We start from the raw sequence: 144,179 nt of genomic DNA, 5'->3' as shown, positions 1-144,179 counted from the left end.
TCAAAGAATTTGTACGTGTACACTTCTGCACACAGACTAAGGATTGTAAAACTATGATCAGAACTCAAAAGAGCATTTTAAAGGATAACATGTAGCTGCAGAATATAAATGTAATATAATTATGCATTTCAGACAGTGTTACAATGACCCCACATGTAATAAATCATATATCATGAAAGTCATTTCACATGATTAAAGTGATTAAAAAATAATGACAATGATGATATAACAATAATAATAGTAATAGTAATAACAATGATGCAGTTATATAGAACATATCAATTAAGATATACACGTACAGTAACATACATGTATCTCTGCACTTCAACATGACTTGTTCATTATTACATATCCTGGCAGCAATTTACAGTGCACAAACATTTCAAGGAATAATTGTGACCTACCACCCCAAAACCACCAATCGGTCACCAGGCAAGGTTCTCTGTAAACAGCCAAAATAGTAATTTAGTCTCCAACCCCCCCCCCAAAAAAAAAAAATACCTTTAATATCTTAAAGAGCAATTCTTCTTCTTCATACTGAAAATTTGCAGTCATGTAGTTGAATGAAAGAAAAGATAAAAGAGTTTCTTGGACACGACTTTTTTTGCACGGCTTGGAAGTTTCATTGAGATTACACAGTATGCATTCTCATGCTTGAGTGTACCTCAAACTTCACACCTGTTTTCTCCTTATTTTTTAAGCTCTTGCTGAATTTCCTCTGTGTTCAATCAAGTACTTGTAATGGTCATTGTTGGTCAATTTTAACATATTACATGTATATATCATTTAACCCTGACTAGGCCGGGGGGGGGGGGCTCAGAGGCCCCCCCCCCCACGAATCGCGCGATATTTCCACCGCGCAAAATTTTTTGACCACGCTGCTCACTGACTTTTTACTTTTAAATTTCGCAAATTGACAAAATTCAATATGGCCGCCAAATATGAAAATTACCCATGAAAATCATTAAACTGCCAGCAAAAAAATATATATATTTCAGAGTATTTTACTCCTGCAACACATATACTTTATTCAATTCAATTCAATTCAGTTCATTTATTCTTTTCCATTAAAAAACAACAAAATATGTACATTTGAAATACACATGTATATACAAAAATAGATTAAATACATAAGCATAGTAAATTAATATTGTAAGTGATAGAAATAAATGGAAAATGGAACACCTGTAGAAAGCTTTTTTAAAAAAGCTTGTAAATGGCAGGAGTCCAAAAGTTGACAAAATACAAGTAAAATAATGATAACAATATTAGATGGCGCATGTATTTGAATTCAACGTCTTGCCCCCCTATCCCCACCTGCCCCCTGTCCCACCCCCTACCCCCATCTCTCTCTCAGGTAGAATTCAAAATTAATATAGGCTAAAATCTAAATTGAAATAAAATTAATATGACAATAAATAAACTTTAAGATTTTTTTTGAAAGTATTCAAAAAGACATTCTCCGTAATCGAAGTTGGTAATGAGTTCCATACTGTGGGCCCTGTATATCTAACTGTTTTTTGCATATACTGCTTATCAATATTCCAGATATGTAATTTTTTACTATTTCGAGTGTTATATTTGTGAATCATAAAATTAGTTTCAAACATATTGGCAAGAGGAGCCAAAACGGTTCCTTTGATACACTTGAATACAAAAATGGCAATTTGATAAGTGTTTAATTTATAAATATCTAATGTGTTTAACTGTTTGAATAAAGGTTTTGAATGAGCTAAATAATGTGAGTTTGTACAAATACGCAAGCAACGCTTTTGCAGTAAAACAATGGTTTCAACTTTGAAGGGGTTGAATTTGCCCAAACGATATTACCATAGGACAAATAGGATAAAATTAGTGAATTATAAATAGTAAATAATATATTCAATGGTAAATAGTGTTTAAGTTTTGAAAGTAATCCTGTAGTTTTGCTGATTTTTGAAGAGATCATTGTAATATGAGGCTTCCATGAGAGATTCTCATCTAATAGTATACCTAGGAATTGTATGTTAGATACTCATTCAATAAGAGTTTCATCTATATATAATGGGGGTACTTCATATATTACTTGCTTTCTATTACTCTGTTTTGAAAAGAATACATTTTGTTTTTGCTAAATTTAGTGATAATTTGTTAACTTTAAGCCACAGTGATACCTTTTTGCTTTGTTCATTAAACTGATTAACTAATAAATGTATATTGTTATTACTCATGAAGCCAGTCTGCTGTCATTTTTTTCGATTTTCATGGGTAATATGAATATTTTATATTGATTTTTGCCAATTTGCGGAAAATGCTCAATGATACATCACTGGCATCATTCAGATTCGTAATCAGCACCCTCGAATTGACAAGAAACCCCCCCCCCCCCCAAAAAAAAAAAAAAAAAAAAAAAAATTGTATATGAAAAATGGTTATGCCTCTTCTATCCTGGACTAATACCAACTCTATGGGCGACATAGGAATAAATGTTACTGTCACAAATGTCGTTGTTATAAACTGGTTCCAGCCAGATTTCTGAAATACTGAAATTAGCGATCGAAATCGGTTATACTGCGCTAGCGCACTAGCAGAATTGTGACAAATATTGTCTGCAACATTTTGTACATGATTTCTATGGGCAAAGCCCGGGAAGGGCAACAGGACAAATCTTTACCTTCTTGGTCTCGGATTGAAAATAACGAGAGAAATATAACTTGTTATTTATCTCCTAAAATGCCTTGTATAGGTAATAATTTAAAGTAGGGGAAGGCGGGGTAAATTGAGCACAGGGGCAAGTTGAGCCACCACCCCCAGGCAATTATTGAATGAGTCAGACATTGTGGTGGTGTTATGTATTGATGACCAATTACATAACCTTTTACCCAACCATATTGTTTTCGACTTTGAAACAAAAAGTGTCTTTTTTAGACGGAAAATACAAATTTCAGCCAAAAAAATAAAAAAGGGTGTAAAATAGAGGAGTGCTTTTTACCCACACACGTCTTTAGATATAATAAAGAAATAAGAACAATATTGTTAGTCCAGGTATGGATCTTCATTCTTGTCATAGTCTTTTAAATGATGGATGCATAAGAAATGTGTGGATGTGAAAATATCGCATTAAGTTCGGACTGGGGTACTTTGAGCCAGCCATCATGGGGCAAGTTGAGTAATAAGAATGAAAAAAAAAATTGATAAGCCATTGATATGCAGGCAGAAAGGTGTAAATTTACATGACAGTTCTTTTACTTTTAGAGGATGTTAGTATTTATAGAGAATTAGCAAGTGAAAATACTTGAAATAAAAAATTGACATGCTGCTTCTTCCTGCATACATATTGTACATAGTTTTTGTGGCTCAACTTACCCCAGACGGTGGCACAATTAACTTACCCCACAGATGGGGCAAGTTGGGCCATTTGACATCGTTTTTTTTTTCACAATTATTTTAAGTGTTGGGGTAGAGAGTTATATCAATGTGAAAAATATTTCCCAAGAATCAAATTTAAAGGCAAGGTACTTATTTCTACAATATTATTACTCATATCGATTCTAACATGCAAAATGCAAAAAGTGTCACAACTTACCCCGCCTTCCCCTACTTGTCCTTAATCAAAAGACATTATTACTCTCATGATGCATGTCAATAGTATTGTTAATATATCCTATTTCGTATCGAATGCTGACATTAATTTTTGCATGAGTTGCTGATGTTTATGATCTTAAGGAAGAAAATGTCAATGCACATGAAAATTGCTGACAAAATTGCATACACAAATCTGACCTTGATTTCATCAGTATGATCACTTAAATCATTTTACGCAGATAAATATTTCCATTTCTGCCAGGAAAATTGAAAATTCACATATAACAAAAGTTTATTTACATAAGATACGAAAATTATACAAATTTCCCCGACTTGGATTTCTTGGAACTTTTAATATGATGTTTTGGGGACCTTACTGAAATGCAATGTGGTTAAATATCTCGCGTTGCAATTGGAGGTGGGTTGCCCACTCATTGTTAGTAGAATGAGTGGACGACTCGCTCACAGACATATTTTTGAAAAGCTGTTCTGCTACTAACAGAATGTCAAATTCCTAGCTTCAGTGGTTTTGAAATGCACGGGCTCTATTGTAAACATCATTTCTTTTCAACACATTTGAATGTGATGAAAAGCCCTGCTGTTTACAGAGGAGCCCCTAAATTCCAAGTTTGGTGAAAAGCAATGCACAATGCACACATTCCTGGTTAACCACACATTGAATGGATGAATTGAATAGAAATAGAATAATGGAGACGCGTACCTAGTGTGTGTGTTTAGTGTGTGTGTTTACCCATAATGAAGTTCATGGTATCAATTGAAACAAAATAATGTTATACGAATTATGAATAATAGTTATTGCATTAGACATAAAACGTGGGTAATTGGAATAGTCCAACATCATTTATGTAGGATACTATAACTGCAAAATGAAAGAGATTAAAAACAATCAAAATAATGTGTCTTAAAAATTGTCTACAAAATATGTCAACACATACATGTAATTGATTCCTGTTGTGTTGTTGTGAATTATGAATTTCTTCGTTTTTCGAACAATTTTTTTATGAACTCTGCCAGTGACACTTTTGGATTAAAAATAGCAAGATGTAAATCAATTTGAACCATCAGAAGTAAATATAAACATCCATTTCAAGACTTGACACGAAAAAGTCTGTGAGCTGTGCATTAAAAAGAAATTTTAGGACATTGTAACCACAACTGAGATAAGACTCTTGTATACAAAACTACCTTGAAAATTGTCACTTAACCCTATATACGCCGGGGTATTTTGGGAGTTCATATGGACGCGGGGGGGGGGGGCCTCCCAGCATCCCGTCCTCCCCCCCCCCCCCCCTGAGATCTCGGCCGTCGATCGCGCCGAAAATTGGCACCCAGCTTGCCTGGAACATGATCTACAAAATTCTGTATTAATTTTTTTCCATGCGAAACGCTATTGATTAATTATGCTAATTTATGCGTAATTACTATGCAAAATCATACCTTTTTTCTCTAATTCCCTAAATAAAGCTCTAAATGTTCTTATTTTTGGTGTAGAAACTCTTTGTGGTGTTCTCAGCAAATGAACATGAAAAATATTGCGATATCAAAACAATTTCTTTTGTATTATATTGTTTTTTGCAGATTCTTATGTATTTCTTTGTTTTTTGGACTTTTTTTTTAGTTTTTAATGAACTTTGTCAGGGACTCTTTTGAGATCATAAACAGCACAAAATAAATCCATCTAAACCAGCAAAACTAAAAAGCTTCAAAACATTTTGTAATCTTTTTCTCAACTGTAGATATATAACTTGATCAAATTTTTCACACCATGCCTGTTGTAAAAACATTACCCTTCTTGCAACGCAATAATGTCAATATAAACAAATATATTGTGTAATAACATTTAATAGATACAATTCACATAGACTTTCCTTTTCTATTTACAATAACAGTAGATCATATATAAGTACCTTTGCACTTTTTTTGCGCACATTGAAACATTGTCATAAATTCCAATAAAGTTACTATCGTATAAGTAAAGTGAACATATTTCCCAATTTGATGAAACATAAATCAGACAAATGCAAATGCAGAATGTTTCCTTGAAAGATAACCATAGTCAGGCAATTATAAATCTTTCACCAGCAACTCTACCAGCCTGTCTCACCAAATCAAGGGCAACATCACATGCACTACCACTAATGTTGTATATCTCATCACTTGCAGAGTTTGTAGGGTACAATACATAGGGGAAACCAAGACCACACTCAAGAAACGATTCTACGGGCACAGATCCACCGTCAACACAGCAAAGCTGGACACTCCAGTTGGCCGCCATTTTAACCTCCCCAACCACTCCATCACTGACATGATGCTACAGGGCATCGAATCTTTAGGTACCCGTCCTGACTCAGTCCGTACTAGCAGGGAAAAGCTCTGGATGAGACGACTTCGCACCATCCAACCTCATGGCCTGAACATCCAAGAGGGGAACGACTGATTTTTCTTTCCTATCCACTTTCAATTTATATATACATATAATTTTTCCCCTCAGCTCTTTTGAATAGTTACATTATAGTTTCTTACTCTACTTTCCTCCCATATCTCATACAAGCTCAGCTCCAATTTTTCCTTCCTTATTCAGGCGATATAATAATAATTATATATATATATATATATTTGTTTTTTCTCCACTCACCTCTTTTAGATTTACCACATTTGCTTATTTACATGTATACTATGGTTTCTTCATAATACACCCCCTCTCTTCTATATTTGCTTTTACCTTTTTAGGCAATTTGCTTCCTCTTTTTCACATATACAGATTTTTTTTTCTTTCCTACTATATAGTCTTATGTTTTTTCCCGTCACACCTAGTGGATTACCATATCAGTTACACCATATGTGTATATATTTATGTATTTTTTCATATACATTTCTTTTTTGGATATATTTATATACATATCACTTATAGATACATATTTACACTTACCTTCTTCTCTTAGTTTGTTTAATGCTTTATCATATATACTTATATGTCTTTTGCACATTATCAGTTGTTCCCCATTCTTTTTCTTCTTTTTTCCCCCCCACTCTTATGCACCAGTTTATTAAGCCTTTCTTTGTAACCTGTTTGACCCACCTCTCACTAATTCTCTAGTTATTCATCCCTCTATCACTGTTTTGTTCCAGATCCTGTTTGATGTTGCCTGCCTCATTATCTTAATCCCTCTTGGCCTTACTTACACTAACTTCCCTTTGTGTCTGCCTACTCCTTTTCTTTCATCCCCTTCACTAACCTGATTGGTCTTCTCTACTCACTAATGCCCCTTTTGTCTCCTTGTTTCTAGTGTTGCTGTAGCTTGTTTGTGGTCTATATTATGGTTGTTCCACTTTATATGTTTGTCATTTTGCCTCCGACGAAGATTCTGCTAGGATCGAAAGCTTAGGCCCCTTTTTGACTTTATAATAATAAATCTTATTGGAAATACCAGTAGTAAAATGAGGGGAGTATCTAAAAGAAGAAATTCATCACAATTGGTTATAAATTAAGAAAGCTATATAAGATCTTTACACACTTTCTATAGGAATCCTGAAAATTGGAAAAACATGATACAAAATGGTTGACTTTGTTTACAACTTTTCATCTGCTTTGCACACAAATTGGCAAATTTTCCTCTCTATTCTACGTAATTCTAATTTTCTCCTGACCTTGACATATGCGGTGTGAATTATATTTTCCCATGACATACAGTATGCTCTGGTCAAAAGGAGGCAAGATGCGATATGAATGTTAATAGGAAAAATTTGTGTACAAAAACAATAAGGCATATTGAAGCATGTTTGCCAATTTGATGATCCTAATAGACAGTACAATACTTACTCCCTTATTTTATAAATTATTTTGATAAAGGGCGATTCCATACGTGTCGTACAGGACATTTTGACAACAATTTCTAGTTTCCTAGCCGAATGTTTGAGCCATACAATATTCTTTTTTTGTCAATGATAAAGCTATAGTGCATAGTCATGTGAAAAACTAATAACCTACACAAGAAAAATTGATAATGGGTAAATAATAGGTGAACATGTTGTGTGTCGTATGGGACGCAGAAATGTCCAGTACGACACGCAACATTTTAAGCTATAATTCACATATGGACCACATATTTTTGATGGTTGTCAGTTTTTGCATGTCTACCCAGTAGTACTTTAGTATTACCACAAAGCTAATCAAAGTTCTTCGTTCATTTGGACAGCAGGTTGAAAACTGTTGTGAAAATGGCTGATTTTTCTAGCATGAAATCGCCCTAAAACTACCTTAGTATTGATTCTCTCATGGTGTCTTCGATCACAAATAAAGGATTTCGTACCAGAAAAAAATTGACAAGAAAAAAAAAAGGTCTTCAAGCTCATCAGGGGGGCATTAAAGGTCTTCAAGCTTGTCAGGGGGGCAAACAAGCTTTTTCAAGCCGGTCGGGGGGGGGGGGGGGGGCAAAGATACGTTTTTGCATGGGTTGTGACTCGTCAGGGGGGGGGCAGAGTGCACCCCCTGCCCACCCCCCCCGTAGGTACGCTAGTGGATGAAACCTTCAAATATGAATCGTAAAGAAGAGCTGACTGTAACATATTATTCATTTCAATCAGATTGAAATACATTCAAGTAGGTTACTTTTACCAGACTATACACAAATTGGAATGTGGCAAGATTGGTATTAAAAGCTGCCCCATCTTACGTTTCACTTTAATTCAATTTCAATTTCAATTTCAATTTATTTACACTCTCAATTTCTCTAGCACCTAAGTAAAGAGAAAACTAATAAATACAATTATTCAAAGAATTTGTATGTGTACACTTCTGCACACAGAATAAGGATTGTAAAACTATGATCAGAACTCAAAAGAGCATTTTAAAGGATAACATGTAGCTGCAGAATATAAATGTAATATAATAATGCATTTCAGAGAGTGTTACAATGACCCCAAACATGTAATATATCATATCATAGAAGTCATTCACATGATTAAAATGATTCGAAAATGATAATGACAATGATGATATAACAATATAAATAATAATAATAATAATAATAGTAATAACAATGATGCAGTTATATTATAGAACATATCAAATTAAGATAAACACATACAGTGACATACATGTATCTCTGCACTTCAACATGACTTGTTCATTATTATATATCCTGGCAGCCATTTACAGTGCACAAACATTTCAAGGAATGATTGTGACCTACCACCCAAAAACCACCAATACGTCACCAGGTAAGGTTCTCTGTTAACAGCCAAAATAGTTATTTAGTCTCCAAACCCCCCTCCCCCCCAAAAAAAAAAAAATAGCTTTAATATCTGAGAGCAATTCTTCTTCTTCATACTGAAAATTTGCAGTCATGTAGTTGAATTAAAGAAAAGATAGAAGAGTTTCTTGGACGCGACTTTTTTTGCGCGGCTTGGAAGTTTCATTGAGATTACACAGTATGCATTCTCATGCTTGAGTGAACCTCAAACTTCACACCTATTTTCTCCTTATTTGTTAAGCTCTTTATGAATTTCCTCTGTGTTCAACCAAGTACTTGTAATGGTAAAAATGGTAAATGCTCAATGTTACATCACTGGCATTATTCAGATTCGTAATCAGCACCCTCGAATTGACAAGAAACCCCTCCCAAATTGTATATGAAAAAAACATGGTTATGCCTCTTCTATCCTGGACTAATACCAACTATATGGGCGACATAGGAATAAATGTCACTGTCACAAATGTCGTTGTCATAAACTGGTTCCAGCCAGATTTCTGAAATACTGAAATTAGCGATCGAAATCGGTTATACTGCGCAAGCACACTAGCAGAAATGTGACAAATATTGTCTGCAACATTTTGTACAGGATTTCTATGGGCAAAGCCCGGGGAGGGCAACATGACAAATCTTTACCTTGTTGGTCTCGGATTGAAAATAACGAGAAAAATATAACTTTTATTTATCTCCTAAAATGCGTTGTATAGGTAATAATTTAAAGTACTTGTCCTTAATCTAAAGATATTATTACTCTAATGATGCATGCCAATAGTATTGTTAATATATCCTATTTCGTATCGAATGCTGACATTAATTTTTGCATCAGTTGCTGATGTTTATGATCTTAGAGGGATGGTCCGGGCTGAAAATATTTATATCTTAATACATAGAGTACAATTCACTGAGCAAAATGCCAAAAATTTCATCAAAATCGGATAACAAATAATAAAGTTATTGAAGTTTAAAGTTTAGCAATATTTTGTGAAGACAGAAGTCATGAATATTCATTAGGTTGGCTGATGATGTCACATCTCCACTTTCTGTTTTCTTATGTTATTACATAAAATCATATTTTTTTCATTATTTCATACTTGTGTGAATGATATGTCTCCTTTACAAGGAAATAAAATGCAGCAATAAATATCTAATGCACTAAATCAGTTGTCAATAAAATTTTTCTAGTTTTTGGAGGAAAAAATTTGAATAAACCTAATTTCATATAATAAAATACAAAAGAACAAGTGGAGATGTGACATCATCAGCCCACCTAATGAATATTCATGACGACTATTTTCACAAAATATTGCTAAAGTTTAAAATTCAATAACTTTGTTATTTGTTATCCAATTTTGATGAAATTTTTAGCATTTTGCTCAGTGAATTCTACTCTATTAATTAAGCTATACATACTTTCAGCCCGGACCATCCCTTTAAGGAAGAAAATGTCAATGCACATGGAAATTGATGAGAAATTGCAGACAAAAATCTGACCTTGATTTCATCAGTTTGATCATTTAAATCATTTTGCGCGGATAAATATTTCCATTTCTTCCAGGAAAATAAAAAAATTCACATATAACAAAAGCTTATTTACATAAGATACGAAAAATTAGACAGATTTCCCCTACTTGGATTTCTTGGGACTTTTAATGATGTTTTGGGGAACTTAATGAAATGCACTGCGGTTAAAATATCTCTTGTTGCAATTGGTGGTGGGTTACCCACTCATTGTTAGAATGATTGGTCGACTCGCTCACAGACATTTTTGAAAAGCTGTTCTGGTATTAACAGAATGTCAAATTCCTAGCTTCAGTAGTTTTGAAATGAATGGGCTCTACTGTAAACATCATTTCTTTTCACCGCATTTGAATGTGATGAAAAGTCCTGCTGTTTACAGAGGAGCCCCTAAATTCAAAGTTTGGTGAAAAGCAATGCACAATGCACACATTCCTGGTTAACCACACATTGAATGGATGAAATGAATAGAAATAGAATAATGGAGACGCATACCTAGTGTGTGAGAGATTTCCCCTTTACCCATAATGAAGTTCATGGTATCAACTGAAACAAAATAATGTTATACGAATTATGAATAATAGTTATTGCATTAAACATAAAACGTGGGTAATTGGAATAGTCCAACATTATTTATGTAGGATACTATAACTGCAGAATGAAAGAGATTAGAAACAATCAAACTAATATGTCTTAAAAATTGTCTACAAAAATATGTCAAAACATACATGTAATTGATTCCAGTTGTGTTGTTGTGAATTATGAATTTCTTCGTTTTTCGAACAATTTTTTAATGAACTCTGCCAGTGACACTTTTGGATTAAAAATAGCAAGAAGTAAATCCATTTGAACCATCAGAAGTAAATATAAACATCCATTTCGATAGATGTGCAAGACTTGAAACGAAAAAGTCTGTGAGCTGTGCATTAAAAAGAAATTTTAGGACATTGTCACCACAACTGAGATAAGACTCTTGTATACAAAACTACCTTGAAAATTGTCACTTAACCCTATATACGCTGGGGTATTGTGGGAGTTCATATGGCCGCGGGGGGGGGGGGGGGGGCTCCCAGCATCCCGCCCTCCCCCCCCCCCCCCCTGAGATCTCGGCCGTCTATCGCGCCGAAAATTGGCACCCAGCTTGCCTGGAACATGATCTACAAAATTCTGTATTAATTTTTTCCATGCGAATCGCTATTGATTGATTATGCTAATTTATGCGTAATTAGTATGCAAAATCATACTTATTTTCTCTAATTCCCTAAATAAAGCTCTAAATGTTCTAATTTTTGGTGTAGAAACTCTTTGTGGTGTTCTCAGCAAATGAACATGAAAAATATTGCGATATCAGAACAATTTCTTTTGTATTATATTGTTTTTTTGCAGATTCTTATGTATTTCTTTGTTTTTTGGACCTTTTCTTTTTTATAGTTTTTAATGAACTTTGTCAGGGACTCTTGAGATCATAAACAGCGCAAAATAAATCCATCTCAGCCAGCAAAACTAAAAAGCTTCACTGAACATTTTGTAATCTTTTTCTCAACTGTCGATATATAACTTGATCAAAAACATTACCCTTCTGCAACGCAATAATGTCAATATAAACAAATATATTGTGTAATAACATTTAATAGATACAATTCACATAGACTTTCCTTTTCTATTTACAATAACAGTAGATTATATATAAGTACTTATGCACTTTTTTGCACATTGTCATAAATTCCAATACAGTTAATATATAATAAAAGTGATCATATTTCTCAATTTGATGAAACATAAATCAGACAAATGCAAATGCAGAATGTTTCGTTGAAAGGTAACCATAGTCAGGCAATAATAAATCTTATTGGAAATACCAGTAGTAAAATGAGGGGAGTATCTAAAAGAAGAAATTCATCACAATTGGTTATAAAATAAGAAAGCCATATAAAATCTTAAACACTTTCTATATGAATCCTGAAACTGGAAAAACACGCTACAAAATGGTTGATTTTTATCTGCTCTTTACACAAATCTGCAGATAATCCTCTCTGTTCTATGTATTTGTAATTTTCTTCTGACCTTGACATGTGTGGTGTGAATTATGCTTTCCCCCCGACATACAGTATGCTCTGCTCAAAAGAGAGGCAAGATGCGATACGAATGTTAATAGGGAAAATTTGCCAATTTGATGATCCTCATAGACAGTACAATACTTTTCAAAACTTTCATAACTCCCTTATTTTATGAATCATTTTGATAACGGGCGATTCCATACGTGTCGTACGGGACATTTTGACAACAATTTCTAGTTTCCTAGCCAAATATTTGAGCGATACAATATTTTTTTTTGTCAATGATAAAGCTTTAGTGGGTAGTGTTGTGAAAAACTAATACCCTACACACAAAAAAAAATTGATTATGGGTAAATTATAGGTGACAATGTTGTGTTTCGTACGGGACGCAGAAATGTCCCGTACGACACGCAACTTTTAAGCTCTAATTCACATATGGACAACATATTTTGTTGGTTGTCAGTTTTTTGCATGTCTACCCAGTAGTTCTTTAATATTACCACAAAGCAAATTGAAGTTCTTCGTTCGTTTGGACAGCAGGTTGAAAAATTTTGTAAAAGAGCGTGATCGGTTCATCACGGACGGACATTTGATAGATTTTGAAAGTTTTGAAGGCTTGTAACAAATTAGGAATAAGATGAACAAGGTTCCTTTGTATTTTATAGTGAAGGGTAGGACAAAGTATGCTGAATGATGAAAAAAATGTGTTGCCATGGTTACCTACAAACATAGGTATCCACTAAATGTGCCATATCACGGACGGACATGATAGAAATTTGGTTTTTAGAATTTTTGTACATTTTTATTGTTTCTATCTAAACAGCTTAACATTGACCAATAATTGTTAATGCAACTAACACTCAGGTATGTTAGCTTCTATGTTTAGCATATTGAATTCTTAACCAATATCAAACTTCTGAGAGAATTGCAAATATTTTCCATCACGGACGGACATCTCGGACGGACATCACGGACGGACACAATCAAAATCCAAGTACCCTGTAAGAAGTTCTTAATACTTTTTGGGGGGAACAAATGCTATTGTATTGATGATTTGTACATATTTTAATATTATTAAACAGTATTAGTTGCACAATCAAGTTGCTACAACTTCAATCAAGTTGCTACAACTTGATTTAAGATGTAGCAACTTGATTTCTATGCTAGACGCACAGTATAATCTAGGGTCATATGATTGCTCTTAACACAGTTCTTGTCAAAATCGAATGTAAAGAATATTAATTGTAGAATACTAGTAGGTTCCAAATCAACATCTAGTTGATCAATGATCATGTTGATACAAGTATTTTTATGATCGTGGTGATTTTTAGGCATTACTCTTCCAAGAGCAAAGATGTTTTTTTAGGTCCAAAAACTAAATCGAAAAGATCGACAGGTTGCTGATCCTTATGCTTGTTTGTTGGATCAAGTATGACACAACACTTGTCGGAGGCTCTCTTCAAATTCATCTTTTGCACATATCAAAGTGGAGACACCCCATAACATCAACAGCCCTCATGTATTTAGGCCCTGACCGAATCCAAAATTGAAATTGATATACCAATCCAAAGCTTATTAAACTTCTAAACACTGCAGTGCAAGCTTTATGCATTTTCACAGTTTACCAGATAAGCAATTACGTAGCTCCAAAATGGACTTTGAAAAAATGTATTTATGTACTTTTCACAAGCCTCAAGACCGTGATGTCATGTTCTGTTAGAAGCATTGTGAATCCATAGGTTTGTACATGGAAATATTGATTTTCTGCTTATCAGATTATGCATTGCATTTTACTTTCTTCTTTTCCATCACTTTCTGCAAGCTTGAATTGATGAAATCTACAGCTTTGGACTTGTTCTTGCCATATTTTATTTTCTGTTTTTTTGGCATCTATAGACATGTACATGTAGCTTTCCAACTCCCGAGGGGGGGGGGGGCACTTACATTGACGAGTGGATACCATGCGTGACCCCAAAAACACGTAAAAAGGATGTCTTTTTCATGATAGGGCACGTTACGTACGTAACGTGATAAGGGTGTCAAAAACACAAAAATAATGAAAAAAGGGCATCTATTTCGCTAGGAAAATTACGTGTTAAGGGTCGAATTCGAGGGGATGATAAAACAAAATTGAAATGTTTTATAAAGGATGTCCTTTTTGCCCCGACCAACACTTCGTGTTTAGAGTCCGATTTGCGCGAGGTGTAGAAGGTGGGGTCGTACTAAACGAAATAAGCTAAAGCCGACGACCGAAGGACCCGTAACAATAAAACATTCCTGTACTTGTTTAGGGGTTCATTTCAGGGAACATTTGTCAAGAGTATCGTTTGTTACCAATACTTGTTAAGGGTAGGGTTTCACACGCCAAAACTTGTTAAGGGGTGCATTTTCAGAATTGGAAATTACGTGTTAAGGGTGCTTTTCGAGACCCCATGGTCGCGCATGGTATCCACTCGTGAATGGAAGTGGCCCCCCGGGTTCCAACTCTATCTGCATTCCAATGTTTAACAATTTTTCCTGACAACAATATAGCCCCAATAACAGCCAAACAAAGATATCACAAAACATTGTGAAGAGTTGTAGGTTTATTCCAATTGAGTTCTGAATAATTCTCAGAGCCACTTTTCGCTGCAAATGGAAGCTAAAATTAAATTCATAAAGTTTCTCATTTGCATATATGGATCATTCCACAGTATTTGCTTATATTACTCACTTGTCCGTCCGTGATCATTTTTGATTGATTTATGATATGCATAAAATGTATGGATTTTAGCTATGTTCAAATAAAATGATGTACAGTGTCTAGTGAGATACTTCTACACACTTTTATTTCTGTTTCTATTCTGATAAAGAATAAAAAGCTGAATCCATAGATATTATCCTAATACAAATTATCACGGACGGACATTAATTTCATCACGGACGGAAATCTCAAAATGGAAATGTTAACATCTACCAAAAAAAGCTTACTTCCCATATTTTTTCCTACTAATTTATGTTTGATGATAGATTGATGTTCAGAGTGCAAGACCATTCAAAACAAATTGGAGTAACGTTGAAAACAATAAAACTAGAGTGAATTGAATTTGAGTGAATTAACTTTGTCCGTCCGTGATGAAATTAATGTCCGTCCGTGATCATTTTTGATTGAGTTTATGATATGGATAAAATGTATGGATTTCAGCTATGTTCAACTAAAATGATGTACAGTGTTTAGAGAGATACCTCTACACCTTTTTATTTTTTTTTCTATTCCGATAAAGAATAAAAAAACTTTTCATCTTTTTTTTCATCACGGACGGAAATTTCAAAATGAAAATGTTAACACCTTCTAAAAAAAATTACTTCCCAATATTTTTGTTCTCCTACTTTATGTCTGATAATAGAGTAATGTTCAGAGTGCAAGAACATCTTAACCAAATTAGTGTAACTTTAAAAACAATAAAACTAGAGTGAATTTAATTTGAGTAGAAGTGTCCGTCCGTGATGAAAGGTCACAGCACCCCCATGAATAAAATGGACTATTCCGGTACTTTCGGAATCATCAATCTTCATGAAACTAAGTTTTTTTAAACCTGAGATATCAAAGATTATTTTAAAAGCAAATTTGATAGAAATACCTTAAAAAAAATTTTACACCTCAATGCTAACCCTTAACCGATCATGCTAAAAAATGGCTGATTTTTCTTGCATGAAATCGCCCTAAAACTACCTTAGTATTGATCCTCTTAAGTTACTTTTTCTTCTAGGAGTGTCTACAGCTACAAAATAAGCCATCCTGATCTACAAGACAAAAAAATCATAAGATGAAAGCTTCAAATATGAATCGTAAAGAAGAGCTGACTGTAAATTTTGCAACATATTCATTTAAATCAAACAGAAATACATTCAAGTAGGTTACTTCTACCAGACTATACACAAATTGGAATGTGGCAAGTTAAAAGCTGCCCCATCTTAATTTTTATGTTTCACTTTTTCTAGCACCTAAGTAAAGAGAAAACTAATAAATACAATTATTCAAAGAATTTGTACATGTACACTTCTGCACACAGAATAAGGATCGTAAAACTATAATCAGAACTCAAAATAGGATATTAAAAGGATAACATGTAGCTGCAGTATAAATTCATTATCATCATACATTTCAGACAGTGTTACAATGACCCAAAACATGTAATAAATCATATCATTTCATGGAAGTCATTTTACATGATTAAAATGATTAGAAAGTAATGACAATGATGATATAACAATAATAACAACAATAATAATAGTAACAATGACAATGATGCACAGTTATAGTATCACATACACGTACAGTAACATACATGTATCTCTGCACTTCAACATGACTTGTTCATTATTATATATCCTGGCAGCCATTTACAGTGCACAAACATTTCAAGGACTAATGGTGACCTACCACTCCAAAACCACCAATAGGTCACCAGGCAAGGTTCTCGATCTCTAAACCAAAATAGTAATTTAGTCTCCAAAATCCCAATATTAAAAAAAAATAGCTTTAATATCTGAAAGAGCAATTCTTCTTCTTCATACTGAAAATTTGCAGTCATGTAGTCGAATTAAAGAAAAGATACAAGAGTTTCTTGGACGCGACTTTTTTGCACGGCTTGGAAGTTTCATTAAGATTACACAGTATGCATTATTTCCTCTGTGTTCAATCAATTACTAGTAATGGTCATTGTTGGTCAATTCTAACATATTACATGTATATATCATTTAACCCTGACTAGGCCGGGGGGGGGGGGGCTCGGAGCCCCCCCCCCCCCTCAACGAAACGCGCGATATTTTCGCCGCGCAAATTTTTTTGACCACGCTGCTCACTGACTTTTTAATTTCAAATTTCGCAAATTGACAAAATTCAATATGGCCGCCAAATATGAAAATTACCCATGAAAATCATAAAACTGCCGGCAAAAAACAATATATTTCGGAGTATTTCACTCCTGCAACACATGCATATACTTTATAGCCAGTCTGCTGGCATTTTTTTTCGATTTTCATGGGTAATATGAATATTTTGGCAGCCATATTGAATTTTGCCAATTTGCGGAAAATGCTCAAGGTTACATCACTGGCATCATTTAGATTCGTAATCAGCACCCTCGAATTGACAAGAAACCCCCCCCCCCAAAAAAAAAAAAAAAAAAAATTGTATATGAAAAAAACATGGTTAAGCCTCTTCTATCCTGGACTAATACCCACTCTTAATTTGGGCGATATACTCAGATAGGAATAAATGTCACTGTCACAAATGTCGTTGTCAAAATCGGTTATACTGCGCAAGCGCACTAGCAGAAATGTGACAAATATTGTCTGCAACATTTTGTACAGGATTTCTATGGGCAAAGCCCGGGGAGGGCAACATGACAAATCTTTACCTTGTTGGTCTCGGATTGAAAATAACGAGAGAAATATAACTTTTTATTTACCTCCTAAAATGCCTCGTATAGGTAATAATTTAAAGTACTTGTCCTTAATCTAAAGACACTCTCATGATGCATGTCAATAGTTTTGTTAATATATATCCTATTTCGTATCGAATGCTGATATTAATTTTGCATGAGTTGCTGATGTTTATGATCTTAAGGAAGAAAATGTCAATGCACATGGAAATTGCTGACAAAATTGCAGACAAAAATCTGACCTTGATTTCATCAGTTTGATCACTTAAATCATTTTATGCGGATAAATATTTCCACTTTTGCGAGAAAAATTGAAAATTCACATATAACAAAAGCTTATTTACATAAGATACGAAAATTAGACAAATTTCCCCTACTTGGATTTTTTGGAACTTTTAATATGATGTTATGGGGAACTTACTGAAATGCAATGTGGTTAAATATCTCTTGTTGCAATTGGTGGTGGGTTACCCATTCATTGTTAGTAGAATGATTGGACGACTCGCTCACAGACATATTTTTGATAAGCTGTTCTACTATTAACAGAATACCAAATTCCTAGCTTCAGTGGTTTTGAAATGAATGGGCTCTACTGTAAACAGCATTTCTTTTCAACACATTTGAATGTGATAAAAAGCCCTGCTGTTTACAGAGGAGCGCCGTAATTCCAAGTTTGGTGAATAGCAATGCACAATGCACACATTCCTGGTTAACCACACATTGAATGGATGAAATGAATAGAAATAGATTAATGCAGACGCATACCTAGTGTGTGAGAGATTTCCCCTTTACCCATAATGAAGTTCATGGTATCAATTGAAACAAAATAATGTTATACGAATTATGAATAATAGTTATTGCATTAGACATAAAACGTGGGTAATTGGAATAGTCCAACATCATTTATGTAGGATACTATAACTGCAAAATGAAAGAGATTAAAAACAATCAAACTAATGTGTCTTAAAAATTGTCTACAAAATATGTCAACACATACATGTAATTGATTCCAGTTGTGTTGTTGTGAATTATGAATTTCTTCGTTTTTCGAACAATTTTTTTATGAACTCTGCCAGTGACACTTTTGGATTAAAAATAGCAAGATGTAAATCCATTTGAACCATCAGAAGTAAATATAAACATCCATTTCAAGACTTGAAACGAAAAAGTCTGTGAGCTGTGCATTAAAAAGAAATTTTAGGACATTGTAACCACAACTGAGATAAGACTCTTGTATACAAAACTACCTTGAAAATTGTCACTTAACCCTATATACGCCGGGGTATTTTGGGAGTTCATATGGACGCGGGGGGGGGGGGCCTCCCAGCATCCCGCCCTCCCCCCCCCCCTGAGATCTCGGCCGTCGATCGCGCCGAAAATTGGCACCCAGCTTGCCTGGAACATGATCTACAAAATTCTGTATTAATTTTTTCCATGCGAAACGCTATTGATTAATTATGCTAATTTATGCGTAATTAGTATGCAAAATCATACCTTTTTTTCTCTAATTCCCTAAATAAAGCTCTAAATGTTCTTATTTTTGGTGTAGAAACTCTTTGTGGTGTTCTCAGCAAATGAACATGAAAAATATTGCGATATCAAAACAATTTCTTTTGTATTATATTGTTTTTTGCAGATTCTTATGTATTTCTTTGTTTTTTGGACTTTTTTTTTTAGTTTTTAATGAACTTTGTCAGGGACTCTTTTGAGATCATAAACAGCACAAAATAAATCCATCTAAACCAGCAAAACTAAAAAGCTTCAAAACATTTTGTAATCTTTTTCTCAACTGTAGATATATAACTTGATCAAATTTTTCACACCATGCCTGTTGTAAAAACATTACCCTTCTTGCAACGCAATAATGTCAATATAAACAAATATATTGTGTAATAACATTTAATAGATACAATTCACATAGACTTTCCTTTTCTATTTACAATAACAGTAGATCATATATAAGTACCTTTGCACTTTTTTTGCGCACATTGAAACATTGTCATAAATTCCAATAAAGTTACTATCGTATAAGTAAAGTGAACATATTTCCCAATTTGATGAAACATAAATCAGACAAATGCAAATGCAGAATGTTTCCTTGAAAGATAACCATAGTCAGGCAATAATAAATCTTATTGGAAATACCAGTAGTAAAATGAGGGGAGTATCTAAAAGAAGAAATTCATCACAATTGGTTATAAATTAAGAAAGCTATATAAGATCTTTACACACTTTCTATAGGAATCCTGAAAATTGGAAAAACATGATACAAAATGGTTGACTTTGTTTACAACTTTTCATCTGCTTTGCACACAAATTGGCAAATTTTCCTCTCTATTCTATGTATTTCTGATATTCTCCTCCTGACCTTGACATATGTGGTGTGAATTATACTTTCCCACGACATACAGTATGCTCTGCTCAAAAGAGAGGCAAGATGCGGATCCAATTGTTAATAGGGAAAATTTGTGTACTATAAAATAAGCAATTTTGAAGCATGTTTGCCAATTTGATGATCCTCATAGACAGTACAATACTTTTCAAAACTTTCATAATTCCCTTATTTTAGAAATTATTTTGTTAAAGGGCGATTCCATACGTGTCGTACAGGACATTTTGACAACAATTTCTAGTTTCCTAGCCGAATGTTTGAGCCATACAATATTCTTTTTTTGTCAATGATAAAGCTATAGTGCATAGTCATGTGAAAAACTAATAACCTACACAAGAAAAATTGATAATGGGTAAATAATAGGTGAACATGTTGTGTGTCGTATGGGACGCAGAAATGTCCAGTACGACACGCAACATTTTAAGCTATAATTCACATATGGACCACATATTTTTGATGGTTGTCAGTTTTTGCATGTCTACCCAGTAGTACTTTAGTATTACCACAAAGCTAACAGTGGCGTAACAGGCGGGGGGGCAGGGGGGGCAAGTTGCCCCCCCTGGCGGATTTCACCGGGAAAATAAAAGAAAAGCGGGAAAAAGAAAAAAAGGAGGGAGAAAGAAAGGGAAAGGGGAAGGAAAGGGGAAAAGGAAAGGAGGAAAGGAAAGGGAAAGGAAAAATGAAAAGAAAACGAAGAAAAAACTTTTTTTAATAGAAAAGGAAGGAAAGCGGGAAAATATACGAAAGAAGAACATTTAAGAAAGAACAAATCATTCCGAAATAGGCCTATGTAATGCAATAGTACGGTGGGAAATAAATTAAAAGATGACAAAATGGCAAACAATAGCGGGAAACGAAGGTAGAATGTAATTAGTCAAAAGCTAATTTTTGGAAAACAAAGAAAAGGGACAAGAAAAAAAATAACACGACCGGGCTGCCGATGATTGATATTAAAGAGCGGGAAGAAAGATGGACTGCATACAACATTGTGCTATAAGCTTGCTAAATTTTATTCAAATAAGCTACCGGGGCTTTGCCCCAGACCCCACGCAGTAGGGGCTCTTCATTTATAACCTTCAAATGGCTCTATAACGCCCCCCGTTCACAATCACGTTCAATCACTGCACAGGCGCGGGGGGCCGGGGGAGTCATGGTTCCACACCCAAGAGGAAATAAAATAAATTATAGGAGACAACGTATAATGAAATGAATGGAAACATTGAAATGTGTTATTTGCTGAATATAATGGAAAAATCTATCACATAATTAAAATGTAATTTCAATAGGCAATTTTTTCCAGCTCGCTTTGCACGCTGGCGACGTTTTACAGATTTTTCCCACATTGCTATGTTTTGCCCATCAAAATATTTGGTTCATTACGCAACTGGGTTGAATAAATGTGTTGTGTAAGAGCTATATCCTGTACATGCCCGCGCTTTGATTAAAATAGCGGCAATCTGCGAGGTTTAAATGGCTTTGATATCAAGAAGTTCCGGGGGCTACGCCCCGGAACCCCAACCGCACAGCACTTCGTATGGAAGGGTTGGGCCATGGCCCCAAAAAGTTCTACAAACAAGAACAAAAAAAAGGAGGAAAGAAAAGCAAAGGAAAAGTGTAGAATATGATTTTATTTACTGAATATAATATAAAAAAATAGCTCAAAGTTAGATTCTTCTTTGTTTGCAGTATGTGTATTTTGTTTCCTTTATTGCAAAGCGCGTAGAGAAACTTTCAGTTTATTATGCGCTATATAAGAGAAGTATTATTATTAGTATTATTATCATCATCATGAAAGGTGATTTTTTTTTCTCGCTCGCTTCGCTCGCTCGGGACTTATATAAAGCAGCTTTTTAGCTCATGTGCTATACTGCGCCCCTCGTTTTTTTTTTTACTCTTCACGCTACTGCCACAAAGAAGAGTGAAATATATTATTCTCTGGATATCATGTCAAAATCTATCACAAAATTTGATTTTTGTATTAAAAAGTCAAAATTTTTGCTCGCTCGCTCCGCTCGCTCGCAACTTTTTTTTAAAGATAAATTCTGCCCGATACGCAATATCTGGCCTTCTCAAAATAGTCGCCTCATTACACCATTACACCTGTTCATACCATGATATGACCGGGAAATTTTGGGCTCTTGCCCCCCCTGGCCACCGACCCCTGTTACGCCGCTGAAAGCTAATCGAAGTTCTTCGTTCATTTGGACAGCAGGTTGAAAACTGTTGTGAAAATGGCTGATTTTTCTAGCATGAAATCGCCCTAAAACTACCTTAGTATTGATTCTCTCATGGTGTCTTCGATCACAAATAAAGGATTTCGTACCAGAAAAAAATTGACAAGAAAAAAAAAGGTCTTCAAGCTCGTCAGGGGGGCATTAAAGGTCTTCAAGCTTGTCAGGGGGGCAAACAAGCTTTTTCAAGCCGGTCGGGGGGGGGGGGGCAAAGATACGTTTTTGCATGGGTTGTGACTCGTCAGGGGGGGGGGGCAGAGTGCACCCCCTGCCCACCCCCCCCCCGTAGGTACGCTAGTGGATGAAACCTTCAAATATGAATCGTAAAGAAGAGCTGACTGTAACATATTATTCATTTCAATCAGATTGAAATACATTCAAGTAGGTTACTTTTACCAGACTATACACAAATTGGAATGTGGCAAGATTGGTATTAAAAGCTGCCCCATCTTACGTTTCACTTTAATTCAATTTCAATTTCAATTTCAATTTATTTACACTCTCAATTTCTCTAGCACCTAAGTAAAGAGAAAACTAATAAATACAATTATTCAAAGAATTTGTATGTGTACACTTCTGCACACAGAATAAGGATTGTAAAACTATGATCAGAACTCAAAAGAGCATTTTAAAGGATAACATGTAGCTGCAGAATATAAATGTAATATAATAATGCATTTCAGAGAGTGTTACAATGACCCCAAACATGTAATATATCATATCATAGAAGTCATTCACATGATTAAAATGATTCGAAAATGATAATGACAATGATGATATAACAATATAAATAATAATAATAATAATAATAGTAATAACAATGATGCAGTTATATTATAGAACATATCAAATTAAGATAAACACATACAGTGACATACATGTATCTCTGCACTTCAACATGACTTGTTCATTATTATATATCCTGGCAGCCATTTACAGTGCACAAACATTTCAAGGAATGATTGTGACCTACCACCCAAAAACCACCAATACGTCACCAGGTAAGGTTCTCTGTTAACAGCCAAAATAGTTATTTAGTCTCCAAACCCCCCTCCCCCCCAAAAAAAAAAAAATAGCTTTAATATCTGAGAGCAATTCTTCTTCTTCATACTGAAAATTTGCAGTCATGTAGTTGAATTAAAGAAAAGATAGAAGAGTTTCTTGGACGCGACTTTTTTTGCGCGGCTTGGAAGTTTCATTGAGATTACACAGTATGCATTCTCATGCTTGAGTGAACCTCAAACTTCACACCTATTTTCTCCTTATTTGTTAAGCTCTTTATGAATTTCCTCTGTGTTCAACCAAGTACTTGTAATGGTAAAAATGGTAAATGCTCAATGTTACATCACTGGCATTATTCAGATTCGTAATCAGCATTGACAAGAAACCCCTCCCAAATTGTATATGAAAAAAACATGGTTATGCCTCTTCTATCCTGGACTAATACCAACTATATGGGCGACATAGGAATAAATGTCACTGTCACAAATGTCGTTGTCATAAACTGGTTCCAGCCAGATTTCTGAAATACTGAAATTAGCGATCGAAATCGGTTATACTGCGCAAGCACACTAGCAGAAATGTGACAAATATTGTCTGCAACATTTTGTACAGGATTTCTATGGGCAAAGCCCGGGGAGGGCAACATGACAAATCTTTACCTTGTTGGTCTCGGATTGAAAATAACGAGAAAAATATAACTTTTATTTATCTCCTAAAATGCGTTGTATAGGTAATAATTTAAAGTACTTGTCCTTAATCTAAAGATATTATTACTCTAATGATGCATGCCAATAGTATTGTTAATATATCCTATTTCGTATCGAATGCTGACATTAATTTTTGCATCAGTTGCTGATGTTTATGATCTTAGAGGGATGGTCCGGGCTGAAAATATTTATATCTTAATACATAGAGTACAATTCACTGAGCAAAATGCCAAAAATTTCATCAAAATCGGATAACAAATAATAAAGTTATTGAAGTTTAAAGTTTAGCAATATTTTGTGAAGACAGAAGTCATGAATATTCATTAGGTTGGCTGATGATGTCACATCTCCACTTTCTGTTTTCTTATGTTATTACATAAAATCATATTTTTTTCATTATTTCATACTTGTGTGAATGATATGTCTCCTTTACAAGGAAATAAAATGCAGCAATAAATATCTAATGCACTAAATCAGTTGTCAATAAAATTTTTCTAGTTTTTGGAGGAAAAAATTTGAATAAACCTAATTTCATATAATAAAATACAAAAGAACAAGTGGAGATGTGACATCATCAGCCCACCTAATGAATATTCATGACGACTATTTTCACAAAATATTGCTAAAGTTTAAAATTCAATAACTTTGTTATTTGTTATCCAATTTTGATGAAATTTTTAGCATTTTGCTCAGTGAATTCTACTCTATTAATTAAGCTATACATACTTTCAGCCCGGACCATCCCTTTAAGGAAAAAAATGTCAATGCACATGGAAATTGATGAGAAATTGCAGACAAAAATCTGACCTTGATTTCATCAGTTTGATCATTTAAATCATTTTGCGCGGATAAATATTTCCATTTCTTCCAGGAAAATAAAAAAAATCACATATAACAAAAGCTTATTTACATAAGATACGAAAAATTAGACAGATTTCCCCTACTTGGATTTCTTGGGACTTTTAATATGATGTTTTGGGGAACTTAATGAAATGCACTGCGGTTAAAATATCTCTTGCTGCAATTGGTGGTGGGATACCCACTCATTGTTAGTAGAATGATTGGACGACTCGCTCACAGACATATTTTTGATAAGCTGTTCTGCTATTAACAGAATATCAAATTCCTAGCTTCAGTGGTTTTGAAATGCACGGGCTCTACTGTAAACAGCATTTCTTTTCACAGCATTTGAATGTGATGAAAAGCCCTGCTGTTTACAGAGGAGCCCCTAAATTCCATGTTTGGTGAAAAGCAATGCACAATGCACACATTCCTGGTTAACCACACATTGAATGGATGAAATGAATAGAAATACAGTGCGTATCAAAAAAAAAACGGGACAGATTTGAAAAGTCTATAAAATTTTTGTTTCAAATTATGATGTTTATATTTTAATATTAATATGTGCTCTAAGGTCTTATCTTTCAAATGCTATTGAAAAAATTTAGTTTCGTCCATGCTTGAGCGAACACGGAATGTTTTTGTCTGGGGTTAAAAAGGAGGCTTGCGCCAAAATGGCATAAAATTATAAATTAGAAGACATCCTCTTAACCTTTTCATTATCTTTGCCATAATTTTCAGATTTATTTGCTTGAATTATTCTGTTGTTTCTTTTTAATATGCTCTGTTAGCTTTGAATATTCCTTCTTCAAGCTAAAACAATTTTGTTTCAACCGAAGTATGGGAGAGCGTGGATTTTTTCCCTTAAAATCCTCTCATTGTGTGCTACAAAGGTTATGGTGCCCTTTGAACAGTGCCACACAGATGGGCGGGCGCTCGGGATGTTCCCCCCTGCCAATAGAAAAAAATCATGACCAAGAAAAAAAGTGGACAGGAAATAATAGGAAAGATAGAAAGTAAAATATGATATCATTTTATGAATATTATGTCAAAATCTATCACAAATTTTATATTGTAATAAAAAAGTGGGAATATTTGCGTGCTCATTTCGCTCGCTCACAACTTTTTAATACATTCTACCCGATCTGCCATATCTAGCTCCTTCAAAATTGACTCAATACACCATTGTCATTGAAAGACATGAATCCCTTCCTGTGTTTCCTGTCAAGCAATTAAACTTGGGCAAGGAATCAATGACCCCTTGAAAAATAGATTCATGTCTTTTAAAGATACATAACATTATTTGTTTCACATAATAAAAGGATTTGAATAATCACAAGTTTTCCCAATTGATAATTCAAATCTTCTTGCCTGGGTTGACAAAAAAATCTTCTTTTCTCAGTTACTTATGAAGGAAAATTAAAAGGTAAGAGAAGTTTAAATGAAAAAACATAATAATTCAATTAAATAAATAAATTTGTCAATGAAATTTGACAGCATAATTCGAAAATTATGGCACAGATAATGAAAAGATCAAGAGGAAGTCTCCTGATTAGCAAGAAGTCTGATCATCATATTACTCATATTCTGCAATTCTGGCGCAAGCCTCTTTTTGAACCCCAACAAAAACGTCCCGTGTTCCCCAGAAGGAAAAACCAGTTCCACTGGACCAGTTAGACCAATATAATTTTAACTGGTAACTCTGTAAATTGGAACATCGGTTTACTGGTCTAACTGGTCATACTGGTCAAGTTAAAATTTTACTGGTCCAGTTGAAAATAAAACTGGTCTTGAATTTCTGGAATTTTATACTGGTATTTTTTCTGATTGTTACTGGTCTCACTGGTCTTCATATACTGGTATCCAATTTCGCTGGTCTTTTACTGGTGTTTTCTTCTGGTCTGACTGGTCCTCGAACTGGTTGAACTGGTCCTCGTACTGGTCTTACTGGATCGATTTATTACATGCATTTGGTTTGTACCATTGTCAGTGAAATGTGATGGAAAAGAAAAAATCTTTCTGCTGTTATTTTAAATGTGATGTATGAAATTACACATTTTCATTGTGAATTAGTTCACACACTTATTTAGAAAGTTTTTAAACAACAATGAGTGCCATTGCAAGGATATTCCATTCTAAATCCTGATTTTTCTTTTAAAAACAGGAAATATGCAAATGAGGTAAACCACGTGATCAGCATCATCAGAATTACTGGTATTACTTGTCTTGACCAGTTCAATTTCAAACAATGAATTACTCTAGACCTGTTGACTCTATCAGAAGACTATATCTTGCTTTGATCTTAATCATTTAAAAAGGAAACAATGTTAATATTTAATAATTATGATATTGATAATAATAATTACAATATAAATAACAATGATAACAGCAATAAGAATGATAACAACAATTAATGATCATAATAATCATAATAATTATGATAATTATAAAAAGAATGATAAAAATGATAAATGATAACAGTAATAACTGTCTCTGAATTGCAAGATTCATTTTCCATAATCATATGGGCTGACTTGAAATAAAGTCATTATTTATTTGACCAGTACAACACCAATTTGATGAAAAACAATTTAACTGGTATTACTACTTTGTTTGAACTGGTCTCCAGTTGATTTTTACTGGTCCAGTTAAAAATCGACTGGTCCAGTAAACATATACTGGAAACCAGTGAAAATCTACTGAAAACCATTTATTTGACCAGTAGCATCAGTTTGATGAAGAACAATTTAACCGGTATTACTAATTGCTTCAACTGGAATGCAGTTGTTGGAACTGGTCTCCAGTTGATTTTTACTGGTCCAGTTAAAAATCAACTGGCCCAGTAAAAATATACTGGAAACCAGTAAAAATCTACTGGAGACCAGTAAAAAAAATACTGGTCTAACTGGTTTTTCCTTCTGGGTCGCTCACGCATGAACAAAAATTATTTTTTTTAATTGCATTTCAAAGATAAGACCTTAGAGCACCTATTAACACCAAAATATAGACATCATAATTTGAAACAAATTTTTTTTAGACTTTTCAAATCTGTCCCGTTTTTTTTTATACGCACTGTAGATTAATGCAGACGCATATATGTTGATAGTCCATGGGATTTCCACTTAATCCATAATGAAGTTCATGGTATCAATTGAAACAAAATAATGTTATACAAATTATGAAAAATAGTTATTGCATTAGACATAAAACATGGGAAATAAGTTATTTGGAATAGTCCAACATCATTTATGTATGATACTATAACTGTAGAATGAAAGAGATTAGAAACAAGCACACTAATATGTCTTAAAAATTATTATTATTATTTGTTTTGGCATCACCTGTGCCTGGGGGGCGAAAAGCGAACTGAATCACTGTGACCCGCAGGTCTCTCCTCCCGATATAACTGATTGGGGGAAATGCAGGTGGACCACTACACCGGGGTTTTCCCCTACTCTTATACGAATAGTGCAGTGGGTTCTTAACGTGCAAAGGTGGTGACTCTCCTATACACGGGGCCACCATTTAACGTCCATTTAATGTCTACAAAAATGTCAAAACATACATGTAATTGATTCCAGTTGTGTTGTTTTGTGAATTATGAATTTCTTTGTTTTTCAAACGACTTTTTTATGAACTCTGCCAGTGACTCTTTTAGATCATAAATAGCAAGAAGTAAATCCATTTGAACTATCAAAATTACATGTAATCATCCATTTATATGATTTATGGTTTAAAACACTACTGGCATTGTACAGAAAATCCCATTTTTTAAAGCAATTTTTTATCTGACATGCAGTCTTACAAAATGTTGCATCATTTCGAAACCTCACAAATTTCGTCTCGAAAGATGCGCAAGACTTGAAACGAAAAAAGTCATTGAGCTGTGCATTAAAAAGAAATTTCACAAATGAGATAAGACTCTGTGATACAAAACAACCTTGAAATCTGTCACTTAAAAGCTTCAAAACATTTTGTAATCTATATCTGAATTCTAGATTAATAACTTAATCAAATTTTTCACACCATGCCTGTTGTAAAAACATTACCCTTCTTGCAACGCAATAATGTCAATATAAACAAATATATTGTGTAATAACATTTAATAGATACAATTCACATAGACTTTCCTTTTCTATTTACAATAACAGTAGATCATATATAAGTACCTTTGCACTTTTTTTGCGCACATTGAAACATTGTCATAAATTCCAATAAAGTTAATATCGTATAAGAAAAGTGAACATATTTCCCAATTTGATGAAACATAAATCAGACAAATGCAAATGCAGAATGCTTCCTTGAAAGATAACCATAGTCAGGCAATAATAAATCTTATTGGAAATACCAGTAGTAAAATGAGGGGAGTATCTAAAAGAAGAAATTCATCACAATTGGTTATAAATTAAGAAAGCTATATAAGATCTTTACACACTTTCTATAGGAATCCTGAAAATTGGAAAAACATGATACAAAATGGTTGACTTTGTTTACAACTTTTCATCTGCTTTGCACACAAATTGGCAAATTTTCCTCTCTATTCTATGTAATTCTAATTTTCTCCTGACCTTGACATATGCGGTGTGAATTAAATTTTCCCATGACATACAGTATGCTCTGGTCAAAAGGAGGCAAGATGCGATATGAATGTTAATAGGAAAAATTTGTGTACAAAAACAATAAGGCATATTGAAGCATGTTGGCCAATTTGATGATCCTCATAGACAGTACAATACTTACTTTCTTATTTTATAAAGTATTTTGATAAAGGGCGATTCCATACGTGTCGTACAGGACATTTTGACAACAATTTCTAGTTTCCTAGCCGCAGGGGCGTCGATCCATTTTTCAGATTGGGGGGGCGAAATCATTAACGTTCCAAAGGCGCTCGATCGTACAAAACACCCACCCACACACACACACACACACCCTCACACACACATACACACACACATACATATATATATATATATTATAATTATATATACACACACACACACATATATATATATATGTATATATCTATATATATGTATGACTCATGAGACACAGACACGTATCTCACTACACAGATAGTACGAGTGCCGAGAGTGAGCTCAAATTTCTTTATATTCTGAGCTGAAAACTTGATATTCTAAGCATTTTTGGTACCAATGATTAAGATTTGTATCTAAAAGAGAATAGATGCGAGCGCGAAGCGCGAGCTGAAAATTTTGATATTTCGATCTGAAAAAATGACAGTTTACTGGACGTTTTTGATAAAGAACAAGCTATATATCCAAGAAAAGATGATTGCAAATTGAAGCAGTTCTTTTGAGGCTTAGAACTGAAAATGGGACATTTACATTCACCAATTTAATCATGAAAAGTATGGGTTTTTGCTACAGAAATGATGCGAGCGCGAAGCGCGAGCTGAAAATTTTTATATTCCAATCTGAAAAGCGGACATTTTGAGCACGATTTTAAATAAAGAACGAGTTGTGTATCTCAATCTCGCTTGCTGAACATTACAATCTTGTTTTTTTTTAATGCATATCCAGAATTATTGGGGGGGCAAAATGATATGTTTGCCCCCCAATATTTTCATTGGTGGGGCGATCGCCCTCCCTGCCCCCCCAGGATCGACGCCTCTGCCTAGCCGAATGTTTGAGCCATACAATATTCTTTTTTTGTCAATGATAAAGCTATAGTGCATAGTCATGTGAAAAACTAATAACCTACACAAGAAAAATTGATAATGGGTAAATAATAGGTGAACATGTTGTGTGTCGTATGGGACGCAGAAATGTCCAGTACGACACGCAACATTTTAAGCTCTAATTCACATATGGACCACATATTTTTGATGGTTGTCAGTTTTTGCATGTCTACCCAGTAGTACTTTAGTATTACCACAAAGCTAATCGAAGTTCTTCGTTCATTTGGACAGCAGGTTGAAAACTGTTGTGAAAATGGCTGATTTTTCTTGCATGAAATCGCCCTAAAACTACCTTAGTATTGATTCTCTCATGGACCTATCGTTATAGGTCCATGATCCTTTTAAGTTACTCTTTCTTCTAGGAGTGTCTACAGCTACAAAATAAGCCATCCTGATCTACAAGACAAAAAAATCATGAGATGAAACCAGTGGCGTACCTAGGATTTTCCACAGGGGGGGGGGCAAAACCGTCCGCCCAAAAATTTGACAAGCAAAAAAAAAAAAAAAAAAAAAAAAAAAAAAAAATGTCTTCGATCACAAATAAAGGATTTCGTACCAGAAAAAAATTGACAAGAAAAAAAAAAGGTCTTCAAGCTCGTCAGGGGGGCATTAAAGGTCTTCAAGCTTGTCAGGGGGGCAAAAAAGCTTTTTCAAGCCGGTCAGGGGGGGGGGGGGGCAAAGATACGTTTTTGCATGGGTTGTGACTCGTCAGGGGGGGGCAGAGTGCACCCCCTGCCCACCCCCCCCCCCCCCGTAGGTACGCTAGTGGATGAAACCTTCAAATATGAATCGTAAAGAAGAGCTGACTGTAACATATTATTCATTTCAATCAGATTGAAATACATTCAAGTAGGTTACTTCTACCAGACTATACACAAATTGGAATGTGGCAAGATTGGTATTAAAAGCTGCCCCATCTTACGTTTCACTTTAATTCAATTTCAATTTCAATTTCAATTTATTTACACTCTCAATTTCTCTAGCACCTAAGTAAAGAGAAAACTAATAAATACAATTATTCAAAGAATTTGTATGTGTACACTTCTGCACACAGACTAAGGATTGTAAAACTATGATCAGAACTCAAAAGAGCATTTTAAAGGATAACATGTAGCTGCAGAATATAAATGTAATATAATTATGCATTTCAGAGAGTGTTACAATGACCCCAAACATGTAATAAATCATATCCTATCATTTCACATGATTAAAATGATTCAAAAATAATAATGAAAATGATGATAAAACAAATAATAATAAGAATAATAATAATGATAATAGTAATAATAACAATGATGCACAGTTCTAGTATACAACATATCACATTAAGATATACATGTACAGTAACATGCATGTACATGTATCTCTGCACTTCAACATGAATTGTACATTATTATATATCCTGGCAGCCATTTACAGTGCACAAGCATTTCAAGGAATAATTGTGACCTACCACCCCAGAACCACCAATAGGTCGCCAGGCAAGGTTCTCTCTAAACCAAAATAGTAATTTAGTCTAAAAAAACCCAATATAAAAAAATAGCTTTAATATCTGAAAGAGCAATTCTTCTTCTTCATACAGAAAATTTGCAGTCATGTAGTTGAATAAAAGAAGATACAAGAGTTTCTTGGACACTACTTTTTTGCACGGCTTGGAAGTTTCATTGAGATTACACAGTATGCATTCTCATGCTTGAGTGAACCTCAAACTTCACACCTGTTTTCTCCTTATTTTTTAAGCTCTTGCTGAATTTCCTCTGCGTTAAACCAAGTACTTGTAATGGTTATGGTTTGTCAATTTTAACCCTAATTCTCTCGGGGGGGGGGGGGGGGGCATAATGGCCCCCCTCGACAATTTTCGCGATATATCTGCTGCGCAAAATCTTTTGATCTCACCGCTCACTGACTTTTTACTTTCAAGTCTCGCGCAAATTTTGAGACCAAATTTGGGATGCCCGGGTACGCGGTTACGACATTATGCAACATTATGTAAGTGCATGTCAGACCCAAAATTGTTCATAAACATGATTTCATGTACAAATCCAATGCACATTGTGTATTTATCCAAAATTCATAAATGTATCATTATTTCTACTTTTACTGATTAAACCTAATTAATTTTGCCTTGTTTATGATCAGAATTAAGTCTGGAACGATTTCCATTGAAAAAACAATAAAAAACAAAAAGTAAAAAAACATAGAAATACATAATAAATTCATAAAACAATAAAATACATAAGAAATTGATTTCAAAACCGAGGTTTTTTTTAATTGCGATTGTTAAGAATGCAACAGAATATTTTTACCAAAAATTAGCATTCTAGGAGCTTAATTTAGTGAATTAGAGCAAAAAGTATGATTTATGCATAAATTAGCATAATTAATTCATATAAAATAATATCTCATTATTTTGGAAACTTTTACCATACAGCCTTGTAGATTACATCACACACTACCAGCGTGCAAATTTTTGCATCGCTCGCGTGATCGGCGGCCGAGATCTTAAGGGGGGCCATAATGCCCCCCCCCCCGGAATGACAAGAATCAAAATAACCCGGGAGATTTAGGGTTAACATATTATATATCATTTTAAAGCTTAGGAAATGAATTTTCAAGCTACATAACAATCTCAATATTCATTTTGATCGACTTATTGTTGATTTTGGGGTGGCAGGTCACAATTAAATCCTAGTAGGTAATATCTATCTCACCTGGGTTGAGAGCAGCACAATGTGGATCAATATGTTGCTGAAGGAAATTATACCATTGATGGATATTGAACCTATGGCACTCTATTCCAAAGTCTGGGGAATAATCCACTGGGCCAGAGGTAAAAATTGTACTATTGAAACCAATGTGATACACTGGTGGACGCATTTCACAAGACTTTAACTCTTTGCACACTGAATTAATTTTGGGGGATAATAATGACAATTGTTTCCATTCAATATATCCATATTGCACAATTGATACTTATTATTATTATATACATGTAGATGTCATCCAATAACTATTGCTTTTTATTAGCTTATCTAATTTGAAGGTAAGGGAGAAAACTAATTATTACAATTGTTGAATTAATTGTACGAATATGGAAAATTGCAACATCAGCGCGCAAAGGGTTAATGTTCGTCCAAGCTGTCTCCACATTCTATCTTATTTTATATATATTTTTACCTCAAAATTGTTTTTACTTTTGAATGATATAAATTGATATTTAATTGAAATTAAATTGCTTATAGTATTAAATGTTCATATAGGCTAATATAGAGAAGTATTAAAAGGAAGGGCATGGTTCGATGAAATCAAAGACAGAACAAGTATAACATCTAGCACACTATAATGCTTGCTTCATAGCCTCTAACACAAAAAGCACTTCCACATCTTGTAATGCATAATAAAGACACTGAACAGCAGAAATCTTATTTGTGAAGCTTACTGTACAACTAATAGAAGGGGATTCCCATTTAAAAGTTCCATTCTGTTTAGAACACCACGACAGATAATCTAACTTGTTATGTACATTACAGTGTGCCTTATTGGACCTCAAATAATGCAGTCTAGGCATAAATATATTATTTATTTACATCATGTTTTGAGTTGAATTTCATCAAAGTGGACGAGATTTAGAGTATAATACCATATAATATTTATTTACATCATGTTTTGAGTTGAATTTCATCATAGTTGACGAGATTTAGAGTATAATACCAAGAGATACGAATTATGCAGGTGTTACTGCATATGACAATGATGATGAATTGCATTATGTACCTGATTTTTAGCTAGAATTCATTGAGGTTTCCAAAGAAACCAAACAATGGCGAGAGAACCACCTTTGAGAATTCAAGTCAAACTGTCTAACCCCATTGCCTACTGGTACCGGGAGGTAATTATAGAATTCAGCATTCAATGCATTTACATAACATGGTTCAAGTATCTGATTTTTTTGTTCATGTGCTGAAGCCGTTATCTACGGTTCAGAATGTCATAAGCCTTAACCTAAAAAGGTGGCATTAAATGAAACAAATAATCATCGATTTTAACTGACCATTGTTACAAGCTACTGAAATCCTTGCATCCGATTGGCTCAGAGCAACACTGCCAGTCAAAATCACTGACAAGATGCTTCATGAAACACACCCCTGGGGCCCTTAACACAAAGCTTAGCAATGATCGTACAAAAATGTTCTACGATTGACTGTATTGACTACAATTTACAATCAGTCGTGAAAATCAAGCGTACGATTAATAACTAACCTTTGTGTTAAGGGACCCAGATGTTCATTGACCACCATCTGGTGAAGGGAATCTTCACCTTGCCAATTATCATGCGGAAAATCTCCCAAAAATCATTAACTTATTTGTTCGCCTGACCCACAATTTTCTCTATTTTTACCTCTCTACATGACCTACTAAAGCCATAATGAGAACATTACACCTGTCTTACAAAGAGTTACGATTGATCCGATCAATTGCAACTATGGACGGCCGGCAACGTCAACATCTATTTTACACGTTTGCTCAAAGCATTTTCTCGCTATGATGTATATTTATGCATTCATAGTTTTCTTGAAAATTCACTGCGCTTCTCTTTGCATACATTGAACATTGTGCAAACTTTTCGTAGAAAAAAATTATGACACTGATGGATTTCCATAGAGTTACAATTGACTGGATCAATCGTAACTCTTTGTAAGACGGAGGCCCTGGACCCTGTCTACAAAGAGTTCCTATTGATCCGATCAACCTCACGTATATGGAAATCCATCAACGTCATAATTTCCTCTTCAGGAAAATTGCACAATGTCCTTTGTAAGCAAAGAGAAGCAAAATTAATTTTCAAGAACACTATGAATGTATGAATATACAGTATATCTAGGAAATATTTTTTAATGAAATATGTATCTTAAATGTTGCAGATGCTGGCTTTCCAAAGTTGTCGTTGATTGGATCTACGTCATTCTTTGTGGGACAGGGCCCTGTTCATATGAAGCACAAAGGAGGATGTATCAATTAAAGAACGTCCTGCATATAGCGGGTTGGATGTACATACTTCAAAAGAATTGCCCATGAGAAAATAGACAAGTCCACTTCTTTTGTGACATCACAATGGACTGATCTTAACTACAGTCCTCATGAGAGAGAAAACAAAGGAATGTAGAGTAATTGGCTGGCATTCAATCGCTGATCAACCCTTTCTCTAAGGCTTCCTTTTGAAGATCTGCCAATTGCCTAGAGAAATAGAAAAATATAGACAAACAAATGTAAAAAAAATGAAAATGAAAATCCAAATTTTATTGTTTGAAATAGGCATGAAATGAAGTACTCCGAAAATGTGCTTTGGCGAATTGATCGTTGGCCCGGCAGCCGCTATCATGGATAGCCAGGCTCTATCCCTTTAATCGTTGAACACCTAACACGATAACAGCAACTCTTCTCTTCTTTTTTCTTCAACTCTTCAACGTCTTTTGGTATGCCGCGGTTTGAACTCCCGACGACCCGGTTGTGAGACAGACGCTCTACCCACTGAGCCAACACACCGGTAGTAATAAACAAATATACAGCAAGTTATACAGAGCAAGAGACAGATGATGATGAGAAAGCGAGACTAATGTTCATGTACATGTACACTGTATATACAAAGCTTTCCCAAAACACATTCATAGATGATAGGTGATACCTATACCTGTATTGAGTTCTATAAATTAGAACATAATTTAAAACATCCCTGTTGTTACTTAAATTGTTATTGTTGCTCATTATCCTGAAGAAGACAATAACACACTTCTTGAAACATTAAGTTTGGATAGTTGTTTTTCAGGACCAACACATGCGCACAAAAGAATATATGGTGTACCGTGGAACCACCCACTACACTCTTGGTTTGAATACTGCTGTTTTTAATTTCCATTTATGACATTCATTCCTCTTTACAGGCGATATAATCATCTTACCTCCTTAGTTCGTTGACCTTTAACCTGAGTTCTTTATCACTCTGTTTAATATCTCTGATGACCTGTGTGGGTATACTGGTCACTGTATCACTCAACGTCCATCTCATGTAAAGGCTTGACCATAGCGCCTAGAACAGAAAGTCAATACAACTTAGGTAAGTAGAAATAGAGGCTTGACCAGGAGGCCTAAAACAGACTGATAAACAGTAAAAAAATCACTTAAATAGAGACTTGAGTATGACAACCCTATTCAGTATGATAAAAGCTGTTTTCATAGTGAATTTTATCAATTAAACAGCGCTCGGTCCAAACACCAAACTTCGGCAGTACGGGCATGTAATCAAATAATCAACATGTAATGCGAGGCGCAGTAAATACTGTGTACAATAATGGCTGTAAAGTTGGTGAATATACGACAATCAATTTTTTTTCTACAGCAATGAAGAAATTAAAATGAAGACATATTGATTGAACGTAACAGTGAAACCAAGTTGGTGATTCAAGCATGCCTTACATCTGCAGGGAAGTGCACATTTAGCGTGCAAGCCATACTCAGTTTGCACCTGCAAAGTTAAAGTGTAATGAACAGAATCGTATTGTCATGTAATAAAAATATCCTATGGTACATATTGGAGGTAGATGTACATGTGCAACGGTACAAATGTCATGCGTTCAGCCTCTCTTTTGTTTGCATACACGTAAAACATGGTAACTCAAGAGTTGAACAGTATTGAATAAATTAACTCACCAGGCTCTGTGGGGCAACTGAAGGCCAGATGACCTGCTGATTGGGTTGGTAGAGGGGATTGAAGAATGTCTGGAGAATCTGAGGACGGTTGATGTATGTCCTGCAATAAAAAAAAAAGATGAGACACAATATTCTTGAATAAATGGAATGCACAAATGCAGTTGGAAATATCATGACCGAGGTAAACTATGTTGCATAATGCATGTGGTCCTACCTAATATCCCCCTCCCCCGCCCTTCATTTCAAAAGAATGAATATGAAGAAGTCAAAGAAATGGAGGAGGAAGACAACAAGGAGGAGGAAAAAGAAGAAGGAGATAGAGAACAAAGACAAGAATACATAAGAAGTAGAAGAAGAAGAAGAGGAGGAGGAGGAAGAAGAGGAGGAAGAGGAAGAAGAAGGAGATAAAGAACAAAGACAAGAATAAATAAGAAGAAGTAGAAGAAGAGGAAGAAGAAGAGGGAGAAGAAGAAGAAAAAGAAGAAGAAAAAGAAGAAAAAGAAGAAGAAGGAGAAAAACAAGGGGGATAAGGAGGATAATGAGGAGGAGGACACGGGTAATGAAAGGACGAGATGAAGAAGTAGAAGAAAAAGAAATAGAGCAAAGGAAGGAGAAGAAGACAAAGATAAAGAAAAGAAAAAGAAGGACAGGGGGGAAAGAAAAAGAAGGAGCAGAAGGCGAAGTGAGGGAGAATCACAGAGGAAAAGAAGACTGAGGATCAGGACATGTTGGAATAGGGAAATAAAAAGAGGAGAAAAGGAAGAAAGAAACATAAATCATAATGAAACTGGAACTCACCAAAGAGAAACTGTTTTCTCAGATACTCGAGCCATTCTTCTTTCATTCTCATTATTGCACAAAAATGTACCTGAAAGAAGAAAGTAAAGACATTCATTCATCGGATTATTGTGTTATTATTGTAACTACATGTACCATGAAAACCTCAATTCTGATTGGCGCCGAGCGCTGTTACCATGGTACAAGAAGGTTCCATAAGTTCCTTAAGTTAAAATGGTTATAACTCTGAAAGGGTTACTCCAGGATGAAAATATTCACATCTAAATAAGTAGAGTAAAATTCACTGAGCAAAATGCTAAAAAGGTCATCAAAATTGGATAACAGATAACAAAGTTATGGAATTTTGAAATTTGGCAATATTTTGTGAAAATAGTTATATGCACGTCATCATGAATACTCATTAGGTGGGCTAATGATGTCACATCCCCACTTTCCTTTTTCTTATGTTATTACATGAAATTAAAATTGTTTCATTTTTTTCATAGTGTGTGAATATTGTGTCTCCTTTATGATGAAATAAGTTGCAACAATTAATAAATAATGGACTAAATCAGTTGCCAATCCAATTTTTTCAGTTATTGGTAGAAAAAAAATGAATAAACCTAATTTCAAATAATAAAATACAAAAGAACAAGTGGGGATATGACATCATCAAGTTGCTCATTGAATAATCATGAAGACATGCCTCGAACTGCTTCACCGGAATATGCCATAACTTTGCTATTCCTAGTCCAATTTTGATCAAATTTTCAGTGTTTTGCTTGTCTGATTTTTCTTTATTTGTTTAAATCATATTATTCTCAGCCTGGAGCATCCCTTTAATGGAATGGGCCCCTCATCTATCACCTTTCCTTGCCTGTGTTTGGCTGAGACGCCCAGGTGTCAGACTGCTACTACAGCAATACTGACCACTTGTCAGTGTTGACAACTATCATAAAAGGGTCCCAAGGAGTACAAACATTTGTGTCCAGAAGTTAGTGGACCCCATCCCAAACTACACCCCTTCATGCCGAATGTTGAATGTAGACAACATCACCGCAATGTTTGGCAAGCCCAGAGAAACAAACTTTGTTGAATGTACCGTTTCATCACCTGACTTCACAAATGACTATCTAATACATGGCAGAACATGAGCACTATAAATATGTTCATTTTCTGGTGGGGTTCACTATATTTCAAACAGCACTGTACACCAATCTGGGATCCATTTCACGAAATAATTATTGTTACAAGCCACTGAAATCCTTGCATTTGATTGGCTCAGAGCAAACTTATCAGTGAAATTCACTGACTACAGTCAGGTGACACAACATTTCTCAAGTGACAATTGCTCCGGATTTTATTTCGCTTAAGATATAGGGTTAGGGTGCAATAGGGTTTTATGTTAGGTTTAGGGTTAGTTTTAGGGTAGGGTATATAGTGTTAAACCCAGGGTTGAAGTTGGCCATTCCATTGGTGTGTGGGATTCACTGTGGAGCAATTGTCGCCAGAGCAAACGCCACGGAACCTACAGTCAAACCTGACTTAGCAGCCACCTGCCTCTAATATGAACCTGTCTATGGTGGCCACCTAAATTGTGTTCTATTTGGAAGAAATGTGTGTTACAGAACCTGTCTACCAACTCTTTGCCCGCCACGGACCTAATCCCTCCTGCGAAACAAAATTCCAATGCGTAACTTAAAGATGGGTTTTGCATGTTTTATGCTAACTGGTTTATTGTAAATAGCTTTGTGTGTACGTACACTGTAAAATGCGATGCACACATCATTATTGTTTTATGAGTATATATATTAGACTTGATGCACTCTGTGTGTATTGTGAATAAAATGTGACGTGAGTCACACTTGGCGACTTAAGTCGTACAAAGTGGGCAAAAAATTAGGCTATATGTCTCTAGTGGCCACTTTTACTGTTTCACCTGGGTGGCCCTATTAGGCAGGTTTGGCTGTATTTGTTCCACGAACCATCCCCCTATACTTACCGAACTGGCTTGCGTATGCATTCTCAAACAGCATGATGAGGAATTTCTCGTTGAACTCAAAGGAGCATGGGAATTGTTGGAAAATCTAATGAAAGCCAAAGAAAAAAGAGGGTGTAATACATGTACATGTAAATGGTGTCCAATGTTTTGTGAGATGCTCAAATTATAGCTGCCTTGATAACAATAATAATATAGGAGCGCCTTGAGCACCTAGCAAGGTGGATACATGCGCTATACAAATCCTATATTATAGCGCATATCATGTCTCTAAGCACTTCCAGAGGATTTGGACATTATTACCATGGCCTTAATCAGCTTTCATTCTTCAAATTGGGTAGCTGGCGACTCAAAACACTTTTTTTTTCATTACCTCACTTTTGAATACTATGTCTAAGATACAAAATACAACCCGTAGACTACTGAATTCTGTGATTTACATAGACTTTGTACAGTGATCACTCGGTTCCATTAGACAATGGGTTAACCTGTTGATTAATGAATTATGTGATTCATGTAGACTTTGTACAGGAGTCACCCAGTTCAAGATGGCAACAGGTATAGATATTGGTAGAAATGAGTTACAGGTTAAAATAACCATATGGATGTAATGATAGTGTACATGTACCTGCCAGACACAGTCTAAGAAGAGAAGAAACACCGGACCAGCGTATTTGTTCTTGCTCTGAGAGAAGACTGATTTGGAACATCTGCTGAGGAACGGATGGCCAGCTTGGATCCATTCTCTCTCGATGAGAGCTTCAAAGCTGTAATAAGAATGAAAGAAGTATTTGGTTAGTGTTCCTTCCCCTCCCTCTTATCAATGCTGCTCTCATCATTGTCATTATCACTACCACCACCAATGTTCCCCCTTTTCCTCCCCTTCTTCCTTCTTTGTCCTTTTCTTCATCTTCTTCTCCTTCTTCTCATTCTCCTTATTCTTGCTTTTCTTCTCTTCTTCATCTCTATCTTTGTTCTTCGTCTCTTTCTTCATCTTCTTCTTTCATTCTGTTTCCCTCATTCTCCTCATCCTCAGCAAATCACTCAAACATGATGATGATGATAATCAAATTATAATCATAACAATCACCACCACTCTCATCATCACCACTGTAATTTGTATTCATTATCATTGCTTTTAGGCTATTATCATCCTCATCATCAACATCATCATTATCATAATTACTGCCATCATTATCACCCCCATAATTTATATTCATTATCATTAGTTTTAGGCTATTACAATAATAATAATGATGCAACATTTATATAGCACTTAATACAAATGTTTCTAAGCGCTGCATACTATTACCCCGGCTTTAGCACGGCTACCCTGATCGGGCGCTCGAGCATTCAAGGAATTCCTTCCTACCGGATACCCATTTACTACACCTGGGTCGAGAGTGGCAAATGTAGATAAACGCCTTGCCAAAGGACGCTAGTGCTGCGGTGGGATTTGAACCCACAATAACCATCATCATCATCAAGAACATTATCGTCTTCACCATCACTACCATTATCATCATAATCATTATCACCTATCACAATCATCATAATCATCCCTATCTTCATCATCATCATCATCATAATCATCCCTATCATCATCATCATCATCATCATCATCATCATCATCATCATCATCATCATCATCATCATCATCATCACTATCGTAAACACCACCCCTATCATCTTATCTACACCGGTACTCACCCCCTCACTGTTCTGCAGTCTAAATCGAGAATAACCTGAGCCAACGAGGTCACCTGTAGACTCGCATCCAGACCTTCTGACCCATGAACAAGAACAGCAGAATCTGAGACCAAAAAAAAAACATATACATTGTATAAGAAAGATAACATCCCAAGTGAACCCTAAATTTAGAGGAGCAAACTGATATCACAAAGGGGAACATTTAAAACATGAGAACAATACATGTATGTAAATCAAGAAATCAATTAGTTCATACATACAGTGTATTACTTTGGAAGTAGTACAGTTAACTAGCAAGTCTGTATTCAGAATCTTTTGTAACCAACCAACAGTTTATTTCATTTCATTTATTTATTTCCAATTATCATAAAAAACAATTTTTACAATCAATATACAGTAGATGGCATTATAAATACAAAGAGCATGGGGAGTAAGCAGAGGCCATTGGCCTTTCATAGGCTGGGCTCCAATACCATAGTGGATTATACAAAATAAATAGAGAGATGACGGGGGGGGGGGTAATATATGTGCAATTTTGATGGGAAAATTGTATGCATAACTAGTTACTATAACAGTTTACTTAAAGGCCAGCGCACACCATACATGTACATGTACGACTGTTCGCAATCCGATTTTGGAACAAATCGCATTTTGCTCATTTTCTTAAAAAGTGAATGGAACTTATCATTTTATTTGAAATTAAAATTAATTAAAATAACACGGATATAACCATTTTGAAAGATTACAAGCCTTTATTTTAGAGTAAAGGCCAAATTAGTTTCAAATCGTAGGCAATTGTACGACTGCTATTTTATTCTAAGAAGGATGATAGCACAGTCACAGATTTGAACACAGGTATTCGTAATGGTTTAGAACATTACACAGTAAGATATTCAAAGTCTCAGTATTACATGTAGCATCAAATTCTACTACAGTACATTTTATTCTGAAATCGGGTCGCAGACCAATCGTAAGGTGTGCGGTCGCCTTAAGATTCCTTCATGAGAGGTTTTTTTCTACTTTTGTTAAAATGAAGCAATAGATGGGGACATTTTCATACGATCTACTGGTATTGCATTCCAAGTAATTACTCCAGAATATTTTACTGACTTTCGGGAAGTCTGATATTTCAGCGGAGGAATATTGAGCAAGAAAGTATGAAGTATACTAACTTACGAGGGCACTAAATATTTTTCTCTTATTGCGCTGCGCCAGAAATCTACACGCTTACTCTGTCTCTCAACACCCAGCACTACTATGCAGGCTGTAATTATTGCCAGCTTGATGTAACCAACCACAATGAACAAATTAAGATCTTGAACTATGAGGGTTATAGATCAATATATAATTAATTGGTGCCTGTACAGTATCTACTTGCTCTCTCTTATAAAGACACTGCGCTACTACGCAGGCTGTAGTGAGCGTCTCCTTTGCATGATGTAACCAACCAGTTTTTCAGATTAAGGTCTTGACCTTAGAGGGCGCTAGATGAAGATTTAATGCATATGTCCATTCATTATTACTTACTGTCTCTATCAACACACTGTGCTCTTACGCAGGCCATAGTAAGCGTCTCCTTCACGTGATGTAACTAACCAGTTTGTCAGTTTAAGACCTTTATTAATTAATTTATTTATTTATTGATATATTCATGTTACACAAATCATCAAAGTACATTTCTTGATAAATAATTTTTACAATGAAAAGATGCATCAACTGCATACTAGTAACACATGCAGGATTGAAACGTACCAATCGTAACACACAGGATTGAAACGTACCAAACAGACCTTAGAGGGCGCTTGATCAATTTCTAATGTATTCGTATCCGTAGAGTATCTACAAGTACTTACTCTCTCTATCAACACACTGTGCAACTAAGCAGGCTGTGGTGAGCGTCTCCTTAACATGGTGTAACCAGCCGCAGTTTGTAAGACGACTGATCCATTTGTCGGCAGAGCATCCATTGTCCATGCATGCTGGGAGTGAAACGGAATAATGGTGGTAAAAAAATCTGTGAAATTTGATGCTTGAAAATTTGCACGGTGGCATGAACAATCGCGGAAGTGGTTAACGTTTTCCACGAGTAAAGTCCTGGAAGGACTCCTGTTCCTTTTCACTTATTTTTCCATCCAATTTTATCTCAGTCCTCCGGGGACGTTACACGTGGTGTACCGTATAAACCACTTCCGCAACTGTAAAATTCAGTTGTGAAATCTGTGAAAACTATCAGGTGTTATGGCATGTGCATGCAATCCAACTGTTCCCCTACAAATTGATGCAGAGGTTAAAGGATCAAGCCCTGGCCACGTCTTTCGGTTGGTGACGTTAAAGTTTGGCCTCGGACATAAATATTTCGATCTGAATTGTGTCCCAAAAATCTCAATTACATACATTGATACATTGGCACGGTCTCAACCAATTTTATGCTCCAATATTTTTTTTTAATGAAAAATAAGCATGTTTTTCTTTGATAGAGGGCAATGAGGAACAAGTGGAGCGCCTCTGGCAGCCTCACCTGCATTCAATATAGCAGCAGTGCTGACTTTGAACACTACTATAAAATAATTATTCACAAAAAACACCATTGATATAATGATACAATACTACGTTCATTGACCCTAAATGGCATTTGACCTTGATAATGTGGCCTAGACTTGTTAGTGATACTTGATTACCCCTATGTCCACAATTCATAAACTATATCCATTATAAACTTTGAAAGTTATGACAGCAATTTAATAATAATAACCTCCAACATGGCCAAAGTTCATTGACCTTAATGACCTTTGACCTTGGTCATATGACCTGAAACTTCCGTGATGTTTGATGACTCTTATGTCCAAGTTTTAGGAATCAGATCTATAAACATGAAAGTTATCATGGTAATTCAACAAATACCCCTAACTTGGCCAATGTTCATTGACCCTAAATAACCTTTGACCTTGGTCTTGTGACCTGAAACCTAGGCAGGATGTTCAGTAATACTTGATAGTGTCCAAGTTTCATGAACTAGGTCCATATACTCTAAAGTTATGCTGTCATTTCAAAAGCTTAACCTTCGGTTACGATTTGATGTTGACACCGCCGCCGTCGGAAAAGCGGCACCTATAGTCTCACTCTGCTATGCAGGTGAGACAAAACTTGTGATTTTTGCTAGACATTTTGTTATTAAAGTAACCTAACAATACCAAGTTTCATGGAAATTGTAATGAATTGGAATCTGTTTAAAAATGAATTTAATATGGTGATGGCTTTCCTTTCATGTATATCTTACCTTCAAGTAGTTTACAGAGAGATTCTTGTAGGATACTGGGTTTATCAAGAGGCTTATTGACACGCCTCCATTGGGGATAATTCACTTCTGTCTCAAAACCACCACCTGAACAAGAATTTTTTTTTAAAGAAGAAAAGAAAAAGGATTTTCATAACTTTCATAAGGGGACAAGTCTGCATACATGTACCTCAAACTTTGAAGAAAATAATTATGTTTAGTAGAGTTTGAGGGAAATGGGCTGGTTTAATGACATAGTATTATTATATGAATGAGACGCTTTGGAGAAGACATTCAAGTATATAAAAAGAATTAATCCAATACTGAATAGAGACTCTGGGTATATATTGTTTCCAATCTTCAGTCAAGTGATAAGAAAATAGGGAGGTGCACACCACTACAGGCAGCAAACTATGTGACTGATCAATTGGCTTGAGAAAGTTCACAGGAGTGGACAAAATCTCCCTTTCCCCCCAAAAAACAAAAATAAAATAAAATAAAAAAATAAGTTTGGTTAGCTTCAAACTTAGTTAATTTAAGTGTATTTTGTCTGTCTAATTGCTTAAATCAATGGAAAGAACAGGGCCCCATCTTACAAAGAGTTGCGATTTATCCAATCAATCGCAACTATGGAAAGCCGGCAAAGTCAACATATAAAATGCATGTTTGTTTGAAATTTGTTCTAGATATGAATGTATATCTATGAATTCATTGATTTCTTGACAATTTGGTGACTGTGTTCTCCTTCGTTTACAAAGGACATTTTGCAAATTTCCTGTAGAAAAAATTATGACACTAATGGATTTCCATAGAATTACGATTTATTGGATCAATCGTAACTATTTGTAAGACGGGATCCAGGTCTTCTCTTCTGGGGCCCGTTGCAGAAAGAGTTGCAATCAATTGCAACGCTAAAAATCATGCGCAACTGGATTTTCAACCAATCAACAGCACGCATTTGGGACTTGAGATTGATTTTTTGGCTTGCGTTTAAACGCAACTCTTTCTGCAACGGGCCCCAGATATCCTATCGATGCTCATCAGGTTGCCACTGGTAAGAAAGGAACATTAAACATTATATTGTGAAGGAGTAGTACTCCACACTGAACATAATACAATTTCAACAGAAAAAGTAGGATCAAACAAAAAAAAAACCTTAAATATTTCATCAAAATCGAACAGTGAATATCAAGTCACAACATTTTAAAGTTTTGCATTATTTCTGTGAAATAGTTCAATGCGTGTCTTTATGAATATGCATTGAGCCAGTTAATGATATCATATCCCCACTTCTTTCTTATCAAATTTTCTGAAATTATATTCATTCAAATTCCGTCCTTCAAGAAAAATATGAAAAACATGTTGAATGACTACTAAATTTAATGTATATGATAATCATTCCTGCAAATTATTTTGTTACAAGGGAGATATATATCGTGCACAATTGTTTGAAAATACGAAATAATTATGATTTCGTGTAATAACATAACAAGAGGAATGTGGAGATATTACATTTTCAGCCCCCCCCCCCTGCATATTTGTGACATTGAGCATATCCCCATGTATCTGTTTTCATGTATATTCAATTAAAAGAAGCCTTGAAATTATTTTACTTCGTTCTTTTTTTTTTATTAGTCACTATCCCTCTCTCCCTGGCCTGTACAAATCACTTTTCAGCCCCGAGTACTCCTGTAATTTTCTGACCTTTGGTCCTCGCGGCCATAGCGCCATTCAATGACCTTGTATCGATGATGTATCCCCTCTTTCCAACACTGAGGGCAGCGTTTAACAATCTCTCATCATCCTTGCATCGTTTTGTGTTGGTCCCGGTCAGTGGCTGACTACTTCGTAGGATAACCGTCTGAAAAAACAATTACCAATCAAATATCCCTTTCATAAACCCATCCTCAAACTCTGAAAATAATCCACACTATTTTTTACGAGCGCCCGACCTGAAAAAGGCTGATAATTGTCATGGCAACTGCACACACCCCCTCCGATGCGGTTGTGTTGGAAAAGGGTGACCTTGTGACCGCACCATGGCAATTACCCGCATTACCTTGGAAATGCATTCACAAAGTCAAAATCTGGTCCCGATGCCACTATTATGCGGATAATTGCAGCATCAAAATAATGCGGATAACTCTAGTCCCGCTCCGATTTTACAACCAAATTATGCGGCTATTATCCGCATAATTGGGTTTATGAAAGGGGTAAAAGATGATAATAATGGGTGATCGTGAGAGCATTATACCAATAGATGGCGCACTGTACTGTGAATTGAATACATGCACAATATGCATGAGCCTGTATGAATATGCCATTTTAGTTGTCAGACTCAAGACGATAATACAGAGTACATCTATCAATGATAGGGTTTTTTAGGGGGGGAGGGTACCCTCCTTTGAATCTGATTTCAGTTTTGGTTACAGTGATGAAAAATTATACCATTATTAACTGCTGTATAAATACATACAGTCTAGAAAAAAAGGAATGCACAGGTATGTGTATGACCACTGTACTGGGGCCCGTTGCAGAAAGAGTTGCAATCAACCGCAACTCTGAAAATCATGCGCATCTTGATTTTCAACCAATCAACGGCGCGCATTCGGGATTTGCGATTGATTTTTGGCTTGCGTTTGGGGGGGTTTGGGGGGGAGGGGTGGGAAAACGTCATATAAATCTAAAAAAGAATTGTTTAAACTTGATTAAAAAATATTTGGTGTTTACATGAACAGTATGTTGGCCCAAATTGGTTTTGAAGCTCATATTTGCTTATTAAAGTCCAATTTACATGTAGATATATTAACATGTACATGTGAATCACATCAATCATTGTTTAATGAATATTTGAGTTACAATGTTCTTTGGATGTTGGTCATGCATGTACATGTATTTCATTGTACATGTGCATGTACCAACAGGAATTATGAAACAAAACACTTTGGCCCACATTCACAAATATGGTTTTTAAAACCCACGGTTGAGTCCATGCTTTATGCAGATTTTCTGTATAAATTACGCTTAATTGAGCACGTATCGGGCGCATGTATAAAAAATGTCTAACGCTGATGCGTGCTTTTGTCACAGTGCGCCAAATTGATGCCAGCCTTGTTACCATGGTTATCCAAGATATTTTATTCATGAGTCGATTGTTTTTATTCATGAGTCCACTCTTCAAACAGTGGACTCATGAATAAAACAGCGTACCTAACCATGGTAACTGGCGTCAATTTGGCGCACTGTGACAAAAGCGCGCTTCAGCGTTGGACATCTTTTGTACACGCGCCCGATACGCGCCAAATTAAGCTTAATTTATACAGGAAATCAGCATAAACCATGGATTCAACCGTTGGGTTTTCAAAACCACCTTTGTGAATTCGGGCCATTATGTACATGTTTATGAATTTAATTTTGAAAATGACAATGAAGATTAATTCAGAAACTAAGCCAATGGACAAGACGAATCTTAATTCATATTCTAGCATCTTTTTCAAGGGAGTGAAGAAAGTGAATAGTCCAGTGTACATTGTGTGCGAGCATGTCAGGATCCGATGACCAGGGTAATAATAATATGATGATGATGATGATCCACAACATTGTATTGCGCCATATTTCTGTTAAAAACATTCATTGGCGCAGGATCATCCTAGTACGCTAGTTACTACACATTTGCTGACATTAGTGAGTTTTGTGAAACAATATGATATACATGTACATCTGTAAAGAACTTAGAGATGTCGTTCAAATGTATAAAAGAGGATTATTATCAACAAAATTGTTATTATCATTATTATTATCATTATTAATATTATTATTATCATTCTCATTACCATAATCATCATTATTATACTACCATACTAACAACCATAATTACATGCATCCGTACATGAAATGAAAGCAAATAAATCAGATTCAGGATGAAAAAAAAAATGGTATTAATAACAAAAACAATAAAATGATTGATTACATGTACATGACATATAAATCAGTTTAAACTTACAAGGTGACATCAATAAAATTAATAAAATGAGAATAATAAAATGAACAATATGAGGTGGAGTGAAGAAAAAATATCCATTTTAGTACATCTTCAAGAAAGTTCTAAATTTTGCAACCTGTAGCTTGAATGTTGAATGGTTTTATGAATCAACCGTTGGTACAGTGAAGTGTTGGATACTTGCATGTACATTATGTGAAGTGATATGTAGTTGGTTTAGGAATACACATATTATTCACAAGTTTTGCAACAGGGACTTTCGAAATGCACTTTCACTATTGGACTTCTACATACATGGATTCACGACACTCTGCTTTGTCCTCATAGACAGTGGAATGAGGCTTCTCATAACACAGAGCTGCGCAAGCATCCGTTGTAGGGACCAGGTAAAAAAATTACATGGCGGCTTTGGGTGATAATGTAGCCTTGAAATGCCAAAAAGAGCCCTTAAAATTGAAAAAAGAGAGTCCCCAATATTCCCCATTCAAAGCTTATCAAATGTTACGGATTTCAGCAATCAGTTGTAAAAGGTAGCCCTCCTTCCACCACCCCCCCCCCCAAAAAAAAATGAATAAAAAATTAAAATATATAAGTAATAAATGAAAAATAAGAATCAATTTGTTGCCTGGTAGGGCCAGTGATTTTCTGTTTCCAAAAATTGTATTTTCCATTTCTGAAAACCTTAAATTTAGTTTCAAACTTGATAAACTATCCCTCCTACTGTAAGTTCTGGCGAAATGAGTGATTTGGGTGAAATCCATGTTGCTTGTCACAATTCAAAGCAGCCAATAGAGTATTGGAGTGTGACATCCATCAATTTTCCTTGTAAGTTTTCCATATTTCAGCATTTTTTATACAATATTTCGGAAGAGCATGACAAGATACCTTCCCAACCCAAAGTTTTGCAGGAATGGTACAGAAAATGCTGCAAACACAAAAAGAAAATATTGCGACATCATCACTTTGTTACTCTATTATGAACTGCATAATTACTGAGCTGTCCACTAGTGAAAGCAAATCAAAAAGTCCCAAATGGATTGATAGGAAGACACCTTAATAACAACATTCTGTTACCTTAACTCCTCTACTTGCTTTGGGTTCTATCTGTAGAATATAAACATGATTCGGTAGGGCATATTAACATCCCTAGGTTTCAGCAAGATAAAAAACTGAAAGATTTCACAGATTTCCGGATGAACATGTAAATTCACATAATTCTTAAACAATTACAATTCAGGGGCAAGAAAAAGAAGCACACCATAAACTATATAAACAAAGTGAATTCAATAAACAAATAGTGTATGAGCAGGAAATTTGTTATCACATCTCTTTGCAGAGCTATTCATATTTTTTGTAATGTAATATTTACAGTCTTAAATCACACAAATTCTTGATTGATTTGGGAGCTTGTGATCAATGAGCTATTAATTATGTTCTAAATTATAAATATACCTTTCAAGCAGGAAACAAATTTGCAAATTAAATTTCAAGAAGCAAAATTTATTGAATATATGCAGCTGATTGTAAAATTGATCATGGAATTGATGGTAAAACTGGTCTAAAAACTTACTTTCTGGGCAGTATGCATGTAGCTGAGAACAGGGAACCTTCCTCCAGAACGGAATGCGGCTGATTGCACCAACGCATCATCGTCTATTGACTTGGGCACTATCACAGCGGGAGGATAGCTTGGACAGATCTGAGGGTTAATAAACAAAGTGCTTTAAAAGGCACTGATTTAGGAGGGAAAGAGTTAGAGAAACACGGAGGGAACTAGAGTATGTCAAGGTCAAAGGGCACAGCTAAAACAAGGCAATTCGAAGGTACATCGACCTTGGCCGATCCCGAGTTTTCTTTGTTTTTTAATACAAAACTGAAGGATTCACACACAGTTGTTGAATATATGCTGCAAGCTAGCACCACTACTGAGATACTTCCAAGTATTGAAAGATATTAAAGGGAAGCTTACTTTAGGATACGCCTCCTTTGTGGTTTTTGTGATGTGGTATAGACAGACACAGTCTCAACAGTGCATGTGGAATAACTCACCAAAAAAAAAAAAAAAAAATAGATGGGAGACAAATCAAGAGGAGCTTATCTAAGAAACTCTACCTGGAAGTTCTTATTCACATAACTGATTCTCCAGTCATCACTCGCAAGCCTCGCAAACTCGTTCTCTGGTAAGAAGGCATGCCAGCCATCCTCCAGTTCATCAAACGTACTTCGGTAGAAGAACGGATAAGTTAACGTCACTGGCTCTGCGAAAGCGAAACATAGGTCACAAAAAGTTCAAAGGTCTAGTCATGAGAATCCTCTATCACGTTGTGAGTGACAAATCTAACCGGGGCCCTGTCTTACAAGGAGTTACAATTGATCCAATCAATCGTAACTCTATGGAAATCCATCAGTGTCATAATTTTTTCTACAGGAAATCTGCAAAATGTCCTTTGTAAACAAAGGAAAACACACAAAATTGTCAAGAAATCAATGACTTAATATGGATGTACATTCATATCTCGAAATTTTTTTGAACAAACATGCATTTCATATGCTGACTTTGCTGGCTTTCCATAGTTGCGATTGATCGGATCAATCTCAACTCTATGTAAGACGGGCCCCAGGTGTAGTAAGAAAATATAGTATTATAATCAATTGCAAATCTCGATTTTAACTACATGTATATAGCAACCCCAAATTGAATTTCTCGTTGAAACAAGTAGCACACCTATGTCAGTCTTGCCTGCATTTAAAGGGGTGGTCCAGGCTCAAAAATATTTAGATCTAAATAAAAATAGAGTAAAATTCCTAAAGCAAAATGCTAAAAATTTCATGAAAATCGGATAACAGATAACAAAATTATTGCATTTTAAAGTTTATCAATATTTGTGAAATCAGTTATACATGTATGCACATCGTTGTAAATATTCATTTGGTGGGCTGATGATGTCATATCCCCACTTTCCTCTTTCTTATGTCATTACATGAAATCATAATTGTTTCATTTTTTCTTACATGAATTGTGTAAATGATGTGTCTCCATTATGATGAAATAAGTTGCGGCAATAAATAACTAAATGCACTTAAAGCTAAATGACAGTAGTTGCAGTAAAACAATGATTTTGTGAGAAAGTCTGTAAAACCAAGGTTAAGTAATATCATCGTCGATCTAGATCTTGTACAGTTACATAAACTGAACTTTGTAAAATCATAAAATCTAAGCTGAAAAACAATCACACTGAAGATCGCAAACACAGATAGGCACACATGGGACAGTGTACATGTATATTATATTGCTGGAATAAAGACCTGACGGAAGTGCGCTAATCTGCGCTTATTTTGCTTATTTCTCAGCAATTACACAATTTCTTCCAGAATCCTTCGGCACATATTTTTTATTCATATAAACAGACACTTGGGTGGTCATTATATTAGATTCTGTAAAAAGTCATTTTGAGATCGTTACCGCAACTGGCATTTATCTTTAATCAGTTGTTTTAGTTCTTAGTAGAAACATTTTGAATAAACCTAATTTCATATATTAAATAAAATACAAAAGAACAAGAGGGGATGTGACATCATCTACCCACCTAATGAATATTCATGACGACATGCCTAGAACTGTTTCACCAGAACAATACAAATCTTTGAAATTCAATAACTTTGTTATTTGTTATCCGATTTTGATCAAATTTTCAGCATTTTACTCTGTGAATTTTACTCTATTTATTGAGATATAAATATTTCCAGACTGGACCATTCCTTTCATACATGATTCAATAATATATTGCAGCAGAGTTGACTTTCAAAACAACTCAGATGAATAATTATTTATTGAATAAAACACACTATTTTTTTATATGATAGTAAAATAAAATTCATGGTCCTAACTTTTCGCAACACACCATTAGTGTACCAAATTACTTTTCTGAGGAGTTTTTTTTCTGAAATATCCATGGATGTACATGTAAAGAGGTCATTTGACACTACATACTGGTCTGATGAAAGAAACAAAGTAAAACAATACTTACCAAGACTAGAAAGAGATTCAATAGTCTCTGCTACCTTTAGGCATTCATCCATCCCAACAATGTCCAGTCGGATAATGCCAAAGTCCTTGCATTTGACCGTCAGCTGACCAGTGCAACCCACAAACTTCTTCTCCAAGCTGTCCACGTTGTTATGAAGGAGCTGCAAGTTACATGTATAATGACAATTAGAAGGACATTTTCATCATATTCTTTTAAGAGGACATGCGCGGTCAAAATACTATCATACGGCTGACATTGGCTTAGGTTGCCACTTCCCTGCCCTCAGTCAGAGCTGCCAACCTCTGGGAGACCATTCTAGTCCTTATTAACCCATTCATATCTAGGTTTAAATACAGGCATGACAAGGTTTCCACAGGAAATTGGATAGAGTTATCATTATTTTCATCATGATCAAATTTCTATCACGATCCTTATAATGACCATCATCATCATAAATCATCATAATCATCATCAGTATCATCACTTGGACATGTGACTTTGATTTGGACTCAAGAACCAGGGGGGCGTTTCATGAAAGGACTTGTCGGACGTTTTATCCGACAAGTCCCATTTTATCCGACAGTTACCATAGGAACAGTGCCTCTCAGCCAATCAAAATCATGGAAAGATGTCAGATCTGACAACTTGTCGGATGTAAATATTGATGAAACGCACCCCAGGTCTCGTCATCGTCATCAATATTATTATCACAATCATCATCATCATCATATTCTTCACTCATTAATATATACATGCTATCTTAATTGAGACCATCATTATCATTCATTCATTGTTACCATTATAAATATTATCATCATAAAAATATCATTATCAGGAAGGAAAAGACAGAGGCTTGTACTCTGAAGTCGGGTTCAACTTTAGAGACCATGGTCTAACTCTGTGCTATAATTATGGAAAGCCAAAAGTGTCAACATTTTTATTAAGTTGTATGTTTCTTAAAAAATGTTTTCTGTGCTCTTTCCTGATTCATCGATGGGGAAGACAATCATCTATTTATACTTCATAGACAATTATGAAGGATTTGAGAGCCAAATGAGCTGAAATATGATATCTCTATCATTAGTGATTTATGTAACAATTGGCTATCCATACTTAAACCACAACTTTAAACCCGAGTTTAAATTAAACCTGACTTCAGAATACGGGCCAGAGAGTATAGGGAGAGGGAGAGACACAGAGAGAGACAGACAGAGAGAGAGAGACAGACAGAGAGAGAAATGAGAGGAAAGGAAGCAAGAAAAGATGCAGTCTATTGCAAATTACCTACTTTGTACAATAGAAACTACATTTATTAAACTAAAAGTGGTTTAAAGGAGGAAGCTAACAATATACAGTGAAACTGAATTATGAAACAAAGTTGATAAATGTGCACATGTGTGTCTTAAACTTTAAAGAGAAATGATGTTCACATCAATGACACAAATACATGCATCCAAATACTTGTGTACATTGTAGAGTGTATACATGTATCTTTTCTATTCAGTGAAAGAATGATCTGTCATCAATGGACATGCAAGTTCTTTTCCCTTTGATTTTACATTTTATTATATCTTATTATTATTACAATTATTATAATTATTATCATTATAATAATAATAATAATAATAAGTTCTTGTATAGCCCATAACTCATTATGAATAACGTCTTTATGCGCTTCCAAAGGACTTGGATATTATTACCCGGGCTGTAGCCTGCCAGGTACCCTTTCACCTCACCTGGGTTGAGTGCAGCACAATGTGGATTAATTTCTTGCTGAAGGAAACTATGCCATGCCTGGGATTTGAACCCACGACCCTCTGTTTCAAAGGCCGGAGACTAATCCACTGGGCCACAATGCTCCACACGCTCCATTATCATTATCATTATTATCATTATCATCTAAATATTATTATTATTATTACTATGATATTACTACTATAATTATTATTATCATTATTATCATCATCATTATTATCATTACTATAATACTATTATTATTATTATTACCGGTATTATTAGTTTTTGCGTGGGAAAGGGAAGGGCAAACGTAAAATGTTCACATAGGAACAATAATGCAACATAACATGAATTTCATAATACAATAGATGAAATATAAAACCTTCTTTTGGAGTTTAGAAACAAAATGAAAATGTTTAATATAATATATACATTATGCATACATGTATATATATATATTATATAAACATGATGAGTAATGATAATAATGTTAGAATATTAAGCACATAATAATCAATTCTGAATTCTCTATGTGCTTTACAATAACATAAAATAAATTGAACTTACAATCTACAAGAGCTACATGTACATGCATGTACAGCAATAATAAAGAGTTTACAGTATTTATAAATCTATAACAAAATAGCATACATGTAGTTACATGTACATGTACATATTATATTAGGAATTAAAAAGGTGGGTCTTTAAAGTACTCTTTAACTGAGAAAGGGAAGATATTCCTTTTATTGCTAAGAACAGAGAATTCAAAAGTGCTGGTGCTTAAGATGCAAATTCGATTACCATTTAATGTTTGTAAATCAACTGGATATACTGACGATTTTGTAAAGAGTATACAAATATATAAATTACCCATAATTCTTCTGAATTTGTTTGCCGAGATGAAAGAATCATGTGGTGTCCAGTGAGACAGAGTGTACCGCATACTGGCCGGTAACCATGGCGATGGAGAACAACGTCATCCACCTTTGGGATGCGTATGAAGTCAACAAACTCCATTGTGTGGAACTCTGAAGGGGGAAAAAGAGGATAACATATAAAATCCAAAGTTATACATGTGTTATTGATTGAATTAATTAGATGAATTAGTTCAGGTTGCATAACGATAGAGGAAGCAGGGGTGTGAGTGGTCACAAATAAAAAGATCTGAAAAAAGCTGAAGATTGTTGAAAAAAAGTCTGAAATAGAAAGAGCTCCAGTAGTTCTTGTACAGAGGAAAGCCAAAAATAAGCTGAAATTAAGCTGATAATCAAAACAAAAAAAATCTGAAATCAGCTAAAAATCTGAACTCTCACACCCCTGAGGAAGTGAGAATACAATAAGGTAAAAAGTGATTTTCATATGGAGAGAATGGGGGAGAGGGGGAGATAGACAGGGGTGGGGGGAAAGATAAAAGTTAAAAAGAGAGAGCACTAAGTACAGGAACACTGAGAGGGGGAGGCAAAAGGATGGAGATTTATATAATATATATATATAGAGAGAGAGAGGGTGTGAGAGAGAGAGAGAGAGAGAGAGAGAGATAAGAAGAGAAGGGAAGATTCTGAAACATTGGCCCATATTCTGAAGTTAGGTGTAACTTAGACTCAGGTTTAAAGTTGTGGTTTAAGTATGGGAAGCCAAAAGTATCATTTATTTTATTAAGTTGTACGTTTCTTATGTTTACTGTGCTCTTTCCTGATTCATCGATGGTGAAGACAATAATCTATATATACTTCCTAGACAATTATGAATGTTTTTTTTTTTTTTTTTTTTTTTTTTTTTTTTTTTTTTTTTTTTTTTTTTTTTTTTTTTTTTTTTTTTTTTTTTTTTTTTTGTGCGCCTGTTCATTTTGTTGATTTTTTGCCTTATTTTGAGGTTATCTTGAATTTAGTTGTTAACACTGCATTCTGTATATGTCAAGGATCTTGCTAGACCTTTTTTTATTCAATATTTTGGTGAGTAAGCTCAGTATTGAGAAGTTGTATTTTATGTACCATATCTGAACTTGCTCAACACTGCCATTTTCAGTGTCCTGTGTTACACTCATGCCTCTATTCACTGTCTATTTTACTTATTGTTCAGGCAGTTCAGTTTGTACTTCACTTCTGCCTCTTTAATCACAGACAGTAGTGACATTCCATCTACAATGGAGGGGATTAAGTTCCTTAGGTTCTTCTTTTGTGTATCATTGATTGTATTTCTTTTGAATATTAACCATGTATTCACTCTGCCTTCTGATGCCAGAGTTACCTATTCATGTTCTGTTATTCCTGTATACAGGCATCTGAAGTACTGTAGTAGGCCTATTGCTTACTATAGCAATACAAGTGCCTGTTTTCAGTTAGCCATTTTACTATCAGGTGATATTCATATGAATCCAGGCCCACGCTATGATGTTGATTCATTTAAATTTAATGAATATTGTAACAGTTCACAGTCAGATCGTATTCAATATGATGTTCTTACTCTCCATCAGTTAGATAGGAAGCCTTCTCATCATCTTCCTCTGACTGTTTGGAAAAGGATTTGTGACCTTGGTATCCGCCGACATGGTCCTACTCATCGCGGACACAGGCGTATGGTCTCAAGGCCGCATCCCCTTCCTTCGAGGCCTACTGGTACTCGTTTAGGTTTATGGAATGCACGATCCTTGACAAACAAGATTGATGTAGTGACTTCTTTGATCATAGATAATGATATTGATGTATTAGTTATCACTGAGTCTTGGTTTTCAGGTGATCACAGAGATGACCCTACTATTGCGCAGTTGAAATTGTCCCTTCCAAATTACAACATTATCAATCGTCCCAGGAAGACTAGGGGAGGAGGTATATGTGTCCTCTACAGGTCCACAGCACGCTGTGTTGTAAATGAAACCTTCAATTGTTCCTCATTTGAATTTTTGGATCTAACCGTCCATCTTACCCCATCATCTCCTGTTAAACTGTATTGCATTTACCGCCCACCCCAATCCTCCCGGCACACTTTTTCAAGTGGTGATTTTCTTGAAGAGTTTCTCACTCTTCTGGAAAGTTTCTCACTCTTCTGGAAAGTGCTGCTGTGGATGTTCATCCTCCTATTCTTCTTGGTGACTTTAATATTCACGTGGATGATTCTTCAGACAATTTTGCTAGATCTTTTCTTAATGGAGTGGAAGCCCTTGGATTCAAACAACACATCAACGGGCCTACACACAAGGCTGGTCATACACTCGACCTTATCCTTAGTAGAAATTCGGAAGATATTATCTCCCAGCATAGCATTTTACCATCTCTGCCATCTGATCACTCTGCTATTATATGTATTATTAATCTCAAAGGGCCCCAAAACCCCAAGAAGAAAGTGACTTTCAGGAAACTTTCTAACATTGACCCTAAATCTTTTAGTCTGGATGTTAAAGATGTCTTAGATTCCATTCAATTTCCCTCTTGCCCATCTGAGGCTGCTTATCTGTATAACGACTGTCTTGGTAAACTGATGGACAAGCACGCCCCTCTGCAGACTGTGACTGTTACAGTTAGACCAAAAGCTCCCTGGTTCTCTGCTGAAATTAGGGAGGCACGGCGACTGAGGCGACGCGCAGAACGTCGAATGATGAAGTCTGGCCTGCAGGTTGATAAGACATTATATCGTCAAGAATGCGAAACTTACTACAATCTCCTCACTGATGCCAAATCAAAATACTTTAGATCTGAAATCGCTAACGCCGACTCCAAACAGCTATTTAGTATTGTACAGAAACTCACCACCCCCTCTCAGTCCTCCATTTATCCTGAACACTCATCTGCTTCTGATCTCGCCAACAAATTCAGTGAATTCTTTAGCAAGAGGATCAGTGATATTGTGTCCTCTTTTGCACCTGACGTTCCTAGTGATCAACAACATCCTGTGGGCTCTTTGAATTGCAAACTGAGTGAGTTTACTCCAGTGACTGAAGTTCAACTTCGCCATCTCATCAAGTCATTACCACCGAAGTTCTGCAGTCTTGATCCTCTTCCAACTTGGTTGCTCAAAGACTGTATTGATGAACTTCTACCGCTTCTCATAAACATTATCAATTCATCACTCACAACAGGTGTTGTCCCTGAATCATTCAAATCATCACTAGTTCTTCCTCTGTTGAAAAAGCCCAATCTTGATCCGAATGACTTTGGCAATTATCGCCCTATCGCCAACCTGCCATTTGTTAGCAAGGTTTTGGAGAGAATCGTCGCATCCCAGCTCATGTGCTATGTGGACAGTCATCATTTACTTCCTGAGAAGCAGTCAGCATATCGCAACTTTCATTCAACAGAAACGGCTCTCTTGAAAGTACTCAACGATCTACTGCTTACCGTCGACAAGGGTAACGAAGCTGCACTCCTTCTACTGGACTATTCTGCGGCGTTTGACACTTTAGACCACTCAGTGTTGCTCCAGCGTCTTGCACATGACTACTCCATTACCGGAACGGCTCAAAATTGGATTGAGTCATACCTGCAAGATCGTACTCAGCGGGTGATTATCAATGGAACTTTCTCAGCACCTTTCGCTTTGAGCTGCGGAGTCCCCCAAGGTTCTGTTGTGGGCCCTCTCCTATTTCTTCTGTACACTGGTCCTCTTGCAAAAATTATCACTAGCCATCGGGGTGTGAGTTATGCCATGTATGCAGATGACACGCAAATCTACGTATCCATGGCATCCGACCAGAAGACATATGCTGTTAATCTACTGAGTGACTGCCTCAAGGACATCAAGGTCTGGTCAGCGAAGAACAGACTCCGTCTCAACGAAGCCAAATCAGAACTGGTACATCTTTCTTCGCAATTTAGAGCTACGGAGCCTCTGCCAGACTTCAATATGGGAGAGGGCATACTTAAGATGTCTGACTCTGTCAAAGACCTTGGTGTCACTTTAGACAAGCACCTTACCCTCCAGCCACATATCAGGAACATCTGCAAATCAGCATCATGGGGTTTATTTAGGATTGGTAAGGTCAGGCGACTACTCGACCAAGCCTCTACTGAAAAACTCATTCATGCCTTCGTCTCATCCCATCTAGACTATTGCAACTCCCTCTTTGCCGGCCTCCCAATTTCTTCCATCTCTCCCCTCCAGCGAATCCTCAACACTGCAGCGAGAATGGTAACCTTGAGCAAGAAACACGAACACATCACCCCTATTCTCCGATCACTTCATTGGCTTCCGGTTCACTCTCGCATAACGTTCAAAATTCTACTCATTGTATACAAAATTACCCATAATATGTCACCCAAATATCTCCAAGACCTTATTTCCCTTCGTTCTTCCTCATCTGTCAGATCCTTACGTTCATCATATTCCAATAATTTAATTCATGGCCCTCGCACTAAGACCCGATATGGTGATCGTGCATTTTCTGTAATTGCTCCCACCCTCTGGAATAAACTCCCAATTCATATCCAAAATGCTCCCTCCGTAGAAATTTTCAAATCGTCACTTAAAGCTCACCTTTTCTCATAACTTAACTTTTTTTTTTTTTTTTTTTTTTTTTTTTTTTTTTTTTTTTTTTTTTTTTTGACCGATTGACTGTATACTATTATAATCTGCCAACCTGTGCGCTTTGAAACACCAGTATAAAGCGCCCTACAAATGTTATTATTATTATTATTATTATTATTTGGGAGCCGTATGAGCTGAATATGATATCTCTACCGTTAGTGATTTATGTAACAATTGGCTGTCCATACTTAAACCACAACTTTAAACCCGACTTCAGAATACGGGCCAGAGGATCCAGATCGAAGACAAGATATGAAAGTGAAAAATGCAGAATGTACGGAAGAAGGGACTTGAAGGCAGTGAACAAAGTAAAGAGGATAAAAGAGAAGAGGCAAGGGGAATGTCCTACGGGAAAGAATTATTGGAGGAATAAGAGTGTGTGAATAAGCAGGTAAAACTGGGCCCCGTCTTACAAAGAGTTACGATTGATCCAATCAATCGTAACTCTATGGAAATCCATCAGTGTCATAATTTTTTCTACAGGAAATTTGCAAAATGTCCTTTGTAAACAAAGGAGATCATACCAAATTGTCAAGATATCAATGAATTTATGGATATACATTCATATCTATAATTTTTTTTTGAACAAACATGCATTTTATATGTTGACTTTGCTGGCTTTCCATAGTTGCGATTGATCGGATCAATTGCAACTCTTTGTAAGACGGGGCCCTGGTCTATCCCCAATAACAAGTAACACTACTTCACATTCAAGCATTCAAGGAATTTCTCCCTAATAGGCACCCATTAATACACCTGGGTGGAGAGTGGCAAACACCTTGCCAAAGGACGGGAGTGCTGCATTGAAATCGAACCCCGGACCTTCTTGTTCAAAGTCTGGAGAGTTATCCACTGAGCTACAACACCTCATTAGTGCTGCGGCAGTGATTTGAACAATTGATACAGAGAAAAAACCCTCTCAAAACTAATTCCGCATAATACATAGCAAGCGTTGTAAGCACTTTCTTCTTCACAAACAAGCACAGAAGAAATTATCATGGATAATGTTTTATAGATGTGATTCTATTCTATACGTCTGGACAAAAAGACATCAAGTTTGCCTTAAAAATAAGTATACATGTAATTTGATTTTTTTTTTAAAGGTCTTCAGGCTGAAAAAAATACTGCAAAACAATTGTTAATTTCATGTACATGTACATTACAATAAAGTAAGTACTTTAAAATATACAAACAATATATAGAAATCACCTACCTATTTTTCCCCAAAAAAAACCAAAGCACTACATAATGTTGCAATAACCCCCCACCCCAACCCCAACAAACAAACATAGGCATGATGTCAAAATAACAACAGATACTCACTAAATGTAGGCTCCATTGCTACAGTTTATTATTTAAGAACGTTTATAAGATCTTCTTCGAATTTAACACAATCCAAAAACAACATCTGGAAACAGTGTTAGTCTGACATTAAACACAGTGTCTTTGATCAAAAGCAGGAAAGAGTGCACAGCAATTATACAAACAATGCATAACGCTGGCCAAGCTGTCATCTAGAAAGATAATAATTCCAGACCCAAGTAAAATATGAAGGTGCTGAAAACAAGCTCTTGTAAACTAATGAAGAGGAGGAGGCACTAGAAATAGAAAGTATCAGGAACAATCATGGGTGATTGATGCTACAATCATTGTCTGTATACTATTCGGGCCGTGACTGGGTCTATTTCTAGCAAGGATTTGTGATGACTAGAAATGTTGGTTAATTTCTCGCTTCCTGGGGGCAAAGAAACAGACTGGAAGAGGGAGAGAGGAAAATCATTGTTAGCTATTTATGACTAACGCCTCCACATGGATAGAAAACCCCATCACCACAGGGTAATAGTAACTAATATTACATTGTACCTCCAAAAAAAAAATTCTACATGAAACGGGCAAGGGAGGGAGATCATCAATGTAAGCCAAAATGACTAAACGCTATTTATAACTAATGCCTCCGTAGATATATACATGTATGTAGACACCCTATTGTCACAGGGTATTATATTACTGTACAATACTAAAAATAAATAATAGAAAAATACACTGAAAGTGAAAGTGAATACATAGGCTACAGTATGTAAATATTACTGGCATATTTCTCATTTAATTTGGATTTTCCTGGCAGTGGGGGTAATTGTGTTTTTGCTCTCAAAGGTTGCAGATTTGCAGATGACTTGCTAATGCTGAATTCAAGGAATCACAATAAAAAGGCGCTTTGCCTTTTACTTTAATATTCTTATAATGTAAAAATCAATATTGATGTTTCCTCAAAAATACACTACTGCTGTACAATACACCAATTAGTCTGATCATAGATGACTGAAGACTCAGTTTAAATTTAATTTTGTCTTTGTATTTGAAATTTGAAATGTCACTGAATCTCACTCCTACAATGCACCTACCCCCCCCCCCCCTGAAAAAAAATAAAAAAATTTAATAAAAAGAACAAATCAAATCAAAATACAAACAGGGCAATTCCAGATAATATGTACATCCGACCCCCAATGGGACCTTCATGAAGTTTTCTGTCTCTGATTTTTTGTTCTTTTGATAGTCTGTAATTTCTCAAAGGACCATGACTTGGGCAGTTTATAAAGTGAAGAAAGACTAAAAAAAATGGGAGTCCAACATACAAAATTAAGGTTGATAATATATGGAATTGCTCGATAGCTCTGAAATCTATGCCACAGATCATTGTTCATTATTAATCTTAATTACAAAAAAAAGACTAAAACCCTTTTTGCATGTGTTGTGTACCATGTATTCACAGAGTTATCAGTGGCATACAGATGGGGGGGGGGAGGGGCTCTTGCCCCTCTCCCCAATTTTTTTCATGATCAAGAAAACAAAGAGAAAAGGAAAGAAAAGAAAAAAAGAGAAGGATGAAATGTGATATTTTCTGAATATCACAAAATTTAATTTTTGCAATCAAAATATTAAAATTTTTGCTAGCTTGCTTTGCTCGCTCCCAACTTTTTATAAATTTGGTGCGATACGTCATATCTAGCCCCCTCAAAACTTTTGGCTCATCACACCACTGCAAGTTCTTATGTCATCTGATATTCTGACGAAAAGGAACTTCATGCACACAATTAAATGTTGGCATACTTAATGTCATGCCTCGTGTGACATTTATTATGTAGCATGAATGCACTGTAGGCCCCTGTACACTATGGAGCCTACATGTAATATTCATTCAATAAAAGTTGACGACCGTGTCATATAATTACCCAGTATGAATTTCCTATCTGGCATCGAATCCCATGCATCACACGACATGTGACATTAAACCTCCCTAAGGATGAAACAACAGGTGATCCAACAATATGGATGGATGGATGGATGAGTATGGATGCATTTTATCGATTCAAGAACAAAACTTGTTCAATAAGGGAGAAAAGGCAAAAGCAAACAATCATAAAAAAACAATAATGATAACTACATGTATACATATGAAATCCATCAAAATCAAAGAAAATATATCAATCCTTAACAAAATGAGATCAGGTGAAGATGAAATTTCTTAATTCTCATCACAGACAAGGTAGCTTCTTCAGGCTGCTAAACATAAATATTGAGACCACATAAAACAAACTGAGATAAAATTTTTACAAAAATCCTTATTCGACTGACCTTTTTCATTGTCCATTCCTAACCATATTGCACAAACATCCCATATTTTGACCGTCAAACACGGTCTCCTCTACGATAAAAAGATAGAATCCCTATAATTCAAGAAGGAGGCTTGATGTTAATGTGTGCACAGTCTGCAAGACAAGCCTCCCGAGGGCAGTGTGTTTAGACGGTTTACTCATGGTGCAGCAGATCATGTTTACAGGGAGTGTTCAGACAGCTGGCAATTATAGATTTATGTACATACACGCAAGTGATGATTAATTTTAATCATCTTCATTTGTCTTCATTCCAACAGTGTAGTTCAGAATAAACTCCCAACTCCCTGCTGGTTACATTTACATACATGTACATGTGTCAATATGTCTAAAGCACCTGTGGAAAGGTGATTGTGTTCAGACAGTGTCATAGAGGTTGAGAGATGATGATTAAATCAGTTTCAACAGTTCATCCATGTAATGAGCTAATTGTACGAGAAGAGGTCGAGAGATGATAATCAAAAATGTTTAGACAGTTTACACATGGAATTAAAATCTTTAAGTGAGAATCTCAATTTGGGTGATTTATAAAAATGGGTAGGGCACATGCATTGACAAAAAAATCTACAAATGTGATTTGTACATGTATGTTGGATGTACAAAGTTACCAGTGACCTTATTTTTTTCTTTGAATCTGTGGATTACATGGGGGAAATTGAAATCTAGAATCAAAGAAAATGTACAGTCTTTATCAGTAAAGTTTCTGGCTTCTTTTCAACTATACAGTGCATGGATGCATTTTACTCAGGGTTGTTGATTTTTTTTTTTTTTTTTTTTTAAATAAAAAAAAATCAGATTTTTTTTTTATTTAAATCGGATTTTTATGATTTAAATCAGATTTTTTTTTTTTTTTTCCAACGAAAAATAATGGTCACACTTAACAAGTTTTAAACTATATTTAAACTGTTTTACACCAATAATAGTGGTCAAGTAGTCTTTTGAACATTGTGTATTGTACTATTTGACACAATAATCCACTTTATTATATACAGGTTATTTTTTATTTTTTTTACTTTTTTGGAGTGCTTCTCTAAATGATAACACTTTAAAGCATTTTTTGCTCTGTTTCATTTCTATATTCCCATAGACATGTTAGCATACACGTGAGAACATGCAACTCAGATTTTTAAAACTGAACACAATGTTAACCAATGCCTTTAAGTCATTGTAAAGCTTTATCATATAAGACTTGTTTCCACAGAAATAGGGTTTGCAACTCTAGAGCTACATCTGGTATACAAAGCATTCGCAAGTCACAACTGTACGTTAACATCTAATTTGAATGTAATATTTAACCAGATTTGCAATAGGCACTTCCTGATATGCTTGTAACAAAATACACATTTTATGTTTTCATTACAGTGTAACCTCAGTTCCAAATAATACTTCAATAAATTTCGTTGCAAGATGCAGGATAAGCACCACTGTCCACCACATCATTGATGTGCTGTTTTTTTTTCAAACTATTACATGAACAAGCAAGCACAGCAGTTGTATTGCTGCATACAGTAACACTTGCCAAGCAACTTTCCCATTTTTAAATTCTTACTTATTAAGTATACATGTGTACTTTGAAATTGTGTAATTGAATGTATGGGTATTGATAAGAAAATACACAAGCATGCAAATATACATGTAATTCTTATCAAATGTACACATATGCCTTCAACTTATTATTGAAAGAATGGGTATTAATAGTAACAAGAAGGAGGTACATACAAGTAGTTCAGCTGTTTTGTAAAAGTATCCAAGTTGTGGACTTTGACCACCTTTGTAGATTTTATATATTATTTTATTGAAGATTAAATTTTTTGGTGTACATACAGAGAGTTATTTATCATTACTTCGTTAGAAACTTGTTGTTTTCATCAGTTTTGCTTGTTTTACAATTTGAAAATAAAACAGTGGTGTTAAATCAGACTCCATGAGGGTGTATCATTCTTTTAAAGTATCTCTAAAGCATGTGGAACAGAAATGAAAATGATTACATTGAAAGTATCTGTTTCATATATATATATACAATAGAGAAAAAAAATTTTCATAAAAGTTGATTTTAATCAGTGATTGTTTTGAAAAAAAATCAACTGATTTAAATCGCGATTTAAATCATGATTTAAATCGACATGATTTAAATCAAACAACCCTGTTACTTGAAGAGGGGCTGGGAGTATAGCAAAGTTTCACAATTATTTGTAGATAAATGTATAAATTACACTCTTTCTTAAAGATTAACCAGTCGTTTTAATTGCTGTGATAACATTGATGGAATAAGTTATCCTTGTAGGCTATGGAGGGAAAATAATCCCTTTTTTATTTAGCCCCCGCCCCCTATGATCTCGGCCGTCAATCACGCGATCACGACAAAAATTGGCACGCGGGTAACCCATGACATACATGTAATCTACAAAACTATATGATCAAATTCCCCATAACACTCTTCCATCTTCCACAGAACAAGTACCGATACTCAATCCATCAAATCATTTTAAAAATAAACAAAAAAAACACAGAAAAGAATCAATGGATCCAGACATGAAACAGAGCCAACAATAGAATGATCATCAATGAGCCAGAGAAATACACCATGTTCCAGGGTGAAAGGTCAAAATAAATCATTCATTGTACCTAAAGGATGAGTCAAAATCAATATAAAGGATAAAATCAATATTAACGTCTTTCTCCAACATAGCATTCAAATGATTGCATGTAGACAGACATACTGTAGAGGCCGTTCTCATTACGCTTTCTAAAACTAGTTTACTTGAAACCGATTCAGGAAACCACTTTGGAAGATCGCTTTGCTAGCGTTCCCACTTGATCACACGAAAGTGGTTTTCAAAATCACTTCACGTAAAGCGCTGTTGTTGCTATGGAAACGCTCTCAGTGGGGTGACAAGTTTCGCGCGAAATTCGAAACCGCAGCATGCATGTAGGCATTCTACACCTGTCGTGTGGAGTAGCGTGCTCCAAATGTGCGAAGATTGCTTCCCGAAGAACGGTTGTGTCCTCACTTACGCTATTAAAAAAACCAGTTTAACGAGGCAAAGCAATCTTGAAAACTACATCGCGAGGTGGTTTTCCAAACTGGTTTGGAAGATCGCTTCCAAGACCGCTTCGACCGTTCTCACTACGCGTTAAACTAGTTTCCACTAAACTAGTTTCCAGTAAACTAGTTTTAGGAACGTAGTGAGAACAGCCTCATACATGCACTGATCATGGCCTTCATTATTCTAGCACTGGGGAAAATAGTTCTCAAGTGCTTTCTGTGTTTTTCCCCCTCCCGTACTTCCTATTCAAAACTCTTATTATTATTTTACAGTATTATCTCCATCATTTTGTTTTAAATATAAAATATTATTCATTCAAAAATAGGAATCTTCCTTTTAATGTATTCAAGGTTGTAAGTGACTGAGCATTTGATTTCTCAGGGAAAGTTCATTCATTTCTATAAAAGTCTTTGAAAGTTTATTCTTTCATTTTCAATTGATGATTCAACAAAATAAGACAAAAAATTATTCATAGAATGCATAAATTATTTAAAAGTTTTGGTTAGAATTATATATACACATTTTCCTTTAAAAATTACAACTGATAGTGACATTTGTAGTTTGATTGGGTCGAAGAAAACATGGTCCTCATACATGTATACTGGCCAGTGTTTACGCATTGGAATAAAAAAGAAATTTCAGATTTATTTCCAACAGAAATGACATAAATATTGATACAAATCATTTTCATACATTTATAACAAATATTTACGATACAAATCATTGTCATTAGAATTATATCCAAAAACATCAATGATAATTAACATACAATATATAAAATATGGTGCATTTTGTAGACAAATTATAATATATAATCTAAATAGCAAAAATGGTATCTGTGGAAATGGGAGATTCACTCAAAAGCATAGCTTGTATAATGTGAACCTCCCTCAAGGAAGAGAAATTATGGGTTGGTCTGAACATGTAATGGTATATCAGCAGCAGCTATTTTTATTATAATTTAATCAACATATTACAGCACTGATCTGAACAGAAACATCTTTTACACTCGTTACACAGGACTGGTCTGAACACCTACCTGTACCTATATTATCAGCTGTTGCTTACACATTATATTCAAATCAATATCATTTTCACTAAAAAATAACACTGGTCTGAACACGTCTTTCTGCTAATTATACAGCATCAGCTGTAGCATACAATTATGTATGCAGGGCAGTAGGGCACTTGTCTGAACATTGCTTATATCATCGTCCTGTATTTTTATTTTAAAAATCAATCTTTAAAACGTACCTACATGTACATATACATGTACGTACATGTACACTGCTTGTCACTGAACAGGATCTAGGTTTAAACACATCCCTATTGCCACAGCATCAGCTTGTGTTTACACACTGATATTAAATCAATGTTCTTTCCCTTAAGTACACATGTCACAGCTGGCTCTCTCTCATTATTATTTAGGGCTTAATAATCAATCAAAAATACCTAATGCTGCAGTCACATTTCCTCTATGGCGGCCGTACGGCAAGTAAAAAATGCCCCCCCCCCCTTGACAGTTTGATAAAGTGGTCAACGTTAGATGTTTGAATATGAGCATCTTTAAAGGTCAAGTCCACCCCAGAAAATTGTTGATTTGAATCGATAGAGAAAAATCAAACAAACATAACGCTGCAAATTTCATCGAAATCGGATGTAAAATAAGAAAGTTATGACATTTTAAAGAGAAATTCCAGTATTTGCAGTAAACACTGATTTCATGAGAAAGTCTGTAAAACAAGGCTTAATTGTCAGTATATCATCGAGGATCTAGATCTGGTACAGTTACATAAACTGAACTTTGTGAAATCTTGAAATCTACGCTGAAAAATGTTCACACTGAAGATCACCAACACAGATAGGCACACGTGGGACAGTGTATTATTATTGCTAAAATAAAGACCCGACGGAAGTGACCGAATCCGCGCTTATTTTGCTTATTTCTCAGCAATTACACAATTTCTTCCAGAATCCTTTGGCACATATTTTTTATTCATACAAACAGACACTTAGGTGGTCATTATATTAGATTCTGTAAAAAGTCATTTTTAGATCGTTACCAAAACTGGAATTTATCTTTAAGTTTCGCTTATTTTTCACAAAACAGTTAAATGCACAAATCAGTGATATGCAAATGAGAGAGTCGATTATGTCCATCACTCACTATTTCTTTTGTTTTTTATTGTTTGAATAATACAATATTTCAATTTTTACAGATTTGACAAGAAGGACCAACTTAACTTAACCATAAACTGTTAAAACAATGGCTAAAATGGTTCAAACATGTTCAGGGAGAAATGAAACTTCGTTTCACTTGACAAGGAGGAGAAAATTAGAATATTTCATATAATAAAATACAAAAGAAATAGTGAGTGGGTGACGTCATCAGTCTGCCATAACTTTCTTATTTTACATCCGATTTTTATGAAATTTTCAGAGTTTTGCTTGTTGGATTTTCTCCTTTTTTTTCAAATCAACTTTTTGTTGGGGTGGACTTGTCCTTTAATAGGTCTCCTCTTTATAATAGAGTAACCTGCTCGAAATTTTCATCAATTATCGAATATATTTTAATTGCAATGTTTATAATTATTTTCACCTGTTACCTCAATATTTCATAAAATCTTCAAATGTACCGCCATGTTTAGCGGCCTACATGTAGTCCCACCACCATCCGACAGCCTCTGCCCTTCATTAGACATAGCATATTGCACATTCAACAGTTAATGTGTGCTAGAGCTGCTAAATTGTGCCCAATCACAAAATTCCAATTGAAACCCATTGAACACTCACTGAATTTTCAAGTGGCTTTAATATGGATCCTACCGATTTAAAATTTGGATTCAATTTGTCTCAACTTTAAAGGACAAGTCCACCCTAACAAAACCTTGATTTGAATAAAAACAGAAAAATCTAACAAGCATAACACTGAACATTTCATCAAAATCGGATGTAAAATAAGAAAGTTATGACATTTTAAAGTTTCGCTTAATTTCACAAAACAGTTATATGCACATCCTGGTCGGTATGCAAATGAGAAGACTGATGATGTCATCCACTCACTATTTCTTTTGTATTTCGTTATGTGAAATATGAAATATTCTAATTTGCTCCTCAGTGTCAAGTGAAACAATGATATATTCCTCCCTGAACATGTGGAATTAGCATTGTTTAATATTATATAGTTCAGTCAACTTGGTCCGTATTGTCAAATTTGTAAAAAATGAAATATTGTATAATTCAAACAATGAAAAACAAAATGAATAGTGAGTGATGGACATCATTGACTGTCTCATTTGCATGTCACTGAGTTTTGCATATCACTGTTTTGTGAAAAATAAGCGAAACTTTAAAATGTCATAACTTTCTTATTTTACATCAAATTTTGATGAAAATTTCAGCGTTATGCTAGTTTGATTTTTCTCTATTTATTCAAATCAACATTTTTCTGGGGTGGACTTGACCTTTAATAGTAGGCACTTCAGGTGAAAATTAGGAAAGGCTGTTCCAGCATGTTTTATATGCTTACAATGAGGCTCAATATCTGCAATTCACAAAACTGATTGAATTTTCAAATTCTGACTTCTAGAAGTCGAGTTATTGTCATCTTTGTGATACAGAAACATGGCTTTTTGTGGACAAAAGACGATTGCGTAATCTTATTACTCTCTTTGTTTTGGGCATGGCACACAACAGAGCTTAAGGGGAATGCACATGTATGCTTTTCATTTAATTTTTTAAAAGCTTTTTGTGCAATGATTTTGATGTATTAATGGTCTACCTAGTCAATGTTCATCAAGGTTATACTTGTCTATAACCTATTAATATTCATAATTACTAATTAATTATTAATCAAGACAAAAGACATACATGTAATTAAGAAATATGGCCTTTTAATGTACTTTATCAAATTTAATGGGCGAATGAAGAAAATGGGGGCTTAAAAGTAGGGGAGACCGGGGTTAGTTGGAACGCGGGGTAAGTTGAAACATTGTAATTTTCTTCAACGTCTTTAAATAAATTTCTGCAATACTGCCCTCAATTTATTGTCATTATCAACAGCCATCCACCATATTACAGACAAAACATGTGCAACAAGCCTGGAGAAGTTAGAAAGGAATTTTTGTTTTTTGACCTTCAGAGTAATTTTTTTCTCTTTCAGAAATGTTTTATTATTTCAGAGAAGTTTATTAATCAAGTTGGCCAGTTTGGGGGTATGACAGACACTTGTACCAAGCTTCAAAATGAGGTTATTAATAAGCCATGGTGAAGTCCCTTTTTTGTGCTGTAAGCTTATGAACGTCAAATGGGCCTCCGGGGTTAGTTGGAACAAAATTGAAGGGGCTAGTTACCCCAAACATAATTATGAATAAAAATATATGAAGTATTTCACACTCTTCTGAACATGTATTGTATACCATGCTTGTTTTGTTTATCAGTTAGGTCTGAGTGCGCATTTAAGGCTTACTGTAGGCCCCTAAAGAGGCCCTAATGCAATATTTTAACCCTAATCAAATGGGGGGGATCAATTTGAGCCCCCCCCCCCTCGAGAAATTTGGTCACTACGCTGTTGCGTGAAATTTTTTGACTACACTGTTCGATGACTTTTTACTTTCAAGTCTTGCGCATCATTTGAGACCAAATTTGCGATGCCTGTATGTGCGGTTTCGAAATTACGCAACATTTTGTACGTGCATGTCGGACCCAAAATTGCTCAAAAACGTGATTCGATATACAAGGTCAATGCAAATTGTGTTTTTCAACCAAAAGTCATAAATGTATGATTATTTTTTACTTTTGTTGGTTCAAATTGATTTATTTTACGCTATTTATGATCGCAAAAGAGTCCCGACAAAGTTCATCGGAAAAAACAAAGGTTCGAAAAAACAAAGAAATACAAATAAAAAAAGAAATTAAATAAATAATTTTTGTTGGATATTTGTTATGTGAAAATTGATACTCTCACCAAAAATTAGCATTCTACTAGTTTAATAAATAGAGTTTTAGGCAAAAACATTAAAAAAAAAACAAATTTAGGGCAAATTTCATATGCTTATTTGCATAATTAATTAATGAAAAAAATATAAACAATTAATTTTTGTCTTGTAAATTTGATGCAGAATTACATGAAATTGTTATCTCCTTCTACCCCCGTCTCGATCGGCCATTTTTGTTAAAAATCGTAACAAAATGGCCGATCGAGACTGGGTAGAAGGAGAGAACTTTTCGTTTTTTTGAGGTTCCAGTCTGTGCCCAGATGTCAGGAAACTACCACTCGTTAGACCTTCATCCATATAATCGTGGTAATTGTATACTTTCTGTTTTCACAATTCATTTGGAGAAATATTTAGACCATAATAAATCACCCTAGTCCGGTGACTATGGTCAAATACATGGTAAGCCCCTGGGCTCCCGCCGGCTGTGCGGGCGGGAGCTCACTGGGTTACACAATAGCGAACTGTCTGTGTATCAGGAAAAATTTAAAAAAAAAATTTAATGTTAAAAAACTCCTCAAAACAGACGGCTGCCAGATGTCTAAGCGGAAATAGATTCATTACCTTTCAGTATTTAGTTTCATAGGGACATTTTTTTAATCGAAAAATTTGCGCAATCCTACTCCTAGCTATGGCTATGCAAAGTGTAGACAGCTGGCCAGTGTCATAGGATTTTTGGCCCGGGTACCGGCGGTCCAAAACGGCTAGTTGATTAGTACCGCCAGTACAAAACAACTAGTCGATCAGGCCCCCCGGATCCAAATGACTGGTTGAAATTTTTGCCGAAACGACAGGAGAGCCGCCGTTTGGTTCCGTATTCGTCAGAATGTAGTAAATGTAGTAAATATATTCTATAAATATCTGCTTTGGTGAAATGTTTCAATATATATATTGGTGTGATTTTTAATGTAATTTCATCCCAATTATTTATATAATTCGGTCTTTAACTAAAAATGTTGGTACATCTAGATAAGAGGTATTTCAGCCTCGTACGTTAGGTACCGGTACCTTTTTTTGCGCACGTGCAGCGCTGCACTGCTTGGACAGTTGACACGATACGACGCGGCCCGGTACCGCACTGTACCACGTCTCCTTTTGGAGTAGGGTGTACCCTAACGACGTTATACCGGTATTTGTTTTTAACCTTTTTTTATTGTAAAACATGTTTCGTGATTTTGTTTCCCAATGCGAGGATATCTCGCATTGGTTAAAGCAGGCTGGTACTAAAGCGAAGAGATTCCTATCCTTTCTAACACATCCCTTGTCTGCATATTACGTTAAAATCTATACATCACAAATTATATATTTTTTTAATTAAACAGTCAAAATTTTGCTCGCAGCTTTAAAAAAAAAATTTGCGTTGTACGCCATGTCTGGCCCAAACTTTTGCCTCATTGCACCACTGGGGTAGATAGTATACTATTTTTTTTTAATTGTTTTTCATATTTAAGTGCGCTTTTTGCCTTTTTCCCCTGTGTCCCTCTCCCACTTTAAAATTTGCCCCGCCGCTCCTGATTATTTTCCTCTGTCTTCATATTTCTATATTTTTGGTAAAATATATAGCGTGAGAAATGACTTGCGGACAGAACGTCGCTGGTGTTTCATACTTCAATGATCAGTGAAATGACAATACAAATCTTGTAGCTTATTTCTTGTGCCAAGCTTTGATCGAAAGCTTGGTGCAATTAAAGTGATATTAAGAAGTACATAGGCAATTTTTTTTTTTTTTTTTTTTTTTTTGCTTGTCAATTTCGTTTCTGCGTCCCCCCTAAATTCAGGTGGTCCCCCCTAAAATTTTGTTTGTTCACCTTTTTTCTTTTTGCTTGTCAATTTTTTTTCCTGTGTCCAACCATAAATTCCAGGTAGACCCCCCCCCTAAATTTGTTGGCTTCCGCCGCCAATGAGAAGCTATACAACCAATTTTGAGTCATTCATTCACTTCTAAATGAAATATATATATATAGGGCCTACATAATGCCAGCCAGGTGCGGATCCAGGAATATCCTGGGGGGCAATTTTGTCCAGAAAAATTTGACAGGCAAAAATTTTAAAAAGGGTTAGCACTTGCACATATACGGAACTTTCGACTTTTTTTTTGGCTCTCAAACTTGGGGAGGCATGAGCCGGGTGTGCCCTCCCCCCTGGATCCGCGCCAAAGCACCCCCTCCCTCAAGCTTAAGGTCAGTTCGGTGGCGCGCCCATGCACGCTCTTTTATTATTATTATTATTTCATCTCCCCCTCTTTTCCCCCTTCATTTCCCCCCCTTATTCCTTCTTTCCTTTTCTCATATACTTTTCCCCATTTTTTGCGATCTCTTCTTCCTACGTTTTTTTCTCTCCCTTTTATTTTCATATATTTCCTCCTTTTTTGACTACCCAGGTCCCATGCCCCACCCCCCCAAAAGAAAAATATATATATGCGCATAGTGTGTGTCTCAATGAGGTGTCCCTGAGAGTTCCCTGTGTTTTTGGCAGCCTTATTGTTGGACTTAGTTTTCTTGTATTGATACATTCATTTTGATTTCTACTTGATTACTTTGGGGGTTCGAAGAGCATGCAGCAGTGTTTACCCCCCCCCCCCCCATCACCATAGCGCGCCAATCTCATCCTATTTCTTGCTTGGTTATGAAGACCAAGACAAACCAGCCATATTGGTGGATATAAGTTCACACCCCGAATAGCACTGGCGCACAAAGGGAGCACACAATGTGAATAGGGCTTCATGGCTCCACAAAGCAGCCGTCCCCGGATGTTTACTATGTAATTGGAAGAGTGCTAAAAATGCATACGACCAGACGACTCCCTAAGGCCTAAATAACTTTAGATTCTCAAATCGGCAACTGTATCTGTTCTGTGGGTGTGTTTGACTTGGAGGTGCCAATTGGTTGAAAAGGACGACTGGAATATCACATTCTTGCTGTAGGGGTGATAATGGTGCATGAACAGCGTATCGGAACAAATCGCCTGGTCGGAACAAATCGACTATGACGATCGCATCACACAACAAAATCCGGTACTAATCGACGGGTAAAAGAGCCGTCGATTACTAGGGTGTCTGAAGCCACACTGAAAAGTGTCAGCATAAAACAGGCTAATTTAGGGGAAAATATGGCACATTTTTTCGGGGAAGTTCAGGCTACTAGAAAAATGTGATCTGAATTGATTATTAACTTGTGTTTGGCATGTATGGAAAGAGAAAATTCAGGGGCTTCTTTTGACAGTAAGGACAAGTTTATATGATCATTTTAAATAAGGATTTAGAGATAAATTGCAAACCCTTATTTTTGTGTGTGTTGAAATTGCCATTTCTCCATGCGTTTTCTATGGGAAAATGAAATTTCTGTTTTTGCACAATTTTTTTCACTTTGTCGCAATTTTTCATTGTGATCTGGTTTCCAAATCTTTATAAAAATCATACCATGAGATAGAGCATAAAAAATCCTATTGGACTCTTTATGGACAAGTTTTTGGCATTAATAATAAATTTATAACAGCTCTCGGAAGCTAAAAATTTGGATTTGTGTGTGTCCATTTCTTAACTACACAGTCTATGGCAGAGAAATGCTGAAAATTTACCTAATTTCATTCTTCTTTTTTGCAGCCAATAATTGGATTTTTTTCAAAAATGTTACATTTCTGTCAGTCTGAAGGTAATTTCTCTTCAAATTCTCAAAGAAAATGTGATATTTTCTTGAAATAAGAAAAATAATTTTTTTCTCCAGACACCCTACGATTATCATTAGTAGTTAGTACCTCCAAAATTAAATCGCCTATGACACCGGCAGCCGTCTGTTTCGAGGAGTTTTTTAACAGTACTTGCCGACACCACACACACACTTTCTCACCCTCTCACAACACTCATTCATGGATGTGCGCATGCCTTGCCATCTGTCCCGCCCCCAGATTTAAACACACACCGTTAGAAGTGTGTGGGACCGAAGTACTAACTTTGATAACTAGCAATGTGAAATTGGTTTATTCCACGTTAAATAACGGAAGATAAGTGCAGTTTCAAAATGAAAAATCCTGAGGCATACCTTAAAACAGTAGACTCAATCAATAATGAGAAACATATGAAGTCAGAATGTCATTTTTAAGCAATTTTAACACGAGAATACCTACCTTTTCTCTTGTTATCTGCCGCCCTCTACAGTCGAAAAATGCGCAAGAACGAGCTGGAGCTCGTACCTACCTGACGTCACCATGACAATCCACAGCGGAATACCTGCGATCCTTTGAAATCGGCTTCTTTATAATCGTTTTTGTTATGAGAATATTCGTTTGAGAAAAGATATAGAGTTAAGCAGTAAGTGTAATTTGAATTTTCACCTCATTTTGAGAGACAAGACGCGGCTTAACTGAGGGAGATTGAGTTCGTGAAAAGGGGCTCATTTTTGCATTTTTGGTACAAGTTGCAGTTGCATTTTTGTTTATGCAGACAGACGGGTTGTTTTGGATAGTCGGGCACTCGGCTCAGCACCGCGCCGCGGACATGGGGGAGGCTGAGCCTGACATCCTGGGACAGGAGAGTGGAGGTGCGGAAGCCGCTGAGGCCTGAGCGCTGAGCTGAACTTAATTAAGTTAATAGTTAAGTCAGAAGTCGAGTCGAGACCCCCGAACCCGGATGAGTGACGGAATAAATGGGTTCAAATAATTGATATTGTTTACATGGTTTAATTATTGCCTATTGTATTGCCTTTGGCAGTGAGAGAAAATATATTTTTCTAATTCTACTAGGCCTAATTTAGACCAAAGGCAAAAGCTTCGGTCTCTGTTAATTGGTTGTTCAGCTGAACTGCGTTGCCGTTGGCATCACTCACCAAATACAGAGACCGAAGTTCTAGCGCGATCTGTACAGGGGACTCAATGGTCATAATATGTTTATGTACTTAAGATCGGATAAAACGGGGAAGTGAATTCGCGCGACAGGTAAGTCACTGTTTTTGTTCCTTTTAACTTGATTTTTCTCAGTTTTTTGGCAATTAATGCCAAGAGGGAATATTAATTTGCATTTTGGTCGCGTTAATTTTCAAAATTTTTATTCATTAAAGACAAAAATTGAAGAGCCCCGACGGGGGGATTTTGCATTGCAAGTCCCCTAATGGTGGCTGCACGCTAGCGAGCCGTCTGTGTACGAGGAGAAATTAAAAAAAAAAATGTTAAAAAACTCCTCGAAACAGACGGCTGCCAGCTGTCTAGGCCTAATTCTACTTAGTTAGAGTTAGGCCCTAGACCAAAATGGCAAAAGCTTCGGTCGACGGTCTCTGTTTGGTTGTTCAGCTGAACTCCGTTGGCTTCACTCACCAAATTAAATACAGAGAAATTAAAAAATAAAAAAAATGTTAAAAAACTCCTCGAAACAGACGGCTGCCAGCTGTCTAATTCTACTATGATTTGACTGAAGTCTGATTTTGAACTCCGTTGGCTGCACACGGCCAATATTGGGAGACTGTCTCCCAATTTATGAGAGAGATTATCTCCAATATCAGAGACTTTTGTGAAGAATTTGGGTATCCAATTTCAGAGACAGTCTCCAGTTTGGGAGACCAATTTGCTTTGTTTACATTTGCTGCAAAAGGATTTGCTTGGCGGCATATAAAATGTGATGAGCAGATTCCTCAAGAAAAATTACCCCTTTTCACCGTCTAACTTTTGTTTTGATAAGGATTTTTGTTATCCACACACAAAACAAATCAATGGGCTTCTGACCTCAGTGAGGCAAAATTTTGGGTGGGAAAAACTCCGCTTTTGTTGCCTGTTGGTGTTGTTTCTTTTGTTCTTTCGCAAAGCAAGTCTCCAATATGGGAGATTGTCTCCCATTATAGGAGAGAGTCTCCCATATTGGCCGTGCGCCTCTACTCCACACAGGCTAGACAACTGGCAGCCGTCTGTTTCGAGGAGCTGTTGAACAATTTTTTTTCTCCTCGTACACAGACGGCTCGCTATCGTGCAGCCACCATTAGGGGGTTAACAATGCAAAATCCCCCCCCCCAACGGGGCTCATCGATTTTTGTCTTTATTTCATAAAAATATTATATTATAAATAGAACTGTACCAAAACAAAGATTATTACTCCGTTTTGGCCTGAAATGCACCAAAACGGGGAAAAATAAACTTAAAAGGGGGAAAAAACAGTGGCTTACATGTACTTAGGCTGTCGCGCAACTTCACTTCCCTGTTTTATCCGAACTTAATAGTAGTACATAAGTTAAACATATGGCCATTGAGTCCCTGTACAGATCGAGCTAGAAGAACTTCGGTCTCTAGCTGTATTTGATGAGTGGAGCCAACGGAGTTCAGCGTAACAACCAACATAACAGAGACCGAAGCTTTTGGTCTACATTTAGTCTTAGGCTTGCCTTGAGTAGCCTGTAGGCTTCTGGAGAGTAAAATTCATTACTGACTTACGCTTACTCTAGCTCTCCATGAAGCCTGGGACGAGATGGCATAGGCCCACACACAGCGCACCAAGTATTTTGGAGACTACAATGTTGCTCCTAAATACTTGTTTTCTTTAAGGTTTTGAGCCTAAACTTATGACTGTAAATAGGCTACAACTTCACCCCCCCCCCCATTAGGATATAAACTTCTTTTTACTTTACATGAAAATTAGTATAGTACGACAATACACCAGTCGCTGGACTGTACTTTATCAGAAGAAGAAGAAATTGTTGTTGTTGCCATGTTGCCGTCTTTGTTATCGTAGTCTATAGCTACAAGAATCGTATAGAGGGCGACAATATCATGAGCAGTGCTAGACAGCTGGCAGCCGTCTGTTTCGAGGAGTTTTTTAACATTTTTTTATTTTTTTAATTTCTCCTCATACACAGACGGCTCGCTATCGTGCAGCCACCATTAGGGTACTTACAATGCAAAATCCCCCCGTCGGGGCTCTTCAATTTTTGTCTTTAATGAATCAATTTTTTTTAAATTAACGCGACCGAAATGCAAATGAATATTCCCTCTTGGCATTAATTGCCAAAAAACGGGGAAAATCAAGTTAAAAGGAACAAAAACAGTGACTTACCTCGGCTGTCGCGCAACTTCACTGCCCTGTTTTATCCGAACTTAATACACATAAACATATGGCCATTGAGTCCCCTGTACAGATCGCGCTAGAACTTCGGTCTCTGTATTTGGTGAGTGAAGCCAACGGAGTTCAGCTGAACAACCAACATAACAGAGACCGAAGCTTTTGGTCTAGAGCAGTGCCAATTTAAATTAAAAAGATACTTCCATCAGCCGATAAATATCATGAATCGTAAAATATTTGCATCGGCCGATAAATATCTTGAAATATATTTTTCAGCCGATGCAAGTATTTTACGATTCACAGTTTGTTTCTCTTGATTTTATTTATCTATCGTGTCTATGAACCTTAATACACCTAATGCGTATGAAGGGGTCAAAATTATTTTAGTATTTATATGAAAAATGAGAGGTTTCTTACCAGACCGATCTCTTGTACATTGTAGATCCCTCAATCTATTTGTAAATACAAATGGGCTTGAACCGCTTCGTTATGACGTAGCTTCGATATGCGATATTACAAAATGCTGTTTTGGAGATCAATTTATAGATACAAATTAATATTCAACAAATAATAAAATTTGAAACTTGATTATGAATAATTTTTATTACAATAATAATTATTTAGAATGAAGTTTCAAATGCTATTTTTTTTACGTTTTGGTGCATTTCAGGCCAAAACGGAATAATAAATCTTGCTATAGGTGCAGTACTTTTTATTTGTTTTTTATTAGCTAAAAAATCAAACATCCCCTCGGGGGGGGGGGGGGAGGGGGTTTCTGTTGCAAACTTCCTAATGGGAACTGCACCTTTGCAAGCCTTCTGTGTACTAGGAGAAATAAGAAAAATGTTTAAAAACTCCTCAAAACAGACGGCTGCCAAAATGTAGACTGATAAATCCGCTGTTTCGGAAGAGGTTTTCAACATTCTCAGATTTTTTTGTCCTACACAGACGGATGACGGCCATTGGGCTCATAACGGTGGAGCAAACAACCGCCGCTTAACTACAGCATCTATGGAGAAAGGGTGTGCTTTTGCACCCTCCTCGATTACTCCTAAATTTTGCAATTTGGTGGGGGAAAAGGGAAGAAATAATAAAGATAAATTCATATCAAATACAATCAGCTTACGACCTTTCTGAAAAATATGCTGGAAAATAGTGAACTGGGGAGCGTTTCATCAACATTTTTGTCCGACAAGTTGTCAGATCTGACATCTTTCCTTGATTCTGATTGGCTGAGAGGTACTGTTACTATGGTAATTGTCGGATAAAACAGAACTTGTCGGACAAAGTCCCTTCATGAAACGCTCCCCTGATCTGGATCAGCCAGGTTCTTCTTCGATCGCTGCAGTTGAGCGTACAGACGGGCCCATGGATTGGCTGTCGCGTTCGTACGCCCAGCTGTAGCTGCGCTGACTGCGATCAAAGAAGAACCCGGCTGATCCTGATCTGTTGAATTTTTCTTTTTCTTTTTTTTTTCAAACTCTTTTGTTATTTCCTTATTTTAAATTATTTCAATTTTTTGAATTATGGGGAAAATTGTGTACGTTCTCTATGGGGACAAAATGTCCCATACGTAACTGTCCCATACGTAACATGTCATTAATTTGTTTAATTAGAGTTTGTAATTACGGGGATTTGGCTTAGAACATGAAACTTGCCTTAGATATACTAGAGTATTGTGACTTCTACCACACTAAGTTACAAGTTGTCAAATGAAATACTTTCAGAGAATTCTCAACTTGAAAAAAATGTATAAAAAATTGTCTTTTTTCTGCGTCCCATACGTAACGGCACATCTTTTCTCTCTAAAAGGTCAGGGTCAAGGTCATATGTCACCATTTTTTGCATGATTATTCTTCTCCTAGTTGTCTACAGTCATGAGGGTATTCAATCTAATCAAAGCCATTTAACACTATTTTTCAGGTCATTAAAGCCTCTGAAATGTCCCATACGTAACACGCGCGAATTCTTGGACTTGCCCGGAACTTATCCACATAATAATACTTTTTAGTTAAATATTCTCTCATATTTTTCTTGTACAGTTCACATGCCCCCTGTGCATGTGAGTAAGCGTTCTCCGGGTTCGCCCAGGCAGTGTGCCGCCGGAGGGATGGATGCTGTCAGCTATGAAGACTTGCTGGTGGCTCAATATCTTGATGGATTGAAGAAAGAGAGATCAGCTTCTCAAAGGAAGAGGTAGATATTCCATTACACATACACTGGCTTTTTCAGGTTTGGTGTTAAATATAATAATAATAATAATAATGCTGGTCTTGCAGACCTGCCAACCAGTATGTTTTGGCGTATTTAGTACGTTTTTGCAACTAAACTACGGCAGAACGTTTTTTCTTTAAAAAATATGTTTTTGTAGAAAAAATCTTTTTTTTTTTTTTTTTTTTTCGTAATATATTGAGAAAAATCATCTCTGTGTCTTTATTTCATAAAACTTACACAAATATGGTTATTAGATCAAAGTAGTTTCAGGTAACTTTTTTTTCTCAATCATTTTGTTAAGACCAGGGTGGGTTATACACATGTTTCAATGTTTTTTTTTTTCATCTGCAAGAGCAGTGCGCATTTTAGCTTGCATGCAGATTGAGCGCCGCAATGAGCGAGTGCGCCACACATTTTATTATGAAATACACTTTTTTGGGGGACAAATACAGTTTTTTTATCACATAATACAGTTTTTCATTCCCAGAGGTTGGCAGGTCTGGTCTTGTATAGCACATATCACGTTGTTTCATAACGTCCCTATGAGCTTCCAAAGCACTTGGATATTTTTACCCTGGCTTTAGCCCCGCAGCCTTTTACAGGGCATTTCAAGGAATAAATTCCTGCCAGGTACCCATTCATCTCACCTGGGTTGAGTGCACCACAACGTGGATGAATTCCTTGCTGAAGGAAATTACGCCATGGCTGGGATTCAAACCCACGACCCTCTGTATGAAAGTCAGAAGACTAATCCACTGGGCCACAGTGCTCCATCGTGTATACATGTATGCTGAATATATATGCTGGGTTGATGTTGTTTTTGTTTTCTTGTAATCCTTGGTTTATTGATCCTTTTTGTGTTTCACAGTAGATCTATGCATATTTAACTTAATATTAACAAAATGGATCATTAACAATATATATTGATGTCCATGTGTCTAACATATAAAGTAAATAATATTAATAATAATATTAATAACGGCATATTAACCCAGGGTAGCCACTTCAGTTCCGAAAACTGTTCTCCCAGTGGACCTTGCTATTGTTATTACCCGGCTAAGCTAGGCTACCGATTCTGGTGCGCACAGCTTTTGTAGGGACAGTGATTTTCCGTTTCAAAAAATTGCCTTTTCCGTTTCAGAAAATCTCAAATTCCGTTTCAGCATGTCAGAAAACGGAAATTCCGTTTCCCCATAGACTTTGTACACACGGAAAAGTGACAATTCCGTTTACACATTGAATAGCAAAATCATATTGAATCGCACTGGTCAAAATTTGTATCTGCTACTGTACCAACAACACAATAGAATCCGTTCTAATCGGATCTATGCGGGTGCATAAAACATTTTTACAAACCCATTTAGCATGCATACATCCTCACCTTTCACATTATTAGCATTATTTCACGGTGTAATCATATTTCATCGATAATTTGGTTTTTTTTTGGACATCGTTATCATCAGTCAACGGCTTTTGCCAATCCGCCATCTTGGATTTTAAAACCACGATATCGTGCTGTTACATCTTCAAACGTAGAGGGCAGCAACACACGACCGTGTAGTTGAACGATATGTGTGCATGTGAAGCCCAACACGGCCGGCCGCGCCGCCCCGGGTATCGGTTGAGTGTGCTGATGTCGAGTGCAGTCACGATGTGTGAATTGTCATGATAGTAGCGAAGTGAGATCGTGTTTTATGGGGTTTTGTGGCCATTTAATATTCTCATTTTGTTGTGATTTTGGAGTAATTTCTGTTGCTATTCTGTGTATTTTGAGGGAAATTACGTTTTCCGTGATTTTCCGTTTGAAATGCCACTTTCCGTTTCAAAAGGCCCTTTCCGTGAATTCCGTCCGTTTTCCGCGATCGCGGAAAATCACTGTCCCTACTTTTGAGGAATTACTCCCTGCCGGTACCAATTTACCTCACCTGGGTTGAGTGCAGCACAATGTGGATAAATTTCTTGCTGAAGGAAAACACGCCACGGCTAGGATTCGAACCCACGACCCTCTGTTTGAATAAATGAAGTGAACCAGGTTTAAAATAACTGAAAGTGCCTCTTGTGAAAAAGATCTATCTTGTTCACACAGTGCACAAGGGATACAGAAAACATTGTTCAAAAAAAATTATGCAAAATTACATGAACGATAAAGTCCGGTTTTCACTTACAGTGTATGAATAATCATCAAAATTTGCTTCAGCTAGATATTTTTTTCAACTTTCCTATTTGATATTACTGCTGTATGCACTGTTAGGATCTTTCATAGTTATGTGGATCCAATTTTTATTTTTATTTTTAATCCAATGAGTTTTAAAAAAGGATAGAACATGTGAATAAGAATCAGCCTTTGGAAAGGATAGTTTAGAGTTGAATAACAACATCAAAGGCACCTTTCCTGCAAACCACACTCTCCTTTTTTACATGTTTCATATTACTGCTAGTGCAATACATGTATGTGTAATTGCTTCCAGTGCAAACAATACAGTGTGCATTTTATTGCTACCCCTTACAGGTTGGTGAAATCTCCCAAGAACCCCTCCCCTTACCTCCAGCGCCTCGCCCACACCGACATCATCGGTACTGCTGCGGGAGACACGAGGGGGAGACCACGCCCACAGTCCAGTCGACGCCCGTTTTCGGCAGCCCAGACCTCCTCGCGGTCGGAGCGGGAGCGGAAGCGCATCCACGCCAGATTCGTGGTTGATCCACCGAAGCAGAATGGAGTTGGGGAAGAGGAGGTCGAGGAGAAAACCAAGGGTAAACACCGGCCGGCGAGTGCCCCGGTGTATAAGTCAAGGTATGTGTATATATCTAAGTTAGAAAGTGAAATATTTTTGTAAAGACCAAGTCCACCCATGAAGTCAATTTGAATAAATAGAGAATAAAATGTACCAAGCACAACGCGGACAATTTCATTGAAATAAGATGAGTAAAATGATAAAATTATGACATTCAATTATGACATACAAGTTTCCTTTACCTTCACCAAACAGAAATGCACATCCGGGGCCCCGTTGCTTTAAAGTTACTACATTAACATGGTAACCTTGCCATCCAATTGTAGCTTGCATGGAGGTTCCATGACATTTGCTCCGGCGACAATTGCTCCGATGGAAAATCTGCACGTTCAGCCAAACAAAACCTAACCTCCAAAACTAAATAAACCTTTATCCTTATCTTTACATTATTAAAAAAAAAAACTATATTACAATCCTAACTCTAAACCAATACCCTCTGAGATATTAAGACCGGAGCAAATGTCGCAGGAGCAAATGTCGTGTCACCTGCAGGGAATCCTTGATTTTGATTTGCTGTTAATTATTGTTGTAGTTACCGTTGGATGGCATAGTTACCACAGTGGTAACTTTTATCAGGGTGCTACATGTACATAAGCACTTGCCCGATTGCCCGGGGCAAGTAAAATTTAGAGTCGGGCAAGTGTTTTAAAGTAAAGACCAGAACTACTTGCTCGAATTGGGCAAGCAAAATTCTCACACAATGACCAAAATTAGGGTCGATATATGATATTGACCCTAATTTTGGTCATGGCAGGCAAGATGAAATCACCTTGGAAAAAGAAATGCAATAACAAGGTAGATCAATTCATGTCAAAAGAGAGAAAAGGGTCAACGGTTTATAAAACTGCAAAACGTTCTTTTGAAGAGGTAAAACTTTGTTTTCAAGGTTTTTTTCGGGCAAGTGAAATAGATTTTTGGGCAAGTATATTCCAACTATTTAAAAATTTACTTGCCCGACTGGGCAAGTGCTTCTAAAAAGTTATGTAGCACCCTGCTTTTATGCAGCGGGGCCCAGGCCTGTATTTGGCAGAAATTAAAGTGTTGTGTACAGGAATGAGAATACCGTTCTTAAGGCAATATGAAATTGCCAGCAGCATTGCCATAATTCTAAAAAAGAAAAAAAATCTGCACTATCCATACAGCCATTGACAATAAACCATTCCTATTGTGTTTTGGTTTTGGTTTTGGTTCATATGTTGGGTGTTACAGGCCATGGAGTGGACGGTCTGCTGCATCGTCAATGTCAACGTACTCCCAGCATTCCAGGGGTAAGATGCTGAACCGGTTACAGCCTCCTGTCATCAGGGCCATGTGTTATAGGAACGGAAGCAGGGAGAAGTGTGTCAAGATAACTGCACCTACCATGAAAATTGTGAGTCACATTCCGTACATTAGTGGACAACCTTTCAACATTTTATGTGTCCTGTCCCATTTAAATAATGACTTTGGAGCTGTTAAGGCCATTGAAACTATATTAAAACTACATGTAGTTAGATTTCAGTTAGCTTTGAATATAAACAAAATGAACAAAATAAAATTCCACATTGTGCTTCACTCAGCCTTGGTGAGGTGATTGAGTAGTACTTGGCAAGATTTGTTCATTGAATACCATAACACCTTTATCAGGGCCCTTATTGTATAGATGAGAGATACCTGCATGTATGTACATACTGTAGGGTACATGTATATTATTGCTGTTCTTTGACAAAGGAAGGAATTTAGGAAGGTGTCCCTTTCCTGTAAAAGAGAAAAAAACACAATCACAACAGTTAACCATATCTTATAGCTGGTTCTTTGTTTTCGTTAGAAACTCTAATCAGAAGGAACATTAAATTTGTAAAATGTTAACAGTTCAAACACAAAATTTTGATACATGTACCGGTAGGTCACTAATTTCATTTTTTTCTTCAATGTATTCTTACTTTATATCATTGCCTGGGAGAGTACTGAATTAGGAAATTTACCTTCATTTTATCTAAGATATTGGATAATATTGGATATGGAGTACAATGTTATTGTACTGTTTTACTTTGGCAATTTTTTATTTATTTTTCTTTCTTTATCTTTTCATTGTGCCCAAAACAGTTCCTTGAGTACTGCACTCTGAAGCTGGACTTTGAGTTTGCAGCTCGGAGAATCTTCCTTGAGGATGGGACGGAGGTGAAGGGTGCGGAGGAGATACCGAGGGACGGTGAGGTGTACATCTCAGGAGGAGAACCGTTCAAGAATCCTTTCAAGCCTGTTCATGGTAGGTAGTGTGGTGGTGGTGGTGATGATGATGATGGCAATGGTGAAGATGTCAAAGATTTTGAGGAGGAGGAGGATGGCGATGACGATGGTTGTGGTGGTGATGTTATTAGTGACGATATTTGCATCCATTATTGATGATGATGGTGGTGGGCTGGTGATGTTGATGATGATGGTGATAATGATGATGTAGACCTGTAATGGAGGTCGATGATTATTGTGATGAGCAGGGGGAGGAGAAAGAGAAGATGATAATGTTTTGATGAAGTTGATTATGGTGGTGGTGGTGATGACAGTGTCGATGATGATTAGGATGGTGATGATGATGATGGTGGTGATGATGATGATGATTCTATGATGGTAATACTAATGACAATATTCTCTTTCTTTGTCAGGTATTGTGAAGAAGAACATGCATGCTGCCTGGACACTGGATGGTGTTGTTCTACCAAGCAATAAAAAGAAGACAAAGACTACACTCTCAAAGAGAATGAGGTAAGTTAATACTGCCTATCCCAGAAGAACTTGGGATGTTCCATGAAGCATCTTGTCAATGATTTTCACTGACCTTTTTTGTTCTGAGCCAATCAGATGGGAGGATTTCAGTAGCTTATAACAGTTAACATGGAAAATCACTGATTATTTTTTTTATGAAATGCTCCCAGTGTTTGTCATAAAAAAAGCTCTTTATCTTTATAACGAACGGTTTTATAAGGAACAGCTGGTGTATGGCAAGCTATGTATGTTTATTATTTTTAGTGGCAACCTTATTACAAAAACAAATGAAGTTACGACTGAAAGGAGAAACCTTGACTACCATTCTTACATGTAATTATACACATTGCATATTAAGTAAAGTGGCAAATAATATTGGTTGGGATTTGAAAGCAGCATTTGAGAAGCCTGAAATGCAACCCTATTTATGAGAAACTTTGTACTTCGAAAGTAGCTTTAAAGTCATATGAGCATCCACTTTCAAGGGAAGGGATTAAACAAAATACCGGATCTGTGGCTGTACTCCACGGGAAAGCCGACACCAATCTAAACGTTGGGTTTAATTAAAAGTCTGGTTTTAAGTTAACTATGGATAGCCAATAGTGGCATAAATCTATAGCAGTATAATTTCAATGTATCAGCTAATTTTTGTTTAAAATAATTCTTAACTGTTTCAGAAGGATAAAAGAGATTGCCTTCTTCACCATTAACGATTTAGGAAAGAGCACAGTAGAGATAAGAAACATACAAAGTAAGGACAATTTTGACATATTTGGCTTTCCATAATTTTAGCACAGAATTAGACCATGGTCTAAGTTAAACCTGATTTCAGAATACGGGCTAATTCCAACATTCTAATTTGCAGAAACATGTTATCATCCGGGATGCGTCGTGTGATGGTTTTCATCAACGGTGATGCAGCAGAGTCTCAGGAGGTGGTGGCTAATCTCGAACAATTTAACCAGGTTGGTATAACACCTACATGTATTTATCCTCAAGCCAATATGTGATCTGCCACCTTAAATTCAACAATAAGCTGCCAGGGCAGGTTTCCTAGAGATAACCAATTTAGTTATTTGGTATTCAGAAATTAGACATCAGAAAATCAGCTTATTGGAAAGAGTAATTTTCTCCTTTATACTTAGGAAATGTAAGTTGTACAATTACTTTTTCAATGTGATACAACAGTTTCTTTTGTCACCATTTTTTTTTTTTTGGGGGGGGAAGTTTCACCAAGATTAGACAGTGTACACATCTCACCCTAAGCCAGCAAGAATCCAAAATATATAGATTATATATCATTTCAAACCCATTTGCTTTTGAACATTCACATGAGCTGTGAGCTATGAGCTAGCTGTCTTGATTTCATGTCCATGGTCTAGGAGACTGCTGTCAGACCATATGAGGCTGCGACCATCACCATAATTCTAAAATACAGCTTTTCTGACCTGTCTTCAATTTTCGTTGATTAAGATTTTTCGAAATTCTACTGTTTGTTTCCAGCATTGAACAGTTTTAGACTTTCTGTAATACACTCAATATTTCTTTTCTATTTCTTTGATTATTTGTTTCTAGTTTTTGGACTCATGTACATCAAAGTTAAACCTCAACAGTCCTGCAAGATTTATCTATACATGGGATGGACAGAAATTAGAGGATCTTAATGATTGTAAGTATATCATTGGTGTTATTTTCAAGTGTAGTGTTAGTTTTTGGCTCAGGTGTCAGTGTTGGTGTTGATATTAGTGTTTAGAGCATACATCCTCAAAGTGTGAGCATGAATAGTCCTGCTGAAGCATAACATTTTTAATCTCTAATAACTTTCAAATATCAATTTTGAACTGCTTTCATTTGATCTAATGTTGTTTCGAATTCAGATTTTGTTTTGTTTTGTTTTTGTTTTGTTTTGTATTTTTACTATTCAGAATTGGTAAGCCAATCAGGGAAATCAGGAGAATTATTTCACCTGTTCCAGTCACAAAAAACCTGGGAATTTGATAAAAATGTACTATCAGATCAGGGAAAAGTAAGATAATTATGATTGGTCAAAAAGCCAAAAGTACAAACTTTGACATGACAGTGTTTTCTACTGTAAACAGTTAACTGCAACTGCATAGATAATGTGTGAACTGAAAATGAGTTTCAATAATCACAAATCAGGAACTTTGTTTTCCTAAGATTGAAGGGTTTCCAGCATTTTTAGGAAATCATGAAAGGCGACTCATCCCAAATCATTGATTGACTTTTCAGAAGACGAGTAAGCCTCATCTCAAACCTGTTATATATTTTTCTCTCCATGACATTGCAGTACCCAGACTAGACGCTTGCCTGCAGAGTAGCACCACACCAATCTATGGACCAGTCTGGGTCTCCAAGGGGGAAAGGTTCAGTGCTTTAGGAGCTAAAAGTAAGTACTCAGACAGGTAATGGCCTTTATTCTGAACTGTTTAACTTGAACTTGGGTCCAAAGTTGTGGTTTAAATATGGATAGGCAAATGTTACACTTACATGTATCTTCAACATTATGTACATAAAAACCTGCAATAGTCTGTAGTTTCGAACCATGGTACATGTACATTTGAAACCATCTTTGTGAATTCGGACAATGTTAGAGGGTCGTGGGTTCGAATCCCAGCCATGGCGTAATTTCCTTCAGCAAGAAATTTATCCACATTGTGCTGCACTCAACCCAGGTGAGGTGAATGGGTACCCGGCAGGATTAATTCCTTGAATGCACTGAGCGCTGAAAGGCAGCTCGAGCTAAAGCAAGGATAGTAATGATAATAATAAACAATGCGCCTCGGAATAGAATATTTCTAGATAGATGGCGCTATATAAAATGCCTATTATTATTATTATTGTCTGGAAACAGTCCCCAATCCGTGTAGAGAACTCTTTCAAGGCAGGAGAAGGTTGCTATTCATATCTGAAAAATCAAACTTTCTCTGGGCTTTGATATACCAGCGACAATATGTTTAGGGCAATTCTAAAATAATAGTGAAATAATTACAAGTAAAATGACCTTTTTGTAAAGCATCTGACCCCATTTTCCTTACCCTACCTTCACTTCTTGGATTCTTTTGAGACATATTTATTTCAACAGAAAATTACCACCTATGTTTGTGTTTTTTTTTAGCTTTCCTGACTGAGATAGTGAAGATCTGCAAGCAGCAGACCAAGATGCACAAGACACGTCTGGGAGAGCTCAGGCAAGGCCGACAAGCAGCGGAGGACAGGGGCAATGCAGGGGAGGTGGTGGTCATGGATAAGGAAATTACACAGGTAAACATTTCTTCAACCAAAATTATTGCCCAAACTGCCTGTGTAAAGTCCATTTGCAACCACTCTTTATTGAATTGAAATGAATTAGTTTGGTTAATTGAAAAAATATCAAACAGGCAGCTCGCAGGCTGAAAATGTTCAATTTACAAGCAAAAAATCAACAGAGATAGTATAATTATACAATGGTGAGAGATAAATCATAAGTTAAATTAACATTGATAAAATGCCAAATGCAATTGATAGAAAAAATAAATTGATTTTCTACTATTATGTTTGAAATCAAAATACAGAAACAAACAAATAGGACTAAATGAACAACAGTGAAAAAAACAGAAAATGAGTGGTTAATTTGAAGCAAAGGTCAAGTGATTGAAATTTAAATAAAGTAAATCTGTGTGTAGATAAAAACAGAATAAACATTCGTAATGCAATTATGTTGCCAATGAACAAAATTCCTGTTTTCGAAAGAAAGGTCATATTGCCATTTACATTGTACTTTGTGGTTGAAATATTAATCTTGCCAAGTGTTTATATAGCCGTGATAATGTAAACCAAACTTTGCCTGCAAGTACCAGTTTGCTGATTAAAGCAGATACAAACCAACAGCGCCATCTCGAGTCCTAAACTACTCATACCTGGCCAGTTTCCTGACCCATAATGCTAGTGTAGTCTAGTAATATAGACCCACTTGAATGATAACATGCTAATTAACTACTCAATATACATTTATACTGCAATAATTATGTTACCAAGTAGCAAACCAATTACTTTTCCTCTCAAAAATTTTAGTTTCTCTATACAAATACAATTATAGGTCAATTTTTCTCTGTAGTATTAGTAGATATTTGAAAACGTATATTTTAAGCTATGTATTTATAACACACAGTCAATGAGAGACCATGCACAGTTCACTCCCCATTTAAAATTGTCGTTCTCTGCATAGGTTGAAACTCTGATAGAAGATTTCCATGAAGATCTCAAAACATTTTAGTTTCTCTATACAAATACAATTATACATGTAGTTCAATTTATTCTCTGTAGTATTAGTAGATATTTGAAAACGTATATTTTAAGCTATGTATTTATAACACACAGTCAATGAGAGACCACGCACAGTTCACTCCCCCTTTAAAATTGTCGTTCTCTGCATAGGTTGAGACTCTGATAGAAGATTTCCATGAAGCGAGGAGTAAAATGGATGACATCCTGGATTCAATCAGTGATAAAGCTGCCATGGAGATGGTGAGTGTGTATCAGGACCCGGTTTCATGAAGAAACCCTTGCAATTATGATAATAATAATATAGGATTTGTATAGCGCACATATCCACCTTGCTAGGTGCTCAAGGCGCTCCCTTATTACCCCCGGCCGCTTAACTAGTCTACCGATTCTGGTGCACACAGCTTTTTGAGGAATTACATGTGTTTCCTGTCGGTACCCATTTACCTCACCTGGGTCGAGTGCAGCACAGTGTGGATCAATTTCTTGCTGAAGGAAAACACGCCATGGCGAGGATTTGAACCCACGACCCTCTGTTTGAAAGGCGAGAGTCAGAACCACTAGAACACGATGCGCCAAAGAGTAACTTTGCCATTACTGTAACTACTATTGAAACCTTGATTGTGATTGGGTTCTCATCCGAGTTCCCATGGTCTTTGCCGTTACGGCAAAGTTACAACAGTTGAAAATCTTTATGGAATGGCCCCCTGGTGAGGTTTATTTAATATTCAAGTTATTTAGTATTATCAGCTACTCATAAGCAAAGATTTAGTGTCCCCTTCCCCTTTTCCAAATTTGATTTTTTTTTTTTTGGGGGGGGGGGGTAATATTTAATCAGTGATAATGCTTCTGCTGATATAGCAAATCTGTACCAGTACCTGGTTTCATAAAATGCAAGTTACAAAGTGTTATCAGCTTCTCAATAAACCAAAACCGAGTCTGTCATTCCCCTTCCCCAAAGTAAAGTTTTAAAAATTGGTTCAGTCGGTGATAAAGCTTCATTAGAAATTTAGAGTACACATCAGGACCCGGTTTCTTGAAAGATGTTATCGATTTTAAGTTACACAGTGTTACCAGCTTCTCAAAAGCAAAATTTTAGTCTCCGCTTCCCGTTCCCCAAATAAAAAAAATAGTAAAAATGAGTGGTAAGGATGCTTTAGAGATGTTTTTAAACTGTAATAACTATGAAGTTCCAGATTTGCAAAATGATTTTTGTTGTGATTATTTTCATAGGAGGAAGGTCATACGTTCAAATCCAAGCACATGAAAGAATTAGACTCCTCACACAGGCTGGTAGGACAACAAGGAATCAGACTCAAGGTAAGTTATGTATACAATTATTGCTCAAATTGCTGGACATAAGTCTAACATAGTTTGACTAAGTTAGAGCGTATGTTGTAAACATTTAAGACAGATATTAAAGGTAAAAGAAAGTAACTGCAGGAAAATTATTTCATGAGAAATCTTTTAAAATCAATGTTAATTAATACAATATTATCATAGATCTAGATCTGGTACATTGAAACTAAATCATCTTTGTGAAGTCATGAAATCTTAGCTGAAAACTGATAATTCTCCTGATCACTAACACAAAAAGGCAAATGTGGGACAGTATATTAATATTGCTTGGAAAAATACCCAACATTTTATGGAATTCCATGCTTATTTTGCTAATTTCTCAGTAATTACACACTCCCCCCAGCCAATTGGCACATTAAAAAAAAAAATTTATACAGTTGTACAAATACTTGAGTGGTCATTTTATCGGATTATGTTCAAACTCATTTTCAGGTCGTTACCACAACTGGTATTTATCTTTAAATGTGGTAACTTATTAAACACAAGCACTAATAGGGTATTCATTTTTTACTCAAACTTTTGGTGTTACGTGTTAAGCACAAACAATTTTTGTTGTTAATAATTTTGACACAGCCCCTAAGGTGTTGATTCTCTCTATTGAAAGGCCTTTGGTGTTCATTCATTTTAACACAAGCACTTGATGTTAATTGTTTTTTCCACCTAGGTGTATGAGAATGGAAGGAATGATGGAGAAGAGACTGTGTTCTTCAATATGAAGGAGGCTTCTAAGGGAGTTCAGGCAGAACAAAACCTTCTCATGCAAAGGGTATGTTAAATCCTATGGTATACAAATAGCGAAAAGGCATGAGTGCGATGGTGTGAGATATTGCATGAGGTGAAAGAAAGATGTCTATTCAACGAAGCGCTGGCCGAGTTGAAAAGAGCGTCTCTTTCACCGAATGCGAAATCTTGCGCCATTGCACAAATATGAATATTTGCTATTTGTGTTGTACAACGCCTCGTAATTTAGCAAAAAAATGAAAAACAATAGGTTTTCCCTGCAGTAATCTATGAAAAGAGAGTAAAAATATTGAAAGCGAAAAGCAAAATCCCACAAGCGCACATGACCTCGAGCAGCATTACGCATTTAGCCAGCAGTCTATACGTGTATTTCACCTTCATTATTTTACTGAGCGTAATGAATTGAATCATATTGTGACGTCACCTCCTAAAGCCATGCAACGGTACATTTTGGATGGTATGTTGGTGTGCAACGGTACGAATGTTTGACATTCAGCATCCAATTCGCTCGCGTACAACAAGCTAAGTAGGCGTTTTACAATTAGAGATTTACCATTGTGAATTATATGTTACTAATTCTTGCAAATGAGCCAGGGACACTATGCCAAATTTTATCATTGCTTCATTCTCTGTAAAAAAAAATAATGATAGTAATAATTTAAAAAAATTACAGGTATCATTAGCAAATACCTTGTCATTTGTATGCACTTTCCCCAAAGTCTTGCCACAAAAAGGATTACTCGGGGCTTTTGGAGGGCCTTTCTAATTTTATTTTGAAGATTGTAAATTTGGAAGTAGCAGTTTCCCCATGTGAACATTATTTAGCATGTAATGATTATGTCTACGAGGATAATTTGTTGAATTATTTCTGGATGTGTATGTGATGGTTGGCCTATAATTAATATGATGTTTAGACTAAGATGCAGTCCCATCTACTGGCTTTCTTGTACTCCTCCCCCACGCAGCTCCTTGATACCATAACCCGATGGGTGAGACCAGAGCAGAATACAACAGCTCTCAGCACGATCGTCACCAAGATCTTTAATAACAAGGGCAAGGAGATCACCAATGTCTATGATCTGAAGAACGATCAGAAAGTCTGGCTTTCATTCGGAGAGCCATATAGAGACCCTCATGGTAAGAGGAGGTAGAGAAAATGATGATAATAGTGACTTTGATGATGATAATGATGATGGTGGTGGTGGTGGTAGTGGTGGTGATGATGATGATGATGATGATGATAATGATGGTGGTGGTGAAGATGATGATGATGGTGGTGGTGGTGTTGATGATGATGATGGTGATGATGATGATGGTGATGTTGCTCATGATGGTGGTGGTGGTGATGATACTTGTTAATCAAAAATCATATTTTATCTTCCCCTCAGTATACTGTCTTCAGCTGACCTTAGATAAAGCGATAGGATACAAGGATTACTCCCAGGCGTATGGAGAACCTCAGAGGGTGGTTGTGAGGGAGCCACTTCTTGCTGACCAGATACCAGAAGGAGGAGAGAGGTACAGATGCAGATATAGTATTTACCTCAAGGGGGAGGGGGTGGGGCACTTTGAAGAAAAAAGATGAAAAGAAACAAAACAAAACGAAAAGCAAAACAAAAGATTATCACCATTCACAGAAAGCATTTCCATGTACAAAGTCTTTTGACAGGCTAAAAATAGTTAGGTAGGGGGTGGTTTGGGGCTTGATGCTCTCTTACCTGACCCTTCCATCAACTTTTGCAAGAGAACAAATTCTTTCAAAGTGCACATCATTTTTCCTTTCATTACTACATTATATGAACACACATGTCCTAAAACTGTTTTTTGTTTGAGATTTTGAGGGGGGGGGGGTATTTTATTTTATCTTTTATTTGAGCATTGATTTTCATTTATGTTTCGTTAATTAAACTTTGGGCCGAATAAATTATGATTTGGGGGGAAGTTTGTTAATTTGATTTTTATTAGGAATTCCATGTTCTTCTTGATTTCCTTGAAATTTTTCAGTTTTCTGTATCATGGAAAACTGGAGGCTACATGTACGATCACAATAGCAAGAATTCCCAAAGGTTGTTTTGAAAGCAATCTGTTGAACCCATGGTTTATGGAGAGTTCCTGTGTTAATTACAATTCCAATGATGATGGTTGCATTTGTTACATTGTGCTAAATTGACACTTCTTTCCATAGTTGAGCAGGCTACATTATTAATGCCCACTGTTTCGAACAGGGAATTCATTTATTCAAAACAGTGTACTCATGAATAAAATAGCATACTAAATCATGGCATTGGGCATCAATGTGGCACACTGATAAAAGCACACATCAGCATTGGACATTATTTGATAAACAATGGGTTCAATTAATTGTAGATTTTGTAAATTTAGACCATTAAGCACCAGTCAGATTTTTAGAAAGATGAAAGACCATAAACAGTGCCACCCTCCAAAGTGCCAACATTGATACCACACATTCACTTGACCTTTGAACTCTGACCTTTAACCCATGCAGACATACATCATGGATGATCCGCGACATGTACCCTGAGGAGGCTTTCCAGGAGATCAATGAAGACACGCCCCTGGAGTTGAGGGAGAAGGTCAAAGAAGACATGAAAGTTCATGACCTTCACCCCGATGCGCACTTCCTACAACATGAGGTCTGAGGCTGAAATTTTGGAATGTGTTGTGTGATGATAACGATGAGGAGGAGGAGGATGATGAGGATGAAGAATATAATCATAACACTGACAATAACGATGATGATGATGACGACGATGATGATGATGACGACGATGATGATGATGATGAGGATAATGATGGTGGTGATGATGATGAGGAGGAGGAGGATGAATGTGACAATCATAATACTTAACGATTATGATGATTATGATGAGGAAGAGGAGGAGGAGGATGATGAATATGACGATCATAACACTAAATGATAATGATTATTATGATGAGGAGGAGGAGGATGAATGTGACATTCATAACACTGACGATAATGACTATGATGATGGTGGTGATGATAATGATGGTGGTGATGATAATGATGGTGGTGGTGGTGATGATGATGATGTTGTTCATGACTATGATGATGGAAGTGATGAAAATGATGGTGATAGTGGTGGTAGTGATGTGGTGATAGTAATGATGACGATTAAATTCAGATGGCATAAAAAATTAGTCTGCTAATTATGAACACACCTTAGTAGAATCATTGCAGATGTAAAAGGCTACCGTAAGTAACGGTCTATTAACCGCACCTTTTTCTCGGCGGGATAGAAGCAAAAGTCGGGGGTGCGGTTTATCCACGGTGACGGGTCTGAGCCAGCCCGCCGTAACCCCTCCCGAACATGTAAGACGTCTGTCAGTTCACAACACACCGAGTGGCCGGGCGTAGCCGCCCAGGGCAATGTTGTTTAGAGGGGTATGAGCCGCGGGTAATGGGAAGCGATTATTACGATCTTAATTAAATATTGTCCATAACAAACGCACCCACCTTCATGACACTAATTTCGACTTTATTCTCTGATTCAAAGCAGCGAAGTACCCTGGCTAAGTTCAAAGAGAAACCAAGCATACTCGCTAATATTTTGTCACAGCTGAGCGAGAGTTGAGCCGTGAGCTGAGACTAGCTTGCGTTGTATTGTGGTTATATATAGTGCGACTTAAGCTGGCGCTATTCTCCCCGGCCGCGAAAGTCCCGTTTCGCGCCAGCTTATTTTTTCTTTCTCGTTTGGTTTTCATAAGATACCATGTACACTACGCACGAGCTAAGAGACGGCACAAAGCCGTAAAAAACAAATGGAAAAAATGCCAATTTCTTTGTTTCTTGAACCTTCCTGTAATCCCGTATCCAAAATTCATGCTAAGACATCGAATGCTAGACAAACTCTGTAAGTGATTGTGAGGTTGTAATGCAAGAAATGTGAATGTTTTTTCCTCCTACGCCGGGAAAGGCACATCATAATTTGATAAGATGTACTGCTGGTACCATATCGTAGTTTGCAATGTAAGAACGGCAGTGCTGTGTGTGTGTACACTGTGACTGTGGGGTGAGTGAGTGTGTAAGTGGCCAATATTGTCGGGACTTTTCTTTCTTGCTAACATTTAGATGAATTGATCAAGAACAGCAGATTTCCGCATACCAGTAATCTCTTTGGATACCTTGAAATCTGTAACTGAGTTTTTGTTTCTTCGTACCTCAAATATGCATGTAAACGTGAGAAGGATTTTTTATTTTTTATTTTATTTTTTTTAGTCCAAAGTTGGGGGTGCGGTTAATCCACGGGTGCGGTTTATAGTCCGTTACTTACGGTAATCATGTGTAACCTTTTCTAATTTTATTTCTTTTCTAGGATGATGAAAGTTTGATGTTATATCCTGAGGTGTCCGTGGCTGAGAAACAAAAATCCTCTAAAGTCTGGCCTGTCAGGGCTCAGTCATGGTGCATTAATAAAGTAAGTTTCATCCTCTTTCTACTTTTGCTTTCATTTTCTCCTCTTTCCCCTTAATCCCATTATTATTCTTCATTCTTCTCCTTCTCTTCTTTCCCTTCTCCATCTCCCTCTTCTCACCCCCTCTTCTTCATCTTCTTTTTTCCGATCTGGGGCCTAATTTTAAGGCTTGTTCTAAAAGTCAATTGAAAATATATATATTAACAGTTCCAGTTATAAACTCATTTTTTCTCTCCTAACTTGGTATCTCCATCCCATCTTCTCTCCTAGGACGGTGTGATCTACAGCAAGTCACACCCAAAGTTAGCTCTCACCCTGATGTTGAACCGTGGCCCTGAGTGGGAGATTGATGTCAAGTTTCCAGGGAGTTCCAATGAGACTTATGGCATACCTGTGTGTCTCCTTGAGAGGTAAGCATGGAGGGGTATTCCCCTCAGTGGTACAGTGCCATTTGGTCTACACCCATTTAGTCCACTTTCTTTTTGGTTTCACCCACCTAATTGCCGAAGTACCATTTTGTCTACACCCATTTGGTCCACTTTCTGTTTGGTTTCACCCACCTAATTGCCTAAGTACCACTAGGTCTACACCCATTTGGTCCACTTTCTGTTTGGTTTCACCCTCCTAATTGCCTAAGTACCACTAAGTCTACATCCATTTGGTCCACTTTCTGTTTGGTTTCACCCACCATATTGCCTAAATACCACTAGGTCTACACCCATTTGGTCCACTTTCTGTTTGGTTTCACACACCTAATTGCCTAAATACCACTAGGTCTACACCCATTTGGTCCACTTTCTGTTTGGTTTCACCCTCCTAATTGCCTAAGTACCACTAAGTCTACACCCATTTAGTCCACTTTCTGTTTGGTTTCACCCACCATATTGCCTAAGTACCACTAGGTCTACACCCATTTGGTCCACTTTCTGTTTGGTTTCACCCACCTAATTGCCTAAGTACCACTAGGTCTACACCCATTTGGTCCTTTTCTGTTGGTTTCACCCTCCTAATTGCCTAAGTACCACTAAGTCTACACCCATTTGGTCCACTTTCTGTTTGGTTTCACCCACCATATTGCCTAAGTACCACTAGGTCTACACCCATTTGGTCCTTTTCTGTTTGGTTTCACCCTCCTAATTGCCTAAGTACCACTAGGTCTACACCCATTTGGTCCTTTTCTGTTTGGTTTCACCCTCCTAATTGCCTAAGTACCACTAGGTCTACACCCATTTGGTCCACTTTCTGTTTGGTTTCACACACCTAATTGCCTAAGTACCACTAGGTCTACACCCATTTGGTCCACTTTCTGTTTGGTTTCACCCTCCTAATTGCCTAAGTACCACTAAGTCTACATCCATTTGGTCCACTTTCTGTTTGGTTTCACCCACCATATTGCCTAAGTACCACTAGGTCTACACCCATTTGGTCCACTTTCTGTTTGGTTTCACCCACCATATTGCCTAAGTACCACTAAGTCTACACCCATTTGGTCCACTTTCTGTTTGGTTTCACCCACCTAATTGCCGAAGTACCATTTTGTCTACACCCATTTGGTCCACTTTCTGTTTGGTTTCACCCACCTAATTGCCTAAGTACCACTAGGTCTACACCCATTTGGTCCACTTTCTGTTTGGTTTCACCCTCCTAATTGCCTAAGTACCACTAAGTCTACATCCATTTGGTCCACTTTCTGTTTGGTTTCACCCACCATATTGCCTAAATACCACTAGGTCTACACCCATTTGGTCCACTTTCTGTTTGGTTTCACACACCTAATTGCCTAAATACCACTAGGTCTACACCCATTTGGTCCACTTTCTGTTTGGTTTCACCCTCCTAATTGCCTAAGTACCACTAAGTCTACACCCATTTAGTCCACTTTCTGTTTGGTTTCACCCACCATATTGCCTAAATACCACTAGGTCTACACCCATTTGGTCCACTTTCTGTTTGGTTTCACCCACCATATTGCCTAAGTACCACTAAGTCTACACCCATTTGGTCCACTTTCTGTTTGGTTTCACCCACTTAATTGCCTAAGTACCACTAGGTCTACACCCATTTGGTCCACTTTCTGTTTGGTTTCACCCACTTAATTGCCTAAGTACCACTAGGTCTATGCCCATTTGGTCCACTTTCTGTTTGGTTTCACCCACCTAATTGCCGAAGTACCACTAGGTCTACACCCATTTGGTCCACTTTCTGTTTGGTTTCACACACCTAATTGCCTAAGTACCACTAGGTCTACACCCATTTGGTCCACTTTCTGTTTGGTTTCACCCACCTAATTGCCTAAGTACCACTAGGTCTACACCCATTTGGTCCACTTTCTGTTTGGTTTCACCCACCTGATTGCTGAAGTACCATTTTGTCTAAACCCAATTTGGCTACTGTCTGATTAGGTCTCGATTACTAGTTGGGCCTATTGCATAATAGGAAAACTCTGGCAATTTTTTTTTCTTTCAACCAGAGTTTCTCAATGAGTTTTTGTTTATTTGCCAGAATAATAAAGTAATATCTGTCGTCTATAAGGTCAGCCATTATGACTGATTAACCTAGACGTAAAATGTTTTCTAGGTAATCGGTTACCAGCTTGGCATTTACCGGCAAAATGCTATCCTGCCGAGTTCCTACGGGAGTTACCATAAACAGAAACATAATTTTGTATGCAACAATCCCTTGATCTTAACCCACATGTTTACTTCCATTTCGTCTTATCCCACATGGTCTAATCTTAATTCCTCTACTAACCATTCAAATAATTGCCATTTGGCCCATTTTCCAAATTGTCTATTTTCAAATTAGGCTTTACACATTGTGTCAAAACTTGGTGTATCACCACTTAGCCCAGATAATTGCTGTGGTGCTCAAAAGTTAGTGAACCTCACCAGAAAATAAGTATACAGTGCGTGCCACAAAAAAGGAAACCCGTTTTCAGAGATAGATTTCTCAATTATTAAATATAATTTACTATAAATTTGATACTCATTGCAAGAGACGAATCTCATCTCTCATTTGAAACCAACAGCTTAGCAAATCATTCACGCATGGCAGATTACAAACAATAAATATCGAGGCATATCAAAAGCGATTTGCGCAGAAACTCACGTGTGATTCTGAATCCACTCTCATTTCAAGAATCAGTGAGAGAATCTTAAAGAATACATAAGAAATGCTAATGAGCCAATCATCGAATAAGCCCTTTCGTCGTATCACGAACCAACCATGTCCAATTTTTCTGCGCAACTTTATTTTGACAATAAAAATTAAAACTTATCTTGCTCATTAATGCGTGAGGTGTTCGTCTTATATTAGATATTAGAATAAAGAGGAACGATTGAATTATATGATTATGTAATTGAAATATTATTTATTCACCTTTGAAGAAAAAAGGCACCAGAACCTTGGTTTCCTTTTTTCTGGGATGCACTGTATATATAGTATTCAAGTTCTACCATGTTCTAGATATTCGAGTGTAAAGTCAGGTGATAAAATATTACATTCAATATACTTTGTTTCTCTGGGCTTGCCGAACATTGTAGTGGTGTTGTCTACATTCAACACTCGGCATTTTTAGTACAACTGTATATGAATTGTTTATGAATTGATTTATTATTTAACCCTAAAATGGCCGGGGGGGGGGTTGAATCAACCCCCCCCTCAACATTTTCTGCGATCATTTTGCCGCGCGAAATTTTTTGACCGCGCCACTCACTGAGTTTATACTTTTAAGTCTCGCGCATCTTTTGAGACCAAATTTAAGACCCCCGGGTACGCGGTTCCGAAATTACGCAACATTTTGTAAGTGCATGTCAGACCAAAAAATTTTCCAAAACGTGATTTAGTGTACAAAGTCAATGCAAATTGAGTTTTCTCATCTTATTCATAAAGATATGATTATTTTTACTTTATACAGCTGAAAGCAATTGATTTTAGCATAATTATGCTTCAAAAAAGTTGTGCAATAAATCTGGTGAAAAAAACAAAGAAAAACAAAATGTTGAAAAACAAAGAAATACATAAGAAATTCATAAAACAATAAAATACATAGGAAATTGATTTCCAAACCGAAGTTTTTTTCAATTGCCATTGTTAAGAATGCTACAAAGAATATTTTTTACCAAAAATTAGCATTCTAGGAGCTTTATTTAGTGAATTAGAGCAAAAAGTATGATTTATGCATAAATTAGCATAATTAATTCATATAAAATGAAATCTCATTATTTTGGAAAATTTTACCATACAGCCTTGTAGATTACATCGCACACTACCAGCGTGCAAATTTTTGCGGCGCTCGCGCGATCGGCGGCTGAGATCTCAGGGGGGGGTTGAATCAACCCCCCCCCCCGGCCACAGAACAGCCAAAAAAGCCCGGCCTAGTTAGGGTGAAGGAAGTGCTAAGTAATAAGAAGACAAAATGACAATTCGAGCAGCCGTACATTAGATGAAATGATAGACCAAGCAGTAATTGGACAACATTAATAGTACATCTAGTGGTTTGAACAATAATGGTCTCTGAAAATTAGACCATCTGCTAGTAGACCAAGTGAATATTAACCTCAATGGGCGGCTAATGTTTGCCAATCTAGCATAATTTGGTTTCTGTCCATGTTCATCAGGCATCTCAAAAAGTTGCAACACTCTTTACAGACAGTTTGTACTATCACAAACAGGTGCAGAGGGGTATTGGAATTGTGATATGTTTAATTCAATTTTCAGGTTTTTAATGTCATTGTATATGTTAAATGACTTAACTTTTTTGTTTGTCTGTACCTTCTTGCAGAGAGGAACGTATGGATGGCCAGCAGTGGGTTTTCTTGAACGACGGAAGAATAGCAAACTGGGTAAATATTCAAACTACTATTCTAGAAAATTATCCACTAGAAGTGGTAATAAATGTACAATGAAAAACTTGTTCAGACTCTACACCTGTATGTACCACACCAGTAAATTTGCGATATTTTAAGGACAGTGCCACTTTTTTGTAGGGCATATTTTTCAAATTACATACCAATGGGAAAAAAAAATTAAAAGTCATAACAAGGTTATTCAACAGGGCATCAAAAAGACATGACATCCATGGCTTTTGATTAATCTAAGCCCTGCTCGTGAATGCTCTTATACCTGTAATGAAAGTTCTGTCAACAACTTTGGTGCAAGTGGGATATGACAGGGTTTTTTGCAAGAGGGTATTTTGTCAGGTTGATGCAGAAACTGAGGATTAGAAGAAAAGATGTTTTACACTTACATGGAAAGATTGTCTTTAAGATGTGAAGTTGGTTTTGAAAACAAAATGCCAGAAGATATTTTGACCAAAAAAAATTTATGAAAGAATAATGAAGTTATGCATGGTCATATCTTTGCCCAATCAGGGTGGTTGCCAGAGACATTGGATCATGTATTTAAAATATTTCCCTATCATTAATTATTGTTTATAGTGTCTGCGGGATGCTACATATATCCAGATTGTATACATTACGTGTAACTATATATATTTCATCTTCTTCCTTTCTGACTTCCAGGCGAACCAAAGTCTTCTGCTGACCTTTGCTGAAGCGCCCTCTAGTGACGACCAGCAGGGAATGGAGATGACATTATCAGGAGGGGGAGGAGGGGGCAATGAGGGAATCTCAGCCAGTGATTGGCTCGGAGATAACAGCCAAACCAACCAATGGGAGGACGGCTATGGGGCAGAAGAGGAGGAGGGTGACCCGCCCAAGCCAGGGTTCAAAGGTCACAAGTTTGTACTCCTGGGTATGGAGAGGCTATCTGATAAACATAGATGGGCCAAGGCTCAGAGGTAGGTATCAGAATGTGCAATATATAACAAGTAATGCACAGTTCAAACTGGGTTGGTCACAAGTTTGAACTTTTGGGTATAGAGAAGCTATATCATAAACATAGATGGCCCAAGGCAAATAGGTAATCTGACTGTTTTAATATATTACAAATAACGCACAGGCCAGGGTGTGTCAGTAGAAACTGTGTGCACAAGGCAATTTTGGAATAGTTGCAGCACTGGAGTCGATTTTATATCATTTAATGGCAGTTATTTTTTAAAACCAAAACAAGAACCATAGAAAATAAGCCTGATGGTGACGACATCTAAAAATAAAAGTTGTAATATTTTTTTTTTGTTATACAAGAATGCAAAAACACTATCATTGTATCTCCATACAAGTATTATTGTTATCATTTCTTTAATCATACAACTGTATTATTGTTGTATTGTATATGGGCCTGGAAGCAGGAAAACTTTGACCCTCCAACAGAATAACGTAACAACGACCTGGGGAGCATTTCATGAAAGGACCTGCCGGTGGTTTTATCCGACAAGTCCAGATTTACCCGACAGTTACATTAGTGACATTTCTTCTCAGCCAATCAAATCAAGAAAAGTTGTCAGATCTGACAACTTGTTGGACAAAATATTGGTCAATCATGAAATGCTCTCCAGGGCTCTGTCTAACGGAGAGTTACGATTGATCCAATCAATCATATTTCTATGGCAATCCATCAGTGTCAAAAATTTTCTACAGGAAATTTGCAAAATGTCCTAGTTGTAAGCAAAGGAGAACACACAAAATTGTCAAGAAATCAATGAATTTATGGATATTCATATAAATTTGGAATGAACATGCATTTTATATAATGACTTTGCTGGCTTTCCATAGTTGTAATTGATCGGATCAATCGCAACTCTTTGTAAAACGGGCCCCAGATGTCAACAAACCCAATCATTTAATCATCATATCATTGCATCTTTGTACCATTGGCCCGTATTCTAAATTCAGGTTTAACTTAGACCATGGTCTAACTCTGTGCTAAAATTATGGGAAGCCAAAATTGTCAACATTTTTATTAAGTTGTATGTTTCTTATGTTTACTGTGCTCTTTCCTGATTCATCGATGGTGAAGACAATCACCTTTTTATACTTCTTAGACAATTATGAATGATTTGAGAGCCAAATGAGCTGAAATATGATATTTCTACTGTTAGTGATTTATGTAACGATTTGCTATCCATACTTAAACCACAACTTTAAACCTGAGTTTAAGTTAAACCCGACTTCAGAATACGGGCCATTGTATCTTCGTATCACTGTCTCCTTGTATCATTGTGTCTTTGTATTGTATCATTGTAGGTGGGCCTTGAAGCAGGAGAACCTGGATCGCCCGAGAGAATGGCGTCACAACGACCTGATGTCAACGAACCCTATGTGGAATAAGTTAGCCTACTCCTGGCCCGTCGATTGGAGAGGGGACATCAATAAGAACTTTGATTGGCCGATGGAAGGTTACTTCATCGCCTATGCCCCGCCCATTAGGACTAAAAGCTCAGTGGGTGCTCTGGAGGATACCAATGAGGAATACAGAAGTGAGTTTGAGAGGGAGATTTGCTTTCTATGTAGTCCTATATGATATTCATGGGTTTATTTCCAATTTGTCTAATGCCAATTCTTCCAATTGCCAACTCGTCTACTATCATTTTGTCTACCATCGGTTCGTCCTCTATCCACATGGTCTAAATGCCAATTCGTCCACTCACCATTTCGTCTAATAACCAGTTGGCCCAATAGCCATTTAGTCCATATATCATTTGGTCTAATGGACTAAGTGTTAATTGTGCAAAATGAATGAAAATTAAATGAACATTAGACCAACTGGTTATGAGACGAAATAGTGATTAGACGAAGAGATGATTGGACCAAATGGCATTAGACTAAATGAAGGTAGACCGTGTGGTGAGTGGACGAGTTGGCAATCTACCTATTCAAAGGCATGTACTCGGTTGGTTGCAGCTGACGAACGCCACAAGACAAACTATTTGATACCTCCAACCTCCATTGTCTTGTTCACATGATAACAAATAACCATTTGAGGGATTAAATTTCTTTGAAAAGGTAATCTTAGCATAATTTATACTGTGGTGTAAGTTAAACGAGTGTTCATAAAATGTGCCTCTCTGCTTGAAAGAAGAGATTTATAACAAATATATCACAATGTTTCCACTTTGTTAAAAGTGTAAAAAATAATAATTTAAAGAAATTATACTCTTATTTTCTCTCTTTCGCAGCTGTTCCCTTGAGACTAAGAGTGATGAAGAATGGAGAGAAAGATCTTAACAGGATGGCATATGTAGTGGGCCCAGATCTCACTAATGTAAGTAGCCTTGTGATTGGCTCAGAAGACAAAGATGTGACATTCTCGTGAATCACTATCCAATCAGAATTGAGCTTATATATTGCTATTGATTCTCAAAAATGATGTAATTGGCTCCAGATCTCACTAAAGTAGACTTGAGAATGGCTTAGGAGACAGTGGCCCATATTCTGAAGTCGGGTTTAACTTAAACTCAGGTTTAAAGTTGTGGTTTAAGTATTGATAGCCAATTGTTACATAAATCACTAACAGTAGAGATATCATATTTCAGCTCATTTGGCTCTCAAATCATTCATAATTATCTAGGAAGTATAAAAAGATTATTGTCTTCACCATGGATGAATCAAGAAAGAGCACAGCAAAAATAAGAAACATTTTGACACTTCTGGGCCCCGTCTTACAAAGAGTTACGATTGATCCAATCATTCGCAACTCTATGGAAATCCATCAGTGTCACAATTTTTTCTACAGGAAATTTGCAAAATGTCCTTTGTAAACAAAGGAGATCACACCAAATTGTTAAGTAATCAATGAATTTATGAATATACATTCATATATAGAAATTCTAAAAAATAAACACACATTTTATATGTTGACTTTGCTGGCTTTCCATAGTTTTGATTGATTGGATCAATCGAAACTGTTTGTAAGACGGGGCCCTGGCTTCCCATAATTTTAGTACAGAGTTAGACCATGGTCTAAGACTCTAAGTTAAACCTGACTTCAGAATACGGGCCAGTGTGTGCATGTCAGTCATTGTCCAATCAGAGTTGAGCTTAGATACATGACTGTTTGGATCGCAAGAAGATGGCACTTGTAGTGGGTTCAGATCTTTCTAATGTCCATGTACAGTAAGTAGCCTTTTGATTGGCTTAGGAGGCATAGATATCATGTTCATGTCAAACATTACCCAATCAGAGTTGAGTTTATATGTACATACTTTTTTAATGTCAACAAGATAATCTTTATGATATTCTATTGTAATACTGCTGATTGTTAATTTTAAAAAGTCATTACTACAAAAACTTGGGGAAATGGGAATAAATGAATTATTTTATTGTAATAAATTTCATAATTTCTCCTCAAGATGATGAAGGATTTGAATCGAACAGCTCAAAATGGAAAGAGACCTCACAGGCATCGACGGTCGGGATCGATGAATAAGGAAGATATGGCAGCTAAGATAAAGTCAAAGAAAGTGAATCTCAAACAACTGGAGTTTCAGCTGGTAAGAATGATTCAAAGAGATGATATGATGATGATGATGATGGTGATGAGGAGGATGATGATGTAGATGATGATGATGATGATGGTGATGATGATGAGGAGGAGGAGGAGGAGGATGATGATGATGATGATGATGAGATGAGGATGGTGTTTATGATGATTATGGTGGTGGTTGTTATGTTGATGATGTTTATGATTGTGATTATGATGATGATGATGGTGGTGCTGGTGGTTATGTTGATGGTGATGAGGAGGAAGAGGATTAGAATGATGGTGATGACAACAGCGATGATGAGTTAAATCATGTCAATTCAAATCATGGGACAGTCAATCATTCTCTTCTAATACCATCACATCTTTCCAAAAACAAATCAACCCCTTTTCTTCTACACAGTTCTTAGACAAGTGCACCCCACAGCTCAACCTACCCTTCGCAGCCCGGCGTCTCTTCAACGAGAACGGCAAAGAACTCACCACCTTAGAAGATCTTGATAGGGATGCGTTGGTCTACGTGAGCAGCGGTGACTCCTGGCTGAACCCCAAGCTAACCACACAGCAGCAGCAGAGGAGGATGCTTCTAGCGTCTCTCGCTGGTGACATTGATGCCATCAAGATGTATTGTGCACTGCGAGACCCAGGTGGTAAGTTCAGTCATGCGGAATCTACATTTTGAAGCTATGCAAATAAATTGATGTATTTCCCTGATAGAACACATATGAGTGAATGTGTATATATTTTTATGGTCTCTCATCTTATCTGTATCTCAAACAGCTAAACATATATTGTGCTAACCATCTATTGTAAGAATAATTCTTCTATCTTATTCTGAATCTCCCAGTCAAATACTATCCGCAGTCTGCACCTTATTATCTTTAATGACAATATTTCTTAAGGTCACCGCACACCTTACGACCCGACTGGTCTGCGACTGGCTTGCGACTGAGAGAGGGGAGATGAATCGCAAGGTAGTCATAGGCCTCGACACCGCACACCTTGCGATCCGATCTGCCACTCACGCATGCGCTTTTTTGCCATATCGTCTGAGAAAGTGCGCTTACTACTGCGTATGCGCGTTGTTTATCATATACGCGTCGTGCAACTCTACTGTCTGATTGGCTGGAAGTTGGATTGAGCTTGCGATCCAGTCATAAGGATTCGACATGTCAAATCCTTCCGATTTTCCTTGCGACTTGTCTCTGACCGGTCTGCGACGCTCAAGCTAACAAGAGCTGTGACGTCACATCTCCCCTCACTCAGTCGCAAGCCAGTCGCCGACCAGTCGGGTCGTAAGGTGTGCGGTGGCCTTTATATATCTTTACCTCTCTTGTATCTTATTATAAATCTCCCATTCCACTGTTCACAATATATTGCACCATATTATCTTATATGTATCTCTTTCTTCCAATAGCCATGTGCCTTGAGGTTTCCGGCGCCCTTGGAGCTGGCAGTCCCCTCATCGTGAACTCTTGTTGCCTCAGCGATGAGGATAGAGAGAAGCTAGCCCGAGGACCTACCCCAGAGCAGCCCCAGGATGAGCCACCGCCGCCGGGCGATCCCTATGAAAACATGAGGTAAGCTGGCACGATCAGTGGTAACTGTCGGATAAATCAAACTTTGTCAGGTAGAACGTCTGACAAGTTCTTTCATGAAGTGCTCCCCTAGCCTTTTCTCTCATTCATAACTGTACATGTATTTCCATTTAAAGGAATTCTGTATTGCATTTTTATTTTATTTTTTTTTACAATGAAGTCCCATATATTGAATTGTGTGTAATGTTCTGTTGCAGTGCTACTCTGACCTCAGAAAAATCTCTGACCTCTTCTGTGAATTATATAAAACTATACTTATTGAGATTTCCACTTGCAGTGATGTCCCGCATATGGAATCCTGTGTAGTGTTTTGCTACAACGATGTCCCACATATTCACTTCTATGTTGTATTTTGTTGTAGTGCCCACCAGAAAGCCCACATGATGGCAGCCCGGGGGGGCCACTTACATTGACGAGTGGATACCATGCGCGACCAAAAAAACACGTAAAAAGGATGTCTTTTTCACGATAGGGCACGTTACGTACGTAACGTGATAAGGGTGTCAAAAACACAAAAATAATGAAAAAAGGGTATCTATTTCGCTAGGAAAATTACGTGTTTAGGGTCGAATTCGCGGGGATGATAAAACAAAATTAAAATGTTTTATAAAGGATGTCCTTTTTGCCCCAACACTTCGTGTTTAGAGTCCGATTTGCGCGAGGTGTAGAAGGTGGGGTCGTACTAAACCAAATAAGGTAAAGCCGACGACCGAAGGACCCGTAACAATAAAACATTCCTGTACTTGTTTAGGGGTTCATTTCAGGGAACATTTGCCAAGAGTATCGTTTTGTTACCAATACTTGTTAAGGGTAGGGTTTCACACGCCAATACTTGTTAAGGGGCGCATTTTCAGAATATGGAAATTACGTGTTTAGGGTGCTTTTCGAGACCCCATGGTCGCGCATGGTATCCACTCGTGAATGGAAGTGGCCCCCCGGGGATGGCAGACCAGAAGCAGAAGGGTTTGAAGTGGCCTTAGGAAATTCTGACCACTTCTGTTGTTCATCTACTGTACATAATTAGATTTCTATTTGCAGTGATGTCCCACATAATTAATTCTATGTAGCGTTCTGTCAATGATGTCCCACATATTCGCTTGTGTGTTGTGTTTTATTGCAGTGCCCACCAGAAAGCCCACATGATAGCAGACCAGAAGCAGGAAGGTTTGAAGTGGCCGTGGGAGAAGGTTCTTAACATTGGTCTTGAAGAGGTTTCCGATGCTAACAACCAATCAGGAGGCGAGGCTGACGGATATACCAACCCAGACCTTTATCATAAACTCAAGTGAGCATATAGTACATGAAGCAGGGTGACTTGATAAAGTTTCAACGTCTAAGTCACTGTATAGAAGAGTTTTATGAAATCATTTGTCTAAATATGTTTTGTTCATGTGAAAAGTTTTAAGGTTCTCAACTCAGCAAGGAAATTCACTAGGGTAATAGATGATTTCATCTTATTATTGTCTCACATTCTGAGCAGAGCGAGACTATAGGGGCCACTTTCCAGGCATCAAACTTAAACCTTTGTCAAACACCCCCGATGATTCCACCAGCATTCTGTTACCAATTGGATATTACAATAAGTCAAGAGAAAACCTCCTTTTCTTGCTCTGTTTATTTCCTTACCAACTACCATTCATTTCTCTTCATTCATCCTTGATAGACCTAAAGCCAAGTCGCCCCGGCCCGCCAACCCTCGTCAATCCCACCAGAGGTTTATCTACATGGATGGTTACATCGCCTGCAAGACCACGCCCTATCTGGTTCTAGGTCCTCTAGATCCCAGTACGGACAGCTCTCCGGTCGTAATCTGTAAGAAAGATGCTGACAATGCCTATCTGAGGTGGACCATCGGTGATGATGGGTAAGGACTACAATATTTGTCCTGTTAAATCACATCTGCATGACAATTGTACATGGACAATATTTTGAATATATGGTGATGAAATTTTTAACCTTTATATGGCTAGGGGCTGATTCAGCCGCTCCCCTCCCCTCAATATTTACGCGATAAATTCTCAGCGCAAAATGTTCTGACTGCTCTTCTCACTTAATTTTTACTTTCAAGTCTCAAGCAATTTTTTAAAACAAATGTACGACTCCAGGTTACACAGTTCCGAAATTACGTAACATTTCATAAGTCTATTTCAGTCAAAAATAATTGCTCGAATGCCTAAATTTGTGGTCAAATCCAGTGCAAATTGTGTTTTTAGCCAAAATTTAAAAATGTATCATTATTTCTAATTTTACTGATTAAACTTATTTCCGGCAAAAAGAAGCTGCTGAAAACTGCTTATCTAATAAAAGAGAGCCAATGGAGTAAATTAGAAAGTCAAAAAGGGGCCTAAGCTTTCGATCCTAGCAGAATCTTCGTCGGAGGCAAAATGACAAACATATAAAGTGGAACAACCATAATATAGACCACAAACAAGCTACAGCAACACTAGAAACAAGGAGACAAAAGGGGCATTAGTGAGTAGAGAAGACCAATCAGGTTAGTGAAGGGGATGAAAGAAAAGGAGTAGGCAGACACAAAGGGAAGTTAGTGTAAGTAAGGCCAGTATCTTGTTTATGGTCAGAATAAAGTTCTCAACGACTTATCCCACCATAACACAACGTATCATCATTATCATTCTGTCTATTAGTCTGATCCGATGCAAGGCCAACGAGGACCTGGTCCTGACCTGTTCCCTTCCTAACGCAACTCCTGGTGACGGTTCACCCCCTCCTAGCCTGACCGGTCAGTCGGTGGTCCTGCAGCCGGTCAAGCCCGAGAAGAACGGTCGGGCTAACCAGATCTGGGCTACAGAGAAGGAGACTGGGTTCATATTTGGCATGGCAGCGGAATTCAGAGACAGGGGTGAGAAAATTTTTACCGCTTCCCTTGGACCCCCGGTTTGAAATTCGGTCAGCTCTGAGATATTTCTGTGAAATCTTAGATTTTGATTGGGTCGGAAGTACTGGGTCCCGTCTTACAAAGAGTAACGATTGATCCAATCAACTTAACTGTATGGAAATCCATCCATACCCTAATTTTTTCTACAGGAAATTTGCACAATCTCCTGAATTTATGAATATACATGTACATCATCTCTAGAGAATATTTTGAACAACTTTGCCTCTTAGATGTTGACCTTGCTGGCCATCCATAGTTGTGATTGATTGGATCTTCGCAACTCTTTTTAAGACGGGGCCCATCAATCTTAACTTTATAGAAATCCATCAGTGTCTTAAATTGCCCAAAGGAAATTTGCACAATGTCCTTTGTAAACAAAGAGAAGCAGTGAATTTTCAAGAAAACAATGGATGCATGAATATACATCATAGTTAGAAAATATTTTGAACAAACATAAATAATACATATTGATGTTGCTGGCCGTTCATAGTTGCGATTGGTCAGATCAATCCCAACTCTTTGTAAGATGGGGCCGTGGTCTCTGACTATATACATGTAGTGTCTGTTCCAGGATGGCAGCATTTCAGTGCCGAGTCTGACAAGCTCTTATAGATAAATGCCAGTTGTGGTAACGATCTCAAAATGACTTTTTACAGAATCCAATATAATGACCACCCAAGTGTCTGTTTGTATGAATAAAAAATATGTGCCAAAGGATTCTGGAAGAAATTGTGTAATTGCTGAGAAATAAGCAAAATAAGCGCGGATATGGGTGCTTCCGTCGGGTCTTTATTCCAGCAATAATAATACACTGTCCCACGTGTGCGTATCTGTGTTGGCGATCTTCAGTGTCATCGTTTTTCAGCTTAGATTTTATGAATTCACAAAGTTCAGTTTATGTAACTGTACCAGATCTAGATCTACAATGATATAGTAATACTTAACCTTGGTTTTACATACTTTCTCATGAAATCAGTGTTTTACTGCAACTACTTTCATTTAGCTTTAAGAAAATACATGTACCAGGATCCTCCGCAACAAATTTATCTTGCTTATAGCCATCTATTTTAGATATCAGCAAGAAGAAACTTGCTGATCATTCTAACCAGATTTGTCACAGAGCTGAGTCTGGTTAATGAACAAGCCTAGTGCATGTATGTGATTTATCTTTTGTGTGTATTGTAATCAGTAACTAAACTCAAATTGGCTTAATTTTATCCAATTTTTTCCCTCCCATCTATCTTTTCACCCATACAGAAATCACAGCAGCCAATAGAGCCAATGTCTGCACATTTGCAATCGCCGACTCGGAAGCAATAGAACAGCCAGTAAGTGAAAACATTGAACATAAATCCGATATCTCATTGGGGGATTTCAAGTTCTGTGTTGGTGTTAGAAGTATAATTTAGAGTGTTGTCTTTAGCTTCAATACCTCATGAGGGTTTCCAAAATAACTCATAGTAATGGTCGCTCAACATCTAGCTACATTCATCCCAGGACCATCTTGCTTTACTGCTGCGAAAATTAACCTAGGGCCAGGGGCCCATCTTACAAAGAGTTGCAATTGATCCGATCAATCGCAACTATGGAAAGCCAGCAAAGTCAACATGTAAAAATGCATGTTTGTTCAAAACAAATTCTAGATATGAATGTATATCCATAAATTCATTGATTTCTTGACAATTTGATGTGTTCTCCTTACTTTACGAAGGACATTTTTGTAAATTTCCTGTAGAAAAAATTATGACACTGATGGATTTCCATAGAGTTACGATTGACTGGATCAATCGTTGGATCAATCGTAACTCTTTGTAAGACGGGGCCCTGGAGATCAATACTAAACACTTTGTTTAGATGGAGAAATATGATTTTGCTTTTTGAGACCTGACATGGTAGTTCTTTGATAATCGAACAGCCTCAAAAGTAAGAGTGGACATCATGAAAGACATTGGAGAACTGGGTGTAGTTATCTATTTTTCAAGGCTAGAACTAAGCAGGGATGCCAGTTTTCAGGCAAAAGCCTGAATTCAGGCTCTGGCAATTTATTTTCAGGCCATAGTTTTAGCATTTTTGTGTACAAAATATTGTGTTCTAGGTGATTTTCAGGCCCTCTGATCAATTCCAACTGGCATCCCTAACTAAGGTTACAGAACATGTTTCCGAGTACTTTGGATCAGTGATATAAAAATGGAAAGTTGTTTCGATTATGAAGTTTGAAGAGCCTTTTTGAATAGCGTAAATTAGTGCCGTTTGAAAAGCCTTTTTGAATAGCGCAAATTAGTGCTGTTTGAAAAGCATGTGAGCCAGAAGGATGTTTCTGCACGAGACATAAACGCATAGGTGAAATGAAATGCATTTCCAAACCAAGTATGCACTCGTGTTTGTAAAGCCTGTGGGTTCTTGAGTTTGTAATGACATGATAGATAATGTGAAGCATTAGTTTACAGTTCCTTTTGATTTTACTTGCATGGTGCTACAGGATGAGTAGAGTTGTAAGTATAAGTTGTACTTACACCTGACATTATTAATTCTTCAGTGAAATGAACCTAAGCTTGTACTGGTATTCATCATGTTTTTGCACTATTTTCCTCCAAGGGCTATACAATGAAGGGCAATAACAAAGAAGAGCCACCCATGACGGTATGCCTGGCCTGCTCGAGAACGCTGAGGGCGCAATATAAGCTTGACAAACTGAGCCAGCCGACATCGTTTAGCTGCTCGGTTGGCGTCGCTCAAAAGGAAGGGCAGAAGATCAAGGGGTGTCTGCAATTCTTAGGAGGCAAGGTAAACACACAGCGATGAAAGAAATACAAATTAGTGATGATGGTGATGATGGTGGTGATGATGATGATGACATGATGATGATGACGATGATAATGATGATGACGACGACGACGATGACGACGATAGTGATGGTGGTGGCGATGATCATGTTAATGGTTGTGGTGATCATGATAATGGTTGTGGTGGTAATGAAAGTAGTGATGATGAAGGTGGTGGTGGTGATGATGGTGATGATGATGATGATAATGGTAATGACAATGATAGTGACATTGATGATGATGGTGATGATGATGATGAGAGTATTGATGATAATAGTAATGATGGTCATGATGATCATTATAATGGTGGTGGTGGGTATGTTGATGATCATATTGAAGATGATGATGATGGTATTGGTGATGGAGGTGATCATGGATTGGAAGATGATGATGATGATTATAGTGGTGGTGATGATGACGGTGTTCATGATGATGATGATTATGGTGATGATGTTGAAAGTGGTAGTGATGAAAATAATAATGATTATGATGTTGAAGATGGTGGTGGTGGTGATGATAATGATGGTGATGGCGGTGATGATGATGATGATGATGACGATGACGATGATGATGATGATGATGATAATGATGGTGACAGTGATGATGATGGTGTAATGATGATGAGATTATGATGATGTTTATGATTATGGTGGTGGTGGTTATGTTGATGATGATGATGTTGATGAGAGTATTGATAATGGTGGTAATGCTGATAATAGTGATATTAGTAATGATGGTCATGATGATCATTATAATGGTGGTGATGATAATTATGATAATCATATTGAAGATGACGATGATGGTAAAGGTATGGAAGATGATGTTGATTACGATTATAATGGTGGTGATTATGGTGATGATGTTGAAAGTGGCAGTGATGATGATAATCATGATTATAATGTTGAAGATGGTGGTGGTGGCGATGATAACAAGGACAACAATTTTGGTGATTGTGAAGGTGGTGGGGATGGTGATAAAAAGAGGAAAAAAAGTACACTATACAAATCAATCTTTTCCCTTCAGGTTGACCTGTCAGCGTTTGAAGCGACTAACACCGTGGCACACTACGAAGGCGAACTCAAGCGACTGAGGCAGATGACCAGCGCTAGAGTGATTGCAAGAGAGATATCAGCCTACAAACCGGTTCAGACCGTCCGTATCGTCGCCTACAAGAACGGTGAAGGCCGCAACCAGTCCGGTGTCATCGTCTGTGGGTCGACTCTCAGAGGGGTATGTCACATTTGTCACTATGAACTTGCACACATGTTCGCATATTATGGGTGCTGCTTTGGAATGTGTGCTTGAAGTGGTTAATTGAGCAAATCTTTTATTGATGTTACAAATAAAATGAACTTTTAGGGAGCTATGTACATGATGTAACAAATATTAAAGTTTGGAAATTAATTGATCTTGTTATATGACTCATCTTCATTGATATGCTTAAATTTTTAAATAAGCACCCCCCCCCCTTCCATTCTTCAATTAAAAAAATAGAGAAGAAAGGCTTCCTATACTTTTTTTTCTTATAGAACACTATAACAGCAAGCTATACACAACTTATTGTCGTTGTTTTTTTTTGGGGGGGGTTCTCCAGCTGTTAGATCAGTGTACCTACACCTTCAAGTAATCCACAGTGGTTGTGCGAATCTATGCCCTGGATGGACCAAAAATATTGTATCAATTAAATATTGCCTATCACAATATTGTCATAATTGAGGATTTTATGTCTTTAAGAGTTAAACCTACCTTTTTCGCAGTATTCCAATCTCATTTTACCATTTCTATTTTCAGCTTCTGGACCAGTGTACCTACGCCCTGCAGTTACCCACAGCGGGAAGGCGTATATATACCCAGGATGGCACAGCAATCCTGACGTTATCAGACCTACATACGTGGAAGGTGACATGCTATGGCATGCAGAATCTGGATCTAGGACCAGATATAGGTTAGTCCAATACTTTTCATTTAGACATGATGTTTTATGTATTCTTATGTATCATAATCATTATTACAAACCATTTGACAACTATGTTAAACCCTAAATTAATTAAGCAGACCAATTAGACCAAAAATAATCATCTCCCATAGACTTTTGTACACAAGTTAAAAAATGTGCCATTTTCGGCATGACATTGTCTCATAAAAAGGCATGAGGCGTCACGATGCTATACTCGTATGTCGCGAATTTGGTCTCAAAAGTTGCGTTAGACTTCAAAGAAAAAAGTCATGAAATGTTGCGACGCCAGCTCTTTGTGTTCTGGAAATATCGTACAAATCGTTGAGGGGGCTGGGGCATCATGCCCCTTCCCCCAGTGCTGTTAGGGATAAAGAAAATCTTGACATTTTCTTTTCTTTATACCACAGATTAGACCAAAAATAATCATCTCCCTTTGTACACAATGTATAAGAATTAGCCATTCTCGGCATGACATTGTCTCATAAAAAGGCATGAGGCGTCACGATGCTACACTCGTATGTCGCGAGTTTGGTTATAAAAGTTGCGTGAGACTTCAAAGAAAAAAGTCATGAAATTTTGCGACGCCAGCTCTTTGTGTTCTGGAAATATCATACAAATCGTTGAGGGGGCTGGGGCATCATGCCCCTTCCCCCAGTGCTATTAGGGATAAAGAAAATCTTGACATTTTCTTTTCTTTGTACCACAGATACCAAGGATGAGGTGAAGATGAAGCGGGCCATCACAGAGAATTTACGCACAGAACTCTTCAACCGACAACCAGTTGAGGTTTGGGTGTCACAAGGAGAGCCCTTCAAACCACCAGAACGTAAGTAAGAGAGGGATAGAGAGAAAGAGAGAGAGAGAAAGAGATTATTAAATGCGGACTATTATTATTATTATTATTGTCAAGACCACCATCAACACCATTGTCAATACCACCATCAAGAGATTATTCATTATTATTATTGATAGTGGTGTTGACAATAGTGTTGATGGTGGTATTGATGATGTTTGGGGAGGGGAATTCCCCTTGAATTTTTCATGTTAGATAATTACAGTATCATCATTAAATCGCTGTTACTACATGTACATTAGCTGAATTTTACATGAGGGTTTCATGTTCGCTGATTTCGCAAGACGAAAAGCAGTAAAATTTGCATGACATCATACTACCATTGTTTGAAAACCGAATCGACTAATCGAAATTTGATAAATAGCAATCCTGATGAATCTGAGTCAAAAATATCTGTAATCAGGGACAATTTGTAAGGAGACAGTATTTTGTGCTTCTTGTAATCCCCATTAGTGTATTTGAACATTGTATTAAATTGATATGTATATGTTTTTTTCATGTAGAAATGCATTGAATTGAAATTCAAATCGAATTGAATTGGGTCTTAAGATTGAAGCATATACATTGTTGGTGGAAAGTTGATGCATGAATGATAGGGTGGATATTTTTAGGACGGGTTGTTTTGTCCTTTATCAAACTATATATTTTTGATAACTTTGTATTTATTTTGTGGGTATTTCCCTCTCATGTATTTATTTTTTTTCTCATTTGATTATCTGTATTTATACTTTGTTATTTTGTTATTTGTTGTGTTATCTATTTTTTGAGGGGCCCACATTGTACAAGCATTGCTTTTTAGTGGGTCCCTCCATTTCCATCTTAATTTAATTTCTATTGAAAAATAGTATACATATTTAAAACCTACAATGTGTGTTTTTTCACAACATATGTATCATTAATTTTTTTGCAACGGATACAAATATTTATGTTTACATATGGTATACAATTTTTTGTTTGTTTGATGGAAGTGAAATAAATAAATTTGAATTTGAATTTTATAAGCGAATTTGTATTTGTTTTTTGTCTCCTATACAGAGGTGGACTATGCACGTGCCCTCAAGGCAGAACTAAGAGAGGAAAGGGCAAAGGTCATGTTGGAGCTGGAGAAAGAGAAGCATGTTCTGAGACAGATGCAAGGTAACCTTTCTTGAAGTTAAATAAGATAAGAACAAGATGGTGAGGGATATGATGATGATGATGGTGATAATGGGGATTATTACAATGATAGCAATAATAATAATGGGGAAGATAATTGTGGTTGTGATGTTTATAAGGATGATGATGATCATGATGATGAGGATGATGGTGATGATGATGATGATGTTGATGTTGATGATGATGATGATGTTGATAGCAAAGAATAATGGGGAAGATAGATGATGATGATGATGATAATGATGGTGGTGATGGTGATGATAATGATTAAGGTTGTGGTGATGATGAGGATAATGCTGCTGCTGCTGCCAATGATGATGACAGCAAGTTGATAACGATCTTGATCATGACGATTAATGCAACGGCCATGATGAGAAAGATAGATGATGATAATGATGGTGGTGGTGGTTGATGATGATGATGGTGGTGTTGATGACGATGATGATCATGATGATCATGATGATCATGATGATGTAGATGTTGATGGTGGTGATGGTGATGATAATGATTAAGGTTGTGGTGATGATGAGGATAATGCTGCTGCTGCCAATGATGATGACAGCAAGTTGATAATGATCTTGATCATGATGATTAACACAACGGCCATGATGAGAAAGATAGATGATGATGATGATGATGATGGTGATGATGGTGATGATGATGATGATGATGATGATGATGATGATGATGATGGTGGTGTTGATGATGATGATGATGCTGATGGTGATGATGATGATGATGATGATGGTGGAGGTGGTTGATGATGATGATGATGATGATGGTGGTGTTGATGATGATGATGGTGGTGGTGGTTGATGATGATGACGATGATGGTGGTGATGATGATAACAGTACTGTCACTGATAAACTAAGACAATTTATCCGTTAGATTGTACTTTTTTGTCCTATTAATAGGAAGAAGAACGGCAGGACAGAGCATCCCTGAGTACGTACCAACCCTCAGCCCTGATGAACCTGTCTTGGTTGAAGGAGGGTGGACCAAGCCGAGCGTGACAGAGGTCAAGAAAAGTATCCAGGTCAATCAACTGGAGGTATGATAGATTCGTAACAGTCAGATTTTTTATTTTTATTTTTTTTTCAGTAGCGGGCCTTATTCATCACAATGTCCCCGTGAAACACTTTCTCCATCAAATCGATGGTCATTTGATGGTATTACCATAAATAATTATGATAATGAACTTTTTTTATAATTCCATTTTTATTATAACAAATTAAAGTCAATTACAACATTTACAAATGAAGGGGAGCAAACCCAATAGCACTGTGTGTGGTCTCTCACTGACTGTCTGTCATAAAAAGCTAGTCTTAAAATATACCCTTAGAGACAACTACTGATGTTGCAGATAAAATATTAGCCTATAATTCTAATCGTACAGAGAAACTAAAAGGTATTTGAGAGGAAAAGTACTTGTTTAGCTACTTGTTTACATAATTCATTGTGGTATGAATGCGTTGAACAGTGATTTTGGGTGCTATCATTCAAGTGGGCTTATTTTACAAGAATACACTCCTTGGAATGTTGCATTATGGGTAAGATTTTTTTCTTTCTGTTGTAATATCAGCCTATGAGTTGTTTTGCATGGTAGAAAGAATGGTGATATTAGTAGAATCTATAGGTGGTTTCAGACCGCCTCGAAGTTCGCCAGTTCCAGGTATTCTCTGATCGGGAAATTTACCCCGATCAGAAAATACCAGGTATTTTGGCGGTGTGAAAGCAAACTACGCGTAATATCCCCGAAAGAAAATACCCGATAAATAGTAGGTACTTGGCGAAATTACGAGAACTTTCGCGGGGATTTTTCCAAGGTCGTGGGTATTTTGGCGGTCTGAAAGCAAATTACGGGAACTTTTAGCCCAGCGTGTCGTTGGGTGCGGCGCCGTGCATGGGTTGCTGCTGGGCTAGTGATTTTGAATTTCGCGCCTTGCTGCTTATCAGACCATACTGCGCATGCTCGTAACTCCAGGAACTTATCCCGAAGGGTATGTTTCAGGGCGGTGTGAATGCAGGAATAATTAATGGGTATTTTTCAGCCTAAAAAAGTTCTCGTAATTTAACGGGGATTCTTGTGATCGAGGCGGTTTGAAACCACCTTATGGTCCATATTCTGAAGTCTGGTTTAACTTAGACTCGGGTTTAAAGTTATGGTTTGAGTATGGATAGCCAATTGTTACATAAATCACTAACAGTAAAGATATCATATTTCAGCTCATTTGGCTCTCAAATCATTCATAATTGTCTAGGAAGTATAAGTAGATTATTGTCTGCACCATCGATTAATCGGGAAAGAGCACAGTAAACATAAGAAACATACAACTTAATAAAAAAATTTGACTCTGTTGGCTTCCCATAATTTTAGCACAGAGTTAGACCATGGTCCAAGTTAAACCTGACTTTAGAATACGGGCCTGTTAAGTAATTTCTTTAATGGAAGTTCAATCTGTCTCATCCAGATTATACGAATCATGACAAATCTCAATTTGCACACTAGTCAGGTAAAATGTAAATTGTTCCTTTTTATTTATCTTTCATCTCCTTTTTAGAATCATCTTTCAGAAGTGAAGGCCCATCAGAAATCCAGAGACCCTAACTCGTCCACCAAACCCATTATTGATTCTAGTCGCAAACTATACAGTCAACCAACAAAGGTAAGATTAATGCCATGGTACACAGAGATAGGATGGGTGTATAAAGAGAAAGGGAGAGAGGAAGGGGGAATTAGACTAACCGATACATGAATTCGACCAACTGGTACTTTTATTCGACCAGTTAGTCCATCAGGAGCCTGTTGCATGAAACTTTTACCTTAAAAAAACTCTGGCAAATAAAAAAGACGTTTTATTTGACAAGTCCTAATTTATCCAACAGTTTCCATAGTAACAGTGCTACTTAGCCAATCAAAATCATGGAAAGTTGTCAGATCCGATAACTTTTCAAAGGATAATGTCGATGAAACACTCCCCAGTAAGACCAACTGGTACATGACTTATACAATCTGGGACATGGCTTATACCAACTTGGGCATGAATTAGATCAACTTTCAAAGGAATTAGACCAACTGGTAAATAAATTAAGCCAACTGGTACATAAATTAAATCAACTGGTACATAAATTAAACCAACTGGTACATAAATTAAACCAACTGGAACATAAATTAAACCAACTGGTACATAAATTAAACCAACTGGTACATAAATTAAGCCAACTGATACATAAATTAAACCAACTGGTACATAAATTAAACCAACTGGTACATAAATTAGATCAATTGGTTTAGTTATCTGACCAAATTTTATTTGAAATTGACGACTGGTACATGATTTAGACCGACTGGTACATAAATTAGATCAACTGGTGGGTGCTTTATAAACTGAGCTGTTTGTAAGTTAAGAGCGACTTTAAGAATGACTGGTGATCCTTTCTTGTGGAAGATGGTTTCCACCAGTCGTTCTTAAGTCACTGTTAACTTACGAACAGCTTTATGAAACACCCACAGGGCACATTTATCTCACTGAATTGTATATGAATTAGATCAAATTGCTATTTACCATCTTAATATATTTATAGAAACGTGTGATGGTGTATAAGAATGGTACCAGCGAGGACCAAGCCCAGTATGTATGGGGTTCATCGTTAGAAGAGATCCTCACAGAAGCTACTGTGAAACTGGGTCTACATAAGACGGCCACTCAGCTCTACACCGCCACTGGGGGCGCTGTTGCATCGTTCGATGATGTCACAAGGGACGACGTGCTGTGCGTTTCCTATAAGGAATCTTTTAAAGGCGCTAAAGGTAGTTCTCTTTTGTCTAGACATTGTAACATGAGATATTCTTGTAAAAATGGGACTTTTATTGTTATGTTTGATTTATTTTGACTGAGCATTTGAAATGATTTAACAATAAGCCTTATGCATTGACGTTTGCATTAGATTTCAGGGCCCCGTCTTACAAAGAGTTACGATTGATCTAATTATCGTAACTTTATGGAAATGCATCATAATTTTTTATACAGGAAATTGCAAAATGTCCTTTGTAAACAAAGCAAACACAGCAAATTGTCAAGAAATCAATGAATTTATGGATATACATTCATATCTAGAAGATCTTTTGAACGCACATGCATTTTTCTATGTTGACTTTGCTGGCTTTCCATAGTTGCGATTGATTGGATCAATCAATCAATCAATGGGGCCCTGATCATCCAGGACCTGTGACATAAAAGATATAATTGATTGTAAAATTAACTATCTATGACAAACTGTGTACAAAAATTTTAATTGATTGTTAATATTAATTTTACCTCTTTGTGTTACACATGCCAGGATAAAGGAACCAAGTGGAGGTGAAACCAAACTGGACCTGTTACATACATGTATATAAGATACAATCGATCATAAAATTAATTGTAATCATAGGTGTATGACGAATCGTGTACACAAATCTTACATTCAATCGTAAAGATCAATTGTTTATCTTTGTGTTACATACATATATATAAGATAAAATCAATCATATTAAAATCAATTGTAATTATAACTCTATGACGAACCATGTACAAACAACTCACATTCAATTATAAATATTGATTGTATGTCTTTGTGTTACTCACCCCAGGAAGCAGAAACCAAGTGGAGGTGAAGGCAAACTGGTCCAGAGCGCGTAAGAGGGACGGAGAGTCAGCTACTGATATCATGATCACGGCTAATACACATCCTAACATTGAGGTATGTAGTCTTCATTTATTTAGCACAGCGGTGGTATTCTGATGATTAAACCAAGGTTTAAACCTAGTCTAAACTGCAAATATAAAACATGCTTCTATGGAATGCTGCGCTTCATCACATTTCATTTACATTCGTGGCAATTATAATGTATCAGTTAATTCACCCAAATTCATTATATTCTCTTTTGTTTCCCTATTCCTCCCATTTCAGGACTCAATATTTTGACAAATTTTTGCAGCAGGATGAGAATAATTTTCAATTGGTGAATCACTTATTCATTTCATGTCCTTATTAGATTACATGGATGCGTGTGCCATAAAATGGTTATTTTATGGCACACAAATCCATGTAATCTAATAAAATGTTTCAATAGATTTATTTACTTCTGGGGGATTTACCAAAAGTGAAGATAGGCTTTGATGTTCGGGTAGCCAGAGAGCTTTACATTATCCCCATTTTGTCTTTGAATTAAAAAATCTTTATTTGTATTTTCTTGATCAGGTGGACCCGTTTGGACCTCCAGCCCTGGCCCTTCCTGCTCCTGGTGATAAATAATTTAGAGAAACAGAGAGAGGAGTAGACAACGGAGAATTAAGCTCTGTAGATTCACTATCAGCCAATCAGATTGAAGGATTTCAGTAGCTTTTAACTGTTAATGCAAATTTGTTATTGTAACCAGTTTTATGAAACAGACCCATGGTCATGACAATTTGCCATAATAATCAAGTCTTTTGTGATAGTCATTACTGGGAAAACAAGACCTAATTGTTTTGACTTGAGTGATTTTCTGACTTATTGATTGAAGGTTGACTTATGCAGACCTAACTGTATTATGAATACCATGAGACATCATACATGTACTAAATAGTAATACTACCCCTACGGCAAAACGCAGTATCTTACTCTTTTTTTTCACATGACACATCCAGTTTTCTGAATTTTTGGGGGTAAAGCCACTTTCCAGTAACTGCAAATGCTGTCTTTACACTGATCGTAGGGTTTCCACATGGAAAAACACATTATCTACGTTTTGCACAAGTTGAGATATAATTTAGCATTTGATTTTTTTTCAAAGCCGCTCAAAACTATGTCATTTCTCAAGTATTTCATTATAATCAGATTATAGATGATGTGTGTGCCTATTTCAGACCCCCCAAAAAATGTTGTTTGTGTTGTCATACATGAGAAATGGACAAAAATATAGATTCAAAGTGAATACATTTATCACCATCATAAATGTACTTGATAATGGTGATCTGGGATGTGGCAGTGATCATTGTACTGTGTATATGTAGTAAATGTCATATGATTCAAACCCTCTGGTTGTGCAATGTCGTATAGTAGCGTGCTTATTACAAAAATGTGTAATAAATTCTATCCTAGGCTATATGAATCGTTTCAAGTATGTTTTGTAATTTTTATATGTATAATTGTATTGCAATAGGTCTTCTTGTGGCATTTGGTAAGGGTTTGGTTTTCCAGTCTTATTTTTTGCTGTTTAGAATAATAATAACAATATTCTGCACTCGTATGCCATGTGGAGCGTTGTGGCCCAGTGGATTAGTCTTCGGACTTTGAAACAGAGGGTCGTGGGTTCGAATCCCAGCCATGGCGTAATTTCCTTCGGTAAGAAACTGATCCACAATGTGCTGCACTCGACCCAGGTGAGGTAAATGGGTACCGGTAGGAAGTAATTCCTTAAAAAGCTGTGTGCGCTATGAACGCCTAGCTTAGCCGGGTAATATAGGAGCGCCTTGAGCACCTAACAAGGTGGATATGTGCACAATATAAATACCCTATATTATTATTATTAGTATTATATATCACAATATCATCTAACGTCTCTTAACGCTTCATAAGAACTTTGAATATTATGCATTCATTGATTAGAAAACAAATTGATGAGAATCACCTTGTAGTAGGGATCAACTACTAGTACTTAGCCAAACAAGAATTATTATAATGAAAAATTTGTTTGTACCTTTGACAGAGCTAAAAAAGGTTGAATGTTTTTATTGATAGAAACTTTTGAATGTAATACCAAATCTACTCTGTTGGGTGCAAGAAGTCATTTAGAAATTTTATTTAAGGGTGATGGTAATGAAAACTTCTATTACTAAGCCATGAGTAGGGGAATTCTGTTAATGAATATTTAAGTAGGTGTATATATTTGATACCACATTGAATGAAAATATGTTTTATTATGATGCATATTATTGTCACCATTTAAGTTTCACCTTATTCCATTTTCATCAACCGTTCATTCATTTTCATTGATTTTCAGTTTAAAGCTACATGTAAATGAACGTAGTTGCCGTAAAACACTGATTTCGTGAGAAAGTCTGTAAAACCAAGGTAAAGTATTGATATATCATTGTGGATCTAGATCAGGTACAGTTACATACACTGAACTTTGTGAAATCATAATATCTAGCTAAAAAACGATCACACTGAAGATCGCCAACACAGATAGGCACACGTGGGACAGTGTATTATTATTGCTGGAATAAAGACCCGACAGAAGTGACCGAATCTGCGCTTATTTTGCTTATTTCTCAGCAATTACACAATTTCTTCCAGAATCCTTTGGCACATATTTTTTATTCATACAAACAGACACTTTGGTGATCATTATATTAAATTCTGTAAAAAGTCATTTTGAGATCGTTCCCACAACTGGAATTTATCTTTAATTTTAGCATGAAAATTTAATCTTAGTATTACCATTATCACCATCATTTGATTAGTCAGAAAACACATGTAAGTAGAGAGAAAAGGATACATCATCTTCAAGTCAGCCACACGAAATATCCTAAGTTTATTTGCATTGAATTCATATTCATTTTCATCAATCAAATTAGTTATAAGAGTGAGTTTTACTCAAATTGTCACAGTCTAGCAAGTAAGCAATGCTACAACTTAACATTTTCCAGTTATGTATTTTTGTTGGAATGTATTTTTTGTCAGTTGTCTCAGTCTGTTTACACGTGTACATGCTCTTAGAAATGCCATGCGACCTTTTTTATATTGATTTATGTTTTCTCACTCAACTAGTAATATCATAGCTAGTTTTATTTTCTTCCTCATTTTCTATTTTAGTACAATGGTCGTGAAAATTGTATTCAATACATGAAATGTAATGTAAATTTACTGTTGTGTATTCATTCTCCACTCTGTATATCTTGTTTGTAAATGAATCTCAAATTTGATAGTGATATGTATATAGTGGTATAAACCTTGGTTGAAATAATGAATTTTAACACTACAGTGGCAGATTTCAATGTATAGAATTTATTATAAAAGAATTTTTCATTAATTGCAAGCTTGAAACACCTTGATATTGAAAATATATAATTATATCAGTCTGTAAAGAAGTAATAGCATGTGATCTTTTTTCTTCTTTTTTTTTACTATCTGATAGCAGGTCATTTTTCTGATTTATTTCATTACCTCTATATGCATTTAGATGTTTTTGCACTATTTTTCAAATTGACAATTTCTAAATCATCTACTTTGAGATCATATTTGTAAAAAAAAAAGTCCTGTATTTAATTTGATACATCTTTTGTGAATTTGTGGATGCAGACAACCGGCCAACTTACCCTATTTCTCAGAAAAAGAATTGGTGAATGAGCAAGGACAAGTCATGAAATCTAATGTTTTAGGAGGAATAAATGACCAGTATAGAGTGTGATCAGATTGGTATGAAAATGCGTCCTGTTGTATGAATTGATAAAATTCTCGATTAAAATCATTTCTGTAGAAATGATCAATAGAATGATTTGATGAATATCACATGGAATACATGCTTGTCTTCTTTGTCTTGCTTCTGTTGTAACGGTGTGTTGTATTCCCTTGAGGGTAGGGAGGGGGAGAAAGGGGAACAAATAGAGAGATCGAGGATATCAGGAAAGGCGAGAAAGGGTCAGGGAAGAGAGAGGAAGGAAGGGAGAAGAAAAAATATTAGGGTTGCCAACTCTCGCTCATTTAGAGTGAGAGTCACTCGTTTTCGTCCATTCTCTCTCTAAAATTGTGTTCCATTTCCGTCCATTTCTACTGATCTTACTCATTTTGACACTTAAGTTATATACTTTGCCTACGGGAGTCTAGCTCACTCTCAACTAATTTTCAAATTTTATGGCACCGCTGAAATATAGTGGGAGAGTAAAATAGAGAGAGATAACAAATAGATGGGAAGGAATAAAAAGAGAGGATACGATCTAGAATTAGAGTCATAGTTAATATTTTTTAATGAAATATGTTGTGCATTCACAAGTGTGCCCCCCCCCCCCACCCTGTAAGAATCAACAGCAATTATTTTAATGGGGATATAAATGTCATTCATTCGTACACAAGTGCGGACCTTTTTTTAATTTTTGCCTGTCAAATTTTCCTTGGGGAAAATGCCCTACTCGATCCTCTTGGAAGATCCTAAATCCACCCCTGTGTTACTCAAGTGTTCCCAGAAGTTATTTATTTTTCTTTTTTTTAATGGGTGGACAGTAGCGTATGCAGGATTTTTGAAAAGGGGGGGGGTTCAAGCTGAATGAAATGCTGATAACCCGCCCCCCCCCCCCCCCCGAAGGGGAGTCTTCACCACAAGTCGTTTCCTACCCCCTCCAAAAAATTGACAAGCAAGGTTTGAATTCTAAGGGATGGGTAGATGGGTATAAAAAAAATTGAAGGGGGGGGTTGAACACCTGTAACTCACCCCACCCATCCCCCCCCCCCCCCCCCCCCCCCCCCTGTGGGTAGATCATTTTGCCTAGCTACCACACGAGGGGAAAAAAGGAGGGAGCACGTCTGATTTTGAAGAGGTCGAGCGCCATCTACGTCCCAGCCTGCCTGATCATATCATCATTGTTAATGTAGCAACAATTTTCACAAGTCAATAGTCATAAAAAGACTTGAAGAGGGAACTTATCGCTTTTCCGTGTCCAAACTTTGACTGTGTAACCTGTAAGTAACTATCATGTTGTAAATTTATTTAAATTATAGGGTGAGTGTTAAACTACAATGTGTGCCATTTATTTCATTAAATTTGAGAGTATTACACTGTTGAAAAAATATTAAGCCCAACCGCAGGACTCGACTTCTTCAATCAGAGCTGAGCCGCAGCACAGCGGGCCTGCTTAGCGGTAACTGCTGCCAGAGCCCCGCTATTCAGGCAGGCCCAGTCGCCAGAGACGGCACTGAGGCTGAGCTGCGTTGCGGAGCTCGAGTCGAGATTCGATCCACTCAAGGGTTCATGACATGCCGCTTAGCCAGGAGGCTTCTCGAGAGTAAAATTCATTTACTAATGTATGCTTACTCTCTACGAAGCCAGGGATTCCATTCATCTGCATGCATGTATTGTAGATCTAGGTTTTTTACCGCCAAAAAACCTGAATTCCTGAAACTTTCGCCCCCGAGATTTCTAGTTTTTCTACTCTTAGTCTTAATCATTCCACTCACGCTAGCGCTATGGACGGTATATGAGTAGTGCGAGGTTAGTAATAGATCTATACTAACTTTCATTTTAACGCGTGCGTCAGTAACGTTGGGGAAGAACAATAGGAAACAAGATGGCGGCGTAAACATCGGGCAAGTCTCCTCCGTCTTTTCATATTTCATAAATCGATAGCGTAGAAATGTCGGAAATGAAGTTGTATCCCATTTCATGATTAGGTCTAACAAAGTTAGATCTTTTTATAGAATGAAACTATAAATCTCGGGGGCGAAAGTTTTTTGGCGGCATGCAGATGAATAGGATGGAATCCCTGGCTTCGTAGAGAGTAAGCATACGTTTGTAAATAATTTTTACTCTCTAGAACTAGTAGAAGCCTCCTGGCTAATGCCGCTGGGCACGGGAAAATCTAGGCATGCCGCATGCAACTTCCATGGCATGCGATTGCATGAAATTATGAAATCTAAAATCATCAAATTGTTCCATTTCACTTACTGATCGACGAAAGTCCCTTTGGTGACCTCTCTTAGCACCCTGTTCCTCATATTTTCTTGCTCTTGACGTAACTGCCTGTCCAACGGCAACAACATCAATTTTTGGCCTAAAGAGGGCGCACGATTTATATTCATATCAAAGACACGACATGGGAAAGACCACTCACACATATTGCGAGGTTAGTATTAGTATACTACTGGGGAAAGACTAGGCACCGGTGCCTAGTCTTAAAGGACAAGTCCACCCCAACAAAAACTTGATTTGAATAAAAAGAAAAAAATCCAACAAGCATAACACTGAAAATTTCATCAAAATCGGATGTAAAATAAGAAAGTTATGACATTTTAAAGTTTCGCTTCATTTCACAAAACAGTTATATGCACATCTCGGTCCGTATGCAAATGAGGGAACTGATGACATAACTCACTCACTATTTCTTTTGTATTTTATTATATGAAATATGAAATATTTTGATTTTCTCATCATTGTCATGTGAAATGAAGTTTCATTCCTCCCTGAACACGTTGAATTCCATTATTTTAACATTTTGTGCTTCAGGCAAGGAGGTCCTAATCATCAAATTCGTAAAAATTGAAATATTGTATAATTCAAACAATAAAAAACAAAAGAAATAGTGAGTGAGTGACATCACCGACTCTCTCATTTGGATGTAACTGGCTCGTTCATATAACTATTTTGTTAAAAATAAGCGAAACTTTAAAATGTCATAACTTTCTTATTTTACATCCGATTTTGATGAAATTTTCAGCATTGTGCTTGTCTGATTTTTCTCTATTGATTCAAATCAACATTTTTCTGAGGTGGACTTGACCTTTAAGGTGTGCACCTTAACTATTTTACACGCAAATCGACGCAAAGCATTACGCGAAGTCCTTGAAGTGTCTAATCTTTTCATTGTATAGGTCTAGACTTTGGGAGACCGTATTATTGACAAACGAACAAAGCTTGTACAGCTGGTTTCGATTAAAGGTACATAGATTTTTTTCTATTTTTAAATTAGTCGTTCTAGATTATTTGCTAAAAAGTGTAATCTTTTAAAATATTTTCTTGATATTTCCCTTGCAGGTCTTCCAAGCATATCTTCTTCTCGATGACACCTGCTTCAGAGATCAGATTTTGATCTGAAGGAAGTTCTATCATCAGATAAACCTGAGCTAGCAGCTTCACATGTTTTGACTTCTTGGTAATTTGCAGGGGGGTTTACTCTCCTGAATTTCTTGATAATCTGAAGACAGACGTCTTTACTCCTGTTATCAACTGTGGCTGTTCACCCCTCAAAAATCATATTTTCTATCTCTCTCTGAAGCAGTCGCTGTGTTCGCAACTGAACCGTTGTGGGGGTTTACTCTCCTCAATCTCTTTGCATTCTGAAGAAAATAAGACGACCACTAAGCCAAGATGTCTTACATGCTTAGCCATCTCCACAACGGCTGGCAGGTCGACCAGGCCATCCTAGGTGAGGAGGATCGCGTCGTCGTCATCCGCTTCGGTCACGACTGGGACCCGACGTGTATGAAGATGGACGAGACGTTGTACCGGATCTGCGACAAGGTGAAAAACTTTGCTGTGGTGTACCTTGTTGACATCACAAAAGTGCCTGATTTTAACAAGATGTACGAGTTGTACGACCCGTGCACGATGATGTTCTTCTTCAGGAACAAGCATATAATGATAGATCTGGGTACCGGTAACAATAATAAGATCAACTGGGCTATAGACGATGAACAGGAGGTTATTGATATTGTGGAGACAGTGTACAGGGGCGCGAGGAAAGGACGTGGTTTGGTGGTGTCACCCAAAGACTACTCTACCAAATACCGTTATTAATGTCCTCTACCGCATCTCTGTTGCCAACAGTTTGGATTTGTGGATGGCAGCGATTGAGGACACGTTGGTTTGGAAATGAATACTGGCAAGTGCCATGCCTTTACGAAACATCATTCCTCAAACATTTTCTTATTTTTTCAGCTACACCAGAACTGCAAAGCTTTGGTAAATTTGTTGATTTATGTTGTATAGTAGGGTTGCGGGCTATCACATATTGAATCAAATGTACAGTTTACAGTATCGCAACGATCACCTGGGGAGTAGTTCATCAACATTTTCGTCCGACAAGTTGTCGGATCCGACAACTTTCCTTGGTTATGATCGTAAGAGAGGCACTGTTAACATAGTAACTGTCGGATAAATCAGTACTTGTCTGATAAAACGTCTTACAAGTCCTTTCGAATGATGAAACGCTCCCCAGGTTTTATCTCAAGATACACTGCAGTACATTCTCCATATTTGACCTTCAATAAGTCAAGTAAGCCTATTAAACTCCAGAAATTTCAAACCAGGGTGGTGTTTCATAAAGTTACGCACAACTTTACGCACGACTGAAACATGTTCCTTGGTGCTTAATCAGTTACATGTGGATAGTGTAGCACAAGAAAGGTCACCAGTTGTGCGTAAAGTCATTCGTAACTAACAAACAGCTTTATGAAATGGGCTCCTGAATATGAAAAATATGTCTCTCCTGTGTTAAGTGCAACAGATTTCTGTGTTACCAAGACACTTGACTTGGGTAGTGTCACCTGTGTATCGTTCAGCTTTAATTATGTGTCGGACATTGTTTGCATTTATGTACATGTAGTATGTTTAAGTTTATGGCACTCCTGGGCCTGCTGTAGTACAAAGGTTAGCGATTAATCGCTAACTTGAAAGATTGGTTCCTAGTCAGTCTACCGAGCAAAATTGCGCATGCAACGATGGTCTTGATTGGTAATTTCATGTACATGTAGCTATTAATCGCTAACTTGTGTTACAGGGGCCCGTTTCATAAAGCTGTTCATAAGACTTTACACACGACTGGTGACCCCTTCTTGCGCTAAATGAACGGATTTTATAGCGCCTAAGAACGTGTTCCAGTCATGCATAAAGTTGTGCATAACTTTACGAACAGCTTTATAAAACGGCCCAGATATCATCAGGTACATGTAATATTGGATGGGGAAGTATTATAGTTTATTAGAGGCTTGACACTTTTATGTAGTTCCCCTTGGACCCTGGTGATCTTTATTTTCTACATGAGGGAGATTTGTTCATTTTGTTGTTAAAATCATATCAAGTTTCAAAACTTACAATATTTTTCTGAAGAGTTATTGTTAACCAGATTGTTCATTCACTGAAGTCAACATTGTCACAATTTTATGACACCATGCCACCTTTAATCCAAGCCACCGATTGGATGTCGTGAAAGACATTATGAAAATATGAGAGAGGACATATTTTTGATAAGCCAAAGGGGGAGGGGGTGTAAAGCTCTTTAATAGTTATGGACAACGTCAACTTTATAAAGTTCTGGAACATATTTTTGTGCTACATGTACATGTACCCAAACATTTTCTTTGTGTTCAACAAAGTGGGACTGACTTTCCAATTACTGAATACATGTCAGTATTAAAAGGCCATTATTTGACACAAGTGCAACCCCCTCCCCCCCCCTCCCAGTATTTCAGATACCCGGAGAATAGCAGTTAATATTACAACTTTTTTTTTTCTTTGATTTTATTTGGTCATGATTAATTGATTCAGAAGTCACAACTGTGTAAATGTACATTGAACTTGTTAACATGAATGTTCTTTATATACATTGTAGTAAATATGGAAACAGAAAACCAAAAAAAAAATGACTGAATGTTCATGTGTAATCTGAGTTGGTCATACATGTAGGTAATTTATAATGTGATTGTGGCTTTAATCTTGAAGAGAGATGAATACATATGGAGAAAAGAAAGTGCAAGAAAGACAGCAAGAGAGAAAAATCAGTATAAAAAAGAAAGGGGGGAGGTTGGCTGATAGAAAAAAGAAAGAAGAAAAGTGAACAGTAAGGAACAGATCATGAGAACAGAATGGTGAATGTTAAAAGCTTGCTGGAAATGTTTCATAAAGACTTGTTATAATAACAAATGCATGCTTTCTATAACAAGTTTACTCTCGGCCAATGAAATTGAATGATAATCATAGAATCAGCTCATTTTAATCGCTTTTAACTTAGTCACAGGGCCCAGGAAAGAAGGTAAAAAAAGATGGAAAGCTACCAGATGAGGAGGGATCTGGGGCCCATCTCACAAAGAGTCGTAATTAATCTGATAAATCTCAAATATGGAAATCCATCAATGTCATAATTCTTCAAGCAGAGCAGCACACATATTTGTGAGGCAGCGGCTCGCCTCTATAACAGATTGTCAAGGTTTTTGGATTCCTGGCTTTCCATATCAATCACAACTCTTTGAAAGATGGAGCCCATGAAAGATGGAGAAAATGGGCAGTGGAAAATTGGAAGAAGATAAACTTTTGAGAAAGAGAAACTGAAAATGTGTGGATGAAACATTCCGAAGAGAGGGAAGCAAGAAGAACAGGAGACTAGATCGAGCAACACAGAACATCCACAAGAAATCAGGAAGAAGTTGAAATGTTTGAAGGTCTACCTAAACAATACATGTTAATGGGTTTATTTTCAATTGGTCTATTACCAATTTGTCTACAATCATTTGGTCTATTATAATCAGATCGTCCACTATCCACATGGTCTAATTGCCATTTCGTCCACTCGCCATATTGTCTACTAGCCAGTTGTTCCAATAGCCATTTAGTCCATATACCGTTTGGTCTAATTGGAATAAGACTAGTGTAAATTGGGCAAAATGAATGAAAATAAAATGGATATTAGACCAACTGCTTGTGAGACGAAATGCTCAGAGTGATGATTCGACCAAACGGTTGTTAGACGAAATGTTGGACGGAATGGCAGACTAAATGAAGGTAGACCATGTGATGAGTGGCAGTAGACAAATCAGCAATTTACCGTTAAATGGTAATCCAATCTTTGTAATAAAGATAATCATACTGAATTGATGTGTGGAAGGAGAAAAATGAGAGCTGCATGGGAAAGTTTGAAAGATTAATCAAGGAATGAGAATGTAATTGTAAAGAATATTTGCAAATAAGGTTGAATTTCAAGACTGAAGTTCAAATTGGAAACTTGACGAGTAAATTGTGGCGAGGACAAGTCTCCCATTTCTTTATATTTCACATTTCCATATTCCTTTTTAATCATCTCACCCCCCCCATCCTTCCTCTCTTTTCCAGTATTCCTCCTTTCTCTTTTGCACTAACCCTCCTGTTACTTTTCCTTTTTCCTTCACTTTTCCACTCTTCTCATTCACTCACCCTATCATTTCCACTACCCACCCCCCCCCCCCTTTCCACTATGCCCTTGGTCTCGACCCCCCCCCCCCCCTTTCAGAACCCCCTCTTTCTCTCTTCCCCTTTTTACTTTCTCTCTCTCTCTTCAAATAGCCAATGAGTCTTATCTGACTGTCACGCACCCCCCCCCCCTCTCCCTCTTTCACTATCCTATATGTTTCAAAGTATCCTATATGAGAAAAGGCTCTCACAAAATAACACAAATAAAACTTAGTTCTTGAATAATCAGTATCATTAGGTTTCTATTTTGTACTATACAGAATAATAAATTTCTACCTTTATTCCAAGTTCCACTCTTTAGTCTCCAACCTTGGACATTTTTTAATCTTTCTTTGAAATGACAACATAAAACATTTGGCATAGACTGTAGCATAAAAGAAGACAGAAATTGAAGAGAGGTAAAGGGTGAGAAAATGGAAAAATCATAAAATAACGCTGAACTTCCAATAAAAAAGGTAAGAAAGAAGACAAGACATACGTGTAAAGATATTTTGAACAGACAAGGTAAAGGAATTTGATTCTAGCTTTCCTACTTTCTCATTCAGAGAACACTTGATAAACATAAACAAAAGAAAATGAAAGCCTATGGTCTCACTTTTGCAAATCTTTAAAATAATTCTGAACATGACATTCATGTGTAAACATGCAATGGAAAGACACCGGCAGAAAATACTGGTTTAGAGATGCGGCACATACTTTTGCCCATGCCCAACCAATCACTTCAGCTTTCAAAGTCAAAATGTCTGGTCTATGTAATGGTTCTTTTAATACTAGATTTGAATATAATTTCGCAAATTAGTATACCATAATACCACCAGGCAAGTTTATATAATAACGATTGGTTGAATAATTGAGTATCTGAATATAAAAACAGACCAAGTCCAATTTTTTGTGAAATTGAGTTAAATATGGGAAATTGTTCCGTATACAATGACTCATCGTGTGTATAGATGATAAATCTGATATCATCTGATCTCAGAAATGCCTTAAATAAAGGAGGAAAATCTGGTATGAGTGTAAGAAAAGCCCAAGTCCAAGACTTGGGCTTTTCTTACATTCATATCATAGCGCCCTCTCTCATGACTTAACTACTACTTACTACAGAAGTCTACCATGTATATAAATGTAAAAATTACCCAAGTCAATATGATTCTATGACCCAAGTCCACCAGACAGAAAGCCCCGCCAACAAGTAACATGAATATTAATGTTCATAAAAAATTTACACTAAAATTTGTTTTATGTTCTCCGATGTCTTTTGGCCAAATATACTTTAATTGCCCAAATTAAAAAAATATCCAGGTTTTTTTTTTTCGATTTTCTCGAAATGACCTCCTATGGACTTGGGCCTTTTTTATATTCATATACTCAATTATCAACTTGTGGAGAGAAAAAAAATAGTCAATTGCGAGAGTTGATTGAGGGTTTATAACAAATGAGATGGCTTTCTCACATCTCATGCATGAATGAAGCTTCTTCTTGTTCTCTGAATCTAACCTCAAAATTTTCCTACATTTCAATAAAAAATTGAACTAGCTGATCAATATTGACAAGACACAGATTGCTCTAACGAAGCTTAGGATCTGCTATGTCCAAGTAAAAAGCAAGATCAAAATCTCTTTTGTTAGCTGAGTTATTGCAGAGTTTGAGGTTAATGGGATTAAAGTTATAGATCATTCTCAAACAGCTTAAAATTAGCTATGTCAAAGTAAAAATCAGAAATATTATTTTTCATTACTTTTTGTGCTGAGTTATTGCAAAATTTGAGCTGTGCAGTGGCATACATGTACAGGTAATTTAGTTCTCAATCCTGAGGAATCCAATTGAAAAAAGGAGTCTTCATGGTTTTTACAATGAACAGAAAGCTCTCAGCAACCCTGGAATTGGAGGTGCTGCTATGCAAAGCTGAAACCACTCCTATATGGAAAAATAAGTTTGGACTGATCAAGAACTGACGGAGTTTGCTCTGGGCCCGATAATCGTCCAAGGCAAAGTCCAATGGCCTGCTCCTGTCTAGCTGTACCGTTTCCAGGAACCTGATGATCCCAGGTAATTGTGATTGTGGGTACAGGACTGCCGGCAGACAACAGGATGTCCCAGGGCCAAGCCTGTAGAAGGATTTGGAAAGCGTTAGTGGAAGAGTGACATAAGGTCTCCCCAGGAGCCATGTAAATAACATGCAGTATGCGAATCCCACAAGGAAGCACGGTAGGACCCCTATTGCTTTTTCATCAGCATTCATTCCACAATAAGAGGTCAGTATAAATCGCATCATGAATACAAAAATTGATGCTCCGATAAGGCTTATGGAAACCCATTCCAAGGCAAAGTAGTAGTTGCGTTCATATTTGGCAAGAGAGTCGGGAAAGTTGAGTTTAAGCCACACCCAATCGTCGTGATCCGGATGGAGCTCACTTTGATGAATCTGCGTCTCAACTCTATATTTCAGAACATAATCCATGACTGTGTAAAAGTCTGCACGAGGAAGCGCATCATCTTGAAGAACAATCACATATTTTGGAGATAGCGTCTGTGCCTCCTGAAGACAGAAGAGGTAGTCCTCCTTCTCGCGTTCATAGCGATCCATTCTTGGCCCGAGCGATGTCTGCACCATCGGGAAGTATTCAGACAGAGCCAATGCTTCCTTATGCTCTCCAGCAGATCGTTGGGTGTTACATATGAACAGTGCCGTCTCTGCGATGCCTCCAGACTCCCGAAGGATATCATGTAGCGCAACCATTAACTGAGAAAGATAGCGAGGAGAAGGCCTCCCATATCTTGGGATAGTTTGCACAACGATTGCATACCTTAGATCCCGCTTCCTCATTGATTCTTCATACAGCTGTTTGGTGGCTTCCTTCGGCATTCGGTCCAGATGTGTCTGGGCATTATCGGCATTGACGCTATTGATATCTTTGGCTTCGTTTATCAACGCTTGTCTGGATGTACCCTTCCAGAGGCGATAGTATTTTGTTAACGGCAAGTCACGGCACAGGATGGGCAGAGCAATGCAGAAAGTCAGAAAGTAGATGGTAAAAGTGGCTAGAAGGAATCTTTTCAACTTTCTATTGCGACAGAGGGAAATAAACTTTGTTCCACAGTAAATGAATGGCTTGCACAAGAACTTACAAATACATGTAGATGACCTCCCCATAATGTAATGTTCAACATTAAAACATATAACAATGAAATCAATTATGAAAGTGACTGTAAGACTGCTCACCGCACAATAACATTGTATATCTGAGCTCTCGTTCAACACTGCAACTCTAACCAAATTTACAGAATCATTCTCATCTTAGAGAGCCCCAACAGAAGGTTGGTTGGTGGTCCAAAATGAAACCTCTCAGTTTGAAGTCCCTTTTTTTTTCAATACATCATGAAATTTAAAAACTCTGCTTCCTTTTTAAAACCACTATGATCAATAGAATGTCAGCTTACTCCACAGGGCGTCAGATTTGTTTCATTTGTGTTCCTACCATATAGCAAAACATCACACAACTAGTATACATGTAGCTCTCGCAACACAATTGCCATTCCTCATTCCCGAGCTTCACCTCTGCTGATACCATATGCTGCTCAATTTAAATGTCTGCTCGGATTCTGGCACTCAGTATCCAATATACCTGAAACTCCAACCTCCGGTCGTTGAGGTGTTGTAGTCCCACACATACTACTTACTGTAGGTATCACCAAGCACTCAACTTCATCATAGAAAAATCTGCATTCTGCTTTTATGCACCACTGGAAACTTGTCCAAACAGAATAGACAAAGCGGCAGTACAACACATCTGTTGGTCCTGTCAACTCTTAAATGTAATCCTCCAATTGACGAGCCCAATTCTGACAATGTAGGATGCCTTGAATATGTACTGTTATAGAAGCGTTGGGGTAAGCTGTGTTCCTTCGTGAATCGGGGAAACCTGTACAAAAATTGAAAAAAATAGATATTAACCTTCCGGGATACAATGAATAAATGCATGGATCATTATTTGTGGGTACCATAGGGAAATGGATAGCTCTATAGCTCAACAACATACAAATGTTACATAATGCACCCAAAAAATTATTGGAATAAAAGGCAGAGATGAACCTTGTCTAAATTGAAAATCAAAATCACTGATTGAAATCCAGAGCATTAGGTCAGACCGTCAGAGCAGAGAATAGTTTTGCTTACCAAATTTGATTAGGAGAGAAAAACTCAACTATTTTAAGTAGGCTACATGCACTTGTTCACTGCAACCATCCTGCCTGTGGGGAATCTACACTTGACTACAGGTAGGACTATGGTATGCCAATGCTGTACATAGCACACGCTTTAAAAAATCATTAAAATATCACTTTTGTGGCCCAAATTAATAATTTCCATACAGTTGCAATTTATTTTTCATAACTTGGGAATAATTTTTTGTATTCACCAGAGCGCTCAAAAACTTGAATTTTGAGCATATTTTTGTGTGGAAAGTAATATGGCAAGAAAATTTTCATTTTTCAATCTCTATTTTTAATTAAGAAAAAATAATTTAAAGAATCAAATTTACATAAGAGCCAAGTTATATGATGAAAACTGTAATGAAAACTGACAGTGTAAAAGATCAAGCATTTGTCCCAAAGAAAAGGAGAAAATAAGCCAAACATTGCCAACCTTATTTCACCACACAGGGAGGAGTAACAAAGAACAAGGTTATATCATAACCTTGTTCACTGAATGAGTGGTACAGTCCTAAGAAAAATGAAAGAGCTAGGAAAAGATTTTTTGTGTAGGCTGTAGCAGTCTTGAAATTATAGATCTGCAAGGAAATGTATTTCCTGCAGAGTCAGGCCAGGTATGACCAGAGATTTACGAGACATTTGGTCAGTGATCCATTCAGATATTTTCAAGAATTACTCTAACACTACAGGCATGGTCTATGTGTGCCACACATGCCGTTGCGTCTGGCCTTCCATACAGTCTGCTAGCAGGGTGCTCCGGCCCAGACTCTTTTCTTTCGCTTAAACTAAAGTTAAAGGCCTTTCAGTCAATTATGACTATTTAAGCTTATTAATGGTAAACCTAAGTATTTGTTGCTTCTTTAAATAGTTAATGACTTCCATTTCCTCTACAGTTTAAGCAGTACAACGTTCAGGTACTGAAGGGCTTAAGATCAGATATTTTTTTAGAGCAAGGGCCCTTTTTATACGACACATTTCTATACTGCAGCAGCTCAAAGGATATTTTCAAAAAGGCATGTAAATCGCTCGGGTAAAAATGTTCTTGGATTTATTCAAACTGTGGAATTACAATAGAACATTATGAAGAACAAAGAATTAGCATTTTAGAAATTGATAAATCTTTGTTCTTCATAAGTTCTATTCATCACATTCCATGCTGTTTTATGGCATTTTATTTTTAAAACAAGTTTTAATATGAAATTGAAAAGCAATTTTAAACAGATTACGTTTATTATCAAACTAAGTGTGCTGTGTACAGCATTGGCGTACCATAGTCCTACCTGTAGATTCCCCACAGGCAGGATGGTAAATGAACCATTAACCGACGAACACGGAACACTTCCGAAGAGCTATACATCAGCTGTGACAAATGGGCTGGACTTGTAGCGGCTTACGGCCGCGCCGGCGGGCTGGGCCGGGGTACCGTACGCGTACGGTATCGTTTCCGATACGGTAACGTATAACAGCGGAATCTAAAATTAAGAGTTAGAACCGAACCCCTACGCTTTAAATTTTCTCAAACACACACCCAAGATACTTACTATTCACACCTTCATAATTACTTGCGGAATACCAGATCCAACGAAGAATGATCGCCAATATCATTTTAGCACTCAAAAGTTGTGAAAAAAATTATAAAATGCGTAATTTATCTACCCAAATAAGTATGTAACGCTTAATGTGCAGGTGCTTGTAAAAAATAAATAGATAAAATGATCAAAATGGATAAAATCATGCTGTGCAAGTATATTAACATATCGGATAGTTTGCTTACCAATAATAAAACCCTGAAAGAGACACGATAAATTGGTTATTATTTGGAAGATTTTGCTTTTCTTTATTTGTTTTTCTCTACCACTTCGTTTTTTGGAGGTTTATTTCACAACTTTAATATACCTAACATTTTCTTAAAATATTCAATCGGGGTGGTTTGCAAATAAATCTCCCTCTAATCAAGATTTTTTTTTTTTTTTGGGGGGGGGTTGATAGCTTTCAATCAAAATACCTGTAATATTTTTCATTTCATTTATTGATTCCACTTTTAAAACAAATATCATAATATACATTTAAAAATGTACTCGTAAACATAGTACTTATCTAACATAAGTATTTAAGCATAAGGTAGGCCTACACTAAAATGTAAAAAAGGTGAGGAGCTTAAATAAAAAGCAGAGCTTGTAGAAAATTAGGCTTCCATTGGGAAAAATTATAAGTTGTTACTTTGAGCGAACAAATGTGGAAACGGAATATCATACCGGTATTTATTACATGGATTGTTTTACACAAAATATATCGAAAGGCATCAAGTTACCAGAAAATGATGAAGTAGAAAAAGAAGGGTGTCATTTTTGCTGCTGGCTTATCTCGAGTGTTAATTGCATAAGAGCCTTTTTGTCACATGTAAATTTTGGTCACACCTTATTCATATGGAGAAGGTTCTAGCTCCACCCCCCCCCCCCAAAAAAAAGAGAATTTTAGAGAGTATATATGAGCGAATCAAACAAATCTAAAACTGAAGGTGAAACCGATAAATATATATGTCAGGACGCATTGACATGACCAAGTATAACTGAAATTTGCAAACTGTGAACTGGAACAATCTTGAGACCAACGAATTAACAGTCGGGGGAGTGGGGTAATCCCGAACGCGGGGTAATCCCGAACACCGTAATATCTTTAGGAGAGGTGAGGTTTTGCTGTCACGGCAGTAATAGCCGAAACACAGAATGTTGTCTGAATTCCTATGCACGGATCTGTTGACTGGTCTCTTCCGATTAAAGAATAATCGAGAAAATGCATATGACAGATTTTCGCTTTTTTTTACGTTTCCTTCATTGAAGAATGAAGAGTGGGGTAATCCCGAACGCGGGGTAATCCCGAACATCTCAATATCTCCTAGGAGAGGTGAGGTGAGGTTCTGCTGTCATGATCCAGGACTTGTTCGCTATGGAAAAGGAGCCCATAGAAACGATTTCTTCAGAGAGGTTGCTGCTTTAATTTTTAAGGAAAAAAAATACGATTAGCCTCCCCAAAAAAGTTTTACCTTTGAATGACGAATGAATTTTATTTTTGTCAGCTCTTAAAAAAATGTGAAATGAGACTATGGCCTATCCAGCCATCCGAATGACGGTATAGCTAGTCGCCAGGGAAGGTTTTCTGTAAATAACTAATTTAAAAACAGCAATTTCGTCTTCAATAAGAAATTAAATCAGAAATTTACTTATTTGAAAGTAATTCTGTAAAAAAAGAACAAATCATCGCTCATCACGGGGTGCGCGATGGAGGCATTCGATGTTGTGCATTTTTTGTTCTGAAAGCTTTACGGGATGCGCGCGCTTTCATTTTGCCTCCCCCTGGATCCGCACCTGTCCTCGCTTCCAAGGGCCATGCTATGGTTAAAACACATGTTATTAAAAGGACAATGGTTTGAACAATCACTATGGAGTTAATAATGAATTTATGACGCATGTTGCAGTCAGCCTACTCTCGGCCGACTGAAGCCCTCACCGTTACCCCTAGGGCTCAACCCCCCCCCCCAAAAAAAAAAAAAAACAGTGGAGTTACTGGACCTCCGTGTTCTGGCAGTCGAGTGCTTATTAAGAAAAAACTGTAAAGTATTGCCTCCCCCCAAAAAAAAAAAAATAATAATAATAATAATATAATATAATTCACTCAGCTCTATATAATTGATACAGTTTTGCTCTTTTGTTTATTTATATATCCGAAATGCATTTAAATATTCAAAAGACCAAAACAATGAGGTCCCTGATCTTATTTCCTCTGGCTATTGACCTATATACTATATACCTGCCGGGGGGGGCACTCAGATGAGTCGGATTCAGGGTAAGGGTATATTTGCTGCCCCTAATCTAATACCATATATATAGGCCTACCATTTACTAAAACTGGAGTTGCTATGAAATGAGAGGCTTTAGAACACGATCGCCCTCTGCAAAATAATGTGAGTGCTCGGAATTATGGGGTCTTTGAGATCTAGCTGATCGACGCCTGAAATGATCGAAGGGCTTCCATGCAGGAACGGGGGAGAACGGTACTTGGTCAATGAAAAAAAAAAAGGAAAATGATATGATTAGGCAAACATGAAAGCCAGGGGTGAAAGATAGTCAGGTCCAGATTTGAGAAAAGTAGACTGCCTTAGGCAAATCGAGAGATCAGCGTCCAACAAGCCTAGCTTCTCAGCTGGTCTCTCTTTTCATTTCACCCCTTTCTTTTTTTTTTAACATACACAAGAATACTCAAGCTTTTAAGAATGGTAAGTTTTATAAAATGAGGATATATAAGTATCGTATTTTGTTCGTATAATTACCAAATCTTTGCAAATGTATAAGGTCGTTACTTATGTTCATTTTTGTAATTGTATTTATGTATTTGTATTTATGTATTTTTGACTTGTATGTGAAAAATGGAAAGAAAAGAAATGAAATAAATCAATAAATCTAAATCTAAAAATCTAAATCAAATCGAGTTAATGCTGAATTGAGAAGTGTTTTAGCATAATTCGAGGGCACTGAGTCCAAATTTGCTGTTTGCCAACTTTGATTTTGATGTTAAAATCCTCAAATTGGCAAAAACAATATGGCCGCCATTCTACACCCATTTTTACTCTATTCTGACCCCCAAAACTTGTAACAAAAATTTTTGTCAACGATTTTAAGTACTATTTGATCTCAGGAATAACATACTAAAAATCCACCGAAATCCGGATCCGGGAAAGTGGTTATTTTTTAAGATGGCGTCTAAGATGGCCGCCATCAACTGAAAATTAAAATAACCGGCATTTTTCTACCCTAGACACCTTTTTTCAGTGCATACATGTATTCAATGGTGTAGGGGATGAAAGGAAAGAGTGAACATATGCACTCCAGGGTACCTGAAAATCAAAGATTGCGTAAAAATGGCTGCCATGGCCTAAAAATTCACAATTGATCTATTACCTACTTTAGTGTCTTTTATTTCGGTTTTATTCATTGGTGATTTTCAAGGGTCAAGAAGTAAACCGGGACAAGTTACAAGGACAGTCAACGGTCCACTATGTCCAAAAATCCAAGATGGCTTTCAAAATTGGAGTCTAAAATAGCTGTTGTTATCTAAAAACCCTAAAACCCGACATAGTTTGTTTAATATCTGCCTTGGGGATATGATGTCCCATTAAAAAAATACGTTGGGACAAGTAACAAAAATAGTCTATTGTCCTCCATGTCCAAAAATCCAAGATGGTTTGCAAAAATGGAGTATAAAATGTGTGTCGTTAATTACAAACCGATAGTTTGTTTAATAATCGCCTGGAGAATATGATTTTTTAGTATAAAGCATGGTTTAAAGGGTCAAGTATTAGATTGGGACAAGTTACAAGGACAGTTAGTGGTTCCAGTATGTCCAAAAATCAATAATGGCTCCAAAAATGGAGTCTATATAGGCCGTTCTTATATACCGAAAAACTGACATAGTTTGTTTAATATCAGCCTGGGGTATATGATTTGGGGGTTTAACCCATGGTTTAAAGGGTCAAGTAATAAATTAGGACAAGTTACATGGACAGCCAGAG

General features: G+C 36.7%; 4 protein-coding genes across 9 annotated transcripts; 2 read left to right on the top strand and 2 right to left on the bottom strand.

Annotated features, from left to right (window-relative positions):
- Positions 1-32,547: 32,547 nt before the first annotated feature.
- On the bottom strand, positions 32,548-64,116 carry LOC129268361 (myotubularin-related protein 9-like). Of its 4 annotated transcripts, none has more exons than XM_064104603.1 (16): positions 64,086-64,116; positions 55,806-55,963; positions 53,199-53,358; positions 51,283-51,428; positions 50,741-50,869; positions 50,245-50,274; positions 46,875-47,031; positions 45,174-45,278; positions 43,750-43,875; positions 41,897-41,999; positions 40,815-40,953; positions 40,190-40,274; positions 38,209-38,278; positions 37,411-37,510; positions 36,663-36,790; positions 32,548-35,940 (listed from the first exon to the last, which is right to left on the bottom strand). In XM_064104603.1, the coding sequence occupies exons 1-16, from the start codon at positions 64,099-64,101 to the stop codon at positions 35,886-35,888; spliced, it is 1,707 nt and encodes a 568-aa protein (XP_063960673.1). In that variant the 5' UTR covers positions 64,102-64,116; the 3' UTR covers positions 32,548-35,885. The 4 variants fall into 4 exon arrangements, with proteins under 4 accessions (XP_063960673.1, XP_063960672.1, XP_063960675.1 ...); XM_064104602.1 differs by lacking the exon at positions 64,086-64,116 and adding an exon at positions 61,776-61,866; XM_064104605.1 differs by lacking the exon at positions 50,245-50,274 and having other exon boundaries at positions 32,943-35,940.
- A 12,242-nt stretch (positions 64,117-76,358) lies between these two features.
- On the top strand, positions 76,359-126,991 carry LOC129268362 (doublecortin domain-containing protein 1-like). Its single transcript, XM_064104601.1, has 39 exons — positions 76,359-76,470; positions 81,240-81,393; positions 83,921-84,205; positions 85,416-85,578; positions 86,292-86,454; positions 86,849-86,948; positions 87,814-87,913; positions 88,524-88,617; positions 89,257-89,355; positions 90,085-90,230; positions 91,383-91,472; positions 92,463-92,549; positions 93,253-93,354; positions 94,295-94,466; positions 94,718-94,847; positions 95,836-95,983; positions 97,685-97,786; positions 98,054-98,193; positions 102,567-102,627; positions 103,306-103,583; positions 104,929-105,161; positions 105,861-105,946; positions 107,034-107,174; positions 107,568-107,814; positions 108,582-108,744; positions 109,883-110,047; positions 110,426-110,626; positions 111,408-111,622; positions 112,916-112,986; positions 114,254-114,442; positions 115,504-115,710; positions 116,272-116,425; positions 117,144-117,263; positions 118,326-118,427; positions 119,361-119,497; positions 121,008-121,112; positions 122,032-122,257; positions 123,080-123,189; positions 123,691-126,991. The coding sequence occupies exons 2-39, from the start codon at positions 81,245-81,247 to the stop codon at positions 123,742-123,744; spliced, it is 5,535 nt and encodes a 1,844-aa protein (XP_063960671.1). The 5' UTR covers positions 76,359-76,470; positions 81,240-81,244; the 3' UTR covers positions 123,745-126,991.
- A 3,467-nt stretch (positions 126,992-130,458) lies between these two features.
- LOC129268831 (thioredoxin-like protein 4A) lies at positions 130,459-132,988 on the top strand. The gene has a single exon (XM_054906325.2). It carries the CDS (start codon positions 130,550-130,552, stop codon positions 130,976-130,978), a length of 429 nt encoding a protein of 142 aa, XP_054762300.1. The 5' UTR covers positions 130,459-130,549; the 3' UTR covers positions 130,979-132,988.
- Positions 132,989-134,615: 1,627 nt separating this feature from the next.
- Positions 134,616-140,314, bottom strand: LOC129268363 (post-GPI attachment to proteins factor 4-like). Of its 3 annotated transcripts, none has more exons than XM_054905917.2 (2): positions 140,155-140,314; positions 134,616-138,324 (listed from the first exon to the last, which is right to left on the bottom strand). In XM_054905917.2, exon 2 carries the CDS (start codon positions 137,553-137,555, stop codon positions 136,206-136,208), a length of 1,350 nt encoding a protein of 449 aa, XP_054761892.2. In that variant the 5' UTR covers positions 137,556-138,324; positions 140,155-140,314; the 3' UTR covers positions 134,616-136,205. The 3 variants fall into 3 exon arrangements, with proteins under 3 accessions (XP_054761892.2, XP_063960670.1, XP_063960669.1); XM_064104600.1 differs by having other exon boundaries at positions 139,894-140,161; XM_064104599.1 differs by lacking the exon at positions 140,155-140,314 and adding an exon at positions 138,579-138,664.
- Between the last annotated feature and the right edge of the window lie 3,865 nt (positions 140,315-144,179).

Source organism: Lytechinus pictus, chromosome 9 (genome assembly GCF_037042905.1).
Source record: "Lytechinus pictus isolate F3 Inbred chromosome 9, Lp3.0, whole genome shotgun sequence".
Taxonomy (NCBI): domain Eukaryota; kingdom Metazoa; phylum Echinodermata; class Echinoidea; order Temnopleuroida; family Toxopneustidae; genus Lytechinus; species Lytechinus pictus.
The sequence above is the reverse complement of the archived record's forward strand: the minus strand, read 5'-3'. Positions and strand labels throughout refer to the sequence as shown.

What these genes read in the sequence shown, in the direction of transcription:
- LOC129268361 (XM_064104603.1), bottom strand. An exon ending in TCTCTGTAAACTACTTGAAG is followed by an intron (nt 43,876 to 45,173) that starts GTAAGATATACA and finishes TTTCACTCCCAG; the next exon opens with CATGCATGGACAATGGATGC. An exon ending in ACAGTGTGTTGATAGAGAGA is followed by an intron (nt 42,000 to 43,749) that starts GTAAGTACTTGT and finishes TTTTGGTCTCAG; the next exon opens with ATTCTGCTGTTCTTGTTCAT.
- LOC129268362 (XM_064104601.1), top strand. Translation starts at nt 81,245, where the DNA reads ATGCCCCCTGTGCATGTGAGTAAGCGTTCTCCGGGTTCGCCCAGGCAG. An exon ending in TCAGCTTCTCAAAGGAAGAG is followed by an intron (nt 81,394 to 83,920) that starts GTAGATATTCCA and finishes TACCCCTTACAG; the next exon opens with GTTGGTGAAATCTCCCAAGA. An exon ending in CTGCACCTACCATGAAAATT is followed by an intron (nt 85,579 to 86,291) that starts GTGAGTCACATT and finishes TGCCCAAAACAG; the next exon opens with TTCCTTGAGTACTGCACTCT.
- LOC129268831 (XM_054906325.2), top strand. Translation starts at nt 130,550, where the DNA reads ATGTCTTACATGCTTAGCCATCTCCACAACGGCTGGCAGGTCGACCAG.
- LOC129268363 (XM_054905917.2), bottom strand. Translation starts at nt 137,555, where the DNA reads ATGGGGAGGTCATCTACATGTATTTGTAAGTTCTTGTGCAAGCCATTC.